The sequence below is a fragment of the Coptis chinensis genome, chromosome 5, assembly GCF_015680905.1.
Source record: "Coptis chinensis isolate HL-2020 chromosome 5, ASM1568090v1, whole genome shotgun sequence".
Taxonomy (NCBI): Eukaryota; Viridiplantae; Streptophyta; class Magnoliopsida; order Ranunculales; family Ranunculaceae; genus Coptis; species Coptis chinensis.
This window is the reverse complement of record NC_141460.1, coordinates 69,979,767-70,123,945: the sequence shown is the minus strand read 5'-3', so window position 1 is coordinate 70,123,945 and position 144,179 is coordinate 69,979,767. Positions and strand designations below refer to the sequence as shown.

Genomic DNA, 144,179 nt, shown 5'->3' with positions numbered 1-144,179 from the left:
ACAAGCATGAAAATATGTTTAACACAAACAAATTTAGAAGCTGGCTGTGAACACTTGGGTAAATGAATATGAATATACACCTCCAAAGCATCTCTAACCACTGGTTCTTCCCTAACAACTGGGGGAATGTCTAACCATTCCTAAACCACTAGTTTTTTCTTGTTACTAAGCTTTTTATCCCATGCACTGTCGTGGCAACTGTGTCCAGCAACTTGCACCCGCCTTTTAAACCATGGGAAGGTCAGTGGATCCAACCTTCTTGCCTCCAGAGATGGAATGTGGAGGAATACCCAAAGGGTGAATGTAAGGGCACAACCCTGGAGTGTGCCAGTATACTGCTGGGTAGCGCCTTGGAGAAAGTGGTCTGTAATACTATGATACAACTCTTATTCCAACTTCTTACAAAAGAGTTCATAGGCAAGATACCCCCAAGGAAAAGCATCAAACACCTCCAAATCAGCAGCAATGTCAACCCATCTTACATCGACTCCTTTCGAGCAAGTAGGTATGAGGAAATCTCCACATTGTGTAATACATTAGCCTTTGCCACCTCCCTAGCTTGCTAAATAGCAGTCAGTCAAATTTGACCACGTAGGGAACCACGACTTTCCTTAAAATACCTCAATCTAAAATCAGTCGGATTCTTGGGATTCAAATCATAATAGTTGTTGCTTGGACGGGAGGTGGAAAGCCCGGTGAGTAGCGAGAAATTGGAAGACTTAAAACTGATATATTTGTTCCCAATATGATAAGTCAATGGTGCAATTCGTCTTTTCAGAACGGAGACAACCAATTGGGGGTGGGTAAAATGATTGTACTTCCTTTGTTTTGGATCTAGAGGGTCCACATTGCCATCAACAGTCAGTAGAAACCCAAACGGAGATGAAGCAAAACTACTTATATAACACCCCGTGTATTTCTTTTATTTTTGCTGGTACCATAATAATAATAATAATAATAATAATAATAGATAATACAAAAATAGGATAGATATTAGTTAAGGATAGGAAACCCCGTAGGTAAAAAGATAAACCTTCATCCTTGTTTTTCGGGGGGTTTGAAAAACAAAAAGGAGTTCTCACGTAGAATTTTTGGGAAGACAGAGAGTTATACACAGAAAAGAAAAAAAAAAAAAGACGGAAAAGAGAGTAACATCAGTGAGTGGTTGTTGTGTAAGAGTAAAAAGAAAAGATTTAGAATGAGGAAGACCATATTCTTCGCGCGACAGTCGACTTCGATCTTTCAGGGTTTTTCCGCTTTCGGAAATCTAGCTGTTCGGTTTACAAATAGTGAGTAGTCTTAATTTTAATTTGTTCTAAAAAATTTTAATGGATTGTTAACTGATTTCTACTAATTAATTCATTGAATTGTTTTACTTATAACTATGGGATGTAAATCTATTAAAGTGCTCAAAGACTTAAATCGCATAGTGACGCATAGGCGTTCTTTTGGTTATCTGTGTATTGATAGGTAATTGTATATCGAATTTACTAAATCGTTGATTAACTTTTTGAAGTGAGCAATTGTTATATGCCAGAGTTCGGATTCAAAAAAAAAATGGGGGTTGGTTATATCCATTTGATGATTGCCATACCTTGTTTGTTTTTTTGTGGCATAGATACACATTACCATGAGTAGTTGGAGGGTATAATAAGTAATTATTTGATTTTAAAGTGACTTTTAGATATGAGAAGGTATAATGGTATTCTCTGCATGTCTTTATAGGCTTTTGAACCTTTAATTTGGTGATATGTGAGCTATTCCTGGCTTTATATGGCTGGTAGTTTTCTCTCCATGAATTTATTGCATTTAAATGTCTTATACATGATAAATATAGGTTGGATTTTGATAAAGAATATTTGGCAATGGCTACTGGTGCACCTATTTATGATACTTAATTTATGTTGTTCGTGGAATTGCTTGAGTAGTATGCAAGTTATTCCATGGCTATGTGTGTGGTAGTTAGCTAGTACTGTTGGTCTTTGGATGACTTGGCGTGCTTTAGATGTTAGAAGTTTTGAGCTTAGCACTGGTCTGATTTCGAGCTCAGTTTTAATTTAGTTAGAGTTTGAATTAGAATTTTATGAAAACATGAAAAAGTAAGGTCTGGAAGTCTGCTTTCCAACCCAATTGACCTCATTGCATTCTGAGGTTTGTGGATATGGTTACGGTGTTCGGAAGTTGGCACATCAGAATTTTCTGATTGCAGAAATCCGATCTGTGACTGGTTTGGAATCGAGTTTTCACATAGTTATGGTCAGATTAAAACTCTTGTCAAAACATGAAAAAATGAGTTTTCTTTCCAACCCAATTGGCCTCATCACATTCCGATGTCTGTGGTGGTAGATATGATGTCTGGAAGTTTGGTTGACAGAAAACAGTGAGTCAGAAATCAGTTTCTACGCACTGTGTTCAAGTCCAATTTTAAAATAGTTAGGGTGAGAGTTAGAATTTTTATAAAACATAAAAGAGTAATATCTGGAAGTCTGCTTTCTATTCCAATTGGCCTCATCGCATTCGAAACCCTGTGGAAATTAATTATGACGTTTGAAATTTTGACTGGCAGAAAATAGTGCGTCAGAAATCAGTTTCTTCGCACTGTGTTCGAGCCTAGTTTTGGCACATTTAGAATGAGATTGGATATTTTTGTAAAACATAAGAAAGTAAGTTCTATGTGTCAGATTTTCAACACAAAAGCCTCGATGTGTTTGGATACCTTTGGAAAGAGTTGTGTCATTCGGAAGATAGTCCGTCAGAAATCTAGTTTGCTGAATATTAGGATTTTTACCATTTTCGACCTAAGTTTTTTTCTAGATGGGCTGAGGTTGGGACTTCGAGTTCTACATGAAAAAGTATATTTACATACCTTAGTTTCTAAATAATTCAGTTACATGCCATTTGGATGAATGTAGGAAAAACTATAACATTGACTATGTGGCTGATAAGAACTACGAAGGCTTGATTCCAATCTTGAAAGATTTGGATACGTAGGCAGCTTTGAGCAAAAGTGCAGCCACTACACTACACTATATTATATATTATATATTATATATTAGTTATTAGTTATTAGTTATTGTGATAACTATATGTGAACAATATTAGTACTTAATTGTGTACGTGATTGTAGTTGTTTAAAATGTATTCACGAGACATTTAACTAATACGTTATTCCTGATTGAACTTTTTGATATCTAAGAGTTATATAATTAATAATGAGGTGATTTGATTAGTTATTGTGTTTGGAATCTTTAGTAATGAATTATTGTTTGAGACGATGTTTGTTTTATAATAAAAATATTATAATAAATGATAACTCTTGAGTGTTAAAATCCGGTGTAAAAGTGTCCGGTGAAAATTTAATTTGTCGTCCACATCTTTATATCTCTCCACGCCTCTTTGATGAAAAAAATATTTATGACTAATGATGTCATGTGAAAAGCCGCCTTAGAGAGAAACTAAGGCATTCGCCTTGCGGGTGGGCTGTATTCCTTGAGTGTACGGGAATGTAGGTCTGAATTCCTTGAATGTGGCAGGAATGACCTAAGGTATTCATTGAATGTGCCATGAATGACCTGTTAGTATTATGATGGGTATTTCTTGAATGTGGCGGGAATGACCCAAGGTATTCATTGAATGTGCCATGAATGACCTGTTAGTATTATGATGGGTATTCCTTGAATATGGCGGGAATGACCCAAGGTATTCATTGAATGTGCCATGAATGACCTGTTAGTATTATGATGGGTATTCCTTGAATGTGGCGAGAATGACCCAAGGTATTCATTGAATGTGCCATGAATGACCTGATATTTTGTTATGCCCAAAAGAGGCTTTGTGTATGTGTATGGAAAGCCTAGAGATGGCTGTGACTCACAAGTTACGAGTTTACAAAATGAAAATATGTTTCCTGGAGGCGATATCCCCGCTTAGAACATATGTCTTGTAGTGGTACTCGGTGTGAGTCAGGCACACGGATATGTGTGATTTGGCAAATGTGTGAAGTGCAAATCGTGGAGTATGAACTAAAGGTTGGGTTGTGTCTTTTAATAAATAAGTCAACGAGATAAGTAATAAGCAAAGTAAAATATTGATTTTACGTGTGACTGAGTTATTGCATATGAATATTTATGTATTATGATGTACATGATTTCTTATGAGAAATGTATATGTGGTTTGTGTGAGTTAATACTCACGAGGGATGAATGTACTCCCTAGTTGTGATATATTTCCTCGTTCTCATAAGTAGACGAGTGGTTTTTAAGAAAAATATTGGCTTTAAGTATGAGCAAGTTGTTGGACATAATTGGTGATATATTATGATATGAAGCATATAATTTCTTATGAAGGAATGTGAATATGGTTAACGTGATATGATGGATATAGTGGTGTGATATGAATGTTAGTTAATATTGGTGATATATTGTGATATGATGAATATGGTGGTATGATATGAATGTTAGTTAATATTTGTGATATATTATGATATAATGGATATGGTGGTGTGACGTGAATCTTAATATTGGCGATATATTATGCCAGATTATATATACCCATGATGGTTGCAATGAGAGTGAAATAGATGTATATTATAAATGATTACGTTTGGGAAATCTAAGTTTGTTTTGCAGGAGGGTAGGACTTATTAAATTTTTATGCAGAGACGCTGTCCTACCCTTAAACAGAAGTGGATATCGGTAAGATTTAATTAAATTACTAAGTTATTAAAATGAGTTATTATAATGAGTTAATAGAATGGATGTCTTGCTTGGGAAGAAACTATGCCGGTTGAAATGACGGAACTACCTGTCTTCCAAGCTGAGAATGGTTAAGTTATGAGTACATATAAAGTGTTTGTTTGAATAATTAAGGGCTTAAATACAGAAATATGCAACGTACTTAATTAGGTCCTATTAACACTTGTATCAACATAGAATTTTTTTTCAACAAACGTATCAATGTACTATGCCCGATTTAACAAAAATAGCAATCCGTTAAGTTCCGTCAGTTAAGTGATGATGTGTCATTATTTTTTCAATTTCGTTTTATTTGTATTTTTCACTTGGCATGCCACATCAGCATTTTTTACCAACTTAGCATTTCCACCTCAGCATTTTTCTTTTTTTTTAAGTGATTGAAAAATAAATTAAATTTTTTTTGAATTAATAAATATATATAAAAAAAATAAATTAATAATTATATAATAATAATAAAATAATTATATAAAAAATAAAGAAATATATAAATAATATATTATTTTATTTATTATATATATATTTGAAAATTACAAAAAAAAAACTATAAATTATAAAAAAGATTATAATATATAAAAAAAAAAAAAAATAAAGAAATATATAAATAATATATTTTTTTTATATATATATATATATTTTTTATTTATAGTTTTTTTTATAATTTTCAAATATATATAATAAATAAAATAATATATTATTTATATATTTCTTTTACTTATATATATATTTTTATTTCTTTTTTTTATATTATAATCTTTTTTTTTTTTTTTTATAATTTATAGTTTTTTTTTATAATTTTCAAATATATATAATAAATAAAATAATATATTATTTATATATTTTTTTATTTTTTATATAATTATTTTATTATTATTATATAATTATTAATTTATTTTTTTATATATATTTATTAATTCAAAAAAAATTTAATTTATTTTTCAATCACTTAAAAAAAAACAAAAAAGCTGAGTTGGCAATGTTGAGGTGGAAATGCTGAGTTGGTAAAAAATGTTGATGTGGCATGCCAAGTGGAAAATACTAATAAAACGAAATTGAAAAAATAATGACACATCATCACTTAACTGACGGAACCTAACGGATTGCTATTTTTGTTAAATCGGGCATAGTACATTGATACGTTTGTGAAAAAAAATTCTATGTTGGTACAAGTGTTAATAGGACCTAAGTATGTTGCATATTTCTGTATTGTATGTAATTGTTTTTATGTTGTTAGTCTACTCATACCAGCAAATTCAATTTGTTGACCCATGTTTGTTTTCTTTTGCAACATTGGTGTGTTCTTGGAAACATAGATGGTCGAATGTAGTGGATGAAGACGCTTGATTTGGATTCGCTCTTGGAGTCTTACTGGTATAAATTTTATGAAGTATAAAGTCTTGATTTGAAACAGATGTAATAGAGTTGTTTAGAAATTCTTGAATTCGTACATTAAGAGTTGTTCTTTTGGTTTTCTTTTGATTTCAATTTTTTTATATCGTGTTTGATACAGGGTATTGGGTTTTGTTTCACCCCGGGTTTATAGATGATTAAATATCATTGTTTTAAATATTGTCTGGAAATTTGGGGTGTGGCAACTTATTTCCTCCATATCAAACCCTTGGAAAAGCTTCTCTCGAAGCATTTTAGGACATCAACGACAAGTAATCTTCGTTCCTGGCATCCATGCCAATGCTTCAGGTTTCTTCCTCTTTCCACTACACAGCACACATCAAGCCATAGTGTGATAGTATTAGAACAACAAAGCATGGGTAAAAACAACTATGACTATAGGTAATTAAATTAATTAGACGCATACTGCCTAAATATAATCGAATTCTCTCAGGTCGACCCAATATAAAACACAGATAACTAAAGTATTAAATTAAAAATAAAATACCAGATAAAGGAATAATCCTACTAAGGTTTTCTTTTTTATTAAAAAAAAACATGTAATCAAAGCTAACTGTATAAAAGCAAGGAACAAAAAAAACAAACCTTTTAGTTTTGGGGCGTATCGTTTTAGGGTTTGTCATGATTTAGGAGATTTTGAGTTCGAGAAGAAATTCAATCACGGTTTAAGGAGGAATTTGGAGGGAGTTGATGTGTCGAACAAGCGCACATCTTAGTTCTCAATGGTATTTTCCCCACAAAACTGATGTTATCTGGTATGCTGCACACATCATAATTAAAGTGGTAGCGTGGTCTGTCTGTAAACCAAGTGTAACCATCACAATAGACTTTGCAGGACAACGAACCCAACTGTCTCATAGGATAATATAAAGACGGTTAAGGGCATTATAGATAATAGTATCAAACGGTTATTGATATATATAGTTAGAGTACTGATGAAATACAATTATCCAAATGATTTGGCTATTTCTAACCGCCCCATAGAGAGAATACCACGGTTATAAAACAATCAATATAGAGAAGTAGGTTATGAACAGTTCCATATGTTCACCATTTCAAAAACACCATCAACCAGAAACCAAGTGTGACCATCACAATAGACTTTGTAGGACAACCCAACTACCTCATAGGACAATATAAAGACGGTTAAGGGCATTATCTATATAATAAATTAGCTTGGTCTTTAAGCGCTTTGTGTGAAGCCTACATCGAACAACTAACAATTAATACAATCAGTACATCTGACGGTAGACCGGCACGATTAAATAGTAAGTTGATTCCAATTAGGAAACTACTCAAAGATACTGATTGATATTAATCCTCATAGATATATATATTAAATTATATATGATATCTTCATTTGGATATATATATCCACGGGATCCAAGGCTATATAAATCTAATCTAAATTGATTCAAATTAGGAAACTACTCAAAAGCTTGTAAAGATTTTGATTGATCGTTAGCTTCATAACTTGTGTCATAGGGCCTAACTGACTGTAGTGCTAATTTTTCTGTGAAAAAAATAATCGAGGTGTGTTTGGTTAGAGTCATGATTCTTGGAAAATGGTGAGTAAATATAGAACATCACTATGTTTTTGTAGGGGAGAGAGTTTGAGCTGAATGTTTATTGGAATGCAAAGAAATACGAAAGAAAAGGATAATCCACTTCTCAGGTTTTTAAGTGGTTTGTGTGAAGCCTACATCAGATGGCTAATAGTTAATACAATCAGTACATCTGACGGTAGACCAGCACGATTAAAGAGTAAGTTGATTCCAATTAGAAAATAATCTTTATGAAAACATACTCAAAGAAATTACTACTAACTTATCTATAATTTATGAAACTTATCTAAATAACTTATCTAACTTATTTAAATTCTAACTTATCTAAATTTATCTAAATTTATCTAAATTCTAACGTATTGATGATATTAATCCTCATAGCCTTTTTATCGGCAAACTCCTATATCGGATGCCTAATAGTTAATACAATCAGTACATTTGACGATAAACCGACACGATTAAAGAGTAAGTTGATTCCAATTAGGAAACAATCTTTATGAAAACGTGTAGCAAATATTCAATATGCTGATCTTATTTGCAGTGCAAGTGTGCAGATAGGTGTTTGATAGAGAAAGGAAAATGATAATCCATGTTAAAATGATTTGCTACTTAAGGTTTGGAGACTTAAGATGCCTCCAATAATCCATGAACTCTTCTGGGTATGCTCCCAATAATCAAAATTAATGACTCCCCTTTCATCTGAGTTTGCTCTCGGGGTGGGCTGAGATAACTTAGTTCCAACGGCTGTTATCCATAAAGCTTTGTGAGCTGAGAAAAAAGAGGAAATGAATTCCAAGGTTTTATATTACTTTGTTAGATACAAAGTAAATGGTGAGAAACAAAATCAAGAATCATTCAGGTTGAAGACAAGGGTAATTTCTAGATCACGTTACTATACATTCGTATTGTAAAAATGTCATTCAAGTTAGATCAATTCTATACGATTATTTGGAAACATATGTAATTTTTTATCGCCTCCACGAAGACTAGATGTAATTTGTAGTGTTGACACGCTGAGTATGAAAAGCACCCATAATGACTTGAGTGGCGTAGCTACGGGTTAAATTATAGTCCATTTAATAAGATAGGGTTCTTTTTGCTCACTACAGGACAAAATAACACACAAAGGACGGTCCACATCTGTAAAACCCCACATTTTTGGGCTTTGATATGAGTTCAGCCATTACTTCCAGTAATGGGCCTGTAGAGAAAAATGACGTTTTTTTCTCTTTGGTGTGAAGGGCGCGACCCACGCTTGAATTATGCCTGGACAAGGCATGACCCGCGCTCATGCCTTTGGCGATCACCAGGTCCTTAAGCGCAACCCGCGCTCCACTTTTCTTGGCCGAGGGCGCGACCCGCGCTCCACCGTATTTCAGCTTGAAAACACTGTTTCGGAAGTTTTTTTTTCTGAAAAAGTATAAATATAGGTTTTTTTTGTAGAAACCTAACTTAACCAAAAGAAAGAAAGAGAGAGATTGTAAAAGAGAAATTCTTAGTGGGTTGAGTGTTCATTCTTTGTGAGTGAATTGAGAGCTTTTGTAATCTGTTACTCTGGACATCTAGTAAAGCTTGGATCTCGCCAGTGTGGACGTAGGCAAATTGCCGAACCACGATATATCCTTGTTTTGTAGTTGGTTCTCTTTTGCATTATTATCTTTACTTTATATGCTTGTTAAATTGTTAATGAGAAGCGTTGGGATAGTACTTGAAGGGTGTTGAAGTCTTGTCTAGTGAGAAGGATCGATCCTTGTGTAGGATTAATCCGTTTGTTGTGGGTAACGTTGTTTCCGCAGTTATTTATTCACAAGGGCCTAAGGTGGATTTCTAGCATGCAATAGAACCCACGAGATTAAGGGGGGGGGGGGGGGGATTGGGGTTGGAACTAAGAGACATGATATGGGGTTGTCTCTCTCGGTCTCCCTCTCTCGAATTTGGGGGGATTCATCTCGTTCTTCTCAATTAGCAAACCAAGGTTACCAAGGAGGTTAATAAAACATCTTGTTCATTGCATTCTGAGTTTAGTAGCCCCATTTATTTGAGGAATATCAGTTAGGATTTCATTGATTAGAGCTATTATCTATGGTGGAGGAATAGCCAACCAAAGATGGGTCGCTGGAATTCAATACCAAGAGTGCTAAATGCAAGTACATCTACCCCTCCTCTTCACTAGTTTAAGTGAATGCTTGTAGTTTGAGTAGAAATCGTAGTTTATGTGTGGGAAATCTGGATATGTCATGCACGTACTTTTTAATAATTTTGTAAAGCTTGATAAATAGTTCAACTATAATGCTTGTATGCATTATTTGTGTGTTTTATGGTGTGATCCTAATGGACGTATTTGATGAATGAATGGAGTTTTGACTGTTGTCACAGTAAAAGACAGTCTTTTTGCTAGATGTTGCATGGTAAAGCAAGTTTGTCCTACGCTTAATTAATTAGCGATAATACTTTCTTGGTTTACACACTAGTGCTCTTATTCCATATATATTGCTTACTGTCCTAGATAGTATCCAATGGCAAAGACGGGTTATGTACTTGATAATTGTCTTAGATTTGGGGCATTCCAACATCATTTGAACCAAGATCTAACGGTCGAGATGTGCATGCTCTGATTTAATTTTTGAAATGTGACGTCAACGGAAAACAGCTCCCTCTTGGTTTTTACTAGTTTTTCTTAGGGTTTTTCTTACACAAAGTCGCGGGTACGAGCCAAAGCAGCATCAATTTCGGTTTTTTTTCACTCTCTATATACTCCTAAAACAGAATTCCAAAACCTCAAATATATCCCTAATTTCTACACAGTTTATCGATTCTCACCACATAACAAAAAAGTAGAATTTAGCTGAACAAATCCGTTGCAAGTGCTAAAAAGAATCTCAAAATTTGCACAGAAAGACTCTCAAAAGCTAAAGGTAATCAAACAACTTATATTAATTAATTAACTTTCACATTTATCCGTCCAATTTTTTTATGGAGAGTTTAAATTTTGTTTTTTTAGGTGAAGGAATGAGTTTTGTTCAGTTGGAAGAGTTATTAGTGGAAGAGACATGGTGCACGCCTGAATGGGAGGGGGTAATTGCTCGAACAAGGATTAGGATTGTACACTCTACTGCTTGGTGTACGACACGACAGGAGGGATTGTCAAAGGTGCTCAAAATGAGATTTTAGTATAGTAGCATCTACCCCTCAAGGCTTCGAGTCTAAGGTGGAAGAAGAGTAAGTTTTTCTTTGGTCACCTATTTATTTTGATGACTATTTATTTCGAGTATGTCTATCATTTATTTCGACATTACCAATTCGATTATTTTTTCGACTGTACCAATTCAATTTTCTAATGGACTCAATTCGATTCTTTCACGATTTTCTCCATTTCGGTATTGCTATGACTCCTTAAAGTATTTTAATCGAATTGAAAAACACAAAACCTACTTAAGGAGCTGCATTTGTTGCTTTGAACCACCGTTCTTAAGTTTTAGCATTGTTGATTGTTGTGTTTCAATGGGAGACAAAGACTTGAGATTCATTTGAAATAAATTTTGTAGAATAATTGATTGGAGTGGTGAGGAGTTGATCATTTTGGGAACCCTTAAGATAATAATGGCAGTGCATTATAATTGATTTGGTTTGGTTTTAAGATAATATTTGTAGGGTATTATAATTGATTCATATTGTTAAAATGGTTTGAATTTCGACTATTTCCTCTTTTTCTCCATTTTGTATTGACTTAAGGTTAGAAAAATAGTAAGTAGTAATGTGCATGAATAATATAAGATAATCCTATAAAGATTTTTTTTTTAATGCATGAATAATGGCTTCACTAATATTCTTTATGATTATTTATTTTTGTATGCATATAGGTGTTGTCGATTAAATTGTTGACGACGCTTTAATATAAAGAAACTGGTTAACATAATCTTTGTTTCGAGGCACTCAAAGAAACATTACTACTGTGCTTGATTAACTTCACACGATTATTCATTTTTCTTGATACATGGTTATACATGTTTCTTCCATCAAAGGTATATTAACTTGGTGGATTTGGAAGTAACTATGAGCAAGTTTAAGTATGCACCCTTGACTGATGACTTTAGGATCTGGAGTGATCAGAGTCTTTATGTGTTCAGGAGAAATAGACACGATTTTAGATATGACTGCTTTGGAATTTCTCATGTGATAGAAGTTCTACCTAGGCATTACTGATTAGGATTAATAGTGAAATATCTTGCAAAATTTTATTTATGTAGATACTGATACTAAATCCTAGGAGTTTTCTGTCAAACTAAAGTTATTATAGGAGCTCTTAATCAATTTCAAGTTGGTGTGAGTAGTATGAATAGAGGGGAGAATGAGAGAAATGAGGAACTCAGTGGGCTTGGAGTATTTATTTTATTTTATTTTTTCCTTTCGTTATTAGAATTAGTCCCAGGTGAAAAATTATGCAGAGTCTTCTTTAATGTTTAATGAGTTGTCTTTTAGTTTTAGAAGTAATTTGTGTTATGTATAAATATGAAATTATATATCTTGGTATGGTTGATATATGAGCATTGTATTGTTTTGATTTCCAAGTTATGACATGATTTAGGTTTTTGAAATGTTGAAAATATAGAGGAGACTCTGCTGGATTGTTTTTATTATTTTTAAAAAAAAATGATGATGCTCTTTATTGAAGGCTCTCCCCCCTGAATTTTCTCATTCTCATTCAGATTTGGTTTGTGAGAAATGAAATGCATAAAATTGCTATAATTAAGCTCACTTAAGTATCGTATGAAATGATTATTATGAAGTATAAAACTGTTGGAAATGATTATATTATTGATCCATTGCTACCATAGAGATGGTCTCTTTGGGTGTTGTTTAAAAACAATGTGTCTAGAGTGCCGACTGGCACGGGCATTCACTAGTAGATAATAGTATCAAACGGTTATTGATATACAATTAGAGTACTGATGAAATACAATTATCCAAATGATTTGGCTATTTCTAACCGCCCCATAGAGAGAATACCGCGGTTATAAAACCAGTAACATAGAGAAATAGGTTCTGAAAAGTCCCATATGTTCACCATTTCAAAAACACCAAAACCAAGTGTGACCATCACAATAGACTTTGTAGGACAACCTAACTGCCTTATAGGACAATATAAAGACGGTTAAGGGCTTTATAGATAATAGTATCAAATGGTTATTGATATAATTGAATAAATATAATTAATTAGATGCATACTGAATAAATATAATTGAATTCTCTCAAGTCGACCCAATATCAAACACATAGAACTAAAGTATTAAATAAAAAGCTAAAATACCAGACAAAGTAATAATCCTACTAAGGTTTTTTAATCAAAAAACATGTAATCAAAGCCAACTGTATAAAAGCAAGGAACAAAAAAAAACGAATCTTTTAGTTTTGGGGCGTATCGTTTTAGGGTTTGTCATGATTTAGGCGATTTCTGAGTTTGAGAATAAATTTGGTCACGGTTTAAGGAGGAATTTGGTCACAGTTTGAGAAGAAATTGGAGTTGATGTGTCGAAAAGCATTCATCTCAGTTCCCAATAATTTTTTCCCCCAAAACTGATGTTATCTGGTACACCGCGCACATCATCATTAAAGTGTTATCAAATGGTTAATGATATACATTTAGAGTACTGATGAAATATAGTTATCCAAATGATTTGGCTATTTCTAACCGCCCCATAAAGAGAATACCACGGTTATAAAACCAGTAGCATAGAGAAGTAGGTCCTGAAAAGTCCCATATGTTCACCATTTCAAAAACACCATCAACCAAGTGTGACCATCACAATAGACTTTTCAGGAAAACCCAACTGCCTCATAGGACAATATAAAGACGGTTAAGATAATATTATCAAACGGTTATTGATATAATTGAATAAATATAATTAATTAGATGCATACTGATAAATATAATTGAATTTTCTCAGGTCGACCCAATATCAAACACATAGAACTAAAGTATTAAATTAAAAGCTAAAATACCAGACAAAGTAATAATCCTACTAAGGCTTTTTATTCAAAAAAACATGTAATCAGAGCCAACTGTATAAAAACAAGGAAAAAAAAAAAAACGAATCTTTCAGTTTTGGGGCGTATCGTTTTAGGGTTTGTCATGATTTAGGTGATTTATGAGTTTGAGAATAAATTTGGTCACAGTTTAAGGAGGAATTTGGTCACGGTTTGAGAATAAATTGGAGTTGATGTGTTGAAAAGCATTCATCTGAGTTCCCAATGGTTTTTTCCCCCAAAACTGATGTTATTTGGTACGCCACACACATCATCATTAAAGTGTTATCAAACGGTTAATGATATACAGTTAGAGTACTGATGAAATATAGTTATCCAAATGATTTGGCTATTTCTAACTGCCCCATAGAGAGAACACCACGGTTATAAAACCAGTAACATAGAGAAGTAGGTCCTGAAAAGTCCCATATGTTCACCATTTCAAAATCACCATCAACCAAGTGTGACCATCACAATAGACTTTTCAGGACAACCCAACTGCCTCATAGGACAATATAAAGACGGTTAAGGGCTTTATAGATAATAGTATCAAATGGTTATTGATATAATTGAATAAATATAATTAATTAGACGCATACTGAATAAATATAATTGAATTCTCTCAGGTCGACCCAATATCAAACACATAGAACTAAAGTATTAAATTAAAAACTAAAATACCAGACAAAGTAATAATCCTACTAAGGTTTTTTATTAAAAAAACATGTAATCAGAACCAACTGTATAAAAGCAAGGAACAAAAAAAATGAATCTTTCAGTTTTGGGGCGTATCGTTTTAGGGTTTGTCATGATTTAGGCGATTTTTGAGTTTGAGAATAAATTTGGTCACGGTTTAAGGAGGAATTTGGAGGTTGACATGTATGTGTGGAACAAGTGTACATCTAAGTTCCCAATGGTATTTTCCCCCTAAAACTGATGTTATTTGGTACGCCGCACACATCATCATTAAAATGGTAGCGTGGCCCAACTGAAAACCACGTGTGCCCATCACAATAGACTTTTTAGGACTGCATCAAACAGTTTTTGTATTGATATACAGTTAGAGTACTGATGAAATACAGTTGTCCAAATTATTTGGCTATTTCTAACCACCCCATAGAGCGAATACCACGGTTATAAAACCAGTAACATAGAGAAGTAGGTCCTGAAAAGTCACATAAGTTCATCATTTCAAAAACACCATCAACCAGAAACTTACAATGGCGGTCTCTTCTTCGAATAGTGACTACCAGAGCCAAGGATACAACATGCCGCATGACCTTTGTGTAGAAATTGTCAAACGTGCTCCATTTCCATTTCTTAAAAAGGCCAAGTTTGTCTCTCGAAAATGGGAAACCTTTACAAATTCAAGTTCCTTCATAAAGGAGCACGCGTTGAAGACAAGATCATTTCTGGGATACATGATAGACATGGAAAGAAGATGGGAATCAATAATATCTTTTGCCTCCAGCATTGGCCACAACCCTGCAATTCCAGCCCCAACTATGGACTACAAATCGTAAGGTACGTCAGTAATTGCGTCTTCATTGGAAGGTATAGTTCTCTTGAACACCCCACACGAGAAAGACCAAAAAAATTTTGTGTGCAAACCGACGGCTAGACAAGTGTGTCGCCTGAATCATCCTAGGATCAAATTCTTCACTGAATGTGTGGGAATATCGGTGAAATCCATAGCACCTTTAAGTTTCACTATAGTTAGGATCTCAAAAACCAACTACAACACTGTTAGACAAAGACGAGACAACAAGAAGGAATTTTCAGTCATTCACCATGTTGAATTGTTTGATTCACAAACATTCAATTGGCAAAGGTTGAATGACTTGGCACTGTCCTTTAATGCTAAACACATAAATAGGAAGCCCGGGGTGGATGCAAAGGGATGTCTCCACTGGTCTCTTTATGAAGAAGGCATATTGGTATTTAATATTGGTTGGCAACAATGGACAAAGATTATGCTACCGCAAACCGAATCCCCGGCCAAGTCCTACAAACTTTTTCGCTTCGATGGCATGATTGCTGTTATGTTCTCTTACTGGGGTGAGGACAACATTACTACTTAAATATTAGAACTGAGGGTATTATATCAATACCAGGTTGTGGAGTGAACCGAGGAAGTATTTGTTGGACAAATTGTATGAACGTTACCGTCATCCGAAATTCGTCAACTTACTATCAACAGAAGTTGGAGTTTTTAGTTGGAACAATGGGATCATATGGTATAGTTTCAAGGGCAAGGAGGTGTTATCAAAATCAAAAATCCCAACAATTGGCGTTCACTCCATTCTACCATTCATGTCAGACTTTGGCGAAACTCAGTTTGGCCCAACTCAGTATAACTAGTAATATATATCTGTATTTATATTTGGAACTTAAAATTAGATGTTGTAATAGAGCACCATGCATGAACAAAACATGTTTCTAATAGGGCAACTTAAAGTCTTAACACGACATTATGTACACCATCTTGTTGTCGAAATGGAGAACCAACGGTTTTGTGTTAATCAGGTGGTCAGATTCAAATTAAAAATTAGAACACCAAGAACACGAAACGTACGAAGTATGACAAAATAACATCCATATAATCCATTAAGTGTACAATTATCTAGTGGCAAGAGAGAAGCAACAGTTCCCAAGGTTATAATTAGGCGGTTAGATTCAAATTTGAAATTAGAGCACCCTGAAGACGAAATATTGCTGATATGACAGCATACATTATGTATATGTATACCATCCTCTAGTCATAATGAGAAGCAAATGTGATTGTGTTAATTAGTTTGTTAGATTCAAATTTCAAATTAGTGCATCCAAAAGATGACACGTCCGTGATATGACAGCATAGATTCTGGTTTAGATATTATGTATACCATCCTATAGTCAATTTGAGAAGCAAATGTTTTAGAAGTTCATTAGGCGGTTAGATTCAAATATCAAATTAGACCGCCCTGAACACACACCTAACTGATATGACAACATAGCTGTCATATAGCCCATTATGATTCCATACAGTGGGAAAGAGTGTAGCATCAATTTATGTGTTATCTTTGTGGTTAGAATCTAAGCCTAGAATCGTTATTCAAATTAGATAACTCTGAAGATAGAACGTTCCTTATATAACAACATACTTCACCTATACAACATTGTGTTTTCCAACTATGGTTAAAAGTGATCATGATAGATTTTTGTTTCTTTTATTAATTAGGTGGTTAGATTCACTTTACAAATAAGTCACGACCTTTCCGTTCTTCAATAAACGGTTGCCTAAAAGACTAAACGTCTCCTAAGATTAAAAGCATTCATTTCCATTTATTGGGAAACTTGTAAGCATTGAGAGGATATCAAACCTAAAAACTCCACACTTGATATCAAACCCACCTGAACAGAACAACAATGGAAGGATCTTCTTCATCTGTATCCAAAAAAAAAAGAACAACTTTACCAACACCAACACCGACACCGACAACAACAATAACCACAACAACAACAACAACAACAACAACAACAACAACATGGAAATGCCAAATGAAATTTCTGAAGAGATAGTCAAACGTACTCCACTTCCATTTCTCAAAAAAGCAATGTTCGTCTGTCAAAAATGGGCATCCTTTACAAGTTCAAGTTCCTTCACTAAGGACCATGCATTGTTGATGGGATCTTTTCTTGGTTACATCATAAATACATAATACAAATGGGAATCCAAGATATCTTTTGCATCTAGCATTGCAAACAACCCACCAATTCCAGGCACAAGTTTGGACTTCAAACCTGATGGTAGATTGGTCCTTGTCTCGTCAATGGAAGGTATTGTTCTCTTGAACACACCTTACAAAAAATACCAAAATTTCTATGTATGCAAACCAACGACTAGAAACCTTCGTCGCCTAAATAATCCTAGGAACAGATTCTTCACAGAATGTCTGGGAATGGTGGTGAATTCTGTGGAACCTTTGTGATTCACTATAGTTAGGCTTTCAGTACCCAACCACAACATTATAAGGCCTTCCAGGGACAACAAATTGAGGAAATGTATCATCTATCATGTTGAATTGTTTGATTCCCAAGTTAACCAATGGAGAAGGTTGGAGGACCTGGATTTGTATTTTAATGATGAACTCATTAAAAGGAATGCTGGAGTTGTTGCAAAAGGAAATCTTCATTGGTCTCTTTTGGGATACGGGAATATTAGTTTTTAACGTTCGACGTAAGCAATGGACAAGGATTAGGCTATCAGAGACTCAACGTCCACCGAAGTTGTACACGCTGTTTCCCTATGATGGCTCCATAGCTATTATGTTCTCTTTCTGGGGTGAGGACGGCACCGACACTGAAATATTAGAACTCCGGGTTTTGTAGCAGTACGAGAACTGTGTGTGGAGTGAACCGAGGATGTTTATATTGTATGAAAGTTTCTGCCATTCAAACTTTGTCGACCTACTGCCATCAGACATTGGAGTTTTTAGTTGGTACAACAAGATCATATGGTACAGTTTCATGGAGAAGAAGGTCCTAGCAGATCATGTAATCCCAGCAAGTGGCATTTACTCCATTTTCCCATTCATGTCAGACTTTGCCGAAACCCAATTGAACTAGTCGTTTATATATGTAATTATTTCTTTCCTGTTAGTCAGTACGTTTTAAGATTGGGTACTTATTATGTATCAACTGCAGGAAACACTGTATTGTGTTATGGTTATGTGAAATTATTACTTATTAAACATGTTATGTCCTTTAGTCAATGGTTAAATACACAACAACATAACTATGTATGAAGACAACACAGTGTACCTCTAATAGAGTAACTTACATAACTAGAAACACCTATTTGTAATTATCCCTTTGTTTAGTTCTTGTTGTTTTTCTATGAATTTTTGTAATTATGTGTAAGTTTCCCATTATGTTTAAGCTGAATTCATGTTTCTTGAATCATTACCCATTATCATTTCACAGTTAAACTACATCAATTACAATTAAAATACATCCAAAATGTTCACTCATTTCAACATATGTTATCAGTAGATCCATTACAGTTCAATCGGCAAACCCTAAAGACTTAACAAGTGTTGAAATATCTAAAACAGTCCCTTCCATGGTAATTTTGGAGGTACAGTTCCCCTCCACTGTTACCTTCACCTTCCCTCCTTCTATGACCTTTTCTTACCTAGTTGTAGTTGCTTGATGGCTGGCTTCATGGCCTTCTTCATCCGGGAGATCAATCCATTTGAAAGCACCGCTTCTAGGTTGACTTCTGCACTTTATAAACCTATGACCATTGTTTATCCCTTGCTTACAGAAATATAGAGTCATTGTGTTGGACTTGCAGGAAGCACTGCATTATGTTCAATTAGTACTTAATTAAACATGTCATGTCCTTTCCTCAAGGTTTCCTTTTAACACAATATAACTATACTATAAGACAAACTTAATCAGGAAACCCCTCTATTTGTCTATCACCTCTATTGGTGTTTGTCTAATTGTCCATTTGTTGAGTTCTAATTGTTTTTCTGCGAACTTATGTAAGTAAGTTTAACTTTCCCATTATGTATAAGTTGAATTGATGTTTCTTCAATCATTACCCATTATCATTTCACAGTTAAAATACATGGGGAACTCATTTCAACTTAAGCTATCAATAGATCCATTACAGTTCAATCTGCAAACACTAATGACTTAACAAGTGCAGAAATATCTAAAGCAGTCCCTTCCATGGTAATTTATATATGTAACTAGATAACTGCATGCAGTGGGGGCGTGAGTGGAGGGTGGAGGGAGAGATGGGTTTGTGGGTGGGGAGAGAGAGAGTTTGGAGTGAAGGAGGCAGAGGGAGAGTGGTGAAGGATTGAGGACAGACAGACACAAACTTACCAAACTACATTTTAGGCCACGTACCCCCCACCCTTCTCAAAAACATTCGCTCCGCTTACTTGATTATGACTCTATGGCAAAAATGAATTGTTCCCTGCAGTCATTTGGCTTCTTTGAAAACCACGGACAAGATCATTGTAGAAAGTTGGTACGTTTTACAAATGTGAGTATGGATCGGTATCTGTTCCGGCCCCCACAAATGTGGCCCAATAAAATCCCAATTCAATACAAACCCACGCTTAGAGCCCATGCTCATAGCTTATCTACAATAAAGCCCATGCTCAGAGCCAAAAAGCCCATGCTTAGAGCTTAACTACAATAAAGCCCATGCTCAGAGCCCCAAAAGGCCACGCTCAGAGCCCATGCTCAGATTCAATTTATAGCCTACCTACCTACATAACACAAAGTCTATTCAATTAAACACGTGTCTTGAACATTTGTGAGGAAGTTGTTTAACCGAATCAATCAACTTCCACAACTTCGTCCACAACTTCGTCTAAATTCAAGATTCACTTCCATCAACTTCAGATCCTATGATGGTATTCCAGCAAGTTCTCCAACTTCATCCCACGATTGGAATATTGGAGAACGAGGAAGTAACTATCACCAATCCGACATATAAAATCCAACATTGGTCATTCTCCATAACTGCGCAATCAAGACTTGATCCCAAAACAATACAACATTTGGGTACATAGGCAACTTTAAACCAAAGTCCAGTCTTAACTTTCACCAACAACCATCCCCTTCGCAATCTCTTCCCAAAAGATCACTTCTGACCCAACTAGTGTGTTTTGGCAAAACTTGCTGAAACAGTATCTACTAGACACAATCACACAACACAAGAAGCACTGCATTGAGTATGGTTTAGTGCATATTAATAGACTGGGTACTTATGTATCAAGTGCAAAAAGCACTGCAATGTGTTCAATTAGTACTTAATTGAACATGTTATTTCATTTTCCTCAATGGTTACCTGTGAGACAACATAACTATCCCATAAGCCAACATAATATATCTCTAACAGTTTACCAACATAGGAGCCATTTGTTTTTGCCTCTTATAAGACACGTGGACCAGTGATTTGGGACATATTTTTGGTTCATTTTTGTTTTTTGCCTCTTATAAGAGGCATTCTACTAGAAATGTCTTAGGGTTCCGAATGTCTTATAAGAGGCATGATTTCTGCCAGTACTAAAATTGGACCTACTACAATTCTGTAAGACTTGTATGTTGGGAAAATACACAAACGCCCCAAGCACACTACCCCTTGCCCTCGTTATCTCTTCTTCATTTTTCCTAGACCAACGAACTGCTGCTGCTACTGTCACCAATCACGAGCTCCATCTCTGATATCGACCGAGTGCCTTGGTGCTGCTGCCATAACCGCGAGAAAGTGTGAAACTGTTACCACCACTGTCAAGGTCGATTGAGCCACTCGGTATGCAATAGAAACTTAATTGACATTGATTAAATTGGCAAGCTGTCTCTTAGATTATGCTAGTATTCATGGACTCTGTTCATTATTGAATTCACACTCACACTCTCTCTCACTAGCACTTGCATTATTGTTGTTGCATTGTATGCTATTGTTTCAATTTCTTTTTATTGATTGTTGTGGCCAGTTTGCTGCCGACTAATTGATTTGGCTATTTACTGATTTATTTATTTTCTTTTAGTACTTGATTTTAGGTTTGTTGCCGACTGGTTCCCTTTTTATTTTAATTTTGTGTTGTTGCTGATTGATTGATAAGAATGTGTTTAGTTTAGGGTGAAATATACCAATAAATCGAAAATGGAGTATTAGCAAAGGAAGCCTACATTTGAACTTTGACAGAGAACCATGCCATTTTATATTTTGTACAATAATGGAAGTGCACTTTTCATTATACATTGCTGATGTACATTATGGTTAAGATGATCGCTTTGGTGATCCTGATGCTTGCTCCACTATCAACCCAAGTGCTCACACACTCATCATTATGCCAAGTTCTAGTATGTTATTCTCTCTTTGAAATGCATAAACTGTTTTTTAATTTGTTTGCACCGAATGCAATGTGATGGATACATTTATATGGTTATCCTTGTTATATGTAGGTCTATATGGATTCTTTTAACTTATCCTTGTTGGTGAGTCTAATAGCATTAGTGATATTGCTCAAACATGCAAGAAGAAATACACTCCCAAGGAGAGTCCATCACAAGATGTGCATTTCCTCACATAGTGGATAAGATTTAGTTAGGGAGACTTTGAATGGTCCATCAAAACAAATTTTCCAATCTTTTAGGATGTGCAAAAGAATCTTTTCAAGCATTGTGTAGTCATTTTCGAGAGAGAGGGTACTTGGCCAATAGTAAACACCTACTTATGGAGCCATGAGAAAATGAAGATGTTCTTGTTAAAACTTAGTCATAACACTTGTATGACACATGTAAGTTGGTTATTCCAACATTCTGGAGAAACAATTCACAAGTACTTTCATGAAGTGTTGAAAGCTATGATTGTGTTTTCCAAAGAGATGATTGTACCACCATCTTGGGATGCCCCAGTTGGAGAACTTAGAAGTTATAAAGAACTTAGACAAGGAGCATTCAAAGGGGCTGTTGGAGCATTAGATGGCACTCTCATTCATGCAGTTATTCCTCCTAGTAAACAGACCCCTTACAGAGGCTGAGGTGGAAAAGATTGTTGACAAAACGTGTTGGCAATTTGTGACTTTGAACTGAAATTCATATATGCTGTGGTTGGATGGGAGGGGACTGCCCATGATGCTAGTATGTTAACTACTTCAGTGGGGAATCCAGCTTTCAGGTTTCCATTACCTCCTTGAGGTAAGTGTGTAGACTTTGTTTTATTGTCATTTTATCTACAAACTTATTACTTGTATATACGTAATAAATTGTCATCTATTTCCATTGTACAGATAAGTATTATCTGTTTCACACGGCTTACACGCATACTTTGGGGCTTTATGTCCCCATAACGTGGTGTACGATATTGGCTCGCTGACTACAGACTTCCTGGGAGTCGTGCTAGGACTAAGGAGAAGTTTACCCATTGCCATTCAAAACTAAGGAATGTGATTGAGAGGAGTTTTGGAGTTTAGAAAGTTAGGTTCCCTGATTTTAAGCAAGATGCCTGGGTATAAGTTTCTAATTCAGAGGAACATAATCATTGCTTGTATGGGTCTTCATAACTTCCTTCGTATAGTTGCCCCAATGATGTGTTATTACAAGCATATGGTAATGAGGAACTTCTTGTGAATAATCAGATTCTAGTAGACCCAGAAACAATTTTTGGTGTTCAACAAGTTTTTAGGCCACAAGATCAAGCTCATATGGTCAATTTACGATCTCAAATTGCAAATATCCTTATTGCAAGGCCTAATAATCCCGAGTGATGTTCTTGTTAGTCATGTTTTATGATGTATAACTTCTTGTAAACTCTTGTTTTATTTGCTATATTTATGACTTGTAAACTCTTGTTTTCTGACATATTGATGATATGAGAATGTTTAGACTTTTTTTGCTTGGTGATTGAGTTTATTATATCATGGCATGTAAACAGGTTGATTGTCATGAGATATGACTTTATTCAAATGTTGTTGTCAATATTTATAAGGGTTTAAGATGGCATCAAAGGGAAATAAAGATGTTGTTTGCATCTGTGGAGGGGGTACATGCAAGACTAAGGTATTGAAGACTTCAGAGAACCCTGGGAGAGCTTACCTTACATGTCCAAAGGGTGTTAAAGGGTGTGGACTTTGGCAATGGGTAGATGAGGTGAAAATGTGTCATTGTAATGAGGGAATTGGTAAGATAAGAACCTCGCATACCCTAAGAAACCCAAATAGAAAATTCTATTGTTGCCCACAATCGACTAATGAAGGATTTGCAGGATGTGGATTCTTCCAATGGTTTGGGGAGACGAGTGGCACAAGCTCTACGTCTGCCGTAACAAAGAATGATTCTAGTGAACAGGAAACGCTTGCCAAATTGTACACATTTGTTGAGATGAAACAAGCTATAACAAATGATGTTTGTGCGGGTTTCTTGAAGAAGATGGATGAACTTGGGATCAATGATGTAGAGAACAAGGATAATAAGGAATGAGTTTTATTAGGATATCAAAACTATTTTTTATGTTGTATTTGTATTTGGGTTCCGTTTGTATTTCTATTTGGATTTAAATGTAGGGTTAAATGTAATGTATAAGAGGATTTCTATTTTGAAACGTTGCTAGTATGTGAATTGGTGGCTATGAAACTAGGTGCGAAAGAAGATCATTATTGAACTTGACAGTGGCTAATTGAGCCCAATGAAAATACGATTTCAAACGTTCTGGTTATATTACATGATCATGTGTAATTACAACTATTGATAGTCCTCGACCATGCTGTGATCAATGATGGATTTGTTCATTTTAAGAAAATGATCAACATTTATTTGTGATTATTCAACTCAAGACATCGTATTGACCGGACATAACATTATAAAATTCTACGCGATTCACCATGTGTGCTGTCTACTTGTAAGATTCCTATCATCACAAAATTACAACACTCCAACAAATATCAACTAGTAAATACAAATTAGGGATTAACACAAACTGTAACACATGTTTAAACTATTAACCCTTCACAAATACAACGAAATGAATCTAAATTCGTAAGACGATAGGGATAGTCATTGGCACTACAGGTAAACAACCTAGAACAACAGAACATAAAAGCATAAACGATAAAGGGCAAAGAAGCCACAACTAAACTGAATTTCTTTCATCTGAAATTTTCGACACACGTGCATGATTTGCTTTCATCTGAATGGCAGACACAGGGGCACCTACGTGGCCATGGGATGGGTTCAAACTTTTGACGCAGCATAAATCGCACAAGTTTAAACTAGAACTTCTCGTACCTAAGATTCAGATTTTCAGTCTCTTGGTTTTCTTCTTCCTCCAGATCAAGTTCAGACTTAGTTTCCCTCAAGTGTTTCTGAAGTTTCCCAATGATTAGATGCAGACCCTCTCCGCGCTTATTGTCGATGAACAACTTCATTATGTGCTTGTCTATAGGAGAGAAGGGGCTACCTGGCCTCAGAAAAGATTTGATGTCTGTGCTTCCCATAAAGGAAGGGGGAGACTTGTTGAAGATAGGATTTTGCCTTTGCATAAAGCAGAAGATTGTTGAAGATAGGATTTTGCCCTTAGTGTACTGTACAGCAAGTATCAGAACCCTAATTCTCTAGCCTCCATTAATCTCCTTGTTTATCAAATACATAAAGACCTTTAATACTATGATGTAGTTATGATTCTCCTAGCATCTCACAACATTTCCCTTTGTGTTGAGATTGTCAAATGTGTTACATGCATTTCTTAAAAAGGCCAAGCTTGTCTCTCAAAATATGGGAAACCTCTACAAATTCAACTTCTTTCATAAAGGAGCATGCGTTGAAGACAAAATCATTTATGGGTTACACGATAGATACAGAAAGAAGTTTAGAATCCACTATTAATATTTTTTGCCTCCAGCATTGAACAGAATCCTGCCATTCCAGGCCCAAATATGAACAAGCAATGTTTCTTATAGAACAACATACGTACCGAACAAGACATTATGTATACCATGTTTGACTCAAATGGAGAAGTAAAGGTTTTTGCTGGTTTTTGTGTTAACTAGGCGGTAAGATTCAAATTAACAATTAAAGAAGCATGAACATGATACTTTCCACATAGGCTAATATAATTTCCATATAAGCCATTATGTGTACCATTCTCTAATAGGTAGAGAGATGCAAAGGTTCCTGTGTTAATTAGGCGGTTAGATTCAAATGTTAAATTAGAGCACTTAGAATTGGACACATCCCAGATATAACAGCATAACGTCCCTATAAGACATTGAGTATGCCATCCTCTAGGCTTTAAAGAGTAGCATCAGTTTTTGTGTTACTTAGGTTATTAGATTCAAATATCAAATTAGAGCTTCTTGAACACGACTCGTTCCTCTGATGACAACATAGCTACCTGATAGGCCATTATGTACGCCATACTCTAGGCAGTCGATATAAGGATCGGTTGTTGTGTTAATTAGGCGGTTAGATTCAGATTCAAAAATAGAAAACCCTCAACATGATACGTGCCTGATATGACACCATAGCTACCCGATAGGCCATTATTTATCCCATACTTTAGTCTGTAGCAAGAAGCATCGGTTTTCGAGTTAATTAGGCGGTCAGGTTCAAATTCAAAATTTTAGCACCCTCAACACGACACCTTACTCTTATGACAAGATAGCGCATCTATCAAGACCTTTTCTTTGTCACAATCTAGGCATAATTGAGAAACATCGATTTTACTGTTAAGTAGGCGGTTAGATTCATATATCAAATGAGAGCTTCCTGAACACGCCACGGGAATCGATAGGACACCAAAAGTTTACTATAAGATGTTATGTATGCCATACTCTGGTAAAAAAATGCTTGAGTTAAATATTAAATGCAGAAAACTTCTAAGCATTAAGAGAATATTAAAGGTCTGAATATTAAACCAGAAAACTCTACACTTGAAATTAAACCCACTCGAAAGAACAACAATGGAGGGATCTACTTCACATGGAAAGAACAACAACAACACCAACCAAACCAACAAAACCCACTCGAAATTTGTGAAGAGATTGTCAAACATGCTCCACTTCCATTTCTCAAAAAAACCAAGTTCGTATGCCGAAAATGGGCAGCCTTTACAAGTTCAAGTTCCTTCACCAAAGAGCACGAGTTAATGACGGGATCTTTTTTTGGTTGCATCATAAATACGAAAAACAAAAGGGAAACGACGATAACTTTTGCTTTCAGCATTGCAAACAATCCACCAATTCCATTTCCAAGTTTAGACTCCAAACCATATGGTACATCGGTCATTGCCTCGTCAATGGAAGGTATTGTTCTCTTGAATACACCTTACGAAAGATACCAATAGTTTTACGTATACAGACCAACGACTAGAAACGTTCATCGCCTAAATAATCCTAGGAACAGATTCTTCACTGAAAGTGTGGGCATGGTTGTGAATTCTGTGGAACCTTTGTGATTCAATATTGTTCAGATTTCAATATCGAGGTACGACACTGTCCGACCTTCCCAAGACAACAAAGCAAGGACATGTGCCTATCATCATGTTGAATTGTTTGATTCCCAAACTGTTGAGCCAGGATGGAGAATGCATAAACATTGCCAAATTGGGTCGTCAGCGGAGTTTTGAGTTTTCGGTTTGCGGCAAACAAGACGATGCCAACAGCTGTGGTGCATTTACACTTGTCTTTGCCGATAGCCTACTGTGAAATCTGTCACCAGTCTTCCCAGCGAAAAGGCGACTGTATATAAGGCAAAGAATAGCAAAGGACTTGTTGGAGTGTGGCATATCTGACGAAGAGTATTGTAAGAGGAAAGTTGGCCGGCGTTTGGACTTTGATGCGGGAGAAGAAGCTGGTGGTGGGAGAACGGTTGCTGAAGTTCAAAGTTCACCAATTGGTGTCATGGAGGTGGATCCTGCAGACTCTGGCTAAAACTATGTTACAACTCTGGGACATTATGTCACTATTCAAAGTCATCATATTTAAATATAACGTAGGGCCAAATATGGGCAAATTAAAATAACAGACCCTTCTAAATAATATGTCACAGATGCGAATGTTGTAGAGAATTTGGACTGGGGGCATTAGGTTCCCCTACTGGGACGTCATAGTTACTAACTACGGACCCTACTAACTAATACAATTGTGATCTTTTGCATAGGTTACCAATGGCAATGTTAGTACTGAGCCCACTATTGACCTTAATTTTGTGGCTGGTGTTTTGCAGCTAGACACTATGGAAGTGGAGCCCGACAATATGCATATAAAGACGCTTGACAGTCAACGGAAGTTGAGCAGTTGAAGAACTGTAATCAATTAAGTGCTAGGGAGGAGAGGGCCGCTGAAGTGTGTCTTGATAAGCTTCTAGAAGTTATGTTGGTGGGTTTGCTATTAATAAAGCGGAATCCCACAGTTCTGGCTAGACATAGTCTGCCTCCGAATCCCACGCAAAGTACAGAGTCAAAAGTCCTTGCACAGGTGTATTGGTGGTTGTATGACCAAACTCTCAAGACTGGGCATGCTGCTGATCTAACAGTCAGGGTTTATGGTCAAGGGTTGTCCATAAACTTGAGCACCTACCAATTGCTTAGACAGTACCAGTGGCTAAATCACGAGGTTTGTAGAATGCTACTTGCTACATTTTGGCCTTTCCCGCAATATTTCACTTATTATATCGTCGAAATAGTCAATTTGTCTTGTTTATAACTGTGGGTTTGTAGAATCACGAGGTTTTACTCTTTTTTTCCTGGTCAAGATTATTTCGGTGTACATGACCCTTCTGGGGGGCACTACAACAGACTTGCACAGTATGACAACTTCGTGACAATACGTGAACCGTCGAAATACTATGCTATCATCCCAGATACACAGATGCTGGTAATGTCTCCCAAAACCCACTTCTTTTCTCCGACTTATTCTGAGATTTTTCAACAATGCTCCGAATAATTATAGTTTCAAAAACTATGTAGGTCTACATGGAGCCTTTGTATGCCACCGCTGGGGAGACTCTCACTGATCGAAGCCTGACTACAGAAGAAAAGATTGTTGTACTTGCTTCCAACATGTCATGGTCCCTAAGGTTGACCTTCAAAGAATTGCTCGAAGAAAACACACACATCCCGTATGTCACCAAGTCCAAGGGGTTGATGATGGCCTTCGATCTCTCAAACCACCTTTGGATACTGGTCGTCTTCTGCTTTCGCACTTGAACTTGCCTGATTTACGACTCGCTGGTGGACGTTATTGCCGACCATACACCCCAACTGGAAAAAATTGTACCCTACTTCCGTACGCACTCTTAATGCACAACAAAGACTGTGTACCCCAATCACAGCTACAGATCGAGACCATGGATTATCAAATATCAAGACTGTAAGAAGCAGAAGGATCCTAGGGACACTGGGGTTTTTGTACTGGCTTTTGCGGATCAGTTACTCCAAGGTGATGCCCCAATATTCAACCGGTCTGGGGCCATGATAAGAAATAGGGTGGCCAAAGACCTTATAGAATGTGGGTTGACCCAATCCCAATTTGAGAATGTGGAGAAAAAACGTTGGTAGAATGTGTGTTCACCATGCGCGAATTTTAGCAACAGCCATTGGCTAATGTACTGTCAGGGATGGACAAAATAATTCCATTGTACTGGACTGTCATCAGTTACTTCTACTTTGCCTTTAATAATTATCTTGTTTAAGACAACTTATTATCCCTTTTAGACATCAAAAGCATTTCGAAGTAGTTACATATATCATGATCTACCATACATATTATAAACAAAAGACATGGACTAGGAACTTATGACATGACATCCTTAAACCAATAACTCTACAATGGAAGCCTCTTCTTTGGAAGGAGAGCACAAGAATAATAAGTACCTTCTAACACTAACGGTGAGAAACATTCTTACTCTTGCTCCACTATCCTTTCATCACAAGTCCAACAAACTATGCTGTCAATGGGCAAGTGTTGTGAATAAACATCAGACCCAATAAACATTTGTTTCTAGCCGAGTATGCCTTAAATAGCATATCTTGGTTGCTTGACAACGAGTAATGGGCTTAAAAATACTCATAACTTTCGCATCTATCATTTATGCATTATTATACCCTCTCCAAACTTTGTTCATTTAATTTCCAGAGACATTGCTGTTTTTAATAGTGATAGGAACATCATGCAGTTCAATTTAGGTACCAAGGCTGATAATATCAGACAAAGAAATCCCAACACTAGGCACACAAGATATTCTTACAAGGTCCGTTATTATAATTATGTCTGACAGGGAGATGCCGCTACCAATTGCTCCACAGAGAACCCTCATTTGATTGGAGGAAAACTTGGGCAGAATGGGAATCACTTGCCGTCTCTTCATAGTGTGTCTCCGGTCTTGCTTCTGTGGGTTTTCATTTCGTTTTTGTACTGTGGCGTCTCTTATTTGTAATGGATACTTTCCTTACAACATCATATAGAAGTAGTCATAAAGTGTTACTAGATTGCAATGCATGTTGTGGAGTGGTGAGATTCCCTGTTTGCTACATTAGACTACAATAGTAACATTCAATGCCTAGTGCTTGTTGATGAATGAAATGGACTCCTACAGAGAAATTAAAGATTATACCACAGCATTCAACCCTAAACACATGCATACATTCCGAAGCACTCATTTACATTACGGACCCTTTACATTATGGAAAACATTAGGGAAGACATTACGGACCCAAAACATTAGCACTTGCATAAACTAGTAAGATAATAACGATAGTAACCATCACATCTACAAATATCCTAACATTAAACAAACAAGCAACAGAACCCCACAACTAAAATGAATTCTTTTCCTTCTTTTCTTCCTAATAGCACCGAGCCATGTTACACATTTTCATGACGAACTATCTGATGAAGTGCCCTCTGATGAATATAGTAGCATTTTTTAGCTGTTTTAATTTGCGCTTCCGCTTACGAGAGCACAAAACCACCCGCCTTATTCTTTGGCGTTGTTGTGCAAGGGCCACCTCAGCCGCCACCTTTGTTCTTTTTAGCATCATATCGTATTCACAGACAAATATATCCAGCTTGCCATAGAGAATATCTAACTCCATCCTGCCTTCCAAACTCATTTCCTTCTTCAACTTAGTGATGGACAACAATATTTCTTCTAAAGTTTGCACCATCCGATTTGGTGGAAGATTTGGTGGAAGAGATACTCGGAAGTAATTGACATTTCCGTTGTGTTATCAAACCTAAATTTCTGCTTCTGTTCAAACTATGAGACAAACTTCTACTTGAGTAGAGAAAGACAGTGTCGTATATATCATGTAATTGTACGGTGTGTCATGCAAAATTCTGAATGACACCACCAACACTTACCGCGAAAGAATGGTCTGAATCTTTAGGAGCACAATTCAACTTTATGATCCCACATCCCAAGATAATATAGTCAAACAGATATGGATAAGGTAGCTAACTTGCATTAGAGGCACAACCAGTACACCACATAGGACAAACAACACAAAAGATTGCAACTTTGTCTGAAAACCCAAACATTTGTAGTTAGTCTGAACCAATGAACGTTTCCTCTTCGTCAATTTGTTGTCCTCTGAAATTGTTCACCACTTCCACTTCCTTAAACCGAAAAGCACTTCATTTCTATCTCGTACTGCAGTTAGTCGATTCGTTGAGTTAGAGTCCCTTCTTGATGGACAAACCCATCACAAAAACAACCACACTTTGCTCCAGTTTGGGGTCTGAAACTTCCTCAACCAACCAACCTTCTATCATAATTCATGATTAGTTTCGGTTTGTCAGGGAATAGGAGGAAGAATGCGGCATTGCATCCAATTGGGGATTCGAATCCCTTGGGGATTTTGGGTTAGGGAAAACTGTTCAAAATTCAATAAATTAGGTGGGGCCATTTGCAAGTAACGTCAGAAGGAGGTGAGGAGGTTGTGGTTAACTCGTTGAATTTCCCAACTTGTAACTCCACCCTTGTAACTTGGGTTGTAACTTTTAGTAAACATGTACAATCACAGTAATTAAAAGTGTGCATAAGGCGACACCAACACGTAGGTGTAAGACAACATAACGCTGCTTCCTGGATATCATTTTTTGCTATGTGATAATGCCTTCAAAATAAGTTTCTAGATCATGTTGTAGCCATAATCAAAACAAACACAATGATGCCGTTCAATTTTGGCTGATTTTTTGCATGACAATAGAAATAGTGAAACCCAAAATATAGTCTGCACTACTCGAAACTCAAATATTGAATCGTTTGTCAACAATCTCCTGGTTCGCAGGACGTTTACTAGCCCCCTTGTCATCAACAAAGTACTTGCAAATGCTTCTGTTGTGGCCATGTTGGTTGCATAGCGTGCAACACCTCCTCTGTTTTGGACCCTTTCGCGGTGGTGGGATCCTGATTTTCTCCATTGGGGGACGACCTGGTCTGCGCCTCAGTTCAGGCAAAAGAATGCGGTCATCCTCTTCATTTATTTCCCACTGTTCCTGGCTGGGAATACCAATCCAAACCTCCTAATATGTACGTAACCAGTTCTTTGTTGTGTAATACTCATCAACATATGAAATGTGGCGTAGGCCAGCAACGCTAATGGCCAAGCATGCGTGGGGACACGGTATACCCAAGTGTTGGAACCACATACACGTACAATCTCCGCTCTCCAGATTCACGAAGTGGCTACCCCCCTGCTTGGTCATAATCATAAAACATGTCGTTGAAGACCGCAGCTCGTACATTTCCCTCGACTTCTTCATGTTATACGCCAATGTCTCAGTTGCATAAGGTACTAGCAGCTGACCCCTCAGATCCTACTCACTCTCAATATCTCTATACTTGCAGAAATGTACAGTCAAATTTTGCCTGATTTCCTCCACCATAGCTTGTACGGGCCACAACCACGCTTCCTTAATCATTTTGTTCCAACTCTCGACGTGGTTGGTGTAAATGATACCATACCTCTTAACATCTGATGTTGAACAAGCCCACTTCTCTACCGGAATATCCGAAAACAAAGTGTGCACTGTGGGACTAATTTTTAGGATATCTCTTATCACTGCCTTGAAATGCCATCGCTGAAGGGAAGAAGCTGCCATTTTCACTTTCTCAAACACATGTTGTGGTGCTCTTTTCAAGTTCTAGCACACGTGGTTCATGCAGAACACATGTCTTGCTCTCAGAAACACCATGGGGACCTTGGAGATCAGACACTGGTACCTATCAATCATGAGGATAAGCGGCCGGTCATAACCGACGACGTGGTCCCCAAGACAACGGAGAAACCACTCCCAATTTTCATTGTCCTCTGCACTAACAACACCAAAGGCAATGGGAAATACATGACCTTCTGCATCTAATGCAATGGAAGATAGAAGGTAACCTCTTGATCTACCTTTCAGTTGTGTGCCGTCAAGCTCTATCAAAGGTCTGCATGTGTTACGGAAGCTCCTAATTGTAATCCCGTAAGCCTAAAAGTAAGACTTAAACCTATCGGTACGTCCTTCTCTTTTTATCTCAGTGTAAGAACTTGGATCAACTTTCTTCAGCTCGCTAGAATAACTTAATAGTAGCTGGTATGACTGACCATAACTCCCATGGATCTGCACATATATGTGGTTACTCGTTATAATGTCATATACATATATCACCTTGTCTTATCTCGCTTAAGGCATTTATGATGCCCCAGCAGAGTATATGTAGGTATGGGTATTACCTATATATGTACTGTAGGTCACATATATCACCTTGTCTTATACAATACTATTTATTCAGGATACAAAGATAGAGTATATGCACGTACTTGTAATCATTATAATGGCTAACACAATTAAATTGTTGTGGTAGAGCTAAATGTTATGGGTTATTGGGTTATTCCGTTCACCTGTGCCAGTGCCTTTTCCCTTCCCCTCCACGCAACTTTGTATGATATGTTAACGTGTTTCCAGTGTTTAACAATGGCCTTCACCTTGCTTGCATTTATAGTTTTGTCCTCTTGCAACATCCCTCTACAAATCATGGTTACATAGTCACTGTTTGCCTCGCAATTATACAATCCCGCCCTATGGTGACTGCATTTGTGACCGTCAATTAGTGTCTTAATAGTCCAATCATAAGATCATTTAGTCGTGTTGCAGTATATATGAAATGGACAACCTGGCCCAAGGTAGGGGTGGGAATTTGGCCCTAACGACCCTAACCCGGCCCTGACCGACCCGACCCTAAGCTCTATAAAGCCCTCACAACTAAAGCCCTCACAGAGTTTAGGGCCGGGCCGGCCCGGCCCTAATGCTTTCTAGGGCAGGGCTAGGGCTAAGATTCTAAAACATAGGCCCGACCCTAACCAAGCCCTAACCGGCCCTGTTTCATACTTTCACTATAAATACACATACCATAATTGTCCAACTCTTTGTTAAATATTTTCAATTAAAATAACATTGTCCTTTGTAATTTATCACTTACACCCAAGGGTACTTCCAATAACTTGTTTTATATAACAAAAACTTGTCAACTTAGCAGCCATGAAGAACAATGAGCACTAGCCTAATAAAAATAAGACTTTATTCCTTTGATCATCAAGTCAAAGTCCATAACTTATTATTCTCAATTTCTTTTCTCACTTATTTCTTATAAATTATATTTTTATTCACATCCAAGCCAAGTCTAAAACTAAAGGTTTCCTTCCACACCATTAAAGCAAAATACAGAGCAGACATTTGTAACATAGAAAACAAAAAACACCCTTTGTCAGAAAAATGACATTTATAATCTCAAACCTTTCTCCATCACTTGTTCAAAAGCCAATATTTTCATTTCCATATACAAAGCTTGAATCACTTTTAAATTAGAAGAAAGGTAATATTATATTTGTTTGAATCTATTATAGAAATAATTTATGATATTACAAATAGTTTAACAACTTCCATGACCCTTAACCAAAACTATTATGTTTCTTCTTTATATCTATTACTTCTTCCTTTAAAATGATAATATAATTATTTGTCTATGTATTTCAATGTTAAATATAATTTTAGTGAGGTTTGAGTACAAGGAATAACGAATTTCGAACTCTCGATGTACTTCAGTTCATTAGATTGCGGATGTGCATTTTAAATTTTTGGACTTATACATGATTATTACTAGATTGGTTGGATTTTGAGTTTGTAGATTATTGTACATTTTTGTAATATAAATGAGTTTTAAAACTGATGTAGTAAAAAAAAAGAAAATATATAGGCCCGGCCCTAAAGCCCGGCCCTAAAACCCGACCCTAAAGCCCTTAAAGAGGGCTAGGGTCAGGGTCAGGGCTTGAGATTTAGACTTGTGACCCGGCCCTATCTCGACTTTAGGGCGGGCCCGACCCTAATATATCTGAAAGGCTTTAAATGTTTAGGGCCGGGCTAGCCCGACCCGGCCCATTGCCCACCCCTAGCCCAAGGTTACTCAAATCAGAACCTTTGCATCCATATTAGATCCTCTCCCAATCCTTTTTCACCTTCAGCAATTCAAAGTTATTCTAAATCGCGTAGTTCTTCATGTGGAGCACAAAAAAATCCCGTTTGGGGAATTTCATGCCCATGGAAAGTGGAATGTTCTCTTCCAATTCTGTTTAACCAGTGTACTCCACACGACCTTCCTCAACTACATTTTTTTTATACCTTGGCCCCCGCTGCCTCTTACCCATTGTCGGTATCCCTTCTCCTGCACCATCAGTGGGACCACATTTGACACCAGTACTCTCGCTGCTACGACCATGCTTTCTTCCGACATTCATGGGAATCGGAATGCCCTCACTATGAGCAGTCGTTTCTATTGTTCCGATAACATTGACACCACAACCTTCTCTGCCAACAAATTGATCTCTGCTAGCATTTATCTTTCTTACATCATTACCCGCTTGGTCTGTAGTACCTTGGCTTGTACTGCCATGTTCCCAGTTAACACCACCGTATCCCTGCATTCCTCCATGGAGTGGGTATGTTCTCAAACCCTGTTCACCTCCTAGTGTTGTTCTTCCAACCAATTGCACACCGTGTTGGGCGCCCACACCAAATTGTTCTCTGTTCGGTGCTACATTCCTGACATAAGGACCAAATGGGCAAATTCCTTGGCCAATGTGGGGTGTTCCGACCATGTGTCTGTATGACACACCACCGCTAAATGTGGCACATGTCCCCTGATCTCAAAGCATTGGCGTCCGTCCATCGCCTCCTCTTAACCCATCAACACTTTCACCTCTCCCCCCAAGTCCTGCAAGATTAGTAACCGATCCCCGTCCACCACCTTGCTGTTCAACTTCACACCCTTGGTCATCGCTTCCCCCACTTTGATCATCAACTTCAGGCTTTTCCTCATCAGTTCCACCACTATCTAAATCATTGTTTAAGACAACATGTCCATCACTTGCATCATTATCGGAATCATCCAACACTAATTCATGACCAACCTCACCATCTCCTAGGTCATCTGTAATGGGGGTAATCAGCTTCCCTCTAGTTATGTGAGTTTGGAAGTTGTTCTTCGGCAATCCTAATGACTTCAGGAAGACTTACGAATTGGTTACTAACTTCCGCTAAAGGTAGCTCTGGTATATATACACTGTCATCCCCATCAGATGGATCGTTAAGTTCGAGAGGAATATGTTGGGTTTCCAACCCCATTACAATAATTGTACCTTCATGTAACTCAGGAATAATCGGCCAGTACTGAAGTGGTATTCGCTCGATATCGAACTCTACGGGTTCAACTTCAACATAATTCTGCTTGTCATAGTAAGACATTATATATCCTGCACAAGACATTATAAATGTTAGTTTTTCATTTTAATTATACTCTTCTCAGACAATATAATATGGGTTCCGATATAATATCGACTTATTTTTTCGAATTTCAGTGTCAATGAGTCCAAATATAGCCGCCAAATATATACACTAAAAACATTCAAGTTTTCTTTCATTCAACAGTATCAAGAATCCAACTTTATTGTATCAACAACCACTATACGCACATTTAATGTCCTGCTTGGGTTGTATGATGATTCAACATTTAACATTTATTGTACAACCGATATTTATTGTCCTTGTTTCCTTATTTGATGTTCTATGTTTCCTTATTTGATGTTCTATGTTTAAAGTGGTGAGCTTTTACATCAAATTAAAGATGCAATTTTTAACACAAATGGAGGGTGGTAGCATCAACTTCCAGACAGACACCAACACAAACATTAGCCCATAGTTAGTTGAAAAGAGTATAATAATTAGGGTAATGTTTACAAGGTTTACATACCTTTTTCTGTAATTGGGCAATGACGTACAGCTTCAAAATTTGGTGTGGAAATTTGTTTCTAGCATGAAGCTAAAGAAGAAAAAAGGGTAAAAAATAAAAATATCTAGGAAATTTCACACAGTGTTTTATTGGGAAGAGATCAAAATTGCTTCGAAATTAGTGTTGGGCAAAGATTCTTATTAGGGTCATTCTTATTAGCTCCGTACATGAGAGTTGGCAAGCTTTTCCATTAATTGCATGGATTAGACTTGAGGACAGTTTGGTGATTTCACATGTAAACTTAGCAAATATGGGAGCAAATATTTACTGAATCCGAACTAGGTTATAATAGTCCTATTTACTGTTATCATATCTTAAAGGGATATTCACTTGGCTGTTTTCGGATTACAAACGTCAGCTATAGATTGTCGTATACTTGTTTTGCGATGCCTCAGCAGGAAGATTACGTTCCCTAACACAGTTGACTCAGATTGTACATCCGTGTCATCCCCTTCGCCAAATCTGTTTGTCCCTATTTTCTGGGACTTTATGATGTCCATAAGTAAGTTAATATCGGAGGTGGGGCCTCCGGGAGTCGAGGGCTTAGATATTCTCTAAGGCAAGCACAATTTATTTGTCTGCGAAACCGATATCATTTTCTAAAAGGGAAATAACCCAAGCAAAACAATTAGAACTGCCATATGAGTGTATTCTTAAGCATAGGAGCTAATTAAAATAACTAAAATGTATTCTAATAGATTCATCAGATAGTTCATCTAGAACATCAATCGAGAAGACTGATCCTGAGTAATATCAGTGTTAAGTAGTGGTCCTCCATTGAAACTTCCAAACGTAACTTGTGGCTTAATTAGATCTAATTTAATGTCCGGAGATATGTATACAAAAAATTTAGGACTCTAAAATCTGGGGATTCAAAATGGGATCAAGCAATCAGAGTTTATAGAGGATACAAAACTCATATTTAATAACGGTCGTACGATTGTGCTTAGGAAGTTGCAACTATTAAGGAAATAATATCTGTGTTCAATGGATAATTTAAGGTTTCACATAAGAGTCCTTACTTAGATACTGTCTTGTAATTCACATAAACTGTGCAGATTGATTGATTTTATGAATATTTTAGGTAATATTTCATTTTCTTAACAATTTTCAACGATAGTTGTGCTCTAGCGGTTTAATTATAGGGTTTAACTAGATTTTGAACCCGGGCGTACGCCCGGGATATATTAAATATTTTGTGTGCTGAAAAGGCTTTACAAAATGTCTCACACAAGTTTTGCTATCATAATTTATTTTTATTGAAAATAAACTGAAATACTTTAATTAGCAGCGATTATGGTGCATAAGTACTTGGAAACTAATAGATCAAATTGAGATAGCCTCTTCACTTTGTGGTTTAGGATATTAATCCATAATTTTCAAATGGAATCATATTAAACTCGATTTAGCTTATATAATAGTTTTATTAGATTTATGGTGATTTAGCGGTAAATCATCACCGCTCGCCTTACATACTAGTGTGTACAAATCACTAAAACAGATTGATTGTTTCCATATCCTCAAAGAATACACTAGTCCCACTTGAAAAGATTCCGAAGATTTATCACATGAACGTGTCCTACAAACATGTGTCATTATATTAAATTATTCTGAAAAATATTACCAACTATGCATAGCTATGAGATAAGAAAATTATATTAATTACCCATTTAAATTTCTTGCACCACTCTCTATAAAAAGGACACATCATATTAAACCTTGACAAAACCCATCGACTTCTTTTTATTGTTAGGTTTAACAATAGATGTTTGATTAAAGTTTTGTGAGAATGCCCAATGTGGCAAAGATAATATTGAAGCTACTTGAATAGCAATGCATTCCCAATCACTATAAAAGAATTATGATAAACACTACTTAAAATGCAAAACTATATTTTTCGAGACATTTATTCCCCATACATATAATACAAATATGTTTTAGGGTTATTAGTTCAATTCATTTACATCAAGTTTCTGCTTTTCTATTAATTATTCTTTGAGGTTAGTTTAATGCAGTTGCATCTAATTTCGATTTTATGTTAATTGTTCTTTGAGGTTAGTTCAATGCATTTGCATCAAGTTTCCGATTTCCCATTAATCATTTTTTGAGGTTAGTTCAATACAGTTACATCAAATTTATAATTTCCCGTTAATCATTTTTTGAGGTTAGCTCAATACAGTTACATCAAATTTATAATTTCCCGTTAATTATTCATTTAGGTTAGTTCAGTGCAGTTTCATCTATTTTTCAATATTTTGTTAATTAGTGTTTGAGATTAGTTCATTGCATTTGGATCCAGTTTCTGATTTCCCGTTCATTATTCTGTGAGATTAGTTTAATACATTTGCATCTAGTTTCTGATTTTCCATTAATTATTATATGAGATCAGTTTACTGCATTTGCATCCAGTTTCCAATTTCTCGTTTATTATTTAATAAAGTTGCATTTACATTTAGTTTCTAAGTTCCCGTTAATTTTTGTTTGAGGTTAGTTCAATAAATTTGCATCTAGTTTCCGATTTCTCGTTAATTTAATCTTTGAGGGTTAACTCAATGCATTTACATCCAGTTTCTGATTTCAGACAATTATAATTTTATGTTAGTTTGATGTATTTGCATCCAAATTTTGATTTTCCGTGAATTATTCTTAGAGGTTAGTTTAATGCAGTTGTATCCATATTCCAATTTTCTATTAATTACTTTTTTAAGATTAGTTTAATGCTTGCATTTGCATATAGTTTCCGATTTCCCGTTAAATATTATTTGAGGTTAGTTTGATACATTTGCATCCAATTTTCGGTTCCCCATTAATTGCTTTTTGACATTAGTTTCATTCAGTATTATGTATTTTTTTAAATATTAGTCATTATTGCTTTGCCGTTATTTTTATTTGATATTATATATTATGTGATGTTATTTTTTGTATAATTGTGTTTAACTATGTTTTGAGGCCGTGTTAAAGATATATTTGAAATAAGTCGGTGCTTTATCATAGACACTAAAATTGTATGATTTGTAATAGGGAATTAGTTTCTACAAATCACCTATATTTTAGCAAAAAAAAATTTATTTGATCAAATATATAAGAATTAGAACACATTAAAAGTGTTTGATTCGTAATAGGAAATTATCTTTTATAAATCACCTATTTTTTAGCAATTTTTTTAATTTGACCAAATATATAAGAATTGGAAATACACTCAAACTCTCCAAATATAAGAATTAGAAATACACTCAAACTCTCTAAAATGGTTCCATGTACGTGGGATTGTATGCTATTAGAAAAGATTATCTTTCATATTAGAGTGCCACATAAGAGGGAGAAACAAAACTAACTCTCATATTAGAGTGCCACGTAGGAGAGAGAGAAAAACTAACTCTCATATTGGAGTGCCCCATAAGAGAGAGAAAATCCTCCATTAGAAGTCTCCGTTTTAGTATATAGATAGTAGATTAGCCAATTTATTTAGGCCAGTGAAATTCCTACCAAGTATTCAAGAGTACCCATGAGAGTATTTTGTTGACTTCAATAGTGATATGGATAGTAGTAGCCAAGAAGCACACATCAAATCAGTGTTATTATTTTCAGGGTTTATATTATGACAGCCAAAACAGCGAATGGAGTGAGTAGTAACCAAGCAGTGTGTCACTAAACTGGTGTTATGGTTTTAGTTTGTGATTGTGGTACACCTTCAATATTCAGGTTATGTCATTGCCTACATCGACAGTTTCACTTTCTAGAACGTCTCAACAATTGTTCAAGTTCTTCGACTAAAGACAGTACAATAATGTTTCAATTCTCCTAGCATCACCATTAACACTATACAAATATGAATTTTATTAGATAATTAAAACATACATTATTGACAATTATGCAATGTTTTGTTGAAAATTTTCAAAGTGAAGACGATCATTTGAACAAGGCAACTGCAAGAAGCGATAACAATTTTAATTGGAAACGTACATCAAATTGATTAAATTACCATGTATGTGTAAGTTAATATTTATTGTACCGGTTAAAACATGTAAACAAACTCACAATTGTTAAGGTATTTAGAAGTTTTAGATTAGGCTAAGTTTTTGTATATATGATCTCCTAACTATTTAAAACATTGTCACAACTAATAAAAATAATTAAAAAGTTTAATGTAACTTGCGAATAACATAGTTTATAAATGATGAAAATGAACAGTCCACAATTAGCCATTATTTGTGATAATGTCTATAGTAGTTGGGAGATCATATGTTCAAATAAAATAGCCAAATCTAAAACTTATAAATACGTTTTGTACATCTCTAAAAGACTCTTATTCCAATATAGCTCTATCACTTTTCCATTGCTCGCAAAACCTATTAAATCCAATATATTGATTTAATTAGAGTATGCTACAAATAGTGGTTTAATAGGAGTATGCTACATCCAGTAGTTTAATGGTAGTATGCTATATCTAGTAGTTTAATAGTAGTATGCTACATCTAGTGGCTTAATTGGAGTATACTACATGTACTGTTTTAATATAAGTTGGTTAATGCATTTGTTCCCTCCGTATGCTCCAACAGTCTAACCCGTCCCTCCTTCTTTTACTTTTTTTTATAAATAGCATCAACATCTAGGGGTAGGGTTTAGGGTTTTAACCTTTTTCTAAAAAAAAAATTATCTGTTATTGCTACTGCATAAGATCCAATCAAGTATAAGAAGCACGAAGCAAGCATAAGAGCGCGTTAATTTTGCAAAAATGAAGGTAATTCCCTTCAAATTCATGAGTTTGATTAAGCTTAAGTTTTAGGGGTGAGTAAGAGAAAATTTTGAGTTATTGAGTGTCATTCTTCACTTTGGATTTTATCAAGTATAAAGAGCACGAAGAATTTGATATTTGAAATGTTAACAGAGATAAATTTTAGTTTATCAAGTATAAAGAGCATGAAAAAATTGGTTGGTTGGGTGAAGGTTTTACTTCCTTCATGGATTAGTAATTCTTTAATAATTTAACTTAGTTGAGCTATTAGTCTGAACTAGCTTATTAAGAAGTTTAATTTATACATTAGTTGCTTAGCCATTTGTTCATTGTCGCTATCTTCATGAGTTTAAAATTGAGAAGTACATGTTTCGTTCACCACAGGTTGAATGTCAGGTATGTGATCAACTTGGACACTCAGCTATTCAGAGCCAATTTATGTACTCTCGCTATAAAGAAGCTACATGTGATGGAATCCGATTGTTAGGCATATCGCAAACAACAATCAATCCTCTCGAGAAAGTACTGGAAGTGCCAGCATGATTCATGTCGAAGTTATTTGCAACTGTTGGATGAAGCTGTTTATGATCAACTTTTTGGATCGTCTAGGATTAAGACACGTGTACTCAGTTGTACACATCCCCAACTTAAATCCGCCTATATGGCACTTCTGGAAATCTAATTTCACGTGGACACGTGGTCAACTGGTAACTACCCACCATTTCACATATAGTTTGTCTGGTGTAGTAGAGCACTTAATTTTTGCGATTTGGGGGAGTTTTGTAAACCAGAATTTGCTCAATTTCAACTGAAGTTCACTTCTCGCCTCTAATTTCTAACCTTATAAACTCTGACATCTAAGTTCTCATCCCAAATTAAGACGAAATACTCGACCTTTTCATTACTTTTCCTTCCTTAATCCTTCCCCTAATTTAAGCAAGGGTTTGAGCAATCTATCTGCTGTCGCCATAACTTTGCTTTATTTTTTTGTCGCACTTTTTTTTTAGGATCCCCTTCAATCAATGCAAACCGAAAATGTGTGTTTTTTATATACGGAAATGAATTGGTTCAGTATGATTCACAATGTTGAGTTGAACTATTGCACAGTGAAATTTGCACAAATGCTAAGATTAAAATACATTAAAATAAGGGTAATATTTGGTTTCCTTTTCCAGGATTTCAGTTAGCGATATTGTAATTAGGGATATGTGTTTGATAATGTAACCAGATGATGAGGAATTCCTTTGTTCTGATGTATGCTTTAGCAGTAACTGTAGAATTAATCGTCTGTGCTCTCTAGAATGTTTCAAAGTTTTTTGTTGTCTACTTATTAGTGATGTTGTCTTAATTTGCTAACAAAATGTCATGAAACAAGCAGTAGTTCCAAGAGGAAGGGCAAGAAAGTTGAACATCCAGCGAGACCTGAAGTAAGGATTACTTCCCGATGTTGTCCTAGAAAGCTTCGAGAGTAGCTGTTTGATTTATTTGATAATGATGAAAGAGAACATTTTCAGACTTCTCCATTTGGTTTTCTTCTGATGGTTGATGGGACTGTGGACTCTAGGGATCCTGAAAAAACCACGTACAATCATTTTAGTGACCCCAAATTGGTTTCAGAGTTGTTGAAAATGAGAATCGTTCCAAGAACTTTCAGAGTTGGTGGCAAGTACATCTCATTCAAGTTGTCGGATATGGCAATCGCTCTTAGGGCTTTTCGACCCAACGTCCACCTAGCTGGTATTATGAAATGAACGAGAACAAGTCGAGTGATTTCCGGACGAGGTATTTTCCCTTAATAGAAGCTCATGCTTCACTACATGGTCAAATTAAATGTGAAGAGATTCTCAAGGCTAGAGAGACAGCCAAGGATAATGCCCTAATTGATCCAAACACGACTGATGATATCCACCGCCTTAACAGGCTTTTTTGTCTTGGTGCTTTCGATCCCCGACCGGGTCGAAAAGGGGTCGAGTCCGATGGGTTGACATTGTTGCTGATTTGGAGAAGTTTGATTCTTTTCCTTGGGGTTATCTTGCCTACGAACTGGTATACACAGAAGTTGAGTCGTTGTATGAGAAGATGAATGCCCACTTTGCAGCATTTCCTACCCGCCCTTATATTAGGACCCTCCATGGTTGTGTCCTAGCGTTCAACCTCTGGGTATTCCTCCATGTTCCGTCGCTGGGGGCAAGACGGTTGGATCCTCTCGACTTCCTGTGGTTTAAAGGGTGGGTGAAAATTACTGGACAGAGTTGTCGGGCCATTGGGTGGGAATCAAAGCTGACTAAGAGGGGAAGAGTGAATGTTGTGGTTCTCGATTGCCTAGATATTCCAGAGGACATTAGGAATAAGGAAGTGCTTAGATTTGCTTTGGAGGTTTGTATCTCTTTGCCTAACCATTCACGGTGTTATACTGTGTTATGTATGCTTTTTCAAAAGCAGCTTGTTTTATGATTTTCATGTTTTGGTATGACAGCGAGAGCTGTGAGATATGTCTACGGATCATGATCTCCTGGCGCAAAGAAGAAAGTTGGAGCTGGATACGTTATTGGTATAACTATGAGGGGTTATTATATTCTACTCGTTTTTCAATTCAAATTAGACATGTTGGTCTACTATTTTGACATATAAGTTGTTTCGTTTTAGGTGATTAAGAAGACTACAGAGGAGATCCTCGGTCTTGCCCATGGCCGAGTGAATAGGTATGTGAGAAGAGAACTGACTCCGGTGGAAGAGGAACTAGATAGTGACGAGGAAGAAGATGAAGAGGGAGAAGAAGTTGTTAGTAGTGAAGGTGAGTCCAAAAAAGTGCATACTAGGAAACGTACAAGACATGAGTCTGTTCCCCAAAGAAAGGTTGTCAAAGTAAAAGCTATCAGGAAGAAACAACGAACCCCTGTTAAAGAGAAACAAGCTGTCGTTGTTAAAAAAAAACACCCCAACCTTCCACTAGGAAACCACCCCAACTTCCAAAGATGAAAGAAAGTACCTCCAAGAAAAAAGTTTCCAACTACCATAACACGAGAAGTACAGACTGCGCCTAGTACCAGAGCCGTTGGAAAGGCAACACGATCGTCAGCCCCCCTTGGAGTAAGTGCTGCGCTCCCCTCAACTTATGGGAGGAAGAGAAAAGTTGTGTCTGAACAACTCCAGGATTCGTCAAACTATACCGTGTCCAACAACTTGCCTCTTTCTAAGTACCTAAACACAAACGTAGTGCTAAATCCCAGGCTGGAGAAACTGGAGTTATTCCCCAGCGTGTTTGGGGAAATGAAGTAGAGCCTTTATCAGTCACTGAGGAAGATGAACAAAACCCTATTGAATACGCATAAGGGCCGCTTAACCTGGCAAGACTGATCAACAATCAACAATTGGAGGAGGAGGCTGCTGCAAACAAGAGAATGTCATCGTCAGCACGTATGGTGAGTCAAGTCCTAGTGGTTGCAATGAAAAAAGGAGATCATTATTTGGGTTTATTTGCACCGACCTTAGATGCCTCGGTGGTTGAATATGAAAAAATAACCTCCTCACTTTGTGGGTTTGATCTAAATTAGGATTTGTATGACATTTCGAAGGAGTTTGAAGCGGGTCATAGCACCGACAACCAAGTACCTACTGAAGTGGTATGTATTTTTTAATTTGTTATGGCAAGAGGTATTGCAAAATTGTTAGGATAAATTCGCAACTATATCTCCCTCTCCCTCTCGTGTTGTGCTGTGTAGGTCCTTCAAGAGACTCACAACCCCAATGTTCTTGAGCCCCACTTATTTGTTGTGGAGACTACTCAATATATTAACCCTATCCCCCCTAAACTAATGGATGGGTTGTTCAACAAGTATCTAAGCGTGCAATTGTCGGGGAGTCAGCCTGATGTTATTGATAAGGGAGGAGAAGACTTGCTGAAAGATGTTTCGGCTGAAGAATTTAACAAGTGTTATACTGAGCAGAGTCAACCTGAGCCAGCTGTTAAGGCTGGTGAACACCTGAGGGGTAGCATGAGTGACATGGAAGTCTACCAATCGTATGTGTCAAGGAATCAGCAATTGCAAATAGAGGCAGTGGGTAATGAGAAGACGCTTCCTGAGATTGAGACAACGGGTATCGATAGGGAACAGACTCATCGAGAGGAAAATTTATGTAATGAAATTGCACGAATTTTGACTGTGGATGTCGTGAGTGCGTCCAAGGTAATTGAAATTTAAATGTGTCCTTATGACTTATTTAGCTTCTTAGTGGAGATTAAATGCTTTGTATATGAGTGGGACTTTATGTGGCTTCTTTGAGACATCATATCTACTTTCTGAGCTTATATAAAGTTTGTTTATTTAGGTTGTCTGTGTGACTCCAAGTGATGGTGATGGTGAAGTTAAATTAGTTCCAATTTGTGAGGACAACTTAGAAGATGGGGAACTAGAATTTGATCCTAACGAACAATACACTGATGATTTTGCATTTGATATGGTAATACCGATGCTTGTGCTTCACTATTTTTTTTTTTTAAATATTGTCGTGTCTATAGGTTATTATTATGTTTTTTTAGGCTACTATTTTCAAGGAATTGGGGATGCAAGCCGCAGAAATATGCCTTATGCATGCTGTGAGTGTTCAGGGTGGTGGCACTGATGCGGTAGAAGGTGTTATTTCATAACATAAATCTTCTTGTGGGAGTGCTATTGCAGAAATTCATATTGCACCAACTGCTCCTGTAGAAGGGGAAAATGCAGTCAAGGCACATTATTTTATTTTATGGACCCTTTATTTTAATGTACCTCCCAAATTACTCTTAAGTTATCTTCTAAATATGGATTGAAAGGTTGTTATTTTAGTGGGACATTATGTTCCTGCTGTGTGACATCATAGATGCCATCTGACTTCATTCCTTTCTGACACAGGATGCTTGTGAGACATCCATTGTGGATGATCGTGGTGATGAACTTTCTAAGAATAGGGTGGAAGGTTGCCTCCTAATTATTGATGAAGGAGAGGGAGAATATTATGTGGCTACTTCTGTTATGCAAGAAGATATGGCACAGGGATCACGGCAACGAATATTTACTCAATATATAAGGAGTGAACTCGAGGTTGAAGTGGCTGACTTTTGCAAAGATCTGATTCTTGGTGTTTTCAATAAGGGAGTGGGATTGCTAGATAGAGCTCCTGGTGTTGTTAGTCGGAAAAGTGTTGGAGATGACCTGATGGAATTGCATACCTCAAATGTACAAGTGCCATATTACTGGAATAAGCACGACAATGATGAAACCAGTCACTCTAACATTGTTAGACGGTATGGGAGTGGGTTTCATATTGACATCAGCAGCTTCTATAGACTATTCAGGGGAGGATGGCTTAATGATGTGGTATGTCTCTGTCTATTAAAGTACTTCTTCTAGATATACTTGATATTGATTATTATTATTGTTTTTGGGTTTGAGGTACTGGACTCGTACATGTGCTTACTAGGCCGGTGGTACACTTCCGTAGCTCAACCCTGTGGAATGGAGAATTTGTACATCATAGTTGCAGAGTCGTGGTTCTCAGTAATTTCACACACGTTTCGTGTCTTTTATTCTATAGAACTCTATAATGATTTATTCTTTCCTTATTTTATTCAGTATAATGATTTATTTAATTTTATTTTATTATTGTAATGACAGCATTATTTGTGTGATTTGTACAATGGATTGGCCACTATTTTAGAAGACCAGCAGATGCCCGTAGAAGATAAGCTTTGTGTAGTGGGACTACAAATTGTGGGTAATTTAAAGACCCGTATCATTGAACTGGTTCAGCATGACAGTTCGAGGCCAAACTTAAGAAACTGCCGTGGGTTAATGATGACGGTGAATGTTGAAGGAGTGCATTGGATCCTCATCGTCGTTAACTTTGTCACTTGGACTGTTCAAATCTACAACTCGTTGGAGAAGCCGAATGATGGTGCCATCTGGGCTCTGGACCCCGCACCTCGTTTGACAAAGTTGTTGACGGTGCTCCCTTACGCACTTTTGAGCTCAGATAGTGAGTGTATAGACATGGCAAAACTGGGTCGCCAATGGAAATTGGAGTTTGCCAAATGCGCCAAACAGGATGACGACACCAACTATGGTGCATACACATTTGCCTTTGCTGACTGCCTACTCAGAAATTTGCTACCTGTCTTTCAATCAAAGAGGCGAATGTATATCAGGAAAAGAATAGCAAAGGACTTGTTGGAGTGTGGCATGACCGACGGAAGAGTATTGTAATGCTCGGTCTTTGGACTTTGATGTGGGAGAAAAAAACTCCAACAGTCAAGGGTATATCTGAAGTTGAAAATGCACCAATTGCTGTTGCTGAGGTGGAAATGGTTGTTTAAATATGTTCCAAACACTAATTTATACTCTAATTTTGGTTTAAAAGTCTGCTACTTCAGTAGGACATTGTGTGACTGTTATAAGATATCATAGTTACCTGTTGAGTTCTGCATAATTTTTACGCAAGATGCTTATCTGATTATTACTCAATCAGTAACAGCTGTGCCGACCCCTTCCTAGCTTTGTAAGTGTCTTCCTTTTATCTTTACAAATAAATTTAAGTGTCGCGTATATCATATACCAATTATCGTGAGTAATTATGTTCCTCTGTCGAGACTACTTATTTGCTATCTCTTACAATTTGGCCGCCCTAGGTTCTTCATCGAAAATACGATAGCCAAAGATCTTCTAGACTGCGGGTTGACTTCCATGCCTGGTGACCTATGAAAAAACTAAAAAAAGGCGTAGTGGTCTATTGACGGAATGGACAAACTAATTACGTGCTCTTGGATTTTGTTTTTCATTGCTGCTGGAATGTATTTAATTACTTTTGCGTTCAATCCAAACATCCCCTCCACCAAGACAGTTTATGCTCCCACTGAGACCTTATGCATGTTCTTTGAAAATTTGATAGATCTCTGTTGCCCAGGTGAGAGCGTAAAATCACTTTACGACATCATAAGCGTTTTTTGATAAGGGTAGATCTTTGATGACTTTGATGATACTCTTTTGTACATATCCCCAACTTAAATGCACCTTTATCCTACTTTTGGAAATCTAATTTGACGCGGACACATGGTCGACTGGTAACTGCCCAAGACTTCAATTATAGTGTGTCTGGTGTAGCAGATCACTTAATTTTTCAGGGAATTTTGTGAACTAAAATGGCTGTTGGGTTACAACTGAAGCTCACTTCTCACCTCTGACTTCTCACCTTCTTCCCAATTAAGATTAAAAAAAAAAAAAACTCGACCAAAGTGATGGAGATAGCAGATAGATTGAGCAAGGCTTTAAGCAAACCCTAAAAGGTGCGTTTTTTAGGATCCATCCCCACTACAATACCAAACCCTAAAAGGTGCGTTTTTTATATACGGAAAATTATGGTGGTTGAGGAATTTCTATGGTTTCTTACTTCAGTTGATATTGTGATAAATGTGTTTGATAATGTAACCATCTGATGAGAAATTCCTTTGTTCTGATGTATACATTAACATTAGAATTAATCGTCTGTGGTATCTACGATGTGTCAAAGTTGTTTCTTGTCCATTTATTAGTTATGTTGTTGTAATATGCTTACAAATTGTGTCTATGTGTGCAGTAGTTGTAAGACGAAGGGGAAGAAATTTACAACCAGTTTAAGGTGGCTAAAATGATTGTATAAGGTTTTTTTTAGGATCCTGAGGGTCCCTAGAGAACACAAGATTGATTAATTTTTGGACTTCTCCCTTTCGGTTTATTCTGAAGGTTGATGGGACTGTGGACTCTAGGGATTCTAAAAACAACCGCATACAATCATTTTAGCCACCTCAAATTGGTTTCAGAGCTGCTAAAAATGAGAATCACTCCATGAACTTTCAGAGTTGGTGGCAAGTACATCTCATTCAAGTCGTCGGATATGGCACTACTAACTAGGCTTTCCACCCAACGTCCACCTAGCTGGTATTATGAAAGGGTCCGTTATGAAATAAACGAGAACGAGCCGAGTGATTTCCGGACGAGGTATTTTCCCTTAACAGAAGCTCATGCTTTTCTACGTGGTCAAATTAAATGTAAAGAGATTCTCAAGGCTAGGGAGACAGCCAAGGATATTGCCATAACTTATCCAAACAGGGCTGATGATATCCACCGCCTTAGCAGGCTTTTCTGTTTTCGTGCTTTCCTGATCATCTTAGCTAGTTTTTGAGTTTTTATCAAGTTTTATGCAGGAAGTCTGTGTAATGGAGAACTTAGAAGATGGGAAGTAGATCTTCATCCTAACCTACAAGACCATGATTCAATTGCAGTTGATATGGTAATACCAATGCTTCTGCTTCACCATTAATTACTTTTTAATTAATGCACTATGCTTAAGGAATTGGGGTTGCACATCGAAGAAAAATACACTATGCTTGTTGTGAGTGTTCTGGGTGGTGGTGCTGATGCGGTGCGAGGTGCTGATTTGGAACAAAAGTCTGTTCGTGGGAACACTATTTCCAAAATTTAAATTGCAGCAACTGCTCGTTTATAATGGGAAAATGCAATCAAGGTACATGATTTAAAATGACTCCCAAATTACTCTAAGTTATCATCTAAATGTGGGTTGAAAGGTCGCTATTTTTGTGGGATGTTATATGCCTGCTGTGACACATCATAACTGCTTGCTGACTTCTTTCCTTTTTTGAGCAAGATGCTGCTGAGACCTCAATTATGGATATGATCATGGGGTGGACTTGCTGATAATGGGGTGGAAGTTTTGACATGCATGCCTACTTTGTCGTGAATAAATATTAAAAATGCATAGTGGTTGATTGACTAAATATTAAAAATGCATAGTTGTTGATTGACTAGATGGACAAACTAATTACATGGCATTGGATTTTGTTTGTTTTTAGTAGTTGCTAGACTGTATTTAATTATTTTGCGTACGGTTAGAACATTACCTAGAGCAAGACAATATATGCTCTCACTCAGACTTCATGTCTTCTTTGAAAAATATAGATAGATCTCTGTTGCCCAGGAGACAAAAATATCCATACTAAGACTACAAAAACTCGCTTGGCGACATCGTACGTGTTATTAGATAATAGTAGATCTCTGATGACTTTGATTATATTCACATTGCAAAAATTACATATTTCAGTGATATTTATTGAAGTTGTTCATGTGGTGCGTCGAGGATTTGTTTGTTTATTTTGGTGCACTTTAAATTTGGAAAGCGTCATATTTTGGTCTGTTTTGGGTTCTCACTTTCAACAGATTAAAACTATCAACTTCTACCATATAATTTACTAAAACTTATCAATACAAGTATTCACTTTTATCACAACAAAAGGGTAATATAAAACAAGTTTGAAAGTCCAAAACTTTCCTCATACAAATTACTCCAAATCACGATATTCGTCTTCGTCGTAGAAGTCAACTTCAAGAGATCCACATGGCAGTGTATATGTGATGCATGGGTCCTTTGGTTTTGCAGGCACATAGCACTTACGACCACTTCCACCCATTCCTAGTCGTGGTCGTTTTGAGAGTAGATACGCCTTCCATTCAATGTCCTCAGAATCTGTCATAGCCTTGTCGTATTTTCTTTTCAACTACACAAGATTTGAACTCAGATTTATTGCACATAACATACAACATAAACAGGCAACAATAACTTTTCCTTTCCTTATATATCAAATACTATTATATATTTCAAAACCATATTTATTACCTTTTTTTCCTTAGCTATCCACTGATACTTGGCATGGTAGTGAAAATGGCAGTGCTTCCGGGCGTGGTGGTCTTTCTGAAACATCATAGTCCTTTGTACTTTCAAATTCTCCCAAGAACTTAAGCACATAAACCACGCTTGGGTATAGAATAAACCTCATTTCTTTGGCCTTTTTTGCATTGCTGGTTTTACAGTCGCATCCCATCTCATACAGATACCTAACCATGAAGTTTACATTGAAACACCAATTCCTGAGCAAGTCTATGTCAGAAACTATCTTATGAAATTCTCGTTTCACCACCGCCTCCATATTGAGCTCGAAGTTGTACAACTTGTTAATTGTCACCACGAAAATCTCCATCAAATGGGCCAAAGTCTCTAGATTAGGACAGTGAGGGGTCTGGGGATGGTAACTACGGAAATGAAGATATCCATTATTGTTACATATAGCCAGAACTGCTTCTGGTCTCTTGCCAATAATCCAGTACTCGTCAAATGTGCCCATCTCAACATGACTTTTCCACCAATAGTGGGCTTTCTTTCTACAATAATTCCTCTTTATAGTCTTTTCAAAATCACCATCATGGTATAATTCCTCCGGACTTTGATATGCTTTAGTGACCATGGCTGAAACAAATACCCGAAACACTTCTATATAAGTTCACTTTAGAGAGCGTACTACAATTTAACTGAACTAAACATGATCTTATTAAGACATCTTATCTCCCACCTAGGACACTATATAAGTCCACCTTAGACACCTTACTGCAGTTTACCTGAACTAAACAAGATCATAGTACGACATCTTATCTCCATGATACGACACTATATTAGCACACTTTAGACACCGTACTACTGTTTACCTGAATTGAACTTGATCATATCAAAACATCTTATCTCTCAAGTACGAAACTATATTAGTCCACTTTAGACAGCGTACTACTGTTTACCTGAACTGAGCTTGACCATCTCAAGACATCTTATCTCCTAAGTACGACACTATATATGTATGTCCACTTTAGACAGCGTACTACGGATTACCTGAACTAAACATGATCATATTAAGACATCTTATCTCTCAAGTACAACACTATATCAGTTCACTTTTGGGAGTTTACTACAGTTTACCTGAACTAAACACGATCATATTAAGACATCTTATCTCATATGTACTCCACTATATAAGTTCACTTTAGAGAGCGTACTACAGTTTAACTGAAATGAATATGATCATAGTAAGACATCTTATCTCAAATGTACAACAATATGTAGTGCTATAAAATTCGAATTTGGATAACCTAAAAATACACGGTCAATATGGTTTTCATCCCTATTTTGCTTTCCCTTACTTTTACAACATGTGGAATGAATCCAATGATCAAAGTGACTTGGGGCTAGAATGTTGCTATTAAACTGACATTTAACTCGAATGTAACAAAAACATTTATAAGTGTAATCAACTTAAATGTAAACAATTAATTTTAGCCTATTATCAAGCACACAGTTACCTACAGTGCTTCTCCAAATGATTTTCTTAGATGAAGAACTCTAGAATGAAAGATAAAGTATCTTATCAGAGTAGAAATGGAGGGAAAAAAGAGGGAAGAAGGAAATTGGGCGGGAAGAAATGAAGTTTTCATTAGAGACTGCGTACTCAGGAGTGAATGTTGTTGAGAGAGAAGAAAAGACGTCCAGTTTGGGTAGGAATAGGAGAGAAAAAAATTTCTGATGTAAGAGAGGTGACTAGAAGGTGGGAGATGTTCAAGGGTTTATATGTAAATTTCTATTATGTTAATTTCATTTTTTTCAAATAAAAATAACTAATATGTGGAAGGGTATTATGGGTACTACACACTATCTTCTAGTGGGGGCCACATCCGGCAGTGGAATAAAACTTGTCGGGCAGATTCAACGGTTGTTCCGTCCTCATTTCTTAGTCAACATCCGATCCAGACATTTTCCGTTTGGTTAAGTGTGCCAAAAGGTAAAGAAAAGTAAGTTGTAGATACACTCATCAATCAGTCGTCTCTTTGATGGTTTGCCAAACCGAGATCAACAACCCACGAAGAACGGCCAGGATCATATCATCGACACAATTAAACAATACTTTGGCTTTACACTTACTGAGCTCTGAGAAAATATAAATTTTAGACCATAAACTGGTGAGGCACCTATAAAAGTTTACAAATATAGACAACTGACAGTTAATTACATGGACCACTTTTGCGCTCAAAACAAATAAGATTACATTAAAGATTTGTTGCTCCAAACAACTTCCTAACTTTGAAATTCATATGCACATTACTATACACAGCTACACATTCATGTTGAAAAACCGTAGACTGCAATAGAATTCTACTACAAACTTGTAGAAGGGAATTTCCTCCTACACGTTGAGTGTGGCGCCTAAAGTTAATTTCTAGTGCACTAGCTGCAGAGCCCTTTCCCTTCTTCTAGCAGCAAAGTACCTTCTACCTGATATCCCCCATTTAACAGCGGCTCTGATTTTAAACCAGCCCATATTAGGTTTCCTATTCCTATTCATACTAAAACTTATATCGTACAGAGGAGACAGGACACTAGTGCCCATTTCGTCACCTGAAGCCAGAAAAACTCCACTGCTTTGTCCCCAGGTTGCAGTAGTTGGAAACGAGTTTGACAGCTGTACCAGAGATATATCATCCCTAGTGAAATGTCCGCCCATCACATTAGAGCTCGACGACTCACCTGGATCCCACTGGTTACCATCATTTTCATAGGAAGCTAGTTGACCTTTCATTGTAAAGCTGTTCCTGTGTATTGAAGATAAAAATTGTAATGGGATACCTTGTATAAAATCCAAATGACCAAGATCTTCCAAAACATGTCGTAGCTCACAGGTGGTATTACTGAGACCCACTAGTGTTGCTGGTTGATCTGCACGAGATTTTAAAGTTGGTTATCTACACGGGTGAAAGGGAAGGAGGAAATGCGTGACCGTGAACTTCATTTCCTAAACTAAAAACCAAGTAGTAGTAGGTTAAGTTGCATGTTGATGCCCGAGGGAAGGTAGAAAAAACGACTTGTTTTATGGACATAATTTCACCGAACTGATGTGATTTCTTGAAAGTAATCATCAGTTATATATTGGTACTGTATAAAGATGGTGAATATAGAGTACAATGATATATGGATTGGAAGAACAACACCCATAAGCTAAGCATGATAGCACCAATCAGAATATCGTTAAACTACTATTGTTGCCTCCCAACAATTGCTAAGATGTTCTGTTCTGAAAAATACCTTCACATATAACTGGTAAGCCAGGAAGCTGCGGGTCTAGACTCGGTCCAGAATAGGAAAAATCTTCTAAAGGAAAAACCACTGAAGAGGCATCAACCAAAGGCCAATCAATCTCAACCATGTCATTTAGGTTTCTACATGCATCCTGCTTTAAACTCTCCACCAAACTCTGTCAATGAGAATATGTTTTATCAGTTTCAAATAGACCAGGACAGCTCCATTATAGAAGTGAAGAAACCAAAAACCTAGTATATCACATAAATGGAATCCTAAATCTGTCCCCTCTGATGAAACAGACAAAACCGATTGTAAACCACCTTATTCATTGCTATTCATACCAAGGACATCAAGTTATGCAGATTACATGTTACTTTCAGCATGAAAATAGAAATTTAAATCAAGTTTAATGAAGAGGAAATCCGTGTTTAGTAGGAATAGAAGACACACCATTTGGGTTGCAGTAAGGCTTTCCAGTGACTTGTAGATTTCTCCAGCAAACGTTGCCCCTAGAAGCCTGTAAACGGAATCGAACATGAGTTGAACCTGCCGGCCTGAGTTGTAATAGACATATCGCTTATTGTCCAAAATGCAAGATGAAGCATGTTGAACAATAGTCTCCCATGTCTTATTTGACATTCCATTGCCAAGTATCTACAATTCACACAAAGGAATGAACGCCAATGTTAGAATTATTTGTAAGTGACTTTGGTGTCATTGAACTGAGGATAATGAATTTCTTACCCTGCGCAGATGGGATGGATCTGTAATTGCTAATCTCAACAAATCTTGTACTGTGTTAACATTGTGAGAAGCGAGTCTCAAATGAAAAGCTCCGTCTTTCCCAATCCTTTCCAAACGCCATACTTCATCACCCAAGGATGGAGGGTGGTGCTTCTCATATACTGAATAAACAAATGAGATGTCAATCTCAAAAGTATTAGTTATGATTTTTACGGACTGAAAAAACATTAAGAAATATAACAATTCCAACATTATAAGAAAAAAAACACAACAACAAATCCAAAATCCAAGGTTTCCTGAGATTCATGATGAATTCATCAGCAACAAAAATGGACTTACATACTCCACGGTGATCTTTTACAATAAAAGCTTCACTCCTTCCCTCTCTTATTCCTTCTTCACTGCAACTGCTGCTGACAACTGTAGCTCCCAACCTAAATTTTCGGCTGCGCATCCAGCTGGAGTTATCTGTGAAAACAAGGTCACCAAGATAGCCAACCCCACCCCTTATAATAACTTGAAGATCTCCTGTCACCAATGGCCTTCTGCCCTCTCTCTCACGTATCACACAGGCATCAAACTCCTCTGCGGTCCAATCCTCCTTTGCATCAGAGCCAAATTCTCCATCCAGGACAACAATCTCTATCTTGATTGAAGAGAGAGGGCCTGTTGTGACTATTCTTTTTGAATTAGCATCGAGAACCACTATCTGAATAGGTTCACCATCCTCTCCTACAATTCTGTTGCCTGTGTAGAGAGTATTGCGCAACTGAGTTATGAAATGCAATTGCACACTTCTTGATCTAGATGTCTCAAGCTTGAGGGAAGATCTACAATAAATGAATCATAGTTGCAAATTAACTTGTGGATAATAGTCTAACAGTAAGAAATGAATACATGAATTCTAATTTCCCTGTTCTTCAGGGAAAAAAAGATTTTGTAACATTAGATTTTGTTTGCGTGCTTTACTGCAACACTTACCTAGGAAACAAGTGTAAAAAGGACTGAAATACACGTTCCACCTCCTCTCGTACCTAATTAACAAAAATATTAGAATGAGTTGAATTCAATATTTTACTAACTTCAAATAAAAGAAATAGAATCTGCAGAAAAACAATTTCAAAGCCATCAGCTGAGTCTCAGAGTTGATAAAATGAAATTGTTTTTTTTTTCAAATAAGACCCCTTCTCCATATATTTCATATTGAAAAGCTCCAATACCCATGATCGTAGATTTCAACCAAAGACTAGCATGTCAAGGGAGACTACACAGATTGACTGAAAGTAATAAAATTTACTTCGATAAATTTGCCAAGACAAATTTGCTTCCAGAATCAATATGCCTTAAAATTTCATAAATATATAGCATTTGGAGTTCAATCATTTGGTAGATAAGCGCGCAATATAATAACTTCACTTAAAGTTTTATTTCATGATTAGCGTGAAAATTGATCAAATATTATTCTAGCAGCATTTAGAAAACTCAATCATCAAAATTTTTACCTGATTGAAAGCTGCTTCATATTTCCACTACACAGAACCAATATAAATGGTGGAATATATTTTCCGTTGAAAATAAACAATTTGCTCGAGCATATTCTTTTTATCAAGACAATACATCTCCTCACATACAACACAAACACTACAAGTTCCCTACTGTAGGATCTACTTAACATCCCAGTAAAACAGTAAGGCAGACATAGCTGATTGTACCAAAATATAATTATTCACATGGTGAAGGACCAATCTAGCTAAGAACCTTATAGACTTAGACATAAACACCTCCAAGATATAATTATCAGGGGCCAGAAACAGAGTAGTAAACCTCTCATTTTAACTGCTGCTTACAAGCACAAGATGTAAGAAGACTATATACCAAAGTTGAGGACAGGCATCAGAATAACTATAGAAATGCATGCAAAAAGAGGGATTCTCCTTATCTGAAAAAGGAAACATGTATAAAAGAGAGAGTAAAATCAAGATTCTCTTTGACTATTTAAGCAAGAGTTGCAAGCATCCAATAAGCATGTCAAACAAAAGGATCCTAAAAATACAGAGAGCTGTTGATACTTAAACTAAGGCTGGCCCTTGAACTAATGAACTCAGCCACATACTAGCAAAAAAGAAACACTCCTCAAAATCCTGTAAGCAAGTTTCAGCAGAGCAATTCAAAATCAGATGGAAAATCAAATGAAAAGGCGGTATATCAATATGCATTATCCTAGATACAACTGACTAGCAGCCGAGCTATCAATCCTATCATTAACAGCCAAAATTCCTCACATATAGGTACTATAATTATGACAGCAATTCAAAACCAAAATTCAGGTCAATTCTACATCAACAGTTTAAAAACAAGGACTAAGCTCATCATACCACTTTCCGTATCAAAGGTTCAAAGTTGGTCAAGAAGTCTTGCTCCGACAATCCTTTCGTCACATATCTCACAACCCTGACAAAAACAGATAAACATATATTATTAAAACTTAAAATAAAAAATACCATACATTACACTAGCCTCTAATAGCAAACATCAAAACGAAATTTTGAAATATAACTAAACCCCAACTAACAAAAACCACACTACATACTCATCAAATGTTTGTCGTCGCTTATTAGTTTCCTGAACAGGGTTTTCTTTGGACGAATTCAACCCCAGCCTACCTTCCTCATTAAAATGCCGTTTAGGTACCATTCCTCTTTAACCACCCCAACTCCTATTTCAAGTGACTCAAACAGTTTGTTACCCAAAACTACCAACCCCCTTTCCCTATAAAAACATAACTACACTGCCTACTAGCTAGTACTTTATATATATATAAAACTAAAAGAACGTTCAAAGAAGTTTCCATCATGTAGAACTTTAAACAACACGCTAAACACTATTTAAAACTTTGGTTTCATCAAAAAAAAGTATGGAATATTACAAATTCAAGATTCTTTATAAGTATACATATTAAAGTATATATATAAGTTGATACTTGATGAGTACAAAATATAATGTCAACAAAACGAAGAAAGTGATGATAATGAAAAAAAAAAAACACGTAAGTTTTAAACGCGTACTGAAAATAGATGTAATTAATTGTTGAGAAGTTTGAAGGAAGATTAGAACGCGGTTTCGTTTTGATAATTGACGAGTTGAAAGTGACTTCTTCATCAACTCGGTTTGATGGAATATTGAAGTCGTTGAAGTTAGAGAAGTTGTTTTTGTTATTTTGAAAGTTTGGGTTAAAACTTAAAAGAAGAAAGACACTAGATTCTGAAATCCATTAAGTTATGATGAAAAGGTCGCTTTTGTTACCTGGCTGTTGTAAAAAGTTAGTTATTTCTGTTGGATATATAATAGAAGTAGATAGATTCGTCATGTGTGAATTTTTTTCGAAATTTGTCCAAACCCCCTACTTTTGTCACCACTTTTGAATAAACTCCCCATATTTATAAACATCACAATTTTCCCTATGTGCCGTCTGATTTTCATTCCCGTTCTTTGGTATTTCACCTAATACCAAAAGTACCCCTCAATAAGCCATGCTAGACAACACAAATGGGCCATGTTTGTAGAAGTGTTTGTATATTTAGCTTATATACACCTGAGTTGCACTGGATACTAGACAACACAAATAGGCCATGTTTGTAGAAGTGTTTGTATATTTAGCTTATATACACTTGAGTTGCACTGGATCAAACCTTTTGTTGTCAACAACCCATCGTCTTCAACCTTTAGTAGATCTGATTTTTTTTTTAAAGTGACAATTTAAGAATAATATTCAAAGAATGTTTTCAGTATAGATCAATACAAACACACTTAAACAAAAATGTTTCTCATGCTTCCACCTCATGCATGGCAAAGGAAAAGCCTTTACTTCATCCTAGATTTGTTTGCCATAATGGATTCGCCTTCCGATTTCCCTTTCAAATTGATAACTACAAGTTCTAGCTTGACAAACTCTCCTGCAGAGATAGAGATGGATGGGTTTGTTGCGATTTTGATGTGCAAACAGTGTTGAAGAAACTCTCCACAAGCTGCAATTTTGCTGCTTTGCTGATTCTTGACAAGAAGTGTTCCTATTTCTCTTAAAGTTTGACTCACCTCAAAGCATAGATTTTTAATCTCTTTTTTGGAAAAGTCATTTGTTTGGGATTGTAATAAGTATATGGGGTCAGATGTACTACAGGTAGTTCCATTAAATGTTGGTTTGTTAGAATTGAAGAAATGAATCAGTGTTTTTTTTTTTTTTATAATGGTAGGAGGAATAAAGATCCCCACAGTAGATTTGGTTTGTGTGTATCGTCTTCAACCCATCATTTGTTGTCAACAACCCATCGCCCTCAACTTTTAGTTTATCGTCAAGAGCATTAGTTGTTAGGGTTAATTTGTCCAAACCTTCAACCCTCAATTAATGACTTTGATTATTTAATATTAAATTATTAATATTTAAACACGGAATATTAATTTTGAAATATTGAAGTGAGGAATTAAATTTATTTCAATTGTGATGTTTACAAATGTGGGGGGTTTATTATAAATATGGGGCAATCATGTATATCATTGAGGGGTACTTTTGGTATTAGGTAAAATACCAACGGAACTGGGATGGAAGTCAGACGGCATGGGGGGGGGGGGATCGTGATGTTTAAAAATGTGCGGGGTTTATTCAAAAGTAGTGACAAATGTGAGGGGTTTGGACAAATTAACCCTTTTTTTAAGCTCCCCACGTTGGCTTTAAAGGAAATCCTATAATTAGGGGGCACTATGGATTTCCAAGGGTTCACTTGGTACTTGGGAGGGAATTAATTTAGTGATATTTTTTTTTTTCGATAACCACCACCCTAATTTGGTGGGAATTAATTGGACATGGCTACAATGTTATGTCTTTATTGCTTTGTTTGGTTCGATGCAATTGCACCTATTTCTATCTAACCGCCCACAAAATAGGGTTTAGTAGCAAAATGCAAATAGTCAATTGTTGCACCAAGTTGCAATTATGTGAGTTTTCATGACATCCACTTGCAACCAAAAAAGTTGTGTAAATAGATGCAAACACAAGAGATGTGGTTTCTCTTATATAAGATGTGGAAAAAAAAAGTGGGATGATAATGTAACCAACTTTACATCTTTTTGCCTTGGGTTTACCAAGCACAAGTAAGTTGGATACAATGCAATCACATGCCATTTGCAGCCATTTGTCATTTGCAACTCGGTACACCATGGTTTAGGACTGAAAATATCAGGGATATATCTTGGAATTTGGATACACAATATGGAAATATTTTGATATATCGAATATATATATATATATATATACACCTTATTTTGACATCCACAACTTACACAATGAACTAAGGGCGGATTTTTGGTAGAGAAGATCTTCATAACGTGGATTGAATTTTCACAAAATATCAAGACATTTGAACATGTCTAACCTTGTCAAAAATTGTGTTTAAGTTCGATATTTATCTAACGGTCCACAATTTTAACACTATTTTTAATAAGTTAGACATATCCAATTGAGACGAATTTTGGTGGAGATTCAATCTATGGTAGGAAGATCTTCTCTACCAAAAATCAACCCTTAGTTCATTGTGTAAGTTGTGCATGTCAAAATAAGATGTCAACATAACCTGACCTATATATATATAGGGCTGGCTACCTTGACAGCTCCAATTGACATCTTATCTTGACAGCTTATTACATCCATTTGATCCCATTTAATCCAAAGACCAGATCATGTTCTCAAACAACAAAGGAATATAATAGGGGCAGACTGGTTATTTAACTTTATTTCTCATTTAACCCCAAAAAAAACCCACCACTCTTTCTTCCTTTCTCTCTCGACTCGGGTCTTTTCTCTCTCTCTCCTTGCCCAGGGTAAGGTGACCAGACCGACTTTCCACCCCGGCCACTGAAGCTCAACAACAAAAAGGAAACCAGTGAAGGAAGGCTGGTCATTTATTTTCTAACACGAGCATTAAAATTCATGGCATTGACAATGAAGGACCAGACTCTTTCTAACATTTACCTTGATAGTTATAAGGTTGTCTTTCCTATCAAGGTTAGCTGGAAATCCTAGAGTTCGCTAGTTCAACATTAAAATTCATGTTTTGTTCTATATCTCTTTTCCTTGAAATTTCATGTTATAATGAATGGGACGTCTATTGTTGGTAACAATTGTTGCAACAAGAACAAACTGTGAATAAGAAGGCTGGCTGAGGCACGGATCGAACACTTTCTTTAAGGTTGTTTCGCGTCTGTTCCTCTTTATGCAGACAAAGTGCGTCAACCTCCAGGATACAACAGCCAGATAGACTCTCCTTTGTTTACTGCAGATAAACCAAAGAAGAAAAGAAGAACAACGATACTGATCTTATGATAGCCTTCAACTTAGTATAGAAAATAGTTTTTCGCATATCATATTAGCTGCTGCTCTAGGAGTATTTATAGAAGAAAAACGTGGAGCACTTAGTAGATCCGGATTGTAGGGAACTGCTTCAGTTTCTCGATAAGGATTGGATTCTACAAGTCTATCACGTTTCTGTTTCCCAATCCATATCCAATTCTCTTTTCAAACTTATCCGGAAACAGTTTAAGAAAAATGGTTTACCAAAAAGAAGATAAGGGATCAAAGAGAGCCTAAGCCCAAGCCCAACTTCACCTTTTGTTTTATTTAAAATAACACAACAATCCCCCACTTATTTTAGATAAAAACAAAATAAAAAATATACTTAAGGGCAATCAATATCAGTATTAACATGTTATGCATAGATGAAGGTGTCCATGACTTAAACCTTTACGACGTAGTGAAAATTACTCAAAGTATAAGAGCCATAATTGACTAAGTCTTAAACTTAGGTCTTGAGTATACAATAAGTTATAATCACGCACAACATATCCAGTGTTCTCCTTTCATGTTCTGCACATTAAAGGCCCTGTGCTCTCCTGGATTCGTGAATGATTTAGAGAATCAGCCCTCATTATCATAGAAAGAGGCCTCTACTTTCACATTCACTAGGTGAGTCTATCAAGAGTGCTCCTGTAGCTATACACTCTGCCCATAAGGACCATAGAACTTCATTAAGAGTTTTTCCCAGAAAACCTCAACCTTTATTTATCGATGGAGGATTTCATACATTTCACTATCCAACTACGGGACAGATAAGTAACAATGCATGTCTCACAATCAACATTCTATGACTTGTTCTTCCCTTTGAACCTAGTTCTTGGGATCTCCAGTCCCTAGGTTGGGTTACCATCATAGATGTTCATCTTTCAATTGGCTTCAGTCCCATGCTAGTAGAGCAATCCACATTGTATCTCTGGCCAAAGCTTTGGTTTGTGAATCTGTAAGGTTATCTTCAGATCTCATAAAATCAAATAATATGGACTCTCCCAGTAATAGCTGTAATGCTATCAACAAAGTATCATTGTAACTAATACCGTCTATCTTAGACTAGTATATGAGTAAGAAAGCCTAGTACTCAACTAGCTTCTTCACTCGTACTAGCCAAAGCAATAATCTCAGACTCCATAGCATACTATGCTATTATGGTCTGTTTCTTGAACTTTCAAGATACAACACCTCCACCAATACTAAACACATAGCCACTGGTGACCTCGGAGTTTTCTGAAAGAATGTTCTAGTCCGAATCTATTGCCTACTAGTATACCTGCAAATAACACCTACTACATAGGCAATGTCAGGTCTTAAACAATCTGTAGCATATCTCAAACTACCAATGATACTTGCATATTCCTTCTGATTCACAAGTTCACCATTCACAAATAATTTAACACAGAGATCAAAAGGAGTACTCACAATCACACAATCGAAGTAGTTATACTTCTTCAACATTTTCTCAATGTAGTGTGACTGATCTAGCCATATGCCATCAGACAATCTTGTAATTTTGATTCCCAACATTACATCAGCCTCACCTAAGTCCTTCATATCAAAGTTACAAGACAACAGGTTCTTGGTTTCTTTTACAACATGTAAATTGGAACCAAAGATTAGTAGATCATCAACATATAAGCATATAATAACACATATCCCATCAGAGTACTTAGAATAAATGCACTTGTCACTTTCATTTATCTTGAACCCACTAGTAATGATAAAGTTATCAAACTTTTTATGCCACTATTTAGGTGCCGGTTTCAACCCATAAAGTGACTTAAGTAATCTGCATACCTTTTTACCATTACCTGGTTCCACGTAATCTGTTGGCTGATCCATGTAAATCTCCTCTTCTAAATCCTCGTTTAGAAAGGCTGTCTTAACATCCATCTAATAAATAACAAGATTATGAACAGCATCAACAGAAAATAATACTCTAATGAATATTATCTATGTAACAGGTGAATATGTGTCAAATAAACCAAGTTCTCTCTTTGTCTAAAGCCCTTGATAACAAGCCTTGCTTTAAACTTATCCACTGAACCATCGGTTTTAAACTTCTTTCTTAAAACCCATTTGATTCCTTTAGTTTTACAACCAATAGGCAAATCAACAAGTTTCCAAGTTTTGTTTTCCATGAGAGAATCAATCTCACTTGAATGACTTCTCTCCAAAACTCAAAATCAAAAGATATGAGAGCTTTTTCAATGGAGGAGGGATCTCCTTCCAAAGTACAGTGACAAAGTCGGGTCCCAAAACCTTAGTGACCCTAAGCTCTTTTATATCTTCTAGGTTCATTTTCTGTGTACATGATCCTATCATGCAATCTAGATATGTCAGTGTCAGAAATATCATTATTAGGGGCCTTGGAGGATACTACCCCCACTAGCACCCCCACTATTCTAGATAAATATGAAAATCTATCTTCAAGAAACTCAATATAAGATGATCAACAAAAAAAATTACTCTTCATATCTAGAATAACGTAGGCATTGCTCTCCATAGTATTACCTAAAATGACACACTCATAAGCTTTGCTCTCAAGCTTTGAGATCTTGGGATCATGCTTCCTTATAAAAGCCAAATATCCCCATATTCTGAAATAACTCAAATTAGGCTTCATGTTTTTCAATAGCTCATAAAGTGTAACCTTTGTATTAGAATTAGCAATTCTATCGAACACATATATAGCTAATAATCAAAACAGCTTCCTCCACAAATTTGAGGGTGCTCCAGAACTAAACAACATAGCAACAATTAATCCCTTTAAGTGTTCTGTTCTTACGTTCATCTACTCCATCATTTTAGGTGAATAAGGAGCTATCATCTCATGAATAATACCATGTGATTGCAAGAAACAGATTAAAATCAGCATAACCATATCCAGTACATCAATCACTTTGAATTACTTTAATGTTCCTATCATACTGATTTTGAACCTCAAGTACATAAACTTTAAAAGCATAAAAAAAACACCACTTTTTATCTTCAGCAATTAAACATATGTAAATTTTGAGCAACCATCAATGAACGTAATACAATATCTTTTACCACCTCTAGTCAGAACACCTTCAAGCTCACAAATATCAGTGTATATCAAGTCTAACAGATTTGTATCTCTTTTAACTGACTTGTGACGCTTTTTTGTGATTTTGGCCTTAGTGCAAGATTCACCGTGTACAAAATCATCACCATTCAAATTAGGAATTAAACCAAGTATGCTCATGTTCTTAACATATTTCCTATTAATATGACATAATCTACAATGCCAACATTAATAGAACAAGAAATTATGTAAGTAGATGTATAAGATTATTAAGATCAACAACATCCAATTCGGTCCATACACCTAACAATCTCCACCTTGGACCGAAACTGGTCTAACCGAACCATCGGCTTTGTCTCAGTCAGGCATGACCAGCTCCAAGCCTAGGGACCATCCATGGTACCCTCACAGATGTCTCACCCAAGACTGATATTATCCCCAACTTTAGCTATCACTTGGCCCAATCCTCAGTTGGACCTCATCTAAGGTGTGGGGTTCTATATCAATAGAAGTGTAGCTCCATTACTACTTGATGTGGGATCAACAAACTTCATTATCTCTTTACATGCATATCCCTTACCAGCAAAGACACCAACCTTGGTGATCATATATGTACAAATGAGAAATTAATCTCAAACAATTATATCTAGTCAATGAAAAAACTTTCAATGCATGTTACCCAACACCCAGTGCCACAACATATTGACTAGATAAATAACTAGAACATATAGACTTAGGTTTTAAATTTCTTTAAATTAAAAACCCTAGCATGTAATTCTATGTTTTAATACATCTCACAATATAAAACAAAGAATTTCAAAGATTTGATAAGGAATACGATATCTAATCCGATTGAAAAATCGGATTATCATGCATGTTTTGCTATTCAGCTGAAAATTGGCCCATAAAGAACTATAAAACTGAATCAGCTCTGGACGAATTTTGCTTTGAGCCATACACCGTTGAAAACATATTTGAGTTAGCTTTCTAACGCAAAAAGCGATTCACAAATCCGACGTTTGAGCAGAAAGTTATGGCCATTTTCGTTGAGCGTGTCATAGCAGTCTGAATTTCGAAGTCGGATGCAGCAAGTGGAGTTTGGCTTGCTAAGTCAAAGATGTCACACAATGCTTTCTCACTTTCTCCATGAAATTGACCAATGATCTCAGGCCTTTATGCAGAATAAGTTGACGCCAGCATCAATAACACATGAACGGGCCAAAGATGTCTTTTCGGTCCCAGGTGGACCATGAAGAAGTACTCCCATTATAGATCCTAAACCCAGACGAAATTGTCTAACATGAGGATTTTGGTGAGCACCTGAATATTTGGACAACTCTGCCAAGGAAAAGATCTGGAGAAAAGACAAAAACAAGACAACCATATTTTTCATTTTTTCTTCCGGTTTTTTTTTCTTCCCCCTCCGAGTATGTGGATTCTTGATGAGGCAAACAACTCATTCTATTTAAGAATCTTCTTGACTAAAAAGAAATCTCCTATAACCAATTGCCATCATGACATCTTTGTTATCACTTTTTTTCTCTAACTCTGAGACTTCACCAAATAAAGACATCTATAATTTATAAACTTCGATCACAATACTTATCACCGTCCGCAACAGTTAGTAGTAAAAGGATATTAAACGATAGCATAAAGTATGTGTGTAGTATGCTCAATAATCCCGTAATCATAACGAAATCACATATCTCGTAATCGCTTACCCATAAACGAAAACCGATAAATAAATCTTAACCTTTCTTCGTATTCATCGAGAAACAATCTTAAAATTGTCGGTAACAATTGCTGCAACAAGAACAAACTGTGAATAAAAATGTTGGCTGAGGCACGGATCGAACGCTTTCTTTAAGGTTGTTTCGTGCCTGTTCCTCTTTATGCAGACAAAGCGCGTCAACCTTCAGGATACAACAACCAGATAGACTCTCCTTTGTTTATTGTAGATAAATCAAAGAAAAAAAGAAAAACCATGATACTGATTTTATGCTAGCTCTCAACTTAGTATAGAAAATAGTTTTTCGCATATCATATTAGCTGCTGCTTTAGGAGTATTTATAGAAGAAAAACGTGGAGCACTTAGTAGATCCGGATTGTAGGGAACTGCTTCAGTTTCCCGATACCGATAAGGATTGGATTCTACAAGTCTATCACGTTTCTGTTTCCCAATCTATATACAATTCTCTTTCCAAACTTATCTGAAAACAATTTAAGAAAAATGGTTTACCAAAAATAAGATAAGAGATCAAAGATAGCCCAAGCCCAACTTCACCTCTTGTTTTATTCAAAATAACACAATATCTACCCATTACTAACAAACGAAACAAAGATTGGTGTAGAGCTCACGAAGAAGACTAAGGAGATTGAATTATACTAAGTGTGAACAAGGAAATTCAAGCTTGAAGACGAAGTTCTCAAACCTATTTTTCTTCTTTCTCAATGGTTTTCTCTGTTTTGTTAGCATCAGAAATATTGAGAAATAGTGTTGATTAATTCCGGTGATTGGTATTGTTAATTTGAACTATTGATTTCAAAGGGATTAATTTAATTGATAATTTAACAATTTTGTTGCAACCCATTACCGCGATATATAACTTTACTCATACTCCGGCTCTCATTTTGGATCGGCTACACCAATTAGGTTGCATACGTACCCATTTTAGGATCAAGCCGCCGTAGTTCACCTCTACTCCTTTTCTTTTCTCCTCCCCCTCTTTCTCATGAGTTGCCTCCTCTTCCTTTCTCCCCTCACTTCCCTTTTATATCTCCTCTTTAGGTTTACCTCTTGGGGCATTGTATGGTCTTGGGCCTATTCTCTGGGCCCAATACATACTATGACCCATCCATGAAAACGACTAATACATTTGCCCCCTCTCGGGTTCCATGGCGATGACGACAGTGGACCCAAGAAGTCTTTGAACCTCCTTGTCTCTCTCTCTGAGCTCTAGATATCCGCAGTACCCTGAGACTGTATACAATCTTCTTTTCTTCAGGACGTTTCATATCCATGTACTCTGCTACTGGTCTGTAAAGTATTCAATCCATATTGTCTTTGTCCGCGTACTCTGGAACTTTGCATTCTCATCTTTCTTGACTCTGTGACTTTGTTGGCTGCGAATTGTATCATAATTCTCCACTCGTCTCGCTATTCCTTCATCACTACTTACCCGAGCTCTCCAACCTCAGCCTATAAACTATGTATATCCCAGATCTCCGTAGATTTCCATTATATGTATGTGCACTACACCTCTTCTAACCTCTTTCCTTGATTACGCTTTCTCTATCTTTCTAGCCTCTTTGTTATGGTTCTTTCTGTAAATCTCCAATGATCTAGTGAGCATCAGCAATCAATAATCTCTACTCCTCGATTCCTCTTCCAATAATCTGGGACTGAAGAAGCCTTACTTTCGCGGTGTTTTCCTTGCTAACCGTCCTTGGTCGAGTGACCCAAAGTCCTCATTCTCTCTCTACTATTAGCTCTCCTTACAGAATTCTCTACCAGTCCTCGAAGGGTCTCTTTCCCTTGGCACTCACTCCTCCACATCAATCATCATGTCCACGGAGTATCTCGATCCATCGGTTCTCGTTCATATAACTCCTTAGCGTATCCACAAAGGGTCTCATCCCCTTCACTCTCACTCTTCAAACTCAATCCTCATGCCAGCGAAATGTCTCAACCCAGCTATCCATTTTCCTCTACAAAATTTACTACCATGTCCGTGGAGTGTCTCACCTCAGCCACATTCTCTCTTTCATAGATCTTGCTACCATGTCCGCGGAGTGTCTCGTCCCCTTCATTTCTCTTTCGTAGAACTCAGCATTGGATCTGCGAAGGGTCTCATCCCCTTCGCTCTCATTTGGAAAGCACGAAGCATATGTAGGGACAGCTTAGCTTGACCTTATGTCCGCAGGGTGTCTAACTTCAACCACCATCTCTATTTCATAGAACTCGCTACCATGTCCATGGTGTGTCTCGTCCCCTTCGTTTCTCTTTCTCGGAAATCACTACCCTGTCCGCGGAGTGTCTCAGCCTAGCCATAAGCTCTCCTTCACAGAACTCACTGCTATGTCCGCGGAGTGTCTTAGCCTAGCCATAAGCTTTCATTCATATAAATCACTACAATGTCCGTGCAGTGTCTCACTATTTCATTTCCCTTTCGAAGAACTCAACATTGTATCCGCCAAGGGTTTCATCCCCTTTGCACTTACTCATGCAACTCGATATCCTGTCCGCAAAGGGCTTCATCCCCTCTATTTCTCTTTTATAGAACTCAATAGTATTGTTCCTTCTGGATATGTTGCTTGCTCCCAATTGCAATTTGGAACTCTGGCTCGCGGAAGGCTCATCCCCCCCTGTCTCTACTTAGGAGTGGAGTCTGTCGAGGGGCAACTCAGTTTGCCCCCAAGCTTGATTCGGATCTCATGTCCGCGGAGGGCTCGTCCCCCCCGTTGTCTATGCTCTGGAGTGGAGGCTGATGAGGAGCAACTAAGCTTGCCCCCATATTTGATTCGGATCTCATGTCCGCAGAAGGCTCATCCCCCCCATTGTCTATGCTCTGGAGTGTAGTCTGATGAGGGGCAACTCAGCTTGCCCCCACGTTTGATTCAGATCTCATGTCCACGGAGGGCTCATCCCCATTGTCTATGCTCTGGAGTGTAGTCTGATGAGAGGCAACTCATCTTGCCCCCACGTTTAATTCAGATCTCATGTCCACGGAGGGTTCATCCCCCCTGCTGTCTCTGCTCTGGAGTGGAGTCTGATAAGGGGCAACTCAGCTTGCCCCCAGGTTTGACTCGGATCTCATGTTCGCGGAGGGCTCATCCCCCCCGCTGTCTCTGCTCTGGAATGGAGTCCGATGAGGGGCAACTCAGCTTGCCCCCATGTTTGATTCGGACACGAGGGTCCATGGAGGGCTCATCCCCCCGCACTCATTTGGATAGCCCCACGACATATCCGCGAAGGGTCTTCTCGAACCCCTCCGCTTTCCTTCGGAATGCATATCCTGGAATAGCTCAACTTGCCCCATGTTTGATTCGGACATGAAGGCCCGCGGAGGGCTTATCCCCCCCGCACTCATTCGGATAGCCCCACGACATATCTGCGAAGGGTCTTCTCGAACCCCTCCGCTCTCCTTTATAATGCGCATCCGGGAACTCCGACTCGCGGAGGGCTCATCCCCCCTGCTTTCTGGCTTAGAGGCAGCTCATTCTGCCCCAAGCTTGATTCGGACAATGCGGTCCACGAAGGGCTCATCCCACCCCGTTCTTTGGCTTAGGAGGTGAGATGGATCCATCTCTCAATACTAGCTCAATCTCCACTCTGTTCCGCGGTACAGCGGATCTTTCTCTTTCTCTGTAATCTGCTACGATGTATGTCTCTCCACCTTTTTTGTAATCATCTTATCATCCATATTCAGACGCTCCGAGCCGTCGATCTCAGTCCCAACCTCTGTGAACTTCATGATTTTAAGCAGTAAAAGCATTGAAGAACTCTTCTAAGAAGTATGTCCCACTCATGCATTTTCTATGACCCACCCATCCACAGTACTCCACAGGCAATGAGCTTAACCAAATGGCAAGATTTGGCTCTTGTATACTAAAACACCTTCACTAGAAATAAATTTGTTCGTGTTTAAAGAAAATGGATAACAAATGACTTATCTGTCCATAGCTCTTCCTGCGCATTTCGTTGAACACTCTTTGTGCACTGACTTTCGCTGCGAAGCAAGCTTGGATCTCTCTATCTTATACCTATCCGCGTCGCGGTACGACCTCAGTGTCCTACACTATTAAGGACGTTACTCTTTCGATTCCGTCATTTCCGTTTCTCCGTCGTCGATGACCTATAGTGTTCGCCACCACTTCGATCTTTGCTCCCTTTCGCTACCCTTTGTCAAACATCTCCTGTTCCTATCTATCTTAATAATCGCAGAAAAACACCTTTGAATATTTTCTCTTGCTGAATAGAAGTGACACCTCCATCTTCACCAGTCGATCACTAGCCACAGAAAGACAACTCTCTACTCACTCATTTGCTTCACGTCAAGCACACACCACACCTCACTTTTACCGCACACTTTGGGAGATGTTGAAGCAAGCACACTTCACCATTCTAGCACTTCTATACATGAGCACTAACACCGCTCAAAATGACTTCAACAGACGGAAGTACCACCACACTTCTAAGCACCACCATCGTCTACAGACAACAAAGATAGCACCACCTCCATTAGTCACCACATACACCAAATCAACAGTCAACACACCATTTCTTCCTCCACCACCGACAGACAACATCACCCGTCGACCACCACCACAACAATGGACCTCATCCAAACTCATAGAGAACCAGTCAAGAGCACCACTCTTATTCAGTCAGCACTACCAATCAGTCACACCACTCATATCCACCATCGAAACTGACCTATGTATAATGGCAGCAGCACCAGCGTACAATAACTGCATAACAACGTGTAGCACACCCTACTGCATCATTTTCTAGTAGTCACGTGAAGCACCTTCAGAGTTTCTGCACAAGTCCATCGCATTCACTAATCGACCGCGTAGTTGCAGAATCGTAGTAGTAACCTGAACTGAATGATTTGTGGGAATAGAATCGAAGGTGGAGCAGTGACAAAACTCTTAGCTCACCATAACCGTGACCTCCTTTACAGAGAAATCTCCAAGCGAGAAGACCATGTTCATGAAACAGCAAATACCAGTCCCAGAATCATAATCGCCACATCCAACACCCTTCCATTCCACTTCATCTCCTCCTTGAACACCCACAGATAAAATACAGCACAAAACCCAAAATGCAGCACACACTTCCACCACAAAATCTCCTCTCAAAGACGTTTTAACTCTTTTACTTAGCTAGGCAAGGCTTTAATATCCAGAACATTTCCATTGATCTGGCTTCTTTACCAGCAACAGATATACTCTGGTTGCTCCCTTTCTCTGTAAATTGCTCCATTATCCCCCCCTGTTATTTTGCTCTGTTTCCTAAAGAACACCCTTCTCCACCTCAAGCAAAGGCTTATTTTCTTCCACAACCTCAAGTTTCTTCACATCTTCCAAACTCTCCTCAGAGTTCTCCCCTTCTAACAGCTTCCCTTTCTCATTCAATGTCTTAGAACTCTCTCCTTCCTTTCTCTTCATCACCATTTTCTTCAACTCATGACAAAACTCAGTAATCTGATTGAAAATCTCTCTCCCAACAAACAAATTACTCGCCCAAAGCGTACTCTTAACTTCCGTTTCCACTCTTCTTGAAGCAAATCTAAAGGAGATTTCTCCAAAATTTTCTTCTTCTCTGTTAATTCCATGTTTTTGTTCTTTGAAGGAGTTGACAAATTGGGATTCTCATTCTCCTTATCTTCTTGTACTCTATCTTGAGGTGGCGTAAATGTTTTGGATTTGTTCACTCTCCGATTCATGGATGCTGTTGTTGATGACATAAACCCTCTTCTGAGATTACGATCTCGAAAATGAAGAGTTTCAGAAGCACTAATTGATCTCAAATGTTGCTTCACCTTAGAAGTAAACTTAGAATTTGATCTAACAAAATCTTCAGCTATCTTTGGATGCTGACACTCAGCTTTACAAAACCAAAGCTTCGTCATGGACACCGAAGTCGTCTGGAGCGGAGAAATCAAACCACTTAGGAGCATTGATGTGCTCGTATAAGTCGTCTTTGACGAATTTCCATTCAAGGTTGCTCCAATCAATGTTGGCTGGTCCCCACATAACTCAAAACAGAGATTCTTCCACCATCACTCCCCTTGACCGAACTTCCAAACAAAGACATCACTTCATTCTGACTCTCATTACTCAATACACCAACATCATTCTCACCTATCTCATTAACCAAATTCCATAATACATAAACATCTTCCTTCCTAATACCAGTTCCAAAAGCTCGGACGAGGCTATCCCCGACTCGAGTACATGTCTTCATCTTATATTTCTTCAAACCCCATTTATGAAATCTAATCAAACTATCACCTGATTTCACATCAAATGAGCTGCTTGTTTTGAGTATTTGATTAGGTAATTTTCTTTCCACAATCAAACTCAATCCTTTAAGAACTGCTATTAGATGACACCAACCTACCAATAATTTTCTGATTGACTCACTTCCGGTTCCGAATGAGTCGGTGACTAAGTCATCAGTGGTGAAAAAACGAGCTGAAGCTGTTGAGAAACTGATCCCCACAGATGGCGCATTTGTTGCAACCCATTACCGCGATATATAACTTTATTTGTACTCCGGCTCTCATTTTGGATTAGCTGCACCAATTAGGTCGCCTACGTACCCATTTCGGGATCAAGCCGCCGTAGTTCACCTCTACTCTTTTTCTTTTCTCCTTCCCCTCTTTCTCATGAGTTGCCTCCTCTTCCTTTCTCCCCTCACTTCCCTTTTATATCTCCTCTTTAGGTTTACCTCTTGGGGCATTGTATGGTCTTGGGCTTATTCTCTGGGCCCAATACATACTATGGCCCATCCATGAAAACTGCTAATACAGATTTCAATTGATAATTTTGAAGTTTTATCTCTTTAAGTTCAAGCTCTTTAATTGTATGATAAACAATCCAATCCCACAAAAAGATGGTGTGCAATTTTTTTAATTGAAATCTCAAATCATTTCTATCCATTGTATGAAAACAATACTAAGATTGATCATTAGAATAAATATATGTGGTGCCCCAATTCATAACAAAATCCTTAAGAATACAATCTTTACAACTGAAAAAGAAAGCTGAAAAATTAAGGAGTAGAAAGGGAGAGAAAAACAAACTGGTAGAGATAAAGAAATGGGTAGCTTCGACCTCTATTTTTCTTCAAGTCTGAAGCTCTGATTTTTTTGCTTTTCTTTTTTGACTTTATGGAAAGAGAGAGAGGAGTTGCAAAGAAATGGAGCAGAAAAGTTCAGAATGCAGAAGAAAGGGACGTGAAAGAGTCGGGTGTGTTTTTTTTGAGAAAATAACTCAAATTACTTATATACCCCTTTTTATTCCAGTTATTGTTTTAAACAAGATCTATCCATCGATTTGGACAAAAATCAAGGGTTATAATAGGCTGTCAAGATAAGCTATAAATTGGAGCTGTCAATGTAGCCAGCCCATATATATATATATATATATATATATATATATATATATATATATATATATATATATATATATATATGTTGACATATTATATATCATTGAATTTGTTGACTTTGACATATTTTTTTTTATTAATATTTATAATATTTTCAATATGTATCGGTATATATCTGCGATATATACAATATTTTCAATATATCAACATACACAAAATAATTTTGACCAATCAACAAAAATATATTTATATCCGATATTTCCGATATATATTGTTTTTTGGGTACACAAAATATAGTCCCACTTTGAAATTTTAGGCCTTGCTATACTAAAGACAAGTAAGCTTTTTATAAAACGTGGGATTAAACACAAACCCAATCCAGAGTATCATTTACAATTCAATATATTGTGTATATTTTTATAATTCAATATATTGTGTATATTTTTATAGTAATAGCTCTTGGGGTTTTTTGTTCATTTTCATGTGAAGTCATATAAGGCCCTCCTTGATAAAAAATTTCATTTAATTGGGCAAATAAATAATGGCAAATAATTTTCCACTTAAAAATTTGCCAGAAAAATATCTAGTGGGAAAATTTTATTTTGTTGTTGCTTGTTTGCACAATTTGAATCAATTGGCAAATGTTGGCAAATGTCATTTGCCGGTACTTGATAACATAAAATTTTCCATTACCAAATAATTTTAAAATATTTTATTTTAATTTATATCAAAATAAAAGAATTCACATCTCTACACTATATCATAGGCGGGTATTCCGGAAGCCCCCTCAACTCTCGAGTAGTCAAATTGCAATCTCTCTTTTGTTATTATTTAGTCATTCCTCATTTTCTTTTGTTATTATTTAGTCATTCCTCCTTTATGTCTTGCAATTGAAATCAAACACTGATGTTCTCTTCCAATCGAAATCAAACACCAATTCCTCAATGTCCAACTTCACACCAACTCCACACTCTTTCTGTCTTGCAATCGAAATCAAACACCGATTCCTCAATGTCTCTATATATATTCTTGAGAGGTATAAGGTTTTTTTGAAGAAGTACCAAGAGTGGGTTGCTGTGTGTAGTGTGTACCGTCGGCTTTTTGTTGAGAGTTTGTTAAGAGGTATAAGGATTTTTTTGAAGCAGCATCAAGAGTGGGTTGCTGTGATAAGGTTAGAATTTTGCCTTTTTTTTTTTTAATTATTATTATAATTCTGAAGTATTTACGTTCTGAAGTATTATAATTCTGAATATGAGTACTTAGTGTTCTTATATTCTGGAAGATCACAACCTTTTCTTTGTGAAAATTTTGAATGCCATGATTGAAAAGTTTGAAACAAATCATCAAGTGGTGTTAATACTTCTATACTTGAAGAAACCTCAATCATGATGTAAAACTGAACTGTTGTTTTCAACTTTTAAGTGAGCTATGATTCTTATTACAACAATGAGTATCTCTGATCTATTCTATATCAGCATGTAATTGTATAATTATCATTAATATTTGACTAATTAGAAGTCCTTTACCACACCTAGCTTCCCAAAATTCTCAATGAGATCGATCTTAGACAAGACATTTATGTGAGGGAGTTCAAGCTGTAACATGATTGATAATGAGAGAAGCAATGTGCTAACATATTTCCTGTGGTCACTACACGGATGGGAATCAACCAAGAGTATTGCAAATAATCTGCATAAAAGAAAAAAGGAACCCTATGAATCTATTAATAACAACGACAATGCAAAAGATATAATGTCGGGTTACATAATTAAATCCACGAAACTCAATTGAAAAACAAAAGTAAAAGCTACTTAAAGTTTATGAGTTTCATGATAACATTTTTGGCATTTGACTGCAAAAATTAGAATACAATTAGAAACACAGTCAGGTTGTCAGATAAACATAATTTAGATATTTATCGATAATTAAATTTTGTAGAAGAAAACAAAATATATTAGAACAACATCAATGATCATCCATACAATATACAAGACCTAGATGGACACAAAAAAAAAACATTACGGCATTTCCTCTTATGCATGACAAAACAGAAGCTCTAAAATTCAAAATCATGGTCATATAGAAAAGTATCAACAGATGTATCTCACAAAATATTATGTTTCTTGGATCACAAGAATCTAGCAACAGCTGAACAAGGTAAGCCAACTTAAAAGCTAGCTCTATTTGTATGTTTATTTTTCTGATTTTCAACTTTTAGGATCTTCGTGAACTCTTAAGTTAGATCTTCAATTTATAGTTTTTTCAAGTCTTTGGGTTTTCTTTGTGTGAAACTTCGAAGGTGTTTGAATTGAGTCGATTTTATCGTCAACACCTCATACTTTGAATATTTTTCAATCTGATTTGACAGAGGTATATTGCTCGAACACACTAGGCCCGGACTTCTTTGCATGCATTCATCTCTATAAATTCTAAAGAGACTCTTAAGTTTTTATAAGCATGAGGGAGTGAGGGACGTAAAATTGGTTGGAGTTTCTCTTAGCCTGTTACATTCTGAGTTGAATGGACTCTAAAGCTTAATGGTGTGGAGTATGAGTACATAGAAGAAGATCTAAGCAACAAGATTCCCCGCTTATCGGTTACAATCCAATCTATAAGAAGGTCCCGATCTTGGTTTAGAACCAATTCGGCTTCCTTATTTCACCATGTGGTTTCTTTCCACCATAGTACTAGTCATCATGTCATCCCTGTTACCTTACAGTTGATTAGTTTCTGGTGGTCTGTGAATTACCTCAAGCACACTCTTCGGCGCAAGCAGACCATAATCCATCTATGAAATTCAACAGCCCCGAAAGAGTAACTTTGCTGCTTCCGTAACCACTCTCTTCTTTCGCCTTAGTATCTTCTGTTTCTTTTTCTTCTTCCTCAATGTCATAGATATCATACTCCAAGAAGTTTGCTGTGGCAGCTATCATTGTAGATTTACCTGTTCTAATGTCTCTTGGTCATTATTCCTATACTATTCGTCTGTTCCTCTAGACAATAAAGCCTACATATCTAACAAGTAATAATCAGTAATTCAGGTTCAATTAGCTCTATTGTAAGATCGTCAATAATTTTTACTCCCGGCTATCATATTCGGTGACGGTGGCAATTTCAGCTGGGTTACTTTTTTAAACTACACTAGCAACAGAAAATGTATATCTATTTTCTCAGAAAGTTCATTAGTCTTGGGACTCACCAAGGCGCATAGACCACACTATCAAACTTAAGTACGAAACTCTGAATACTTTCTTTGATTGCAGCTATACTCATTTGTAGTACTAGATAGATAAAATATCATGTTCTCCATAAGGTTCTAACGGAAGGTATAACATCACCTAAACATATCATGATATCAACAACTCCCGTCTCCAGAGAACAGTATGTATAGAAACTGGTAGGAAATTAGTCGGTCTAATTAAATAGACTAATCTAACCCTAGTTAAACCGCAAGCGCACAGCTATCGTTGAAAATAGTTGCGGCAAACGGGTCGATCCCACAGGGATTGCTACTTTGGACAAACGAGTACTAAAATATTACCTAACCTAATTCGACAATGTTGTTTTATAGAAATTTGGAATTATTATTAACTAAAATTAACTAATTACTACGAAAGCAATAAATTAAATGGATTAACTATTACCAAAGAAAACACTAAGGCATTCGAATCCACCCTAGACCATTGTAGGTTATCCTAGTCAAATCAGTTTATAGTTCTCTTTTAATTACGAGTAGCATGAGGGAAAGGTAACCCTTGCTTGCTCGAAGATGTGATCATGAAGCTCTTATATTTATTAGATTGATTGAATTTCAGCAAACGAAAATATAAATCCCTAGCAAGAGTTGTCTTTTTATAGTACAACTCTTCACAGATTTATTTAAACGATAAACGTAGTGCACTGATATTAATAAGAGAATAATCTAACTATTAATTAGTCGAGACATGAAAACATGCAAGATATAATTAATGAAAGTAATCCTATTACTATCTAAAGAAATCAATCAAGTTTAATCTTTAAGTTCGAGAACAATAAACTAATTAAACATAAAAAACATACATGAAGCCTAGGGCTTCATCTAAGCCCTAGCTAATAGTTTAGCTACACATAATAATCAAACTAAAAATAAAGTAAAGGTTAGGAGAACTCATGTCGACAGTGAAATCTCCTTGTCTTTCCTTCGTCTCGTTCTCGATTTCCGTATGTATCCAATTCTCGCTCTTGGCTCTCGGTGTTATGTTAATTACGTGTTGCGGCCCCCTCTCTTGTTTCTCTCCTCTATATATAATGGATTGGTTAGGGCAGTGTTTGATTTTGAATGGGATTCAAGTCGGGTGGCGAGAGATTCGGCTTTGGATCAGTTTTTAGTCGAAGTCGGTCTTTGTTTCTGTTCGTGAAAGGGAAGGTGGAAGCCGACGTAGTCGGTTGTATGGGATTTAGGTTGTGTGGGCGCGTGTTCAATTTGGTCGGCCGAAATTTGAGGGATTGGTTTCTCTGTTCTTGCGAATTCGATTTAGAGAAGGAAACTAGAGTTTTTGTTCGTGAGAATGGGAGAGAAACATAAGGTCTGATTCGGTGCTCTCGGGTGGACATGAACCGGTATGGCCATTAGTTGTTAACTGGTTCGGTCCAACCTTTTAACTCTCGGTTCTGGGCTTTGGTCACTTGGGCTTAGTCAAGCGCTAGGAAATAGAGGCCCTCTCTATAGCACAATCAATCAACTTCCAGCACTTTTCAACCTGTTCACGCATTCATACCATTTCTGCAAAAACCAAGGAAACACTATAATCAATAGGAGATTATATAAAATAACTGGACTAACTCATATAAATTGGGCGTGAATATGTAATAATTCTGCACTTATCAAATACCCCCAAACTTACATTTTGCTAGTCCTCGAGCAAAACTAAATCTAGACTAATAACAAAAACAAAAATCCTAACTCACTTTCGTAGGAATCACGATTACACTTAGCATGTGTAACAAGCCTTTAAACCTCTAGGTTACCCCTAGTGGACGAGTTTAGTCTCGTGAAGGTTTTCAGAAACAGTACCCACAAACATTAACATAGCATAACCAATGGTGATATAATTTTCTCAGAGATAAAATCTTTTTCGCCCACTACTACACAAGTTCAAAAATTATTAATTATCACAGTTTCCATCATTATCACCAAGACTCATCACTACTTCCAAAGATAGAAATCATTTACTACTACTCCAAACCAAAGCGTGTGTGTGTGTTTAGCCAAACTAATACAAGCTCATATCCAAGTAGCGGAATTCCTAACTTACTATCCAAAGAATACATCAACCTCAATCCTCACCATTCATACACTCACAAGAAAGTCTCTCTTTTAGATAAGTTTTCAATTTTTACATCTATATGCAGGGAAATGAGTAAAATAATAGAACATCCCACATATTTAGCCAGAAAGACGGACTTATAAAATTTCAAAAACAAATTAGTCTCATGGAAAGAACATCAATCACATGTGAAGTGTCGGGTCCTTCACTTTAGCATCCTCTCACCTATTCTACACTTCATATCATACTTTTGTGATAAGTCTGGGTATTAAGACAGGGATTAGGATAGGTTAACAAGAAAATGGTAAAAAGGAATAAAAAATTTCTGAGAATAAACTAAAGACCATCTTGTACTTGACCTTCATGGAAAATTTCTTCACTTTGTAGATCACATTACTTGACTTTCTCACTCACTATTTTTTTTTTTTTTTTTTTTTTTTTTTTTTTTTATTGAATCACTTTTGAGCAAAAAAGGAATGATTTTCTTCATTTGATTTTGGTAAATTTTCCTTCGAATCTTCTTTCTTCTAGCTTTCTCCTTAGTCTTTTTTAGAAATTCTCGTAAATATGGGTAAGGCCAATAATATGGGCTTACACTCCTTATCTGAGAGTTGGGTTAAGTATAGTTGGTTTGAGAAGAAAATGCTTAATATATAAGTCTCAAAAGGGTTAACATGAAAATCCTACTAGGTGGTATAGATAAAGGCTAATTGGCTTACTACTTGACTTATCAGTATGATATTCCGCTTGAATAGACTCTGAGGGACCTAATGGTTATCTCCCGGTTGATGTCACCATTGATCGACCAAAATAAGAAAAAATGAGACCATACAACGAATTTAAGCACAGAAGAATGATTGAGTCAACTTGGACTCAGAATTTACGTAAAAACTCTCCAAGAAATTCAAAGGCTCAAGTCTCACGGGTTAAGTCTCCATATTCCTCTTCTAGTTCACTAGGAGATTAAATTACTCTTCAATTTGACATGTATCAGGTGGCTAATAGTGCATATTCCACTTTGGTTTAAACTTCATCAACAAAATCTATTTCTAGAGGTAGAAAATAGTCTAAAAGCAACAATAACTTCAAAAGTGACTCTTAACTTCATAGATTCCTTGAAAATTAGTGGCTTTAGAATTTTTTTTTTTTTTTTTTTTTTTTTTAAGTTTCTCATCATAGAAAATCACCATTAATCATACCATGTTGGAGATATTTATTTTTCGCTAAACAAACATTTTGTTCCCACCCCCAAACTTCTTATAGACGTTGTCTTCAATGTTAACATAGATACGGAATTTAAAAGATAACAACATGGACAAGTAAAAGTATATAAGGAAAGAGGTTACCAAGAGCTTCCAAAAGCGAAAAATAATATCTTTGAGTCACCTGTAGAAATTAGTACCTCACAAAAGATATAACAATGATAATATAAAAGAGGAACAAGTTACTACAATGACTAAAATGTGTCACGTGTCTCATCCCATAGAGTTACACGTCTCCAAAAAGGCGGAGAAAAGGTGCTAGAGTGGAATGCATGATACACGTGCACAAAAGACTCAACAAAAAATTAAAAACATGGGTTGCCTCCCATAAGCGCTACAGTTAACGTCTCTAGCAGACTAATGCTTCGCACACCCAATTCTTAGATTAGCATTTTGTCTACCAACTAAACACAAAATGAAGGCCCCAAAATTGAAAAAATTTCGACAGAGTCTCCTTTGTATTTTCGACATTTCATAAATACAAAACCTTTCATAACCTGAAAATCACAATAATATGTTTCTCATTGGTTAACCCAAATGGAGACTAGGGGCTGGAATGAAATATTCGGGAACAATAAGAAGCGACTCTTACAACAGAAAAACAAAACCTAAAAACAACGAAAAACAAAACCTAAACTACTAAAATACAACAAGCATACTCATTTAGTCATGATAAACAGGATCAATAAGATCTACCTCTTCCACATCCTTATTAGCAAGACCATCAAGATATGGTTTCAAGCGTTCACCATTAACCTTAAACACACGACCATCCGTAGGATCCTCTATCTCAACATCACCATAAGGAAAAACAGTTTTAACAATGAAAGGACCAGTCCACCTAGAACGTAACTTACCAGGAAAAAGACACAAACGAGAATTATATAACAAAACTTTTTGATTAGGTTCAAAGGACTTGCGAAGAATAGATTTATCATGAAAAATCTTAGTCCGCTCCTTGTAAATCTTGGCATTCTCATATGCCTCATTCCTTAACTCAGCTAACTCATTTAATTGAAGCTTACGTTGTGAACCTGCTTTACGCATGTCAAAGTTAAAAGTTTTAATGGCCCAGAAAGCACGATGTTCTAATTCCACAGGCAAATGACATGCCTTCCCAAACACAAGTCTATAAGGAGACATACCAATGGGAGTCTTATAAGCAGTCCTATAAGCCCAAAGGGAATCATTAAGACGTTGAGACCAATCCTTACGGTCAGGTCGTACCGTCTTTTCTAAAATCCGTTTAATTTCCCTATTAGATACTTCAACTTGGCCACTAGTTTGGGGATGGTAAGGGGTAGCAAGTTTATGCGTAATAGAGTACTTTTTCATTAAAGATTCAAACGCACGATTTGTAAAATGAGTACCATTATCACTTATAATTGCACGAAGAGCACCAAAACGAGAAAATATATTATATTTCAAAAAGTTAACTACCACCTTGTGATCATTCGTTTTACATGGCATTGCCTCAACCCACTTAGAAACATAATCTACTGCGACGAGGATATAAAGATAACCAAAGGAGGGAGGAAAAGGACCCATGAAGTCTATACCCCACACATCGAAAAGTTCAACAACCAAAATAGGGGAAAGAGGCATCATGTTCCTATGGGAAATATTACCTGTACGCTGGCATCGATCACATCCTAAACAAAACTCATGTGCATCTCGAAAGAGAGTAGGCCAATAAAAACCACACTGCAAAACCTTAGCAGTCGTCTTCTTAGGACCAAAGTGACCACCACATGCATGGTCATGGCAAAAGGAGAGAATACTACGAAACTCACTCTCAGGAACACATCTCCTAACAATCTGATCAGGGCATGACTTAAACAAGTATGGGTCATCCCAGAAAAAATACTTAACCTCAGCAAGAAACTTAGATTTATTTTGTTTTCTCCAATGAGAAGGAAACTGACCTATAACAAGATAATTAACAATATCTGCATACCACGGCAACTGGGAGACAACAAAAAGTTGCTCATCAGGGAAGGACTCATTCAAAGGCAAAAGATTAGTAGAAGACTCTACTATAAGCCTAGACAAGTGGTCGTGACCCGTTCTCTCTGACCCTTTTATCCCTAATCTCAATGTCAAACTCTTGTAATAAGAGGACCCAACGAATAAGCGGCTTTAGCATCCTTTTTAGAAAGAAGATACTTCAAAGCCGAATGATCAAGTAAACATGACAACCTTAGACCCTATGAGATAAGACCTAAACTTGTCTAAAGCTTAACACAATGACTAACAACTCTTTCTCGGTTGTAGTGTAATTCATTTGGGCATCATTAAGAGTTCGACTTGCATAATAAATTACATGGGGCAATTTATCAAACCGTTGACCTAAAACAGCACCAATAGCATAGTCGACGATCACACATTAACTTTCAAAAGGTACACTCTAATCAGGTGGTTGTATGATAGGAGCGGTAGTCAATAAATGCTTAAGCTTCTCAAAAGCTTTCAAACAATCATCATCAAAAACAAAATCGACATCCTTACCAAGTAAATTGCATAAGGGACGAGAAATCTTGCTAAAGTCCTTAATGAATCGCCTATAAAATCCAAAGATGACCTAAAAAGACCTAATATCTTTTCGCGGTCTTAGGTGGTGGAAGACTAGAAATGACATCAATCTTGGCCTTATCAACCTCAATGCCTTTACTAGAAACAATATGACCAAGAACAATACCCTGTTGAACCATAAAATGACACTTCTCCTAATTCAACACCAGATTCTTCTCCTTGCACCTAATTAACACTAATTCCAAATGGTGCAAACCCTCATCAAAAGAATTACCAAATACAGAGAAGTCATCTATAAACACCTCAAGAAACCTCTCTACCATGTCAGAAAAAATGCTAAGCATGCATCTCTGGAAGGTACCAGGTGCATTACATAACCCAAATGGCATACGATGGTAGGCAAAAGTTCCAAAAGGACAAGTAAATGTAGTCTTTTCTTGATCCTCAGGTGTAATACATATTTGATAATAACTGGAATAACCATCGAGAAAACAATAATACTTATGACCGGCTAACCGTTCAAGCATTTGGTCAATAAAAGGAAGAGGAAAGTGGTCTTTCCTAGTGGCTAGATTCAACTTACGATAGTCAATGCAAAAACGCCACCCAGTAGTCATACGGGTAGGAACTAACTCGCCATTCGCATTCTTAACTACCGTAATACCAGATTTCTTAGGGATAACCTGAATTGGACTCACCCATTGACTATCGGAGATGGGATAAATGATACCCGCATCTAACAACTTAAGAACCTCGGCTCTCACTACCTCTCTCATGTTAGGATTAAGCCGTCTCTGGAACTCATGGGTTGGTTTAGCATTCTCCTCTAGATGAATATGATGCATACAATCAGTGGGGCTGATCCCATGAATATCAGCAATAATCCACCCTAAAGCTGTCTTATGGTCTCTAAGAACCCTAAGCAATTTACTCTCTTGTTCACTATCAAGATTAGAAGTAATAATAACAGGAAAGGTCTCATCAGGTCCCAAAAAGACATACTTAAGAGTATCTGGTAATGGTTTCAACTCAAACTTAGGAGGACTATCTATGGAAGAAACTGGTTTAGACTCAGAAGGAGAAAGAGGTTCTACCTTGGTTTTCCACTTATTAGTATCTAAGATCGGGGTAGCATCAAGCAAAGCATTAACTTCACTAATAGAACTATCCACATCAAAATCACCGCCAAAATGAGCTAAACAAGACTCAAGAGGGTCATCGGAATAACTCTCTAAGAAAGTCTTATGGACCACAGACTCAATAAGATTAACTTCCCAAAAATCATCAGGCTCAGGGAGTTGTTGACCCACATTAAACAGGTTAAGCTCGGTAGTCATATTACCAAAAGAAAGCTTCAACACTCCATTACGGCAGTTAATGATAGCATTAGATGTGGCCAAGAATGGACGACCTAAGATAACAGGAATGTGGTGCTTAGGGTCCTGAATAGGCTGTGTATCTAGGACAATAAAATCAACAGGGAAATAAAACTTGTCAACCTGAATCAAAACATCCTCAATAATACCCCATGGAACTCTCACAGACCTATCCGCCAATTGAAGAGTAATGGTGGTGGGTTTTAACTTACCAAGACCATGCTGTAAATAAACCGAATAGGGCAACAAATTAACACTAGCCCCTAAATCTAGCAATGCCTTCTCAATCATATGATCACCAATTACGCAAGAAATAGTAGGGCATCCAGGATCTCTAAACTTAGGCGGGGTTTGGTTTTGGATAATGGAGCTCACTTGCTTTCGGTAAGGAAGGCTTTCTTGTGCACATTCAACTTACGTTTACGTGTGCACAAATCCTTAAGAAACTTGGCATAAGAAGGAACTTGTTTTATGGCATCAAGTAATGGAATGTTGATTTGAACTTGTTTAAACAGCTCCATCATCTCACTCAAATTAGAACCTTTCTTAGCCTGATCTAACCGTTGGGGAAAAGGAGCTTTTGGTATATAAGAAGGTATAAGACTAGTCTGCACAGGAGTAGGAGGTTCTAAGCTCTCCTTGGAAGTATTACGACTAGTAGTCCCACTTACATCATTCTCCTCCCCTTCAATCTCTATAGGATCAGATCCGACCTCACCATCCTTAGGTACCTCAACCCTATTATCAACCTGTTTACCACTCCTAAGAATAGTAATAGACTTGGCTTGCTCCTGGTGGTTCCCTTGGTTCAAGTTAGAACCTATTTCAAATTGTCCCCTAGGATTAGCTACTGGTTGGCTAGGAAACTTACCCTTGTCCCTCTCATTTAAAGTATTAGCAATTTGACCAATTTGAACTTCCAACTTCCTAGGGGCTTGAGCATTTTCCTGAGTAGCCATTTGACTGGTTTGCATAAACCGATCAATTGTTTCTTGAAGTTTCATGGTGGTCTGTGCTAATTGAGCCATAGTTTCCTCTAAAGGTGACAGCTTAGGTGGTTGGGGTGTATACTGTTGCACCGGGTTTGTATTACTAACTGGACCACCCTGATGTATACCCTTGGACCAAGATAGGTTGGGGTGGTTACGCCACCCAGGGTTATACGTATTAGAAAATGGATTATTGCCTGGCTTTTGGTATGAATTAAAAGCATTAACGTGTGCAGTAACGCCAGGGCAATTATCAATCACGTGATCAAGACTATCACACAACAAACAACCAGGGGTCTCAACATTATTAACTTGAGCTGGAGATTTTGTCTCCTTTTCTACCTCAAGAGCCTCAACTCTTCTAACTAAGGCAGCTATTTTGGCATTCGAGTCAAAATCTTTATCAACGTGAAACATAACATTCTTTGTAGTACTACTTGCCACTTTCTTAGGCTCATGACTAGTTTCCCATTGTTGGACCTTTTCAGCAACGTCTTCTAAAAACGACCATGCATCATCCACAGTCTTATCACAGAAATCTCTAGTACTCATGGTCTCAATCATAGCCTTAGAGCTAAAATCAAGACCCTCATAGAGAATCTGTATTAGCCTACCCTTCTCTAGGACATGGTTAGGACACCGCAAGAGCAGGTCCTTGAACCTCTCCATACACTTCCATAATGACTCTCCATCACTTGGCAAAAGATGATAAATTTTTTCTAAAAGCGGTTGCCTTATGATTAGGGAAAAAATTCTTTAAGAACACAATGCATAATCTTTCCCATGTAGTTATGGAATTAGATGGAAGAGTGTGAAACCAACTTTTCGCTTTCTCCTTAAGGGAAAAAGGGAATAACTTCAGCTTTATAGCCTCATCGCTAAATTGTTGAAGTTTCACAGTCCCACAAATATCTTCAAACTCCCTTACATGAAGATATGGATCCTCCTCATCCGTACCCCTAAATTTAGGAAGTAACCCAAGTAGATTGGGCTTTAACTCGAAATTATTAGCATTGGTCAGTGGAGGAACGATGCAAGATGGTCGAGTTGTCCTAGTAGGATATATGAATTACTTAATAGACCTAGGTACTTGGGCAACAATGTCATTATTATTGTCAATCATGTCAGCAAAAATTGGTGTATTTCCGACAAAGGTTATAGGTATCTCTAACTCGGCGAGATTTCTAATCCTTCTATGGAGTGTCCGTTCAATTTCTGAATCAAATAGTGCTAACTCTGGATTATTGGATCGAGTCTCAATCATAAGCCACTTCTAAAACCTAAAACTCTAATAAATGATGCAAACGATGCTCACACAACAATATCAAACAAATATTTCAACCCAGATTGAATTTCTAAATATTATTTAATATATTTGCTCCTAAACCCAAATAACACGATTCCCAGTTCTTGTGCAAAAGCACCGTCACTCAATCCACGTGTCAAAAGAGTTTTCCTAGTGAGCGGGCTAAAACTTGTCCTAATGCAAGATGCCTAAGGCTGGTCAAAGGTGACTTAACCAATCCTAAATGCAAGAAACAATGAAAACAAGCAAAACACACAAAACAAACAAAGTCCAAGCCCACAAAGGAAAGAGACGTACCTCCGGCGTGAGCCTTCGAGGGCTACTTGCGACGCCGGGTGACGACAAGCAAGCAACTTCACAAAGTCCACAACAAATCACGACTATCAACCTTGTAAGAAGAAATCTTTGCTTAACTATCTGCAAAAATAACTAAAATTAAACACATAAACTACGAATTAATATAACTACGACTAAACTTAAACTACGAATCACGATAAATAAGACTTTAAAACTCAATTATGTCACTACAATCCCCGACAGCGGCGCCAAAAACTTGGTAGGAAATTAGTCGGTCTAATTAAATAGACTAATCTAACCCTAGTTAAACCCATGGTAAAGTTTAGCGACTATCGTTAAAAATAGTTGCGACAAACGGGTCGATCCCACAGAGATTGCTACTTCGGACAAACGAGTACTAAAATATTACCTAACCTAATTCGACAATGTTGTTTTATAGAAATTTGGAATTATTATTAACTAAAATTAACTAATTACTACGAAAGCAATAAATTAAATGGATTAACTATTACCGAAGAAAACACTAAGGCATTCGAATCCACCCTAGACCGTTGTAGGTTATCCTAGTCAAATCAGTTTATAGTTCTCTTTTAATTACGAGTAGCATGAGGGAAAGGTAACCCTTGCTTGCTCAAAGATGTGATCATGAAGCTCTTATATTTATTAGATTGATTGAATTTCAGCAAACGAAAATATAAATCCCTAGCAAGAGTTGTCTTTTTATAGCACAACTCTTCACAGAGTTATTTAAACGATAAACGTAGTGCACTGATATTAATAAGAGAATAATTTAACTATTAATTAGTCGAGACATGAAAACATGCAAGATATAATTAATGAAAGTAATCCTATTACTATCTAAAGAAATCAATCAAGTTTAATCTTTAAGTTCCGATAACAGTAAACTAATTAAACATAAAAAACCTACGCAAGCCTAGGGCTTCATCTAAGCCCTAGCTAATAATTTAGCTACACATAATAATCAAACTAAAAATAAAGTAAAGGTTAGGAGAACTCATATCGACAGTGAAATCTCCTTGGCTTTCCTTCGTCTTGTTCTCGATTTCCGTGCGTATCCAATTCTCGCTCTTCGGCTCTCCGGTGTTATGTTCTGTCTTCTGTGTTCTGGAGCGCCCCCCTCTACTGTTTCTCTCCTCTATATATAATGGATTGGTTAGGGCAGTGTTTGATTTTGAATGGGATTTGAAGTCGGTGGCGAGAGATTCGGCTTTGGATCAGTTTTAGTCGAAGTCGGTCTTTGTTTCTGTTCGTGAAAGGGAAGGTGGAAGCTAATCAGGTAGTCCGGTTGTATGGGATTTAGGTTGTGTGGGCACGTGTTCAATTTGGTCGGCCGAAATTTGAGGGATTGGTTTCTCTGTTCTTGCGAATTCGATTTAGAGAAGGAAACTAGAGTTTCTGTTCATGAGAATGGGAGAGAAACATAAGGTCTGATTCGGTGCTCTCGGGTGGACATGAACCGGTATGGCCATTAGTTGTTAACTGGTTCGGTCCAACCTTTTAACTCTCGGTTCTGGGCTTTGGTCACTTGGGCTTAGTCAAGCGCTAGGAAATAGAGACCCTCTCTATAGCACAATCAATCAACTTCCAGCACTTTTCAACCTGTTCACGCATTCATACCATTTCTGCAAAAACCAAGGAAACACGATAATCAATAGGAGATTATATAAAATAACTGGACTAACTCATATAAATTGGGCGTGAATATGTAATAATTCTGCACTTATCAGAAACCTTAATGTTTTACAGTTCAAAAAGTTCATTAGTCCATTTTCCAAATGAGTTCTTGGAACCACCCAACATATTGTAGTTTTCATCTTTACCTGTATTAATCCATGACACTAGCTAATAAGTTTTTTCTATTTTAATATTTTCTCTTGAATCTTTTCTTTTACTGTTTTAGATGAATATAAGTCTACTTTTGTGAGTAGGTAACACTTTGTGTTCGCTATTATGAGTATTGATTATCTCAAATCTATGCCCAAAGAGTTTCCCCTTTTAGGCCACGAAATTTATCTTCATACCATGAGTAGATTATACCATCATAATGGAACTTGAACAAATCAAGAATCTGGAAATGCATCTGGCATCTGTCTTTAGAGATCATGCTTGATCACATTTCTGTTTGTGTTGGCTATCAACAGTGCAGACATTATTGTTATATTCTCCACAATTTATGATCCCCGGAATAGTAATATAGGATTCATTTCCTTATATATTTGTTATGTATAATTGTAACATGTTGTAGTTGTTACTGGTATATCAACTCAATATAGTTTTTAGATGTGTATTGTCATTCTTGGAATGTGGTTATCATAATTGAATTGATTTCATTATAGGTTGCAAGTTTAAGTTTAATATATAGTAGCATAAAGTTTTTTACAAGCTTATTCATTTTATTGAAATGGAACTATTTATGCTTTAGTGATTTGTGCACATGCACTAACAAGAACAGCTCTCTTTTGGTTTTTTCCTGACAGAGCTTTTCTGGACAATTGGAGAAGGACATATTGTCTTCAGGTAAAAATGTAAAATGCTTCTACAGTCTTCCTTCTAATTTATGATGTCTACCTTTTGTGTTTCATATGTTGGTAGTAACTTCTGTTTTCTAATTTAAATAGCTTATCAGGCGGACACAAGTAATATAGATTTTTTATAATTGTGGATCTTATGTCTTTAGATAATTTATGCTCATCATAGTTTTAACTTTATGCACATACGTCAATATTAGATAATTTGATACTTTGGCAATGGTTTTAATCTTATAGTTAAGGGTAATTCTACTTGGAACTCTATCAGTATGAATGCATGGAGCTCCAACTTAAGTTTTAAGCCATGACTAAGCCGAATTATGAACTAGAGTTGAACAAGTTCAAGTGCATTATATCTAGAATAATAGTACAATTTTCCCATTATTCGCTCTGAAGTCTTTAAGCACCATAATAATCTTTTGAAAGAAACATTATATATACCATGTTTAACGATATTGTTCTTAGTTTTACGTAGATAACTATGGCTTTAACTTTATGCGCATACGTGTGGAAAATACATCAATATTAGATAATTTGATACTTTGGCAATGGTTTTAATCTTATAGTTAATGCATGAAACTGTCCGTCATTGTCTTTATATTCTTTTCCGTCCTGAATTTACTTTAACCTTCTAGCTTCTAAACTATCTGAATCAATCTTTTAAATTGCATAACCAGGGGGATATTCTGTGTTCAGTGTACTTAAGTACGAAACTCTGAATAAAACTTTATTTGCTAACAAAACTTTGTTTGCTATTGTTTATGAGAACCTTATATTAGAGTTTGCCCCTTTGGATTCACTTACGTGTCGTCGTTTCTTTACAGGTAAAGTTAAAATTTTAAATTACATGATTTAATTCATAATTTTTTTGTGTGTGCATGTAATTATATATCTGAGTACTTCTTTTATTTATATTAGATTTTTTTTGTGAGTGCATGATCAATTTTTTTTTGTTAACAACTCTATATATCTGAGTACTTCTTTTGTGTGTTCAATCTAACTACTCTATTTTAAGTGTCCCTTATAATTAGAATTCTGAATTTTTTAAATATTTATTATAAGAAATCCCTATGGCCAAGGAGAAGAATAAACAGGTTCGTAAATCAAGGCTAAGATGCAATCCTCTCCCACAAAGAGAGTTGGTTATAAATGATTCGCGTGCTACCAGAATTTCAAATATTCGAAAAGTTCAGTCTATGCACAGAGAAGAAACCGTGAATAGGCAAAGAAGCATCACTACTGATGTTGATTTTCAGAACATCAACAACAATTCAACAAATTTTAATTTGTCAGATTTTGATTTCATTGACAGCATTCCACTTCGCAAAAGTACTCGCGATATTGGTAAGTATTAAATTAAACACGTAGAATATTTCGATTAATAACTTATATCCTTTTCTTATCTGTTTTTTCTTTATATAGAACTATGGGACTTTGGTGAACCCAACAAAATTTGTTCTTTCTGTGGAGCTATACTCTGGAATGAAGAAAGGAACAACAAGAAACAAAAGGGACAACTTCCTACATTCTCCATTTGTTGTCAAGTGGGAAAGATACAACTTCCACTATTGAAGAATCCTCCACAATTCTTAAAGGATCTGCTTGAATCAAGGGGACCAAGAAGCACTCATTTTATTGAAAACATAAGATCATATAATTCGATCTTTGCTTTCACGTCAATGGGTGGAAAAATAGACTATGCAATTAACAATGGTGGTGGTCCATATGTCTTCAGAATTCATGGACAAAATTACCATAAAATCGGATCGTTACTTCCAACAGGAGATAAACCAAAGTTTGCGCAACTTTATATATATATGACAGAGAACGAGGTGTCCAATAGGTTAAGTGCTCTGCCCAATCAAGCACTCGAACAAGCATTAGATGGTAGTATAGTTGAAGGATTGATAACAATGCTGAATGCGGAAAATGAAATTGCAAAGGCCTTCCGAATGGCACGAGATAGGTTCAATGAAGAGGACTACATACCTGTACGCATTAAACTTATCGGCACACGCTCAAAAGATGCAAGACAGTACAACCTGCCTACATCTACTGAAGTAGTAGCACTGATGCTTGGAAATGGAGTTGAATTTCATCATCGAGATATAGTTGTTGAACACCAAGAAGAAGGCCTCAAACGAATTACTGAACATTATCCTAGCTTTATGGCAATGCAATATCCTCTTTTATTTCCATACGGTGAGGACGGCTACACATTCAATATTTTGTATCGAGGAGAAGAAGAAATATCAGAAAATCACCGCCACACAGTTAGCATGCGAGAATATTATGCCTTCAGACTTCAACATAGAGAAAATGAGGGCCAGACTTTAGTCAGAGGTGGTAAAGTAAAATTGCAATTTCTGGTCGATATATACACATGTGTAGAAGAAGAAAGACTTGATTGGTTCCGAAACAACCAGTCCACAATTAGAGCATAACTATATAAGAATATAGTTGACTCAGTGCACGCTGGAGACACAGATGCAAGATTAGTCGGAAAGCGTTTAGTTTTGCCTTCTTCATTTACTGGTGGGCCACGGTACATGGTGCAGAATTATCAGGATGCCATTGCTATATGCAGATGGGCGGGACCTCCAGATCTATTCATCACATTCACTTGCAATCCAAAGTGGAATGAAATTAAACTTGCAATGAAAAGAGTTGAAGGTCTAAAATCCGAATACTGCCCTGAAGTTGTTGTTAGAGCGTTTAAGATAAAAGTGGATCAGATTATGAAGGACCTCAAAGAAGAAGAACACTTTGGCAAAGTTATGGCAGGTAATTTTAAATATTTTACATCTTAATTTTATTTGTGTGATGCCTAAACTATGCGACTCTTGGCTTGAAAACATCTTACTCCTTTTTTCCCCCGTAAATTATTCATTTTTATTTTATTTTATTTTCTGCTGGTTTTACTTTTATATAGGAATAATTAGTCGGTTTACAATATAATGTCTAATGTCTCACTTAGAACCTTCAAGCCAAGTGTAATAACTAATAAATAAGCCAAAAAACGAATGATATTCCAATAGTTGCTCGGGGTTATGCAGAACTTTATATATTATACTCCTTTCTTAGACGTAACGACTTTATACAAACAAATTTGTAAGAATTTTGCAGCAATCTATGTTATTGAATTCTAAAAACGAGGTCTACCACACGCTCACATACTACTTTGGTTGCACCCTGATGACAAACCTTCTACACCAGCTGACATTGATAAGATTATATCAGCTGAACTTCCAGACAAAAATGATGACCCGTTGTTATATGAAATTGTCATAGACAACATGATTCACGGTCCATGTGGAGAGCTAGACAAGAATTCACCTTGCATGAACGAACGAAAATGTACCAGACTTTATCCAAAAGAATTTTGCGAAGAAACTACATTCGATGACAAGGGATTTGCAAAGTACATGAGAGACTGATACCAATGTTGAAAACACAGAAACCGAAGAAACAATAATACAAGTTGATGAAATTCAAAGATTCTTAGACTGTCGGTATGTATCTGCACATGAAGCTTGCTGGAGATTATTTGGATACGATATCCAATATCGATACCCACCTGTTGAGAGACTACCATTTCATCTTGAAGGCGAACATACGGTGTTCTATCATGACGATGACAACACAGATGAAGTCATCACCCGTGAAAGTGCAAAGAAAACCAAATTTACAGAGTGGATGCGCTATAACCAATTACATGAAGATGGTAGACACCTGAGGTATGTTGATTTCCCATTAAAATTTGTTTGGGTTGATTCTTTTAAATGTTGGCAATTAAAATAGAAAGGAGTAAAAATCGGAAGGATCTTTTATGCACATCCGACGTCAGGCGAACGGTTTTATTTGCGAATGGTATTAAATGTTCAAAAAGGTGCAACGTCATATAAAGATCTCAGAACTGTCAACAGCAAGGTGTATGAGGATTTCAAATCAACGTGTTTTGCACTTGGACTGTTGCAAAATGACGACGAATGGAACGATGCAATCGTTGAAGCAAGTCAATGGGCTGGTAGTGCTTCCTTAAGGCAGTTATTTGCAACACTATTAGTTTTCTGTGAGGTGAGTGAACCTTTGGTTCTATGGAACAAACATTGGGAGTTGTTTACAGACGACATACTGGACAAAGAAAGAACTCGAGCAAATGATGGTGATCTGATTTTAACACCTGAAGAGCTTAGAAACCATGCGCTGACTGAGATTGACAGATTACTTAAACAAGTCAACCGTCAACTGAAGGATTTTAAGATACCGTTCAAAGATATGAGGTCAGAACCTAGAGACCTAGATAGACTCATCACGGAATAACAACAATATAGTCACAATGAAATGCACCAACAATTTCATGAAATGCAAAACTGCCTGAATCATGACTAGAGGACTATATATGATGAAATTATAAATGCAGTCAATACAAACTCAGGTGGGCTTTATTTTGTCTATGGAGGAGGAGGAACTGGCAAGACATTCCTCTACAATACCATACTGACCCAACTACGGTCACAAGGGAAAATAGCCATTGCAGTTGCTTCTTCAGGAATAGCAGCTCTACTTTTCCAGTGGAAAGACAAAAGATTCAAGATTTAAAATCCCAATAGAAATTGATGAGTACTCAACCTGCAATATAAGTTAAAACACCATGCTTGGCAGACTTATTCAACGAGCTGATCTTATAGTATGGGACGAAGCTCCTATGACCCACAGGCATGATTTTGAGGCGATGACGAGGGATTTGAAAAGATCTAATGGGCAAAGAAAATGAAAACAAGATCTTTGGAGGTAAAATTATTATGCTAGGGGGAGATTTCAGGCAGATTTTACCTGTCATTCCAAGAGGTACAAGGGAAATAATAATTTCTTCATCGATAAACATATCACATATTTGGCAGCATTGCAAAGTCTTCAAGCTAACTAGAAACATGCGCTTAGAGAATGTGCATTCTTTATTGGCGTCAGATTTCAGCAAGTGGGTATTAGACCTCGGAGAAGGAAACTTACCTGGCATTTCCATATTCGAAGGTAAAGAAAAAAATTGGATCCAAATTCCTAATGATCTTCTTATTCCGCCTGGCTATGACAGCATAAGTGATATCGTGTCAAGTATTTACAAAGATTTACCATCAAAATACATGGATGACAACTACTTCAGAGATAGATGCATTCTGTCGCCTACAAACGAGTCTGTAAATGATATCAACTCCCACATCCTGTCTTTTTTCGAGGGACAAATGCGTGAGTACTTCAGCGCCGATTCAATAAGCTCCATATCTGAAAATATTGAAGAACAGTATGCAGTATACCCAGTTGAATTTCTTAACACAATTAAAGGATCTGGTCTTCCAAACCACAAGCTGGAGTTGAAACTTGGCACGCCAATCATGCTCATTAGAAACATAAACCAAAGCCTTGGTCTTTGTAATGGAACCAGACTTATTGTTATCAAACTAGCTCCAAAGGTCATTAGAGCAAAAATTATAACAGGGAGCAACATTGGCGGGGAAACTGATATACCAAGGATAGAGACAACTTATAAGTGCACTAACTGGCCGTTCAGTTTGAAGAGAATACAGTTTCCAATAAAGATATGTTTCGCAATGACAATAAATAAAAGTCAAGGACAGACATTGAAGCATGTGGGGGTATACTTGCCTAAGCCAGTTTTCAGTCATGGACAACTATACGTTGCAGTATCACGAACAACTACAAGATCAGGACTAAAATTCCTAATCAAGAAAAATGGTGATGAACCAGAAGGATACACTCAGAACATTGTCTACAAAGAAGCATTCAACAATTTACAATGAGGTAAAAAAAAATATTAGTTTAATCTCAAATTTTCATTTTTTTAACTTCGTATAGAGCGAATTACTTATTAACTGATTATTTAGGGTCTCCCCCCTAAATACACACAAAAAAATTTTGGTCAACCCACTTTGACATTTTTTTTGTGTGTATTTAGGGGGGAGACCCTAATTTCCCATCTAGTGGGGGGGAAATCCTAATTGGCTCATCTAGTGGGGGGGTAATACTAGTTAACCCTAATTTTTTTTATCCTATTGCAGTGTAGAGGACCAGCAGCTACTATGGAGACATTATTCACATTCGCCATTTTTTTTATATTCTCTTTTGTTCTTTATTGGAATATACACACCCATTTTCTATATATGCCAAGTGTTTGAAATCACTACAATTTACTACTTCGTTGGACATACATTTGTTTTCCTTTTATATTTATTTTTTAGTTAATTATATTAACTTTGAAAAGATAATCTCTTACTTATCTGTTCTCGGTCGATCTACTTGCAGCATTTAGACATGACAACTCATTACAATTTGATAAAGCAAGCCACCAAGTCAGTTAGGAATTTGAAGCTCAGAGTAAGAATTGATAGAAGTTGGGACCACTATCTGGTTGGAAATGAGACATTGTTAAGTAAGGATATGATCCTTATTGACGAAAAAGTAAGTACCACACTTATTCAACATCTTTTTTATCACTTTAAGATTTATATCCATTATTTTTTCATACAGGGTGACCAAATTAATGCGTCTATACCTATGGAGATCTATCCACAGTTTAAGGAAAAAGTTGAAGATGGTTCAGTGGTACATTTGGAAAAATTCACTGTTAAAAACGTTAGGTCTTACTGTCCCGTGAACAATAAAAACAAGATAACATTTGAAAAGTATACTACCATGAGGCACTACAACAGAGCATGGTTTTAGCAGCGCCATACCCCATCGCTAAAGGTGCCTTTGAGCGTGGCAAAAGATCTGTCGCAACGCACCAGATGGCGTTGCAAAGGCGTTGCTAAAAAGTGCGTCTCAAATACTCAAATGCAACGCCAAAGGTGGCGTGGCAAATATTCCTAATTTGTTGCGACGCCTGAGGGTGCTGCTAATACACTAATTCCATTGCTACTTCATTTATTAAAATTAAATTAATTGCAAATTTTTTTCAAACTATTTGCAGCGCATGGCTTCGCAAAAGAGAGCTTGTAACAACTAGGATGGCGTTGCAAAAGTGATACCTTTAGCTACACAACTAGGCCTCGCAAAAGGCAACCTTTTGCAACACTATTTCCGTTGCGGAAAGTTTAAATATTTGGCTCCATAGTGCGGGAAGTTTAAATATTTAGCTGAACATTTAGCGTGGCAAAAGACGTCCAAAAATTTAGCCACACACCAAGCGTGGCAAAAGATATCTACGTTACTCTAGAATCAAAGCTTTTAGCTACACCAAAATTATTGCGAATGATATGAACTCCTGTGCTTTATTTTATGACACATTTAGCATTGCAAATGGTACAATTCATACATATACATGTACATTTCTATTTACGAAATCCTGCCCAAAACAATTTTTATAGAACACAGTAACCCTATAACAATTCACCACAAATCATAACAAAATGAATTTCATTACTAAACCATTCAATACAAAAGATCATAAAGAATTCACATAACTATTTTTTGCGAAAAAACATCGTCTCACATAATCTTAACAACGTTCAACTAAATTTAAACGAATTATTCAAAACTAAAATTCCACAAATAATGTCTATAACATGCTAATTTGAGCAGCATCCACTCGGAGCTTCTTCTTGATTCTACTACTTATGGCGACCAATCGACCAATCTGGCATAACAAATTAAAAAAAAACGTAAGTAAATTTATTAGAAACATTAATAAACCTAATATACACTCAAGTTGACAATGCATGTGAAACTATGCACCTCCTATATGCGTAAATTGGTGCTCATGGCCAAAAGCTTAGAAAGAACTTATCAAAGTTATAACTCGATCACATTCATGAAGGTACAGATCAAATAAGAAGACAAAAATAGCAAAAAAACTAATAGATTTTGAACTAAATTGTACATGTAAATGCCAAACCATTAAAAAACCTCGTGTCATAAAATTATCACCAATGAAACAATAAAATAAGTAAGGTTAAACATCAAGTAAATCAAGCAAACAAGCTCAACTACAAAAAGCGGTTCCAACAGATGGCATAGTCAGATGTAAAGGTATCAACCAACCTATAATGAGATTTTTAACCCCCTGCCTATGATTTAGGAGTCAAGAAGTCCTGCCTTCGGCTATTCCTTCTATCCCTTGCTACTATTTAACAGGAGCGGAATATCCTTTGTCCTAACCTTTATCCTTCGGCTATTCTTTCTATCCTTTGCTACTATTTAATAGGGAGGCTCAGGGAAAGAACCTAAGCACAAAAAACACGCACTACCGCAAAAGGAACAAGGGCGAGATGGATAGGCTAGGATCGGGGAAGCTCAACCATCAACAAAAATGCTCAAAGGAAGGGCTGGGCTCTACAATAGCGTTTAAGCCGTATGTGTTGAACCAACTCTTTTAAGGTAACATATGAGACCGATCAAGTGTAGGAATTAGTGCTGGAAATTGACCCTATCTTTCTTTCGGAAGGGAAAAAGTTGTTTGGCCGAACCACTATCTCTTGATTGATCTGATCATACACTTGCTTTTCCCGCATGCTAGTTCTCTTGATATTCTTTCTACAACTATAGATTTGGAGCCAATCAGGTATGACCGCGTGTCAAACTGTGTCAGGCAGGAGACAGAAGGAATATTCAGCTAATTCCTTTCCAATGAGAACTAGATAGGCGCCCCATGTGCTTTGGGAAACCATTAGAAAGTGCAAAGTTGAGAAACATGACCGCGAGGAGGCTCTGCTCGGGCTGCTATGGTGAAGCGTAAGAAGGCGGCAAAAGCCGATGCCACAGGAGGTCGCCGCTGCTGCTCATCATGATTTGAGATCAGAAACCGCTCCCGAAGTTGGCTTAAAGATCGGCCGATCATTAAAAGTTAGTTCCCTGCATGGACCCATTCTTACATTTGCACTTTCTATTTCATAGTTGATTTCCATCTTAGTTCTTTTATCGTAGACCATTTATATCAAAATTTACAACATATGTATACTTCCATCTGCCCAAAATGTCCAACAGAGTACGATTACTCAAAAGTTATTTTAGTTTGCAAAATACCTTCTACTCTCGCAGAAAATTAGATGATTTACGGCAATCCTATCAAAGCTAAAAGTAAAGACCAAAAGTAAGCATCTCACTCTTACCAAGTGATGTCCTAGTGTACTTTCGAGGAAGAAAAATCGGTAGACATTACGCAGTCATGTCCTCCATAACATCAAGTGTCCTTCCTCTAATGCAACACCACACTCATTGAGTGCTTGCTTTCTTAGCAGCTCAATGAGTTGTAGATGTATCTCGATACTCGTGAAAGTTGGTCACAAAATGTCGGATGCAAGTTGAGGATTGCAAAGGAGAGAGGATAAAACTAGAAGGGACTTGAATAGTGTCGATATGTCTGCGGACAATAGGATCATCCGAAGGCATGGCTTTGGATAGAACTAAACAGAAACAATCGGGACCTCCAACCCATGAATTTTAGTTAGGCAATGAGTGTTGATATTTATTTGTGCATGTGACTACAAAGGCATGAACCAAAAGTAAGAAGCTATGAAGCACCGGACTTTCGATCGCTGATTGATCCTAAACCGGCAGAGACGGTTGACCAATTTAAATGGAAACAGAGCTAGAAGGATGGTCAAGAACGGACAAGCGAAGCCTTTCTATCCAAAGACCCACACTTCGAAAGCAAGCTCTCCTCCATTTCAGCCTTTAATAATTGGATCGATAACATGAAAAGGAGCTATCTGTTCAAACAAATTTTAAAATTGAAAGTGTGTATCTTTGAAAATGCAAAGATAGCAGACCTTAATAGTTATGATCAGCCACTGAACAGCCCTAGATGCACTATTGGTGGACTAGAACTGCAAAACATCTTGCAAAGCTTTTTAGCATAAGTCTACATCTTATTGATCAACTATGGGTGCCTTTGAAATCGAAAAATCTAGCAGATCCACAACATTAGTTACCTAATTGGATGATTATCACCAACCACCACCTAGAAACTCTCCTTGGATAATAATAACCTTCCTCTTCAGATGCCTAAATAAAACAAAGAACCACAAAGACTGCTCTTACACCGGCAGCAAGCGGGGTTATCTTCAATTCTAAGATCTCTTCTAAACCATACTATACTACTACAATTGCTATTACCACCACCACCACTAACAAGTCCACTTGACATTTTTTTTTTTCTTAGCAACTCAAACCCAAGAAAACAATCTCGTATCAAATCTATGTTCGGTCATGCGTAATAATTAATTACTATAGACCGCGGAAAGAGAAGTTTTAGGACTTATAACAAGATTGCTTTTTTTTTTTCTAGTATGGTTTAGGCCAATAAATGTATGGGTCATAGATTTTGCTATTATCCCCTTGAACTTGTAATGTTTTTATCCTTATTCTAAGTAAATTATTATCTTTGTGGTCAGTGGAGAGTGGGATTATGGTGAATTTGAAGAGGCCGCAAAGGAAGCGAGGGGGGAAGCTTATCGAGGCAAAGACAAGCTTTTCTTTGAAGCATAAAGAACAATGATGACACTAAAAAACAGAAATACGCCTAACCTGATGGTTCATGCGTGATAAAAGCTCAAAGGCAAAGTTACAAGCTTTTCCCAGATTGATGAATGTATGTGACTATAAATATAGGACTTGTGAAGGCAGCTAGTGTAGGGAGACAAAATGATCGACCCATCCATCTGTAACATTGTTTTTTGTGTCCGTGATGGGGGTTTGAGTTTTTTGGTAGTTCTAGATTGTTGAAAATCGAAGTATAGTGCAGGATACGAGAAGCTACAGAAACATGATATACCATTGGATGCTGAAGATATATAGTTACACAATTTCATTAAAAAAAAAGGTCATACAATATCTAAGGAACTATGGCACTGGTTATCTGACGTCTTAAAGGTTCAGACACACCAAGCTTTCAAGGAATTATCAATGCCTCGATGTGTACAACTAATTGTCAATCATATATCCCTAATTGTGTGAAAAAAGAAAAAAATAACCAATACATCATTAACAGAAGATAAGATACCAATATTTCTTACTTGCTTAAAGTTCTCAAACTACGTACCAATATTTCTGCCGATTTGAACATCTATCGAAGATTTCTTCATTCATCTACCACAACCGAACGACCAATCTGGTACAACAAATAAGCAATGCATAAGTAAACTTTAAAAAAAATGCACTCAAATAAGCGATACATGTAAACCAAGTCAAACTTATGGACCTAGTATATGCACAAACACCACTGCCACAATTAAGTTCCCAACCTTTTACAATATGAAAAACAAACTATATTAGAACAAGTGAGTTGATTAAATTCAGTTTAGTTTACAAGACAAAATTTGTTCCATTCAAATAGGTATGTTAGGTGTATATATATTCAGCACATAACAAAACACAATCAACTGATGTATCTCTTCACTTCGTAGTCAATGTGTCCAACAAATACTGTTTTCAACATTTTTAAATAGGTCCTCGTTACAAGAAATTCTAAATTATTTGTTTCACTATTAAAATTTAAAGGTAGGGGTCAACTAGTTGATTGTTAATCTCAATGCGATTCTAAAAAAAAATAGAATCTCAATGCATGCACATCAACGACATCAATGAGTAGGTTAACAACAAACTATAGTGGCACATTGTCAGTAACTGTACTTAGAAGTTATATGCTCCTGGACCCTTAGACCATCTCACTGTTTGGTGCCTCCTAAACAATTTCATAAAGGAAGGAAGGAAGGCTTAGAAATCAGATTTAGGACTTACCAAAGAGGAGCTACATATAGTTTGCTACCACTCTGGCAAACTACGTACAATTCAAAAATGAAATTGAGCAGCAGCATCCAAGCTTCCATCCTAGCTTGTTGGATAGTTTACAACCACCCCAATTGTTCGTTAGGAGCTTTTTTCTGATTACAGGAACTCTAATTTTCACAATTTAATATTAGAAAGAATAAAAACTGGCAAACACTTATGTATTTCAAGGTGAAATGAAAATATGCTTACTTGGAGTAGCAAACCTCCCCATTGCCGCCACACAGCATTATCAAATCAGTGGCTATGCACATCAATATCTCCGTCTGTCATAGATTTCTAAATGCCCAAATCTTAACAAAGATGTCTATCATATATCCATGTAAGCCCACAACTGCAGTGAGAGACAAAGATGGTATAGTCTCGGGAAACAGTAACTCCTCCAACCAAATTTCCTCGCAAAATAATCCTAACACCATATCCTATTCTATTATATATGATTAAAAAAAATCAGTAACTAACTTTCTCAAATTGAATCAAAACCAATAAATGAAATTGAAAGAAACAAGCAAATTCACCCTAACCACTTGTTCATAAATAAAAACAAACCCAGGAATAGATTGAACCACCAAGGAAAACCATGATTATACACAATACCAAATAACTATTAAAGAACATCCGCATTACCACCATAAAATTGCCAACAGCTTCTATTCACCACTGAAAATTTGATACACTATAATGTACATCAAAAACAAATTGTTTCAAACAATTAATTTCACAAAATTCACAATATAAACATGAATTTACCGGTCCTTTGAATTCACAAATAAGTTCAAAGAGTCTAAAACTGCAGTTCAAATCCCACCAGTAGACTCATTGACATAAAAATCCACCATTTTCAATAGAATTTGCTTTTCTAAACATAATCTATTTCTATTTCACTACAATCAAAAGTACCAGTATGATAAGAAAAAACAAAGACCTTCTATTTCAGCATTAATGGTTCCACTACCTGTCGAAGTCGTCGATCAATGTGAACACAAAAAAATCAGTTAATCATTTAACAGAGAGAGAAAATCAAGTAGCTTTCAACTGAGAAGATCAAAGCAGCAAGTTTAACAGTGGTGGTGGTGGATTATACAAAAGTCGAAGTTTACCTTAGATTTGACAATGGTGGAGGATACCCAAAACTCTAATCTGAAAATTTCGTTAGGTAAATGTGGAATTAACCCTAAACACAAATTAAACCAACCAAAAGTCGATGCTTTGATGGTGTGGAGGATTAACCAAAATTAAAGCTTTCAAATTTAATCAAAAGAAATAAAAGAGAGAACAATACCTAAGCTTTGACCACACTGGAGGAAAACGAGGAAGAACATTTTTCTTTTTCTTTTTATGTTTTTTTCAGTAGGAAGAAGATTCGATGGCTGTAAAGAAAAGAAAAGGGTAGGAGGGGTTTTCCAATTTTTAGGGTTAATTAGAAGCCAAGAATAAAAAAAGGCCTGCAAGAAAAATTTGTTAAATTAGAATATCCCGCCCCCATAAAAAGTACATCAGGAACGCCATTGTCGTCCCAGCAGGGTAAAGTGAAAAAAACTTCGGCTATAAACAAAAACAATTTGCAACAGTTGAGGCGTCACATTTGTTAAGTTGGATAACAGCTGCGCTAATGGCATCGCAGTAGATAGCTTTAACAAAAAAGTTATTTATTATTTTAACAAAATTATTAATTACGCCCTATTGGTCACGCAAAAGGCGTGGCAATAAGTAATTTTAAGTTAGGCTAAGCCGGATAGATCAACAAACTATTAGGGACGCCTACAGCGTCACAATTGATATCTTTTACCAATGAATTGTGAGCGCTGCAAAAGAGGGCGCTGCAACAGAACCCTTTTGTTGTAGTAAGGAATATTTCAGATGAAACATCAATTCCACGACAACTATTCAGCTTTGTCGATTTCAAGAAATTAGCCCCACGTGATAAGCAAGACGAATTTCTTACTGGTAATTCTAACATTTTTTTTCAAATTACATTAGTTCGTTTATTGGTAAAATTTTCATAGGCTTACCAATAAAGTTTACCTTATTCAGATGTCATTGGTTTCTACAACAACATCGGTGAATTGCAAAAAAATGTTCACACAAGAATGGGACAGTCAGATAAAAAATCAATCTACATTGATAATGAGAGGTATGCTTTTTCTTATTAATGATACTCTACTATTTAATAAACCAACTAATCACCAATGGTATATTTTTAACTCTGTTTCCTTATTTGTTGTTAGAATGGAATGCTTGGAAATTACTTTCTGGGGAGATCGGATTAAACAAATACCACAAGTCCTAACAAAAAATGGCCCAAGAGATATTATAACTGTGACTTCAACAACAGTCAGATTGTTCTCAGGTACATCTATCTAAATATGTACATTCAATAAATTTGAGTGATATGTGCTAATGTACAAAGTTATTGGGCTTCAGGTAAATATGTACTACAAGCAACACCGGCGACAAAGGTGTATATAAACCTGGAAACAGATGATGCTCATACTTTAAAAAATAGGTAACAATTACTTATTTCATAGGAAAAAATCATGTACATACTTTAAAGTTTATGACATATCTCTCATGTAAAATGCAGTTCAAACAATCCACGGGCGGAGTTGCCAATTTCCAGAAAAAGGTCATCTACCTATGCAACAGAGGCAATTCAAGTGAAAAATTTAGAAGAAATTGATACATTGCTAATGAGTACTTCATCAGTGGTAACTTCCTGCCTTTATCCAAGTTCATGTGTAATTCTTCTTTTCAATTATTGTTTGACTGTTAAACAAAATTTGAAATTATCAATGTATAGGGGAAAAGGTACAAATTTAAAGCAAAAATATCAGATATTGACAACAAATACAACTGGCATTACAATTGTTGTGAAAGCGACCAGTGCAGAAGAAAGGTAGAACTAAAATATCCAGAATGGTGGTGTGACTATTGTTCCATTTCAATGAAAGAACCAACAAAAAGGTATTGAAACAAATATTATTAAATAAATTACAAATATTATCATAGAGACTAAAGTAATTACATTCTATGCAGGTACAAAGTCCAATTTGAAATAGAAGATTCAACATGCAAAAAGTTGATAACAGCGTTTGATGATGAGGCCGAATATTTGTTGCAACGTCCTTTGGATGAACTGTTGAAAATTGAGAAACAGGTATTAATTAGCTTTAACTCTTTAAAATTACATTTATTTACAAAAAATCTCGCACGATGATATTAAAATATTCTATGCAGGAAAATGGCTTCGACTTGGTTTCTGAAATATTATAAGAACCAATTGGCAAGGGATATGAATTTGAAGTCAGAATAACAAAGTACAACTGTGAAAATGGAAAAGATAGCTCATTAACCGTCTCAAAAATAGACAAAATTGAAAAGGTAAGTACAAATTTTATTGTTGCTTATAATGCATTGTTAAAATTTTACTATTGCAGTTTATTGCCTAAGCAAGCTGTGGAACTTTAGCTTCCTTTCATACCCCCAGTAATAGTCATAGCTAATGTTTCGCTCTACTACTAACCTATCTTAAAAACAGGGCATCAAAATCATCAAACAAGAGGATGAAGAACCAAATGCCAAAAAACAATGTGTAGAAATTCAGGTAACATACTCATTCTCTAATACTTGGAAATAAAATATTGAAATAATAACTAATTATGAGATTTAAAATTATTCTTACTGCAGGATTGATTGAATTCATAAGGCTTCTCATCAATAGAATCATGACGTAAACGAAGGAGTGCGAGACGACATACAAAAATACACTCAAGTTATATGTTGAAGTTGCTTTAATTATATATTTTTCTTATTTAAAGAGATATTATACATACATTAAACTCATTATTTGCTCATTGTCTTCCACTTAATTGAAAGTTCTTTACGATCTAATAGTGGTACTGCTGAAGGTTTGCTTATTTAAACATCTTTCAAAATTTTATATGGGCTTAGAAATATCTATTTGATTAGTTTAATGGGGATAGTGTGCTTACAGTCTTTAGTTTATCTATGCAAAGACGCAAGAGTAGGTACTATGGTACTTTTGTGATAGGGAGATTTGGCGAGTCTATAGAATTCCACTTGAATTGAGGGGATTGTAGTTGGCGAGTTGGAAGTGAAGGGATGGTTGTTGAAATGGTTCTTTGGATGGTGGGCAGTGAAATGGATGATATGGGTGTTGAAAGCGGTGGATAAAGCCGGGTATAAGACACCTTCTCCTATTCGGATGGTGGCGATACCACTTGGGTTCTTGTGAGAGATGTGATTGGGATTATGGAAACCGGGTCGTAAAACTGCCGCCGCTTTTGTACTTCCTATGTTGACTTATATATCTAGATTGCCACCTATGAGTGAGGAAAATGAGGCCGAGGGGTCCTTATCTTCGTTGTTATGGTTCCTACTAGAGAAGTTCTAAAACAAAGTTTGGTATTAAGGAACATACCTCCGAAAGTGTTAAAGAAGCAGATTTTTTTTTTTTCGCCGTATGGATGTAATGGTGAAATTGCCCTTCCGAGGTCATTGGACCCGAATATTGGTTCTCCAACTAAAAATGCTTTCATCCGCTGATCGTTATGAGTCTTGAGGATACTTTTATCGCAGCCAGATTAAGCATTCGAATCCTGATTGCTTTCACCTTCACATATCATTGATTTATCACCGGATACCATGCTAGATAGTTTCCAACTCCAATTGCCGAAGTTACGTCGACTTTACTCTATATGTGTTTGTCGAGTGGAGAAAACAATGGACCGCCATAATCCCGGCGGGGACTCATGCCCCGCAAGCTTCAAGGTTCAGATCTTGTTCCACTTGATGGTGATGAGTTTGCAACGGAAAAAGTATAGAAACGTATAGAAAAGTATCAACAGATGTATCTCACAAAATATTCTGTTTCTTGGATCACAAGAATCTAGCAACAGCTGAACAAGGTAAGCCAACTTAAAAGTTAGCTCTATTTGTATGTTTATTTTTCTGATTTTCAACTTTTAGGATCTTCGTGAACTCTTAAGTTAGATCTTCAATTTATAGTTTTCAAGTCTTTGGGTTTTCTTTGTAAGTGGCAGAAACTTCGAAGGTGTTCTGAATTGAGTCGATTTATGCGTCAACACCTCATACTTTGAATATTTTTCAATCTGATTTGACAGAGGTATATTGCTTGAACACACTAGGCCCAGACTTCTTTGCATGCATTCATCTCTATAAATTCTAAAGAGACTCTTAAGTTTTTATAAGCATGAGGGAGTGAGGGACGTAAAATTGGTTGGAGTTTCTCTTAGCCTGTTCTGTTACAGAGTTGAATGGACTCTAAAGCTTAATGGTGTGGAGTATGAGTACATAGAAGAAGATCTAAGCAACAAGATTCCCCTGCTTATCGGTTACAATCCAATCTATAAGAAGGTCGATCTTGGTTTAGAACCAATTCGGCTTCCTTATTTCACCATGTGGTTTCTTTCCACCATAGTACGATCATCATGTCATCCCTATTACCTTTACGGTTGATTAGTTTACGGTGGTGCGAATTACCGCAAAGCACACTCTTCGGTATAGCGGCACCATAATCCATCTATGAAATTTCAACGACCCGAAAAGAGTAACTTTGCTACTTCCAGTAACCACTCTCTTCTTTCGCCTTAGTATCCTCTGTTTCTTTTAAGATTCGATCCAAAGTTTATGTGTTTCTCATGTTCAAACAATGAAATGAACGAAAAATAAAAAGCCGTAAAAATAATCATCTATCACTGGCCGTGTTGGTACCTGCTTGTTTGTTGGTACCCTACCGTGTTGGCGTAAGAGAAGAGGGATTTGAATTTAGACTCTCTCAAGTCATTGGAGCAGATTGATATGACGCGTCTGACGATAAATTTACAACCCCAAGATATGAGACACTTAGGATTGGAAGGGCATCCCCGTCCACATGTCAAAGATCGGTCTGAGAACCGAGCTTCTTTATGTTTCCTTATATTGTTAGGAGTCATTTGTTTGTTAACACCTACATTGAGAGCTCAAGTTCTAAACTCAACATTTTAATGTACTGTTTTCTCTTTAAAAGTAGAAGGCTTTTATAGCCAATAAGTAATTCTACCATACAACTGATAAAGAGCACTTCATTTCACAAGCATTTATATACATATATCCAACAGCTTTAGTCTTAACACACGTAAGCCACGAGAGGCCCAAGAGCATTCCCTGTGGTTCCAAGAACGATTAATTAAGAGGAAAGAGAGGTGATAATCTATGTTATTCATTTGTGTCAAGTTTTTAGTGCTGGCATTATGATTGTTTTGGGATAAACATTTGTGGTTTGAAACATCGGTTCCACTTGGTATGAAAGCAAACTGAGCAAAATGTTTGCTTAAGAATAGATAAGTCACAGATGTGGTTAGCGGGCTTTGACTATGTCTTGATAGGTGGTTTCACAACCATAATGATTCACTATCAAAGATGATGCTAACCCAACTGCAAAAGTTATGTACTAGCACGTGTTTTCATTTTAATTTCATCAGTCCTAATATTGCACAATAATAATTGAAAACTGGCACAGAAATTTGCTTTTTACAGCAGGGCCATGGAATGAACAATCAAAAAGTGCCCTAAAGTTTCTAAATGGAGACAGATTGTTTCGACTGAAATAGGTAAAAGTCTAAGTTGAAACGTATTGGAACATTCTACCTTCCATTTTCCAAATGAGTTCTTGGAACCACCCAACATATTGTAGTTTTCATCTTTACCTATATTAATACATGACACTAGCTACTAAGTTTTTTCTATTTTAATATTTTCTCTTGAAAAGAATCCTTGGCACCGCATCTCACTTACAAACATAAAAAGGTCATATGAATATCCCAAAAGATCATTTTGCCTATCTGCTAGTAACAACTAAGAGGATCCATCACTTAATGTCTCACCTATTAATTTATGTTAAGAGTGTATCTTTTACTATGTCTAGACCAATAAGTTTTCTACCCTTACCAATTGAAAAGAAGAAGAGTCGTAAAACCTTCCTCTTCCGACACATGAATCTACTTAGGTGCTGTGAACAGCATCTGTCATGTATCTTACAGTTCTAATCATCTTATGGTCTTTAAAATCATAATTGTTGGATGAGATGACATGTTATCCAACTGTACTAGCTTCTTGGTTAGAATATGATGTAGGCATGACTCTCATTATGCTATGTGTAGCAAATGTGTGAGGGTGGTTACGTGTTGGTACTGACTGTTTCTAACAAAAAGTTTTTCGTTGGATTTCCTGAACACTCAGTATTAGTAGCATGAGAGAGGAAAATTGTTAGTTCATCCTCTTGCAGCTATTACTATGGTTGAAATAATTTGCATTCAACAAGAAAATGTAATCAAATTTCTGAGTTTTGCTCAAGCGTTTGGAAGATGACAATGAGACCAGAACTATGTATATGGCCATATGAATGAGTTCAAATACAGCAAATTTACTCATGTTGTCAACAAACATGCGTCATATATAACACAACGTGAATGGAGAAAACAAAACTCAACATTTTACACCGCCATAAAAACAAATCTTCAACCCCACAATCTAATAAGGTGCCTCTCTGACACAACGTTCTCTACATGTCAAAAGTGGTTCTTAGAGACAGAGACCAACATACTGCTTCCACTAACGCCAAGATCATCAGTCCATCAGCTTCACTTGCTGAGACCTCCTACATTGTACATATCGCTACAACTAACGCTAAGGCCAACAGCTTTAGTTACCTTGAATTTTTTAGCCACTCCAAGATAAACCACTGCAACTGAAAATGCCAACATGATCCCTGAAACACTTTTTTGGTAAAATCCCTAAAATACACTGGTTGAAAAGTTGAACACGTCTGCATTGGTTACTTTCGATAAACCAGTGCGAAGCACGGTTCGCATACTAGTATAACAGGTTCAACAATAGTTTCTTTACTAGGTTAGTTCGGTGCCTCGTGGTGACGGACACCCCAACAACATGATATAATTTAGGCTCAATGCTTTGGGCCTTTGGTTCTCATTGGGAGCCAAATCACTATCTAATTCACCTGAAAACCAAATGATGCTTAGAGTTAAACTAAAGCTAAAACTAAATCAATGCACAACCTTATACACAAACTAGACGATAATCCAACAATTGCATGTTTCCTTTTTCTCTCTTTCTTAAAAGCTCGCAATAGATATAAGTAAATCTCAAGAGGTTCTACAAAGCATACAAATGTACAATCTAAATGAGAAGAACGGGCACTAGAAAGACATATTCTATTAAGAAAATAAAATCAGTCTCAACTAATCCAAGCAGCCCACAACCTGTACTTATTTCTCGTACCACACTAGCCTACACTAGCACTTCTCACTCACTACCTGCAACATTTTAGCACCACCCACCAACACCTGCAACACCATAGCACCACTCACCAGCAGCAACACCTACCTACCCAACCACACACTCCACTCCACTCACTCACTCACTCACTCACTCACTCACTCACTCACTCACCCAGCCTCATAAGCATGGGTGATTACACAAGTAGAAGGGCTGGACATAGCAGGAATTGAACCCGAGACCTCTAAAAAACTAGAGGCTTTGATACTATGTTAATTGTCAATTTCTTTATAAACTCGAACTTATGTGAATAGTAAATATTATTAATATATTAAAGGAGATTCGGGAACACTCATATATGTCAACATATTTCTCAACCGCACCAATCACGCTTAACATAGCCTAATAAAAATTCACCAACTAAATTACCAACGCGCAATTAATAGCACACGCATAAGCTCAAACAATATATATACTTGAATAAAAATCTAAAACACACCAGAAAAGACTTACTTGGGTAGAGAGCATTGTATGTATATAAGTCGAAATCCCCTAATATTGAAAAACAAAAAAACTTTTAACAACGAGTAAAAAAAAAAACTGATAAATCATAGAAATATATACCAGTAACAAGAGTAACCAATTTAATTATTTGTAATGAGTATTATATATATTTGAAGAGTAACATAATCTGGAGTTACACTAGTTGGAAAGCCCTGCAAAACTCTACCCAATGAATTCTCGACACATAACACATGTCAACCAAATTCATTCTCCTATTTAGAAAGTCAAACTTAAAAACTTGTCTAGGGTACAAAAGCTTTGAGAATGCGGCTAGAAACTTCATTGAATCAACTACCATATATATCTAAAATACCAACAAAGAGAAAGTACAACATACTTTAAAGAAATGATATATTTTGTAAAGTAATCAGAAGAAAATATTTGCGGAATGAGACTTTTGGAGAGAGAGAATCAGGAGTTGAAGTAATAACAACTGTTTTGGAAAGCAATTTGTTGATGATCCATTCCATTCTTCCACTGTCATCCTCGTCATCTTCAATTATCATGGTAAACGAAAAATGTATAGCTTGGAATTGGATTTTGGTCAATTTTGATATGGCAAATTTTGGTCAATTTTCCTTGACAAAATATTTCCAACCCCTAGATAAAAATTTCCTGTTTGGAGTGAGAAAAGAAAGTCACGTGAGTGTTTTGCCAACAAATCTCTTTTTTTTTGCCGGTCCAAAATTCAGCAACAAATAGTGGCAAATGGGCTTTAAGTGGGAAAATATTGTTTTGCCAACGGGAAAATGGGTTACCAAGCAGGCCTAAGTCCTGTTTTTTGGCCCAAGGTGTATGTATCAAGAAATGTCAAGAAAAATGTAGTTAGAATTACACAAGAAAAATGTAAATAAAAAATAAAATAAAATAGACAGTGCATACATGTTGAAGACATGCCGAGAAAAAAACATTGCCACCTTGCACAACCTGGTCCTAAGTTGTAAAATAACAAGTAAAGTACTTGAATAAATAGCAGGAAAAATTTACACAAATCAAGCACATTTGAATGTGGAATTTCAGTATTCTCAGCAAGCTCAACACCACCATCCTGTTTGATGTTGACAACGCCCTGACTGCCATCCGAACACAACTGAAGAAACAAAGGGGAATGGACATCCTTGTTATAGAAGATAACTTGTTTGTGTTAAATCTTAACAGCTTCACTGAAAGAATGAGAATTCTTACTGATCAGCCTCTCCATCTCCTTAGTCATCTCTTCATCATGAAGGAATTTGACGCAGACATGGATCCATACAACATTCAGTTAAACAGTGTTCCTTTATGGTTCAGTTTTGAGGGACTCCATTTTGATCATTGCAGCCAAGAAGCCATAAAAGAAATATCTTCTAGTGTTGGCAAGTTTTTAAAGGTGGACCCACCAGACGGCTTTCCGAGGCTTCGAAAAAGGTATTGAGCAAGAATTGACGTCAACGTCGAGCAACCAATCATACCGGGTATTGAAGCCTCAACCCTTACCGGTGAATATGTCTACGTCAAATTTAAACCGGATAAATTGCCGTATCCATTCTACATCAAGTGTCTCAAGACGGGACATCGTTCCATCGCCTGCCATGATCCCCCATATGTTCACCAAGTCGGGACTCTTATGGTAGCTCAAACACCTCTCGCAGTAGTACCTGAGGAGCAGATCGAAAGCGGCTATTCACATTTCGGTGATCTGGAAACAGACAACATGCTCATTGTTCAAACTCTCCCGGAAAACCACAACACTGTTCTGGTCAATTTGCAAGGTTCGGAAGCGATCCACGTGGCACCTAGCCTCACCAATCAAGTCTCACGTGAGACGCCACCTCTCTCCCATGCTAAAATATCTGCTCAAAGCAATCTCCCAAAAGATTCTACATATGGGCCTGGTGCCCAAGCCTACAGGTCTACCTGGCTCCTAACAAGATACCGGAGGTAAGCCCATTTGACCCAAATCTAGTTCCTACCAATCCAAACCCAACCACCAATCCACCGAAAATACCAGCCCACCACCGTCACCCACCACCACACTCCAGAACAAACTCCAATCCAATAACCATCAACACCTCCAACAATACTCCCACCTTCCAACCACCACCGACTAACAATCCCCCACACTACCTCCCATTCCCACACATAAATGCCCTCTCTGCGACCATCCAAATGAAACACTACACCATATGCTCCTCACATGCCCTTTCACTAGGGCCTGTTGGTTCACTTCCCAATGGGCTATCACTCTCCATTCTCTCACACACCTCTCAACGTGCCATTGGATTGATATATGACTATCCCCACCAAAATTGTGGAATTTCAATAATGATAAATGGAGCTCCTTCTGTATCAATCTGACATGGGCTATATGGAAAGTTCGCGGCAATGCCGCGTTTAAAAAATTAATACCAAGCAAATTCCAAGCTTACATGATAACTCAGTCAGCCAATAAAATAGATAAAGGAAAATGCAAGATGAACAATCCCACAACTAACTCCTTGCTTCAACTACAAACCATCCCACCCACAAACCACCCACCAAAATGGAAACCACCAACTCACCCATCCCAAAAGTTAAATGTGGATGCAGCCTATCTTTGTGACACACAGTGTTTTGGTATTGGTTTTATCCTACGGGACTCACACGGTTCCTTCTTAGCAGCAGGAACCAGGACAGACTATACCACTTCAGCGGAGGACGCAGAATGCAGAGGTACCCTCATGGCCACACAATGGGCCTTAGCTAGACAGATCTCATATCTAGAGATAGAGACAGACGCCCAGGCTATAGCTACATATTGGGAGAATCTGCACTCTAATCTTGCATGGCAATCCGAGCTCATTCTCCAGGATATTAGATTGTTGAGCTCACATTTTGTACATTTTAGTATATCTTTTTGTAACCGTTTGCTAAACGGAACTGCTGACATTTTATCACATAAAGCACTACTGCTAAAGGACTCCTATCAATGGGAAGGAGATCCTCCTCTGTGGCTAGTGGATGCTATAGGTATAGACATATGCTCCACCCCCACATGTATAGGAACCACTTCTACTATATAATATATTGTTAGTTACCAAAAAAAAAAAGCACATTTGAATGTTGGTTTTAGTGTGAATTAAATTTCCCACCGGAAAAAGTACCCATGCTTTGAATGTTGGTGTTTTTCATTGTGTTTCTATTTCACCACTCCAAACAAACAAACTTGAAAGCCCAAAGGCCAAAACCCAAACTCAAACCAACATTGCCTAGTATTGAACCACAAACTATAGAAGCAACCCCAAAAGCCTGAAATCGGAAGTCCGAACCCAAACTTGTTGTTGGGTTTAACCGTTTAACACTCGGAGGTGGGCTTGGGCAGCTGGGCTACCTAAGTTGCACCTACTGACTACTGTGCCCAAAATGGGGACAACGTTGTTGGCTGTCATCCAACCGTTAAAAATTTTGCTTAAATCAAAGTCTCGGCTCAACTTCCCACTCCAACGTTGCTGCTGCTGTTGCTGTGAAAGAGGTAACCTTTTTTTTATCTGTGTGTGTATGTGTGTGTGTGTTTAGTTTCCCATGCATGTTGTCTGCAGATAGTTAAGGCTGTTTCACATTTTAAGCTTTTGCAGTGTGGGTTTTGTGTCTTGTCAGCTAAGGTACGTAGCTTGGCCGTTTGGGTATTTTGTATGTGGGGTTTTTGTTTGTTCTGAGATAAACTCTTGTGTATTTTGAGCTTTTGGAACATTGGCTTTCTGCATTATCAGATGTTTTTTGTTCTCTTTAACTAAAGGCTCTGTGTATGTTTAACTTTGTAACATGGGGTTTATGTAAAAGTTTCATTTAGTCTTACACAAGGCTTCATTTTTAATGTTGGGTAAGTGTTTCTGATGTAGAACATTAGTTGTTGTTGTGAGTGTCATGGGCATGCGCCTTTAGTTGAGTCCAAGCCCATGGTTTGAGTCCATTAGTTAGTTGTGACATATGTTGTGTTCCTATTGGTTTATGTTTTCTAGGTTAGTATAAATAAGTGCTTATAGTTAGGGTTTCAGGGAGTTGTTTTAGTTGTGTTTATGCGTGTTATGAATTATTGAGTGATTATCAATAAAAGTGAGATTTTTAGAGTTTTATAAAGTGTAGATTTTGATTAAGTGTTACTTCCGCCACTTCAATCTACATTATTTCTTTTTAAGAAAGAAGAAACCTTTAACTGAACAATGGGAAAAAAAGACGGGTTTTTTAGATGATTTTGTTTGAAAGATATCATACAAAATAGATTTGTGGGTTTATGAGTGTTAGTTGTTGCGTGTTGCTGACTTTATTTATCAATGCACTCACTTGGTTTATGCTAACTTAGATTCCACTACACCAATGTCGATTTGCTAGTTCAAGTAGAACTCAACTGCGATTATGTGATATAGAGAAAACGATATTTTTTTAATATTGGCTGGATGTTGCATCCGAACTTTATGATAATATTGTCCGATATTTACCTATTACCTAAAATGAAAGATAAGATCTATGATTCTGAAATAATGTTAGAGATGCTACAGATTGTCACCCCTGATTCCATATATATTATTCTTTTATGACTTCAACCTTCTTGAGTAGTGACTCCGATTGGCTAGTTTCAGTGTCTATAGATAATGGATAATGAGCGTGACCCTTTTTTAACATTCTTTTTATTCACGTTTTTATTGCTGGACAGTGTGTATTCATGGCGAATCAAGGGGTTGTTCCGAAATGTCAAGGGGTTGTTCTGAAATCTTTGAGGCACTCATCTTATATGCATACCGCCCTGGCTTTTGCAAGACCATTCAGCTCAAAGACTTTTATCAACACTGATCACATTGGTATTGATATTGGTGTAAATAATACACGTGTAGCGATTATGAAGGAAGACTGTGCTGAGGTTATTCACACCTCTCCATCAGTTGTTGCCTTCGTACAAAAGGGTAAGATTTGTTTTGGAGATGACGCCAAGTTCCAGTCAGTGATTGATCCAGAAAACACATTTTTTGGGATCAAGAGTTTTTTAGGAAGGAAGTTTGATGACCCCCTGTTACAGAAAGAGATGAATAGGTTTCCGTTTAAGATAGACAGGGCTCCCAATGGAGATGCATGGGTTGATGCCTATGGACAGCAGATATCCCCAGCCAAAATTTTAGCTCTCATTCTGGGGGACATGAAAAGAAATGCAGAGTCATTCATTGGAAAACCGATTTCTAAAGCTATATTTAACTTTTCTGGCAAAACAACTATTAATGCAACTAAGGCCATGATGTCTGCCTTTCCTATGGCAGGGTTAGCTTATGGGATATCTATTGATGTTACAACTGCTGCAGAAATTTCCTATGGCTTGTATAAGAAGGAGGGTGTTAGTGTAGTCCTTGATCTTGGTGGTAGCAGTTTTGAGGTTATCATACGTAAAAGATGCAATGATAAAGTCCACGACACTACAAAGCTTGACACTTCCTTAGGTGGAGATGATTTTGACAGAGCCCTAATGGAGTATCTGGTGAGTGAGTTCAAAGGAGCTGGGGCACGTGGTCTTGCAAAGAACAGGTCTGCCCTCCAGTGGCTTCGGCTAGCAGCTGAGGAAGCTAAGATAGAACTCTCGTCTGCATTTGAAACTGACATCATTCTGCCTTGCGAGACTGGCCATCCCTTTATCATTAATGATGCATCAGATGTAGATCTGTATATTACACTTACTAGATCTAAGCTTGAGAGTTTGGTAAACAATTTGGTTGAGAGGACCAGAAACCTATGCCAGAGTTGTTTGAGTGATGCTGGTATTACTGCCAAGGATGTTGATGAGGTCCTTCTTATAGGAGGGATGGCTAGAGTTCCCAAATTACAGGAAGTTGTTGCCGAGATTTTTGGGAAGAGTCCGTGCAAAGGGGTGAATCCTGATGAGGCAGTTGCTCTGGGTGTTGCTACTGCAATTCAAGCCGGTTACTTCCGTCAAATTGTTTGGGAGAATTACCCCAAGAATGTCGTTTTTGCTGATGCAGCATATATGGAGACCTTCCCCTTGGATGGAGGACATTGAGAATGTAAGTTTCCTTCTCGAGTTACTTTCACCATTCATCTGTGTTTGGTATAATTTATTTGTCGTAGTTATTTGGGATATTTCAAACTAACTATATATTAGATTGAGCTTTGGTTTAAAAACTCTCCCATTATATGATACGTATTCTGCCCTTCTTCAATGTCAAAGTCATAACTGCACAATCAGACTTTGGAGAACCTCTTGTGGTGATATCCCAATCAAATACCTTGTAGGTGTTGATGATAGGGTAGAAGTTCATATTTCCGAATATCTCTGTCTTCTTCCTACAGGAAAACTTGAATTTCAATGGCCTCCATTAGATATCATTTCACAATATGACCTACTCTGGTACCTGAATCCTACTTTTTATACTATTTTTACATAGAAATCTGAAGATGGCATTCAATTCCTCCTAAATAGGCCATTCAGGCTCGGACATTTTAGAATCAAGAACGATATTGATGATCCAATCGCTTGTTCAGTCCGGGGAGTTGTGACTAATCTTCTTCAACTGTAGTAATATTACGTCATTAATGAGTCAAATCCAATCTTTAGTGAACTATTACGTGATTAGCTTGATTCACCCTGTGGTAGCGCAAGCTATCTGTCGAGCTTACCTAATTCTACAGTGGTGTTGAATGAGCCGGTGTGTTTCATGTTCGTAATTTATCAAGGGAAGGGAGAGTCTAGGGTTAATGCTGTGATACTATACTTTGCACTTATACTACTATGCACTACAGTACTAGTTGTTGGGTTAAGTCCTCTTTACAGTAAATTTGTAAGTATCAATTCGATTAAGTGCATGTTTATGTAAGTTTGTGTTGAATTTTTGGTTAACAGGCAAGAATAGGACTTACTATTTCACTGATGAGACCAAGAAAAATTCATTAGTGGAGCATCCCATTTCATTTTCCTGATAATCTGGAATTTTGCCAGTAATCATCTTTATAATTTTGAGAATTAATAAGGTATTCAATATAACCACTAAAACATTCCATTTTGTGCAGATTCAAGAATTCAAGGTACTGTAGGATTGGAGTTATTGGAGGTAAATGACTAAATGAGGACTTAGGATTACAGAACTGATGCTGGATTGGAGTTAACAACTTAGATAAAGATGTATGACAGTTAACAGGGATGTCTATAGCATAGATTTTAGCAGTTTTTTTTGGCTCCAAACTATATGTAATCATGTTATTTCTGGACAGCCAGTAGGTTTCCATTTGCTAAAGTTGTAGAGGTTGGAGCTGGTATATGATATTTGAGAAACGTACATGCACATTTTGTGTTGAGGTACAGAGCAATGGAAATACTTTTGGAAGGAGAATGATAAACTCTTTTGTTTTGGTTCTAGTGCATGTTGTAACTGTAACTAATCAGCATGGTTGGAATATAAATTCCTATTTTATTGAAAGATTGTTTGTGTGAGTGCTTTACCTCTTAAATGTCTTAAACTGAGGCATCTACAATTTTAGCTGCCTCCAACAATTTTGTTTTCTCAGATTGCATTTTCTGGCGTCTCTGTTTTCTATGAGTGGCACCCAAGTATTAACATGGGTAATGGCTCTATATTGATGTATTCTATGGATGATGAAGACAAGGCTAATGACCAAAAAAACATTTGGGCCAAAAGAAAAGACAAATGCTACGGCACCTGGAAATATAAAACTGAAGTGGATTTGAAACTTGTAGATAAGCCTTTTTAAACAAAGTAAAGCTAGAATGGAGAGCAAGCTTTCAAAGGTAGCTCAAACATTGAAACCCTCTCCCATTCAAGAACTCTCCCATCTTGCTCAAAGATGCAATGCAATAAATCTTGCTGAAGGCTTTCCGGATTTCCCAGCACCTTCAGGGATTAAAGAAGCAGCAATTTCAGCCATCAATTCCGATTTCAATCAATACAGGTTATCTAATTGTTCATTATGTGAATGCATGCAACTTTCATTTATTTTTGGGGACGCTAATAATGAGGATTTATTTAACTTTTGTGATCAAGACATGTGCAAGAGATTTGTGATCACTTGGCAATGAAAATGAATGAAGAACATGGTCTTGATGTTGATCCTGCTACGGATATCGCCATCTGTTGTGGACAGTCAGAGGCATTTGCAGCAGCAGTGTTTGCGAGTTTGTTAGAGTTTTAAGGATTTGGGGTTGTTTTTTATTTGATTTTGAGAGATGGGTTTGCGTGATTAATCTTTTCTTGTCCTCTTGTTTATGTAGCAATTAATCCGGGTGACGAAGTTCTATTGTTCGAACCGGTATATGAAACTTATGAAGCGTGCATTACTATGGCTGGAGGAATTCCAGTAAGTTACTTTCTTCTTGTTCAGTTAGAATTTGAGGGTATATGATGTTTCTAGTCTTCCAATTCTTTGTGTCATACAGAAGTTGAAATTGATTTCAAGTTTTTCAAGTTTGTTGGCTAAGTTTGTAGTACAGGTCTTTAACTCTTTTTTATACTATCACAGGTGTATGTGACGCTGGATCCCCCTCATTGGACTTTGGATTTGGATAAACTCATGAAATCATTTACGGTTCGAACAAAGGCCGTAGTATTGAATAGGTCAGTACACCCTTGAATGCACTTGTGTTTTCCATCATACAGTGCTTGAATTGATGCTTCACCCTAGCAAATAATAAACACATACACACACCAAAAAATGTATAATGTAAGATTAGAAAACAGAAACTTCTAGAATCCACATTTGGAGTTTTCGCCCCAAATTATTATTTGGTTTATTAGCCAATAAACTCAGAAAAGTGATTGAAGTCTTCTCCTAATACATTTGGCACTAATTTTGAACTATAAGCTTGTAATTCTCTAGAAGATAATGCTTTTTTTTTACTAGATGTGCTAATCCATGAACTGGCAGTCCTCACAATCCAACTGGAAAGGTTTTCACTCTGGATGAGCTTGATGCTATAGCTGGAGCTTGCCGCAATATGGATTGCCTTGCTATAACAGATGAGGTATGAATAGTTGTTTTGCTTATATCGGTTTACTAGTTTGCTCTTATCTTGTTTAGCATGGTTGGGACTAGGCGACTAGTTAATCAATGTCTGATGTTGCTGTTGTAGAGCCATTTGTGAACATCACTGTGCTTTTGGACCCTTTTTCTGCAAGTACACAGAAAAAAAATCATCCCGTTTACCTTCCATGAGGTGATAATTGTCTATGGCCTAACACGTCAGTTATTGTATTATACCGCCAACAATATACTTCCATGACCAAGTATGTAAACCACATGGTTATTCCTTGGATCAAAATAAAGAACACTTAAATGAACAATAACTTTTTTGTTCTTCCTAATAAATACATATGTCGTATGTTTTATACTTTTATTTCTATAATGTGTTATACATTTTATTTTTCATTTTGGCCTTCTTTAGGTCCTTTGTCACTTTTCTTTTAAACGAACTGCAAATATGAAGTTTGGACATATCACTGCAGGTATACGAGCACATAACATATGGCACAGCTAAACATACCTCCCTTGCCTGTCTTCCTGGAATGCAAGAGCGAACAATCATCACATCTTCTTTGTCTAAAACATTTAGTGTTACAGGTAAAGCCAGAACCTCTTCATCCTTTAGCCTAGACTCCTATCGTCATTTTTTTTTATATAATTAGGCGATCATTGCTGCTTCAGTAACTAGTTCATTTGTCTACATGAGCGTGTTTAAGATCTCAATTGTTCTCCTACTGGTTGTGTGTGGGTGTGACAGGTTGGAGGATTGGATGGGCAGTAGCTCCAACCCCCATTGCTTCTGCAATCAGAAACATTCATGTTAAACTCACGGATTCAGCTCCTGCACCTTTCCAGGAGGCTGCCTTAACTGCTTTAAGAAGCCCACCTGCCTACTTTCAATCCTTGATAAGAGTGAGCTGCACTAGCAAGATCTTTCCATTGCAAAGTTATTAGCACAGAACTTTTATACGATATCATTCTCATGATCTCATCACCTATAAACTACTTTTTAATGTACAAGCAGGAGTACGAAGCAAAGAGAGATTACATTGTCAAGATCCTGCTTGGTGCTGGTTTTCAGATTCATTTCATCCCTATGGGTTCATTTTTCGTATTTGCAGAGCTTCCTGAGAATTGCCTAATTTCTGATGTATGTAACTTCCTAACAAGTGTTGTTGACTTAATATTCCTAAACTCCTAGCATTCCTAATAATTTTCTATACATAAATGACGAATTTTGTACTTCCAGATGGAATTCGTGACTCAACTAATAAAGAAAGCAGGAGTTGCGGCTGTACCTGGGCGTGGATTTTTCCGTACAAAGTTATCCCACAAGGACTTGTCTCAGTCTAGTGAGAAGTATAAAAAGAGGTACATCAGATTTGCCTTCTGCAAAAGCAACGACACCTTGACTGCTGCTGAACAAAGAATTGGCGACATTATGGATAAAAGCAACGCCTGTCTCAAACTCTGTTAAAAAACCGCTTATTATTATTTGTACAAATGTTACGATATATCACCGATAAATATATGAAATGATTATAAAATCGATATCTCGTTCCTTCTCTGTTTAAAACTATGATTCAGTCAAAAAAACGAGCTGGTTACTCAAAACCAGAAAAAAGAAAAGCTTTCCATTAATGGCCTCTGAACTTGCAAACCATTTTGCAGCAATAGACATGGGAACAAATTCATTCAAAATGATACTAATACGAACAAACCCAACTGGAAAGTTCCTTTCCATTAATCGTCATAAAGAAAAGGTAGTACTTGGACGTGGAATGAACCAAAACAAGCCCACTATCACACTTGAATCCCAACAAAGAGCAATAACAGCTTTACGTAAGTTTACTCATTTGTTGAATAATGCCCAACATGTTGTTATTGATCCTAAGTTTGTTGCCACTTCTGCTGTTAGAGAAGCAGTGAATAAAGGTGAGTTTTTGGATAAAGTTAGTGAAGCAGTAAATGTTAAAGTTGATATTTTATCTGGGGAAGAAGAGGGTAGGCTTATTTATCTTGGGGTTCTTCAGTTTTTACCTGTTTATGATAAAACTGTTTTGACTGTTGATATTGGTGGTGGTTCTACTGAGTTTGTTGTTGGGAAGAAAGGGGTGGTGGTGTTTGCGGTTTCATTGAAGTTAGGGCATGTTTCATTGACTGAGATGTTTGGGAAGTGTTGGGAAGTTGGGAAAATGAGGGAGTATATTAGATCAGTTGTTTTTCAGTCTGGGTTGGTTGAGAAAGTTGGTGAGATTGGCTTTGAGGTTGTGGTTGGGTCATCGGGGACGATTAGAGCGATTGAGAGAGCGGTTTGGATGGGGTACGCACAGGATTTGATGACTGGTGTTTTCTCACATGGTGAGTTTAGAAGGAATTGGAAGTTTAGTAGGAATGATTTGAATAATGTTGTTGATAATTTGTGTGAGTCGGATCAGAAAGGAGGGGACGATGTGAGGAGAAATGAGTTTTTTAAACGGCGGTCGGAGTTTATTCTTGCTGGCGCTGTTTTGTTGTCGGAAATATTCGAGATTTTGAAGATTGATGAAATGGAGGTTTCTGAATTTGCTTTAGGGGAAGGGGTAATTGCGGAAACACTGGCTAGGTGTTGTAGGGATTACGATGTCAATGTTAATGCTAGGTGGAGATCGGTTGTAAGGCTTGCGACGAGGTTCAACAGTGATAAGCGGATGAAATCTGCTTCACAGGCTGCAGCCATTGCAAAGGTATCCATCTTTAATATGAACTGCACAAATTTTTATTAAGTTGTTTTGCAAGCAAGTATATTAGTAGTGGGTGAACACTGAAGAGTTCCATTATCATTTCACGAATTATGATTCCAAACAGGAAATTTTTGCAGGTTTAAGAAAATATGATGAGGTTGCCGATCACCCAAATTTGTGTATGCCCTCATTAGGTGCAAAGGATCTCGAATATCTTGAAGCTGCATCCCTGCTTCATAATATCGGACAGTTTATTGGTAAAAAAGGTTATCATAAACAGTCTTACCATATTATCAAGGTATGTGCTCTACGTGTAGAGCGTTAGCAGTAATTAATGCCATATATTGAGTTTTAGTAAATGGCCTTAGGGCCTTATATTTCTAGCTTTAGATAACATCATTTGCTTTCTTCATCATCTTAGCTCCAATAATATTTTTCCCATTTGGACAGAATGGTGACTACCTTCAAGGCTACAGTGTAGAGGAGGTTGAGGTATGTCCGCTGATCACAGCCTTTCTCCTGAGTGATATATTCGCAGGGTGTAATGAGAGCTGATGTTTTTCAAATGGTACAGCTTATAGCCCTACTTACAAGACATCACCGGAAGAAATTCCCAAGATCTGATTATTCTTGTCTTCATTTTTCCGTAGATAAGGTACATAATTGGTAATGTATGCATATTTTGGCTGCAAGAAAGTTTCCTTATCATTATTTTTCTCATTTTTCCCTCTTTATTTGGTATCAGGTCAAGGAGAAATTCATAATTCTTTGTGCTATTATAAGAATTTCTGTTGCCGTACAGCAGTGCCTGCACTTGACTTTTCAGAGATTGGAAACTATAGATTGTCCAGAAGGATTCAAGCTGGTATGTTGCAAAATTCTATATGAATACGTATAACTCCTTACACCATTAACAATTTTTTTCTTTTGATAAATACCATGAAGGATTTTTCTGTCAATCTTTATTGCTTTCTTTCATTCATGCTAAGCTTGTTATGCTGTCAATCTGATCGATGCAGAATATGTAATTTGGAGTTTGATTAGTTATTTGACATATAACATGTTGAATATCAATCTTTTCTTTAGCATTATTTCCTAAATATAAAATGGAAAGAAACAGAACTCAAATAATAATTCATTTGGTCAGTATGTGTGATCCTATTTTAAGAAGTTGGGATAAAGCCCTGTTTATTCTGTGTTTATGAAGACACAAGGAAAAGAATTTACAAACCACACCCCTATGGAGAACTTTTGGTTGTGGTGCCATCCCTATGTGGAAAGGGTTGTTAAATTTGGTCCTTTGATCTTATGGAGGTTTTTGGGGTCTTTTGGACCTTTTACGTTGCTTTGTGCAACTTTAAACGCAAGGGTGGCGTCTTTTTGACAGGCGGTTCAGCAACATTCTTGCTGCAGACTTGCAGTGCAGATCTGGGACTTTTGGAATGTTTGAGGGTGACACATGGCATGTTCCAGCTGGGCCAAAAAATAGGGATGCCCCTTCCCCCCCCTCTAAAAAAAATAAAAAATAAAAAAAATACATCAGTATATCTGGCAAGGCAAACATTTGCCTAATCATCTGTTTATATAACTATTACTTCCTATATTGTTAAAACATGGATAGTAACTCTTTTGGAAGTAAAATGGGGAAAGCATGAGAAAACATACTGAGGGCTGTATATAAGATGGTTAAGAGTGGGGAAAGCTTCATAGCCGTTAAATGTCTTTTGACCATCATGATTAAGTTGTAAGACTCAAGGTTAGCTTTTAGTAGAATTTGCACATTTCTACAAATGATAGAAACATTGAACAAAATTCAATTACTTGGGTCCTGTGAAACTACACGTTTTTTGATATTCTAAACTATGCGTTAGAGAACCTTCACCAAGCTCTTCAGAGTCCAATTTTGCGTTGAATAAATAAGCTTCTCCATTGTCCTTCGTACTAGTACCACTTTGGTGCGAAAGTGCAAAACTGCTCTCTAATTTTACGTCTTCCTGTGGAATCATTAGTGCACTTGTTGGCTTGTTGCCAAATCTTCCTGTGGAATCATTAATGCACTTGTTGCCAAGTCTTTTGATCTTTGTATCAAAAGTACATTTTTGATACAACAAGGCATCAACACTTATGTCCAATACAAGGACACATACTGATGCAGATGATTTCAGGTTAGATATTCAAACACTAGAGGAAGAGAACAAAGCAAAGAGGAAAAAGCATGGGAAACAAGGAGGGAGATGGAAAGATATTATTTCTTAATCTAGTGATATTTGGAAGATGAGAGAAGAAGAAAGGTGACAGAAAGAAATATTGTTCTCTCTGGCTAAATCATGGGTTTCCAAATTCCAATGGTCTATTGTTTGGTCGTTTCAACTTTCAACTTTCAAGATATATATGATATGCTGGTGTTCAGAACAAATGGAATCACATTTTAGAAGGGATTAATAGGATTCCAGTCAGCTAGTTGAACATAGAATATTGACATGCCCCATATGCAAGTGATTTCAAGATGCCATGTTAGTGTCAAACACCCAGATTGTACATGTGTCATTGTCACTTAGCTTTTAGTACGTTCTTTAGTAGTAGTATAGTGGCAAGGTATCTATTTGTCACACCGCAACAAAGACTACTAAAATCCACTGTTTGGTTTAATTTATATATATTATGCTGTGACCAGAAGTCCAGCTGTTGTTACTTGTTAGTATTATGTTTGCACAATGCACACAATTCAGCTCCCTAAAATAGATCTTCCGAAGATTTACTTGCACTAAAGTCTTATTGTGAATTTTTCTTTGAGGATATGGAAAGAGATTTAGGTGTTCTACTAGAAACTAACATTTCAACTGTCCCTTTTGGAGATTCGGGTGTTCATTTTCATGGGGTAAAAAACATTTTCTTTCCTAGGATTTTCTTTTGCAAAGATGGTTAAGGTCATGATTACAGCTGATGCCATTTTTCCAATTATATACATATACGTATATATTGCGTCAATTTCTCTTGGTTGGTATGCTGCGATAGAGCTTCTACTTTATGGGTAGCGTTGCAGAAATTTAATCATTCCGGCTATCAGCGTGAGGCCCTGAGGGAAGGAATAGTTGCAGCTCACAAGAACTAACCTAATTTAGGAAACTACATCAAGTACATTTATAAGTTTACGTGTTGCACTGACCTAAGGGTTTAACAGGTACTCAGTAAATTAAACGATCGAACCTCACTCAGTAATCATGTGCAACTAGCTGTGGAAGATTTGGAGGCAGAACTGAATCTAGAACTTGACCAGTTTCAACAGGTAAAGCTGATTTATTTTATCATCATCAAAACCGTTAAATTCTTCATCCAATTCAATTTGTCTGCAGGTATTCAAGAAGAAGTTGTCTGTTGTAGTTTCCTTGAGCTCATAAACCATTAACAAGCTTGCACATATACTGTAAGATACACACCATACGATTTTACCAATTTTTTTACTTTTTTAGATGTCAAATGAAGTTACTTGTTCTCCTATATATATGATAGTAATTTAAAAAATCAGTCTTGTAAGGAATTCTATGTTGTAATTTACTGACTTGAACTAAAAGAAGATTAAAGTTAGCCTACCTGCTCTTCAATATGTGATAGCAATCTAATAATCTGAATATAAAGAGAATTAAAGTTTTGAGTTTGCCTGTTATATCATTCTGATTTTTCAGCTGTTCTTTTTCTGTGATAGCTTTTTTGGATAGCATACTTCTGTGATAGCTTATTTAAGAGGCGGTCTTCGAGCTATTAGAAGTCATGAACAAACCTATAGGCAGGTTACAAAAGATTTGAGTTTGCCTGTTCTACCAATCCGATTTTTCATCTGTTCTTTTTCTGTGATAGCATACTTCTGTGATGGCTTTTTTGAGAGGCGGTCTTCAGGCTATTAGAAGTCTAGAACAAACCAGCAGACAGGTTACAATGTAAACTAGTGGGAGCACAAGCCTGCAAGGCAACAACACTTAACATCCTATCTAGTTGCAATGTATCAGTCACAATGCATCTAGTTGCAATTAAAGGGGAGATCCCCTTTGTAAACACAAAGAATAAAATTCACGACTCTCGTGACAATAAATTTTCACTAATTTCAAGAACTTTGTGGAGAATTTTCCCTTACAAGTTCTCTCACATCTTCCCTGTCTAACTTTTCCCATCAAAAGTGTTGACGAGGGTGGTCTAAAGTTCCCTTTTATTCTCCCATGTCATGGTCTACTCAAAAGTGGGTCTACAAACGAGTTCCGTTGTGGAGTCAAACACACGGCAGTTCTCAAACACCTTAAAAAGGTAAATCCACAACAATCATCTTATCCAACGCCCATCAGCAGCAACAGACCTCAAGGCAAATTTGACTTAAGTTAGTATCGGGAGATGATCTGGTTTATCGCCCTTTTTACTTCCACTACTAAACTCCACCTGAAATTGTCAGATTCACATTAGTACATATGTTAAGGAGGAATTAGAGTTGCCTTCTAGGAAGGTAGCATGAAGCTTCCTTTCCCCGAGGCAAGGTTTTGAGGATACCAATCAATATTTTATAATTAAAGCTCGTCCTCAAAAGTAATTTTGAAAATCTATTAAAAGCAACGTCATCACCTAATAAAATGGGAATCCTTTCTTCCTTATATTACATGTAATAACAACTCGGACTTCTAATTCAAAAACAACATTGGGGAAAAGGAGTTCTAAAAGTAATTCGACACTTAAAAAAAAAAAAAAAACAACTCTTTAAATGGGAATCTTTTCCCCCTATTAAAGCGGGTTTTAGTAAAAACAGTTATAAAACATGTTTATTAAAATCTCATAATTTTTTGATAATGATCACAAATAATTTATTAAAAAAGTGTTCATTATAAACGGGTCACTCATGTAGGTCGATGATATCAGGTAAAGAAAATCTCATAATTTATTGATAAAAGTACCCTGTGCGTACGGTAGGGGTGTCTCTGTTTTCCGAAAACCCAATTTTTCCGAATTCCGATCCGATATTTTTCTGAATTTGGCCATGATATTTGTGTTATAATATCCGAAATTCCGATATCCGATCTTTCCGAAATATAATTGGATCGGAATTGGATGTGTTTTCAAAATCCAATCCGATCCGATTTCCGAATTTTTAACATATAGCGGTCTATTTCATATAGTTACTAAATTAAAACTGCAAATAATTTACAAACCAAATAAAAACCCTAGAGAAGTAGAACATTGTCTCTCCCACAATTTCAAAAAATCAATATTGTCATTCTAGTATATGTCTCAATTTCTCCTATCTTCCTATTTACTGAATTAATACATTAACATAAAGAAAAAATTTGCTGTGAATGAACGTGTTAAAAGGTGTAACTTGTTTACTGAATTAATACATTTCACAATTATTGCTAAATGAATGTATTAACTGGATAAAAAAATGGTTATCCTAAAAGAGAATCCGATTATATAATTCAAATTTCCGATTTACTTCTATATTTTGCGGATTCCGAAATTTCCGAAAATTTTCTGATTTTCTGAACTTTCCGAATCCGGAAAAAAAATTGCCATCCGAAAAATAATTGTATCGGATTTGGAATGGATATTGCCATCCGAAAAAATTGGAAATTTTTCCGAAAGCCCTTTCCGATCCAATCCGAAGTCACCCCTAGCGTACGCACATGTTTACTGCTAGTGAAAAATATACCACTTCTTGATTTTTAAGGACACGAGAATTCACAAAAAGAAACTTTTTACAACTTCATGCTATCTCTACAAAGTTAGGTTTTTAGCGTTCCTCTTTCTCAAATACAGCCTTCAGGCAATGCTCCCCTTTTTTTTTTTTTAAATTTTTTTGCTCCATGTTGAGATGTTTAGTATAGTCCTAGAAAAAGGTTTTGCATAATAGTATACACATTCCTGGGGCCGCTCCACTCATTGCCAATTGGTTTTAAGTTGGATGCTCTAAAATTTAAGATGGTAACATGGCAGTATACATATTTTCCCCAAAAGGGCTACGGGTAACCCAATAATATTAGTCCAGGTGTTAGGTTGAAGTATTGTTGCACATGAGGCGGTGGAGGGGGTTGTTGGGTGGTTCATGTTGAGAGATGTTTAGTATAGTCCCACATGGAACATTTAAAGCCTTGCATAATAGTATACACATTCCTGGGGGCGCTCCACTCATTTCCAACTGGTTTTGAGTCGGATGCTCCAAAGTTTAAGTTCATACCTTGGCGCGCAACTCTGCAACAAATAGTTCATTGATAGAGGAAGACTGAATGGCCGTGATTTTCATTTGAAGCTCTTTAAGTAATTGTATGATGTCAGGCAACAGCCCTTCCCTAAACGAACACTTCAATTCTAACAATGCGTCACTGTCAATAATTGATACCTGTACAACATTTCCAACTCTTCCTGGTGGATCAAACACCTTAGTTTCTGCTCCACCACTTCCTTCTACTATCCTGGTTTTCCTCCTATCCGACGGGAGATCCATTCCAACCCAATCTGTCTATCAATAATTGTATCCTCGCTTTTTAACCATTGATCACTATCAATCTGTCTATCATGTGCCTCGAGCTCATCTATTCTTTTCCTAAGTTGTTTTACGTACTCAATTGTGTCACTAAGTATTGAGGCCTTATCCTCTTTGGTCACAAGTGGGACTAACGAACATAACACGAGAAAACGTTCGTTTAAAATCTCTCTTCTCCTACCTTCAGCAAGTACATGGTTTGACATTAGTTCATCTTGCAGTAGCCGTGTACCTGTATGACAGTCTTTATATCTGTGATAGGATTTGCTATGTAAAAATGGTACTCTGAAGAGTATGGACTTGAGAAGCCATTGAGACCTTCCATTTGGTGGTTGGCTGATGAGATGCTCATTCCTGTGATTCCATTGTGAGAACGCCGATTGCGATGAACACCCAAAGTAATTACTGATTGATGATGATCCCAACCACTGTATGGAGTTGTCTTGGAGAATTTTTGAGACCGTTTGAGAGTAATGAGCACTGTCTTCTGTAAATCCTTCCATTTGAGGGGCTTCTGTGAAAATAATATTTCATTAGGCTGAGTCCAATGGCTCCCTATCCCTTTAAAAGTAGAGCTAAAATCAACAGATTTTACTCTCTATCATTAATTTCCTCTTTATATATACAAAGGATTCTACTCTCTATCTCTATTTTACTCTCTATATATAGAGAGTAAAATCCTTTGTATATATACATAGAAAAATAATGATAGAGTAAAATATGTTGACTTTAGCTCCATTTTGTTGACTTTAGCTCTACTTTATTGACTTTAACACTACTTTTAAAGGGATAGGGAGCCATTGGACTCAGCCTTAGGAAAAATAAACCATTACTACTTGAACTAAGAGTTTTCAATAATTCAGAAAATTTTACGAATTTCTTACCTGAAGCACATGGTTTACCAGCCTGGGTTTGGAAGGAATGTCCCTAGGACCTTACTTCATTACCCTCTTAATTTAGTAACAACTCTAACGTAAAATTTTCAGTAACAAAAAGTACCAATTTCATACCTGAAGCTGGCTGTTGAAAGATGTTATGAAGCTGATCTTGCAATAGTGGCCATTGGTTGGGTGACTCTGCATCTAAGTTGTTTGAGCCATCGTCAGGTGAATCAAGCATGTGACAGATATCCTCTGACATTTCTAGTTGCATCAAATCGTTTGGCTCTGCTGCAATGTGCATAGTGATTTCTCGACTGATGGATCACTTAAACCTGGGTCAACTGCAGTGGCTTGGTAAATGTTTCGACCAGTTTCAGCTTCAAAATTATATTCTCCATCTTCGTTTTCATCATCGTCGCTTTCTTTGTCCTTGTCACCACGGTTGGCATTTGAACTTGCAGCCCAAGTGGAGGTTGACATTTCAGAGTTGGCTGGGTTTATGCGCTGTTTTGGGTTAATGAAAAAGCTCTTGACATGTTGGATCAGCTCAAGGTCTTCAATAACCTGCACGTGAGTGAAGATTCTTATTCACTGAGGGTTTTTCTGTCTGTCATTCATTTATTTTATTTTTATTTTTCCAGTTTTAAACTCTGATTTCATGGAAATATAGCTGATCAACAACACTGTTCCGATCTTTGCTTCATCAGTATTCGAAACTGTGCATTCCGTAGTTTGTTTTTCCACCTATGGGTGAAGTACGGTATTTAATGTTGAAAGAATGAGCATCTTGGAAGAATATATGGGTTACTTATCAAACAAACAGAAAAAAAGTTTGTAAAATGAATTTTTTTGTCTCGCCCTTTTCATGGTGCCAAGTTTGACAACGCCATCTATAAGAGGAATGCATACAGTTGTTTGCATACCAGCATTCTGATACACCATTTGCATGTAAGTAGGACGAATTGATACATTGATAAAGCATAAGTAACGTACAAATCTAATTGCATAATTTTCCATTCATCAATTAAAATGACTGTCGGCATACTGAAATGCTTCTGACTTTTGAGGCCATAGTTATTGTGTATGAAATGGTGTGGAACTTTCGATCATATAGTTCAGGACTTTAGGGGAAATGCCTAATGCCTTGAATATTGTAAAGTCCTATAAAGAAATTTCTAACTGATAGATTTTACGGTGTCGTGCTGGGTTGTTAGAATATTCCTAAGCAGTGAGAAGAGTTTATACTTTTGCAGAAAGTAAGATTTCGACAAAGTAATAGGAATTATAAGGTGGGCATATGTCTGCTATGTGTGATTAACCCAATCCACCACCGGACATGATTACTGGACAAAACTTATTGAAACAAGGTCTTCAATTTTCGAAGCAAACGGGTGACTGTATATTAGGTAAATACCCAAAATGTGGAATTCTGATGAAAATGTTTGGTTTTCAGCTTGTTGGAATTTCGTGATTTGTCTACGTGGTCTCTTCTAAAAGAACTGATGATACCTTGGCAAGAATGGCTCTAGAGAAGACTTGCTGTCAGTCTTATTTGCACTTGTTAGCCATACATGGTGTTGTCTTGTCAATGCTTTTCCTGGTAACCTGCAAACAAGTTTGTACAATGTTAATACAGGTCAGCAATGAAGAAATTTAACAGTTATATGGATTGATCTAGTGCTGTACATGAATCTATTAGAGCATCTTCGGTGGTGTTTTAAAATTCTAATATGTTTTCGCATCAGTCATACATAACATTCTCTGCGACGGACAATGGTTCCTCAAAAACCTAAAACCATATCTAACTATCTAAGGAGTCAGACTTCTTTTACCCAGGGGGAGTTGAGGAATCCTCGATCACCTTAATTCACCCAAAACGTATGCTTCAGAGAGAAAAGCAATGCATATGAGTAATTGCAAGTAAACTACGGCTACTAATAAATGACGGAATCAGGGAACAAGCTGCATTATTAATCAGAGACCATTATCGGTCTATCACTTGGGTCATTTTCGTCTAAGCTTGATGAAGGCTATCTTAATAATAAGTTCCGTATAACCATTTGAATAAATGAATGACAAAATCCGAAATAAATGACTTTTGTCCAATATTTGCGTTTTCAAACAAATAATTGCACAAGTGTTGGTGCATACTACCCAACCCCAGGTGGAAAAGAGAAGGAGACATAAGCAAAGAAAAAGGTAGAACCAAACTCTGATTCTAAAAATTAAAAAGTTCTTATTAATTTGGGGATAGTGCAAAAAATGATCAATGGAGATTATGAGGAATTTGAAATTGGGCCTTTTGGATTATTTCTTGTTGAATGGTGGTTGGTTTTTCTCCACAGCAGACAATGATTTATAGAGTTCCCGAAGCTGTTGGCTCCTTGGAACTGAAGCCTCCAACGCTCTTGGTTGTTGTATTGACCTAAAAACTCACTGTTCAATCGCTCTCAAATAATGGACTCACAACACTCCCTCTTCTCTCTTACTGTGCGGCCTCCCATTTCTCTTCCCATCTCCTTCCCTTTATACTGGTTTCTTCTCACTTCCTGGCCGTCAAGCTGTCCTCCCATCCGACTGATCCCCTTCCTGCCGTACACTAGCCACGTCTGCGATCTAGGGTTTCTCGGCTAGGATCGCATACTTCCCAGTTTATATTACTAAGATGCATCCCACTCGATGTCCTGCTGACCTGGTCCTTTCCCTGGCTCGGTTCCTATGCTCCTGCTCTATCATATTACTCTGACTCTCATATGACGTCCGCTGACCTGGCATCTTTTTCATAATTGGGCCTATACAAATGCCCCTTCTTGATTCCGCGGTCCTAATTATGGACCCGGGGTCGAGAACCCACTTTTACTCATTTTCCGTGCACCTTTTCATCTCACTCCTGGGATTGCGTGAGAGAGTGAATGTACTCATCACGCGCGTTTTCCGCCGCCTCTCGTACTTCGTGCTACCACATTTTTCTTTCAGGCTGGCTCGCTGTCTTGTCGCCTCGGTTTCCTCATTCCCTGCAATTACCCTTCTACCCCCAGTCCCTTCGGTTTTTCTGCCCCCTCAAAAATACGCTTTTACCCCTCCCCTATATAATCCCCTCTCCTTCTTCTTTCTCTCCCATTTCCTCTCAGTTCTTTTCTTTTCCCCCTTGCTCTCGTTCTCCACTCCGTCCAACATCCAGTTCGTGACTACCCTCCCTTTCTTTCCTCGGTGAGCTTTTTCTTTCTTGAGCATTCTACCTGGGCAACACACTTCCCCACTAGCTTTCCTTGGTAAGTTTCTCTGTGCTTGAATCTCTTTAATTTTAGTTTTTATTTGAAATACTCAACTTCTCGAGCCTGTTCATCTTTCCTCGATGTCGGTTTCTGAACTTACTGACCCCTCGCCTTCCCAATTCGGTGGGGTAGCGTTGCCGCCCCCTCCGATTCCTACTGCGGTCCCTTCAACCTCTGGTCGTCCGGCCTCCTTATTGCCACCCCCTTCCCGATGTCGTAGACCTAATTTGGCCGCAATTAGGGTTGCCTATGGTATTCCGGCCGACATAGTTCTAGAGCATGTGCCTGCTATCGCCCATTACCCTCATCTGGTTCCCCGACGTCTGGGGTACCTTGTAGTCACAGTGGGACAAATTGTAGCCGGCTTGCGGCTATCTCTCACTTTGTTAGACGTCGAGGTATGTAATCATTTCCACATTTCTCCCTGCCAAGGCATAGGAATTTTTGGAGAATTATGTACGCTGCGAATTCCTATAATAAGTCCGGGGACCCCAAGATCACGAGCCGCGACATATTTTCTCAGTACTATATCAAAAAAAGTACCAAAGACGTCGGGGTAGGGTACCAGTCTTTTTGTGTGCGTCCTCGCAAGAAGAATTTCCTACTTCATATCACCTCCTTGGATAAAGTATGGCACCACTACTCGTTGTACGTGTCGGGCCCATTCCTATCCGCAGATCTCCCTGACGATTTAACTCTTAACCATCTCGCCTTCAGATCACGCGGTGCGTATCTCGGTTTTCCCCTTCTCTCTAGATGTATTATCTCATTCTTTCCTAACTGTGGTTTCTCTTCCTTATGCAGGGTGGCGGTCATATTCCAAGTCCCAAATCTACTCTGGTATTTCAAGTCCTATCTTCCAAAGACTCTGCGACCTCGGACCTGACCAAGCCGCACACCTGGGTATTCATCCTACCACTGCAACCCCACTACTGCAAGCTCCCGACCTATACCACATAGGTGGTTTATCAGCTCCTTTTTACCGCCCTCCCCCTCCAAAAGAACGCAAACCCTAAGCATCCCCCCAGCAAAGGCCTCATCCCCACGCACCACGCCGCAAACGAACCAGGTCCGCTACCCTTCCATCTGTCTCCCGCAGATCTCAAGGCACTCCCACCTCCTCTGCTCCGGAAGGTGCCCCCTCATTCCGCTCTATCTCTGACTGGGACGATCAATACCACAACTCTCCTATAGACGACATGGATGTTCACAAGCAGAAGCTGTTTGACAGGGATTCTGATGATGAAGCAGTCATTGAGGTTTCTCCCTCTGTCGTGCAGACTTCCACTGAACAACCGTCCTTTAAGAAGCCACAGACAGCATGCTCTGCAGAGCTCGACCTCTCCACACATCAAGCCCTTGCTTCGGGAGACATTGCATCCAACCCTCCCACTCGGTCCCAGGCCGTTTCACCACCCCTCTTCCATCGTGCCGGCAAGGAACCCACCTCCGCACCCGCACCCACAAATGTCCCAGCATCCGTCCTTTCTATTGCAGAAGAATTTCGCCCGGTCTTCAAGGTGCGCAACCGCCGAGTCAATATTGACGACTCTGCTCTGGACAATGCCGCGGTTGTCTCCTCCCTGTTTTACAACTCTCATTTGCCCCGGGACATTGCCAATGCAGATGGAGGCACATTCAATTCGCACCGTACTTCGTTGTACACTAACTGGGAAATGGTGCGTTTTTTTTTTAACCTTCTCCCTTGGGTCTTAGGTCAGCTTGGATATCTCTTTTATGATCCGCGGCCTGCTCAACGCCAGAAACAAGTTGACTATTTTGGAGAAAGAGTTGGATGGCCCCTTGGGCTTGAGAGCGGCCTATGCGGGCCTTCAATCCGAGTTAGCGGCTGCCAACTTGGCCAAACTCAAGGCTCAAGACGAGCTCCAGACCGCGGAGAGTTCTCATCAAAGGTACATGGACCAAGTCAATGATCCGTCTAAGCCCAAAGAACGGATTCCTTCTCCAGCACCATCAGCTCAACTTGGAATCCATGGCCTAACAACATCGGGATGCCTTGGAGGCACTCAAACAGAAGCATCAGGAGGCCTGTGCCGCGGAGTCGCAAAAGAACTTGTCCGACATGAATACACTCCGCGACCGCTTCAAGCTTCTGGCCGACAAGAGGGTGGCCAGGAAACTCCAAGAAGCAATGGATAAGCTCATCCAAGAAGGTCGCCTTCTCCCGAAAAAGCCTGCCAATCCAGCGACCGACACCTCTAAGGCCACCGGGGACGTGTTGCCGACTCAAGAGGTCCTTTCTGCACAGCTGGAGTCGGAGGAACGTACCACCTTGGAAGCTGCTGCGGCTCTCTCCGCAGAAATCTCCGAAGATGTCATTGCCGCCCATGATCAACCACCCTCCGATGTGTTACCTGTTAATGAATCTGTTGCCAAAATGATTTGATGACCCTTGTGTTGTAATAAGACATTTTTGCTTTCCTGGCCTTGTGATTGGTCATACTTCCCCTTTATTATGACATTTTGTATTTTGTATGTTATACTATTATCTCTTTATCATTTGAGGCTCCTTATCAGTTTGATCCACCATTTTTCTCTTTATCTAGATCTCTGCTTCCTTTTCGATTCTTCTCCAAGCTCTCTTCCTCTCTAGTGTTAGCGAAGGGCTCAACCCCTCCGTTGCCTTTTCTCCTGAGATGCTCTGAAACAGGCCGGGGACACTCTCATTGCCCCTATGTCTCCTCTGGCCTCGGTCCGCGGGGCTCACGAAGGCTTCCCCGCTGCCGTGTATTCGCTTCTCATCATACCGACATCTCTGATCTGTGAGGGGCTCATCTTGCCCCGCGGCTCCCTCATACTTTTACACCTGCTGGGAACACTCTACTGCCCCACGTGTCTCTGATATCTCTATTCCATGGAGGGCTCATCCTACTCCGCGACTCATCAGGCTCTTACACCTGTTGGGAGCACTCTATTGCCCCACGTGTCTCTGACATCTCTATTCCGCGGATGGCTCATCCCACTCCGCGCTTTATCAGGCTCTTACACCTGTTAGGAGCACTATATTGCCCCACGTGTCTCTGACATCTCTATTCCGTAGAGGGCTCATCCCACTCCACGACTCACCAGGCTTTTACCCCTATTGGGAGCAATTTACTGCCCCACGTGTCTCCGGCATCTCTGATTCGCGGAGGGCTTATCCGACTCCGCGACTCATCAACCTCTTACACCTGTTGGGAGCACTCTATTGCCCCACGTGTCTCTAACATCTCTGAACCGCGGAGGGCTCATCCCACTCCGCGGCTCGCTCAGGCTCTTACACCTGTTAGGGCACTCTATTGCCCCATGCGTCTCTTCTCTCTCCGCTGGTACACGGTTTGTACTTTTCCCTAAAACATCACAGGTGACAAACGCAATTCCATTCACAAAAGTGTTGTGGTTTTATACATTTACATATAGCTGTCGTCCTCTATTTTGGACCTCCTTACATTGCTCGGGATTTTCTTACATTCAATTGTAAATTTTTTTTAACAGTCTTACATTCCATGACTTCTCTATCCGTTTACCCTTCATGGTCTGCAATTTGTAAGTTCCTGACCCTCCCGACTCTACCACGGTGTACGACCCCTCCCAATTAGGTCCCAGCTTCCCATCCTTCTCGTCTTTTGTACTTGGGGTCACCCGACGCAGCACCAACTCCCCTATCTTAAAACGCCGTGGTCTGACCCTTTTGTTATACTGTCTCTGTAACCTTCTGTGATATTCCTCCAGTCGGATGCGAGCTGAGTCCTTTTTCTCTTCTATCAGGTTCAAGTCCCCCGCCAATATGCGCCAATTCGACCCATCCTCCACAGCCTTGGTTCTCATTGTAGCCGCGATCATCTCTGAAGGAATCACGACCTCCACTTCGTATGCCAAGGTAAACGGTGTCTCCTGGGTGCTCGTCCGCGGAGTGGTTCGGTAAGCCCAGAGCACATGGTTTAGCTTATCGGCCCACGCGCCCTTCTTATCCTCCAATTTCCTTTTCAGATTATTCATTATCGTTTTGTTAGAAAATTTTGCCTGTCCGTTGCCTTCTGGATTGTAGGGGGCTAAGAATCCTTGTTTCACTCTGTAGGCCTGTTGAAATGCTGCCACTTTAGCCCCAGTGAACTGTGTCCCATTATCTACGATGATAGCATATAGCAACCCAAACTGACATATGATGTTCTCCCATAGAAACTTAATTACTTGCACTTCCTTGACTTGCTGCAAAGGGATGGCTTCAATCCATTTAGTAAAGTAGTCTGTGGCTGTTAGCATGTATCTCCTCTTGCCGCTTGCCATGGGCAGCGGTCCCACAATATCCATAGCTCATATGGCAAATGGCCACGGGCTCGACACATTATGCAGGGGTTCCGCGGGTGCGAATATCCTTTGCGAGAACCTCTGACACTTGTCGCACTTCTTGGCGAAATCCACTGCGTCCTTTTTCATATGGGGCCAGAAGTAACCCTGCGTCAACAGCTGGTGCGCGGTGGTCCTCCCCGCCGAATGGCTCCCACAGTCACCTTCGTGCAATTCTCCCAACACCTCTGCCGCCGACTGTGGCCCTAGACACTTTAACAAGGGCCCATTGAAGTTTTTTCGGTACAATTCACCTTCCACTAGCACATTACCTGCGGGGCCCTGTTTCCAACTTTCTCTTTTCTTTCTTGTCTGTCACCTCCCTTCCCCCTAAGAAGTCTCTAATGAGATCCATCCAACACTCTTCCTCCTCAGTAATCTGATACACCTCTACCACCTCTTCTGTACTAGGCTTGTCCAGTCTTCCTACCCGTATCGTCCTTTCCTCTAACCCCGGCATCGTGGCCGCCACATATGCCAGTGCGTTTGCATGCCTATTCTCTCCGCGACCCAGGTAAACAAATTGAATATTCTCGAACTTACTAGACCTCTCGCGCACCACCTTCAAATACTTTGCCATTCTCGGACATCGAGCTGCGAACCCACCATTAACTTGGCAAACCGAGATTCGAATCTGAGTACACTATCAGTTCTTTGACCCCCAGATCCTCGGCCATCCTCAATCCCGCTATCACTGCCTCATACTCCGCTTCATTGCTGGATGCTGCGAAACCCAACTTTGTAGTTAGCTTTAGTCTATGGTTATCGGGTGTAACCAACACCACCCCTATGCCGCTGCTTTCATCAGTGGCCGATCCATCCGCAAACACCCTCCATCCATTTCTCTTATCCCAAGGGTCCAGCACGTTGGGCTCCACATCTCTCTCTGGTTCCATAACCATCTCTTCTCCCCAATTGGGATCCTCGGCGGGGAACTCTGCAAGAAATTCTGCCACTGCTTGCGCCTTTTCCGCGGTCCTTACCTGATATTTTATCTCGTACGCGTTAAGCATCACTGTCCATTTCAACATTCTCCCAGAACTCTCAGTCTTTAATGCCTGTTTGAGGGGTAGGTTCGTGACCACTACGATGGAATGAGATTCGAAGTAGGGATTCAGCTTCAGTGCCGAGAAAATTAGTGCCAGGGCATACCTCTCGATCCTGCTAAACCGCGTCCAGTAATGTTTTACTTTGAAAATACACCGGTTTCTCTACCCTGTCCACGAGGCGGACCAATACCGAACTTACCGCGTACTCGGAGGCCCCCAAATACAAGTACAACTTCTCCCCCTCTTCTGGCCGGGATAATAAAGGTGCCTTGCCCAAGTACCCCTTCAACTCCTGAAATGCCTCTTCACACTCTGCGGTCCATAAGAAATTTGGGGTCCTTCTCAACAGTCGGTACAGCGGCCTGCATTTGTCGGATGATTTGGAAATGAACCTATTCAACGCCGCCACCCTTCCTGCTAGCCGCTGCACTTCCTTTACATTCTGTAGGGATGGCATTTCTATCAAGGCTCTTATCTGCTCAGGGTTGGCCTCTATTCCTCGATGAGTCACGATGTAGTCCAAAAACTTGCCCGTGGTCACTCCAAAAGTGCACTTCTCTGGATTCAACTTCAAATTATACTTCCGCAGTATGCTAAATGTCTCTCGTAAGCCCTCCAAATGCTCCTCCTCCGACATGCTTTTCTCCACCATATCATCTATGTATATCTCAATCCCTTTTCGAATCTTGCTCTCAAACATCTTCTCCCCCAATCTCTGGAACATGGCTCTAGCATTCTTCAACTCGAACGGCATCCTTGTATAGCAATATGTGCCGCCTTCTACCACAAATGCTGTTTTCTCCTGATCCGGCCCATACATCGCAACCTGGTTGTACCCCATAGACGCGTCAATGAATGAGAATACCTTGTACCCCGCGGTTCTATCCACCAACTCATCTAATCGTGGCATGAGGTACCTGTCTTCCGGGCACTCTCTATTCACATCCATGAAATCGAAGCACATACGTACCTTGCCATTCTTTTTAGGTACCGCGACTATATTGGACAGCCACTCGGTGAACTCCGTCTCTCGTATTATGCCAGCTCCCTTCAACCGCAATACCTCTTCGTAGATGTCCTCTGCATACTTCGGTCTTATGCTCCGCATCCTTTGCCTCACCGGCTTGACATCTTCTCTCATGTGCAACCTATGGCATGCAAATTCTGGGTCTAATCCCGTAACGTCCTCAATTGCCCAAGAAAACACATCCCTATTCTCCGACAAAAACTGTATTAACTTACTCTTCCAGTCATCCGGCAGACTGGACCCTACTGATGTGAACCTTTCTTCCTCCCCATCCCCTATATTCACCACTTCAATTTCATCCAGCGTCTTTGTACCCTCCGCAGGTTCCAACTTACTCTCCGCGGAGTCACTCTATAATTGTTATGCCTGCCTTTTCCTTGGGTGGGAACTTTCCTCTTCTGTTCCGTGTACCAATCGTTTTTCGTTCCTTTATGATTGTTCTTGGCGCCACCGATCACCGCCGGACTTCATACGTGCCCATTGGAGTAGGGAACTGTATCACTTGATAGTACGTAGATGGGACGACTTTCATCTCATGAATCCATCTCCTCCCCAATATAGCGTTGTATTGTGAGGCAGAATCTACCACCATGAACCACGTGAATACTGTCAACGATCCCGTTGTTACCGGCAACAAGAGCTCCCCTAAAGGCTCCGTCATACTTCCATTGAACCCGTATAAATTAGTGCGCGGAGGCCTCAGTTGCCTCAGATCCATTCCCATTTCTTCCAAAGCTCCTTTGAACAACAGATCCACCGCACTGCCACAATCCACTAACACTCTCTTCACCAGGTAATTGCCCATTGCCACCGTGATAACCAATGTGTCCTCATGGGGGGAGTCCACTGCCCGTAAATTTGCCTTGCTGAAGGTGATCGTGTCTTTGTCCTCGGCTGACCTCCCGGCATATCAGTCCTGTCATTGATCTGTTGGATGCTCGCGGTCCTTCTTACCCTGTCTCTGTGTGCATTATGACTTAGTACCTCTCCACTGAAGATCACATGTATAGTCCCCAATAACTGATCTTGTCGCAGCAATCGCTCATCATTCTGTGCATCCCTCACAAACTCCTTCATCTGGCCCTTCTCCACTAATCTCTGAACCATCCACTTCAAAGCGTAACAGTCATCAGTCTCATGGTTTTGCATCTGGTGATATGCGCAGAAAGGCTTATCTGGCAGCTCTATAGGTGTATTCCGCGGTCCTTCATACCCCCGCAAGTTTTTTAATCAAAGGCAATATTTCTCGCAGCGGTCTATTTAATGGCGTCACCTCTGTCTCCCGGTATGGTTTCCTTTCTCTATTCTCCCGTCAAATCCTTTCCCGTACTCTTTCAACCCTCGAGGGGTAACCGCGGTACCCCCCGCTTTCCTTTTTCGAGGCCCCTTCCCTGTGCTGCTCCCTATATTTCTCCAAAGAAAAAACAGCTTTCCCTGATCTCTTCGGTAAAGTGTCCTCATACCTGATGTATTTCTCTACCCGCGGATATAGTTCATGCAATGTTGCAATCTCATTCTTCGCGATCGACTGGTGCACTCCCGTCCTTGGACGCAACTCTCGCTCAAATGCGATAACTGTGGTCCTTTCATCCAAATTCTCGACCTTCAATGTCTCGGCCTTGAACTGACATAGATACTCTCTTACTGTCTCGGCCGACCTCTGTCTCACGTTGAACAAGGCCGCGATGTCCATTGCACGCTTCTTCTGGTGTATGAAATGGTCTACAAAGGCATGTTCCAACTCTTGGAAATTCCTTATGTTCCCCGCCGACAGTACCAATCCGACGCCCCGCCTTTCAAACTGGCCGGGAACATCATGCATCGCAATCCATCATACCGCGGCTCCTGCCATAGCGACATCTGTTGCTTGAAGTGGTGGATATGATCCGCTGGGTCCCCTTTCCAATCGTACCTCTCGAATCGAGGCTGACTAAAGCGCTTTGGAACCTCCGAAGGCCCAAATGCCGTTTGCCAAAGGGTTGCGATTTAGCCCGCCACCACTTGGCTGGCCGCTCCTCCGCGACTTTTCCCCTTCTGCTGGTTCGCTTCTCTATCCTTGTCTATCATCTCTTGCACCTATTCAATTGTCAAGCCGGCCACTGGATTTTCCATGAGGTTCGGCTCCTCTTCTTCCTCCTCAGAGCTATCGTTTGCCTCCCCACCCCTATCTTCTTCTTCTCTTTCCCTTTCTCTTTTCAACCCATCATTCTCCTCTCTTAGCCGCCCGATCTCTTCCCTCATAAGCCGTGTCTCCTCTGTTTCCAGATCCTCTCTCCTGCCTCCTTCTTGATCAATCACGCCTCACGTGTCGTCGGTTCTGACCGCCACTCTCTTGATTACGCCTACTTGTTTCTTCGGTGCCATCTCTACCTTGCCTTTGTTCTCTCCCCACAGATGGCGCCGAATGTATTGACCTAAAAACTCACTGTTCAATCGCTCTGAAATAATGGACTCACGACACTCCCTCTTCTCTCTTACTGTGAGGCCTCCCATTTCTCTTCCCATCTCCTTCCCTTTATACTGGTTTCTTCTCACTTCCTGGCTGTCCAGCTGTCCTCCCATCCGACTGATCCCCTTCCTGCCTTACACTTGCCACGTCCGCGATCTAGGGTTTCTCGGCTAGGATCGCATACTTCCCAGTTTATATTACTAAGATGCATCCCACTCGGTGTCCCGCTGACTTGGTCCTTTCCCTGGCTCAGTTCCTATGCTCCTGCTCTATTATATTACTTTGACTCCCATATGACGTCCGCTGATCTGGCATCCTTTTCATAATCGGGCCTATACAGTTGTTCTATTTTCCTAGTTTTCATTGCTCCATTGTAGAAGCCATCATCACATACTAAGGCCCTGGACGTACAACCAATCACCAGAAAGCGAATTACATGTACATAAGAACATAAATTTGTTCACCATATTGCCTGTAAAGTTGTAATATAGTGCTGTAAAGGGGTCGAAAGTGGCACTTATAATCTTATATTTTCTGCTGAAATATACATGATATGCTATGATATGATATGAAGTTAAAACCAATGTTTTGAAAACCGAACCGGTGATCGAACCGATTTTTTGTTGGAATGGTTCAACTAGGCTCAACGATGGTTCGACTCGGTCGGACCGATTGATGCTTATTTAGCAATTTTTTTAATAATTACAATAATAAAATGAATAAATATATGTTTCAATTCAATATTAATTGGTCTTATAAATCAAAATGAATTTTTTGTATAGAAAACATAGCATGTTGGTTCGGAGCTTGGAGTCTCTTGTTTGTTTAGGTGTAGGTTCAACATATTATTACTTTTTCAAAAACAAATTTATAATAAGGGTGGTCCGGTTATTCTTGGTTTAGAATTGAACCGATTTAACTGGTTCTCCGGTTCAACCACGGTTTAGCTTAGACCGAGGGTTCAACCTTTTTTTTTGCTAAAAAGTAATTGATTAAATGAATAAAAGGTTACAAGAAAAAAGAATATGAAGTCATAAGAACTGTTTAGTATGGGTATCATTAGTTGTGTACCCACCTATTACATCCTATATTTAGCTTATGAATCGGAAGTAAGTAGTAAAATGGTTCTCCAAATTTCTCACAAAAGGAGGTTTATTGTCCCACCATTTACTTTCTCCATTTTGCAATACTGCCCCATGTCTCGCACAGCTATCCGCACTTGAGTTTGTCTCTCTCCATGTAGCTATAACATTGATCCATGATGCTTTCTCTCTAAGTTGCTTCCATTTTGTTCTTACCCTCCAATGCATTGTGTCTTCCTGAAAAGCTTTGATGACCGATGCTGAGTCGGATTCCACCCAAATATATCTCCAACCCCGATCTAGTGCCCTCTGAATACCTTCTATAATAGCAAAAGTTTCTGCCTTATAGTTAGTTGATACTCCAAGTCTTCCTGTTGCTACCCCCAAAATGTTACCCATGTCATCTCTGAGAATCACTCCCCAACTAACCCTGCCTGGGTTCCCTCGTGAATTTCCATCCACATTAATTTTAATGATGCCAGGAGGTGGGAGAAGCCAGTAACATTCCAAAATTTTGGGTGCTCTTCTTAGTTTATGTTGGAGATTCAGACAATGACAGGAGTACTAAATTCTTTCATGCTATGGCTAATAGAAACAGAAGCAAGTCATTGATCACAGAAATGAAGACTGATGAAGGAATCACTCTATATACTCAAGAAGAAATTGGAAATCATATTGTCAGACACTATACCGACAAATTCAGGAAGGTAGATCACATTATGGACTGGGAACTCATTCACCACATGCCCCAAGACCTGTAATCGGAGGATAATGAATTCCTCATCACTATTCCTTCAGTAGAGGAAGTGAAAGCGGCAGTTTTTCACCTGAACCCAGACAGCTCTCTGGGACCAGATGGATTCTCTGGGTTTTTCTTTCATCATTGTTGGGATATAGTCGGGCATGATCTAGTACGAGCCATCAGTTACTTCTTTATTAAATCTAGATTGCCCCTTGGATTTAATTCCAACTTCATTGTTCTTATCCAGAAAGAGAAAAATGCCAATAAGTTGGGCGAGTTTCGTCCAATATGCCTCTCCAACTTCATTTTCAAGGTCATCATCAAGATTCTAGTCAAAAGGTTGTGTCCAATTGTAAAAAGAATTATAAGTAAGGAACAATATGGCTTCATTCCCAACAAGCCATTGGTCTAGCCTCGGAGTTAGTGAATGAATTGCAAACACCCATACATGGTGGAAGTATTGGAATCAAACTTGACATCTCTCAAGCTTTCGATACTATGGACTGGAACTTTCTTTGGGCAGTTCTGCAGCATGTGGGATTCAATGAAAGATGGATCAGATGGTTTGCAAGCAATCTTTCAGAGTAATACAATGTCAATCATGATCAATGGAGGTCCTCAGGGATATTTTTCAGCAGGAAGAGGATTGAAACAAGGTGATCCTCTCTCCCCGATGCTTTTTGCTATGGCGGAAGACTGTCTTAGTAGAAGCGTCAGCAGATTGGTTCTTGATAAGAAAATACAACACATGGTGGTTAACTCAAAATATTCCAGTCCTTCACACTTATTGTTTGTGGATGACATTTTCCTTTTCTGCAATGCTAACATAAGGGGCATCAAACAACTTGTCAAACTTCTTAACAGATACCAGGACACCTCTAGACAACTCATAAATAAGGAGAAGTGTAAGATTTTTTTGAGTCCAATGAATAATAGGAATTTTTTTTGATTAAGGAGGTTCTGGGTATAAAAGAAGGCATGTTACCGGAAAAGTATCTTGGGGTTCCACTGATCATGGGCAGAGTGACAAAAGCTGCGTTAGCACCTTTAGTGGACAAGATCAGGAATAAAGCTGCAGGGTGGGCTGGCAAAATGCTTTCCTTCCAAGGAAGAGTAGTATTAGCAAGACATGTTCTTAATAGCATACCAGTTCACAACATGACAATCTACAAATGGCCAAACTCAGGGAT

The 144,179-nt window shown here is 37.7% G+C and overlaps 5 protein-coding genes, 3 long non-coding RNA genes and 2 pseudogenes across 21 annotated transcripts; 5 read left to right on the top strand and 5 right to left on the bottom strand.

Moving 5' to 3' along the window:
* Nucleotides 1–50,570: 50,570 nt before the first annotated feature.
* LOC147498629 (calmodulin-binding protein 60 B-like) lies at nt 50,571–58,363 on the bottom strand. Of its 4 annotated transcripts, XM_086560569.1 has the most exons (10): nt 57,640–57,986; nt 57,425–57,500; nt 56,031–56,083; nt 55,389–55,879; nt 55,050–55,210; nt 54,756–54,959; nt 54,309–54,477; nt 53,853–53,942; nt 51,027–51,653; nt 50,571–50,907 (listed from the first exon to the last, which is right to left on the bottom strand). In XM_086560569.1, the coding sequence occupies exons 1-9, from the start codon at nt 57,741–57,743 to the stop codon at nt 51,037–51,039; spliced, it is 1,965 nt and encodes a 654-aa protein (XP_086416695.1). In that variant the 5' UTR covers nt 57,744–57,986; the 3' UTR covers nt 50,571–50,907; nt 51,027–51,036. The 4 variants fall into 4 exon arrangements, with proteins under 4 accessions (XP_086416695.1, XP_086416696.1, XP_086416697.1 ...); XM_086560570.1 differs by lacking the exon at nt 53,853–53,942 and having other exon boundaries at nt 50,770–50,907; XM_086560571.1 differs by lacking the exons at nt 50,571–50,907; nt 51,027–51,653 and adding an exon at nt 53,156–53,753.
* A 22,481-nt stretch (nt 58,364–80,844) lies between these two features.
* Nucleotides 80,845–85,747, bottom strand: LOC147498628 (uncharacterized; annotated as a pseudogene).
* Nucleotides 85,748–90,035: 4,288 nt separating this feature from the next.
* Nucleotides 90,036–95,916, top strand: LOC147498627 (uncharacterized). 2 transcript variants are annotated; one of them, XR_015194336.1, is made up of 3 exons: nt 90,036–90,054; nt 95,552–95,707; nt 95,777–95,916. It is a non-coding gene; the product is annotated as an uncharacterized LOC147498627 (long non-coding RNA). The 2 variants fall into 2 exon arrangements; XR_015194335.1 differs by lacking the exon at nt 90,036–90,054 and adding an exon at nt 91,076–92,014.
* A 729-nt stretch (nt 95,917–96,645) lies between these two features.
* Nucleotides 96,646–102,733, bottom strand: LOC147498626 (uncharacterized). Of its 3 annotated transcripts, XR_015194333.1 has the most exons (5): nt 101,958–102,733; nt 101,225–101,366; nt 100,985–101,142; nt 100,287–100,355; nt 96,646–96,884 (listed from the first exon to the last, which is right to left on the bottom strand). It is a non-coding gene; the product is annotated as an uncharacterized LOC147498626 (long non-coding RNA). The 3 variants fall into 3 exon arrangements; XR_015194334.1 differs by lacking the exons at nt 96,646–96,884; nt 100,287–100,355 and having other exon boundaries at nt 100,960–101,142; nt 101,958–101,987; nt 102,133–102,729; XR_015194332.1 differs by lacking the exons at nt 96,646–96,884; nt 100,287–100,355 and having other exon boundaries at nt 100,960–101,142; nt 101,958–102,720.
* A 152-nt stretch (nt 102,734–102,885) lies between these two features.
* Nucleotides 102,886–104,846, top strand: LOC147498625 (replication protein A 70 kDa DNA-binding subunit D-like). The gene is made up of 10 exons (XM_086560568.1): nt 102,886–102,979; nt 103,067–103,166; nt 103,261–103,382; nt 103,457–103,538; nt 103,617–103,740; nt 103,833–103,996; nt 104,069–104,189; nt 104,270–104,413; nt 104,571–104,636; nt 104,720–104,846. Exons 2-8 carry the CDS (start codon nt 103,123–103,125, stop codon nt 104,303–104,305), a joined length of 693 nt encoding a protein of 230 aa, XP_086416694.1. The 5' UTR covers nt 102,886–102,979; nt 103,067–103,122; the 3' UTR covers nt 104,306–104,413; nt 104,571–104,636; nt 104,720–104,846.
* A 3,563-nt stretch (nt 104,847–108,409) lies between these two features.
* LOC147498624 (uncharacterized) lies at nt 108,410–110,582 on the bottom strand. Its single transcript, XR_015195528.1, has 3 exons — nt 110,250–110,582; nt 109,862–109,900; nt 108,410–109,070 (listed from the first exon to the last, which is right to left on the bottom strand). It is a non-coding gene; the product is annotated as an uncharacterized LOC147498624 (long non-coding RNA).
* A 2,693-nt stretch (nt 110,583–113,275) lies between these two features.
* On the top strand, nt 113,276–117,342 carry LOC147498623 (heat shock 70 kDa protein, mitochondrial-like). 3 transcript variants are annotated; one of them, XM_086560565.1, is made up of 4 exons: nt 113,276–113,402; nt 114,582–114,828; nt 115,177–115,932; nt 116,936–117,342. In XM_086560565.1, exons 2-3 carry the CDS (start codon nt 114,591–114,593, stop codon nt 115,926–115,928), a joined length of 990 nt encoding a protein of 329 aa, XP_086416691.1. In that variant the 5' UTR covers nt 113,276–113,402; nt 114,582–114,590; the 3' UTR covers nt 115,929–115,932; nt 116,936–117,342. The 3 variants fall into 3 exon arrangements, with proteins under 3 accessions (XP_086416691.1, XP_086416689.1, XP_086416690.1); XM_086560563.1 differs by having other exon boundaries at nt 114,582–115,932; XM_086560564.1 differs by lacking the exon at nt 113,276–113,402 and having other exon boundaries at nt 114,453–115,932.
* Nucleotides 117,343–117,566: 224 nt separating this feature from the next.
* On the top strand, nt 117,567–120,451 carry LOC147498622 (uncharacterized). Of its 2 annotated transcripts, none has more exons than XM_086560566.1 (9): nt 117,567–117,832; nt 117,925–118,055; nt 118,152–118,237; nt 118,400–118,494; nt 118,805–118,901; nt 119,383–119,497; nt 119,658–119,812; nt 119,925–120,050; nt 120,150–120,451. In XM_086560566.1, exons 1-9 carry the CDS (start codon nt 117,651–117,653, stop codon nt 120,375–120,377), a joined length of 1,215 nt encoding a protein of 404 aa, XP_086416692.1. In that variant the 5' UTR covers nt 117,567–117,650; the 3' UTR covers nt 120,378–120,451. The 2 variants fall into 2 exon arrangements, with proteins under 2 accessions (XP_086416692.1, XP_086416693.1); XM_086560567.1 differs by having other exon boundaries at nt 117,660–117,832; nt 117,925–118,059.
* Nucleotides 120,452–120,477: 26 nt separating this feature from the next.
* LOC147498620 (uncharacterized) lies at nt 120,478–130,687 on the top strand. Of its 5 annotated transcripts, none has more exons than XR_015195526.1 (10): nt 120,478–121,626; nt 121,748–121,921; nt 122,074–122,115; nt 122,198–122,278; nt 122,369–122,488; nt 124,805–124,909; nt 124,977–125,047; nt 129,244–129,372; nt 129,480–129,588; nt 130,472–130,687. XR_015195526.1 is itself a non-coding variant. In XM_086560560.1 (8 exons), the coding sequence occupies exons 1-7, from the start codon at nt 120,541–120,543 to the stop codon at nt 125,019–125,021; spliced, it is 1,653 nt and encodes a 550-aa protein (XP_086416686.1). In that variant the 5' UTR covers nt 120,478–120,540; the 3' UTR covers nt 125,022–125,047; nt 130,472–130,687. The 5 variants fall into 5 exon arrangements, 3 of the variants coding, with proteins under 3 accessions (XP_086416686.1, XP_086416687.1, XP_086416688.1); XR_015195527.1 differs by lacking the exon at nt 130,472–130,687 and adding an exon at nt 129,660–129,816; XM_086560560.1 differs by lacking the exons at nt 129,244–129,372; nt 129,480–129,588.
* LOC147498621 (transcription factor BHLH42 pseudogene) lies at nt 127,683–128,769 on the bottom strand (annotated as a pseudogene).
* Nucleotides 130,688–144,179: the final 13,492 nt, after the last annotated feature.

Bases quoted from the DNA above. Each gene is read 5' to 3' on its own strand.
- LOC147498625 (XM_086560568.1), top strand. From the start codon at position 103,123: ATGGGACAGTCAGATAAAAAATCAATCTACATTGATAATGAGAG. The intron at 103,383-103,456 runs GTACATCTATCT...ATTGGGCTTCAG, and splicing joins AACAGTCAGATTGTTCTCAG to GTAAATATGTACTACAAGCA. The intron at 103,997-104,068 runs GTATTGAAACAA...CATTCTATGCAG, and splicing joins ATGAAAGAACCAACAAAAAG to GTACAAAGTCCAATTTGAAA.
- LOC147498629 (XM_086560569.1), bottom strand. From the start codon at position 57,743: ATGGTACCTAAACGGCATTTTAATGAGGAAGGTAGGCTGGGGTTGAAT. The intron at 55,880-56,030 runs GTAAGTGTTGCA...CATTTATTGTAG, and splicing joins TTTTTACACTTGTTTCCTAG to ATCTTCCCTCAAGCTTGAGA. The intron at 55,211-55,388 runs GTAAGTCCATTT...TTGTTTATTCAG, and splicing joins AAAAGATCACCGTGGAGTAT to TATATGAGAAGCACCACCCT.
- LOC147498620 (XM_086560560.1), top strand. From the start codon at position 120,541: ATGGCCTCTGAACTTGCAAACCATTTTGCAGCAATAGACATGGGAACA. The intron at 121,627-121,747 runs GTATCCATCTTT...GATTCCAAACAG, and splicing joins AGGCTGCAGCCATTGCAAAG to GAAATTTTTGCAGGTTTAAG. The intron at 122,279-122,368 runs GTACATAATTGG...ATTTGGTATCAG, and splicing joins TTCATTTTTCCGTAGATAAG to GTCAAGGAGAAATTCATAAT.
- LOC147498622 (XM_086560566.1), top strand. From the start codon at position 117,651: ATGGAGAGCAAGCTTTCAAAGGTAGCTCAAACATTGAAACCCTCTCCC. The intron at 117,833-117,924 runs GTTATCTAATTG...TTTGTGATCAAG, and splicing joins TCCGATTTCAATCAATACAG to ACATGTGCAAGAGATTTGTG. The intron at 118,238-118,399 runs GTAAGTTACTTT...ATACTATCACAG, and splicing joins CTATGGCTGGAGGAATTCCA to GTGTATGTGACGCTGGATCC.
- LOC147498623 (XM_086560563.1), top strand. From the start codon at position 114,591: ATGGCGAATCAAGGGGTTGTTCCGAAATGTCAAGGGGTTGTTCTGAAA.